This window comes from Aquarana catesbeiana, linkage group LG05 (genome assembly GCF_042186555.1).
Source record: "Aquarana catesbeiana isolate 2022-GZ linkage group LG05, ASM4218655v1, whole genome shotgun sequence".
NCBI classification, from domain to species: Eukaryota; Metazoa; Chordata; class Amphibia; order Anura; family Ranidae; genus Aquarana; species Aquarana catesbeiana.
This window is the reverse complement of record NC_133328.1, coordinates 388,046,677-388,190,855: the sequence shown is the minus strand read 5'-3', so window position 1 is coordinate 388,190,855 and position 144,179 is coordinate 388,046,677.

Sequence of the window (144,179 nt, the reverse complement as noted above, 5' to 3'; positions counted from 1 at the left end):
ACTCCCACTGTGCTATAGAATTTTGACAGCTGGAAACTCCTGCGGTCAGAATACAATGATTAATGCTACCGGCTATAGCTGGAGGCACTGATGGTTCAGGAAAAACCCAACAGGCTTCAACTCAAACCAGCCTGCCCATACATAGATGGAAATGAAAAATAAACCTGATGAATTTCGATATGGCCTCCCTTATGCAGGAGCCACACCAACCCTGCCTCCTTTAGCTGTCTGGTATGTCCAGAAAAATAAAGCAAGGTGCCATAATGCATGTGTGTTCTGGTACTAGCTCATATATATATTCTAAAACAAAGGAGCCATTGCGGCTTCTATTCACACAGGATTTATACCTCTAGGCTGAAAGAAAGCTGCCATTGTTTTTATTATGCCTCTGCATCCTTGGGGAAAAGATAGATACTCTGAAAATACCTCCCTCGAGTATGGTTCAGTGGAACAAATAAGTTATAATGGTATATAAATAACAATTAGTTTTAAAGTATATCTAAATCAAAGAAAAAAATGTGTGTGTGTGTGTGTGTGTATATATATGTATATGTGTGTGTATATATATATATATATATACACAGTGGGGACACAAAGTATTCGGACCCCCTTAAATTTTTCACTCTTTGTTATATTGCAGCCATTTGCTAAAATCATTTAAGTTCATTTTTTTCCCTCATTGATGTACACACAGCACCCCATATTGACAGAAAAACACAGAATTGTTGACATTTTTGCAGATTTATTAAAAAAGAAAAAGAAAAACACCTTCATTTGAGTCCAGTTGTGTTTGATTATACTGATTAGACTTGCTTAGGAAAGCCACACACCTGTCTATATAAGACCTTACAGCTCACAGTGCATGTCAGAGCAAATGAGAATCATGAGGTCAAATGAACTGCCTGAAGAGTTCAGAACAGAATTGTGGCAAGGCACAGATCTGGCCAAGGTTACAAAAAAATTTCTGCTGCACTTAAGGTTCCTACGAGCACAGTGGCCTCCATAATCCTTAAATGGAAGACATTTGGGACGACCAGAACCCTTCCTAGAGCTGGCTGTCCAGCCAAACTGAGCTATCGGGGGAAAAGAGCCTTGGTGGGAGAGGTAAAGAAACCCAAAGATCACTGTGGCTGAGCTCCAGAGATGCAGTCGGGAGATGGGAGAAAGTTGTAGAGAGTCAACCATCACTGCAGCCCTCCACCAGTCGGGGCATTATGGCAGAGAGACACATGAAAGCCCGCATGGAGTTAGCTAAAAAACACCTGAAGGACTCCAAGATGGTGAGAAATAGGATTCTCTGGTCTGATGAGATCAAGATAGAACTTTTTGGCCTTAATTCTAAGCGGTATGTGTGGAGAAAACCAGGCACTGCTCATCACCTGTCCAATACAGTCCCAACAGTGAAGCGTGGTGGTGGCAGCATCATGCTGTGGGGGTGTTTTTCAGCTGCAGGGACAGGATGACTGGTTGCAATCAAGGAAAAGATGAATGCGGCCAAGTACAGGGATATCCTGGACGAAAACCTTCTCCAGAGTGCTCAGGACCTCAAACTGGGCCGAAGGTTTACCTTCTAACAAGACAATGACCCTAAGCACACAGCTAAAATTACGAAGGAGGCTCCACAACAACTCTGTGACTGTTCTTGAATGGCACAGCCAGAGCCCTGACTTAAACCCAATTGAGCATTTCTGGAGAGACCTAAAAATGGCTGTCCACCAACGTTTACCATCCAACCTGACAGAACCGGAGAGGATCTGCAAGGAGGTATGGCAGAGGATCCCCAAATCCAGGTGTGAAAAACTTGTTGGAAAAAAAACCCTGCGAGCCACAATGATCTAATGCCTAGAGAATATCCCCACCTAGCTGCATGCGTAGATCACGTCTCATATACCGTGCACCAATGTAATAAAGGAAAATTTACGCTGAGCTAAAGTGTATAAATCACTGAATTCAAAATGTATAAAAAATATATATACTAATCAAAAAAAATCAATCATGCATATTGTGCTGAAAAACCGCACTAAATAAAATAATGGTGATATATCCAATGTAATATATGAATAATAAATCAAAATAATCTATACTAAAAACAACAGATATATATATACACGGTAAAGTGCAAAGTGCATATATAATACAGCAGATATACCATAGTGTGTATAAAATACAGAAAGTGCCCAGTGCCACACAATTAACGTGGTTAACAATCATAAAAGTGATCAGTGAATCCAATAAATAAAATCACATAAGTGTAAATAATATATGTCCATAGATGCAAATCCAGCATGCTTCTAGTGTTCTTTGTGCTGTAAAACCATGCTCCGGTGCCATCCAGTGACCCCCCCAGGTGTTGCGCTCACCTCAGAGCGTGTGACTCAGCTGTTAAACTAAGTCTAAACATGCTTTGGAGCCATCCCACGGCTCAATGATGATCACCAGATGCACAGTTCCAATTGCAGCTCCAAAGTATATATGAGAAAAAAGAGCTTGATGGTGTAATAATGTTTAAAAAATGTTTTATTTAAAATATAAAATTCACTCCCCACAATGGGGTACTCCAGTGGCGTAACTAGAACCTTCAGGGCCCCAGTGCAAGAAACCATGATGGGCTCCCCTTCCATCCGAGCCCCGGGCTTCAAATTTTGGGAGGGTGTCCATGTACATCGTCCCAAAACCGTGCTTCCCGCATGCCCCCTTTGACGTGCATCCAGAGCAATCACAGTGGCCCTTTACCATGTGATGTCAGCTGATCACATGTAAACAGACTTGCCGATTATCCGCAGCCCTTTCCTCCCACGCTGTGTCTGTGTTAGGAAAGGACTGCCATTAACTGTCAAGAATGTCAGAAAACTGTTTACACTGATAATCAGTGCCCCAGTCATCAGTGCCCATCAATGCCACCTATAAGTGTTCCCTATCAGTGCTCATTAATGCTGCCTATTAGTGCCCATCAAATCTGCCTATCAGCACCACCTATCAGTGCTCATTAATGCTGCCTAACAGCGTCCATCCGTGCCACCTATCAGTACTCTTCAATGCTGCCCATCAATACTGCCTGAGTTCTGCCTATCAGTGTTCTTCAGTGCCCATCAGTGCAGCCTATGAGTTCTGCCTATTAGTGCTCATCAATGCCCATCAGTGCCACCTATAAGTGCCCATCAATGCCTCCTATCAGTGCCTCCTATCAGTGCCCACCAGTGCCTCCCATCGGTGCCCATCTCAGTGCCCCCTAGTGCCTTCTCAGTGCCCCCTATCAGTGCCCCCTAGTGCCTTATCAGTGCCCCATATCAGTGCCCCCTAGTGCTTTCTCAATGCCCCCTATCAGTGCCCCCTAGTGCCTTCTCAACGCCCTCTATCAGTGCCCCCTAGTGCAAAATACAACAAAGTGCCAAGTGCCACACAATAAGTCCAATTTATGAAAGAAATGCACATAAAGTCCATAAAAGCAGTTCATAAAAAATCCAACGTGCGTGCATTAATCTTAGTGCTTAGTGCTCAGAATTCCATGCTCAAGTGCCATCCAGTGACCTCCAGTGATCTAATTGGGCGGCACAGTGGTGCAGTGGTTAGCACTCTCGCCTAGCAGTAAAAAGGGTCGCTGGTTCGAATCCCAACCACGACACTACCTGCCTGGAGTTTGCATGTTCTCCCTGTGCCTGCGTGGGTTTCCTCCGGGTACTCCGGTTTCCTCCCACACTCCAAAGACATGCTGGTAGGTTAATTGGCTTCTGTCCAAAATTGGCCCTAGTATATGAATGGGGACCTTGGATTGAGGGTAGGGACTGATGTGAGTGTGCGATGTACAGGGTTAGGGACAAGGGTCAGGGTTGTAGACACACACTCACTCAGGTTGAACTGGATGGACTGGTGTCTTTATTCAACCTTACTAACTATGTAACTATGTAACTATGTATGACCCCCCGGGGACAGCCGCTCATCTCAGAGCGTGCGACTCAGCTGTGAGACTGAGTCTAAACACGCTTATGAGCCATCCCATGGCTCATTGATGGAATCCAGATACATAGTTTTCAGCAGCAACTCCACAGTTAGGAATAAAGGAAAAGAAAAACTGGATAGTGTGATATCGTTTATAAATACTTATTAAAATGAAAGCTTCCCACATTAGGGTACTCACATTTGCAGTCTCCAAAGTTTGCTTGAAAATTTGCCTGTCAGGAGGGATAAGCTGTGCATCGCATCTCACTGGAGTGAAAGGCTCCGTGCTCCGTCCTGGCCCCTCCCCTACGCGTGTTCGACACAGGATCACGTGTCTTCATCAGGGGGATTTGATTGGATGGACGCTCTGCAGCCTAAATATAGTAATAGCGACCGTTTTGCCGTGGATTTGCAGACACTCTAGTACCAGGCTCCATGTGTTATTGCTCAGTGTATTGAACAGCGCCGCAGAAAGCAACAAGCATCTGTGAAACAAGGATTTATAGCTGTGTATATGGGGAACGAGTTAATAAAGTCCAACTCATAGCCCAAAAGGAAATGTCCACATATATAGAAATATATAAACAGCCAATGTGATGTTTGTGCAGGACAGATACCAATGTTCAGCACATATTATCCCAAACATACAAAATATACCAGTGCTACTGTATGACCTATGATAAAGCAATCTAACAGTAAATATCCACAATCAAATCTCATGTGTAATGGATGACTTCTAAGCATATCCCTAATACCATGTTGATTATATGTAGTGTCACTTAATAATAGTGTGTACTATGGATATTTCTTTCTCGAACATCACGGGACACAGAGCCACAGTAATTACTGATGGTTATATAGGTATCACTGGTGATTGGACACTGGCACACCCTATCAGGAAGTTCAACCCCCTATATAATCCCTCCCCCTTGCAGGGATACCTCAGTTTTTACGCCAGTGTCTTAGGTGATGGACGTGTAAAGATGTCCTGTGCTGAGCTCCAAAGGGAATATCCTAAGATCCTATACTGGGGCAAGCCAGGCGAACCGGATCCATTCAAAGTGTCTTTTCATGGCCGAATTGAATGGTACCCGGGCCTCGTGTCCGAAGAAACGAGGTTTTACCCGTAATGCTTCTCTTTTTAGAGAGCTGGACCCCGCAGATCAGAAAATGGCTTTAAACTTCCTAATTTCTGGCGAGGTGCTTTACGGTCCCAGAACTGTTGGATCCCCCTACTGATGGGGGCCCCAGTCTCTGATGGTTTTTTCAAACGGAGCCCACCGTGAGAGGTGAAGATTGGGTCTGTGTAAACGGCACCCTGCGGCTGGATAAGGTAAGAGGAGATTCCACAGAATTTTTGAGTTCTAGTGGCTTTTCTCCTTTAAGGTAAATGCATGCTATGCCTATTGTGACCACCGGGGGCTGCCAAGAGCACAAACCTACACATGCTGAATGTCTGTCTCAGGTGTTGTAATCGCTGTGTATGTCCCAGCGTATCAAGCAGGCTGCAAGCAGGTAAGGTGGAAGGGGGGATTTCTCATGTTTGAATGTTCCCCCCAGGCTAGAGAGGGGCCACAGGGGTCTAGAAAGTGGTTATACCACCCGGGCTCTGTGGCCTAATGGCCACCATCTCTGAAGATAGCCGTTCAGGCAAATCTTGTTACCAGTCTCCCTCCCCCCCCCCCCCATCCCCAGCCTTTTCTCCAGAGCATGACAGGAGAGTCGGCAGTGCGGGAGGCGCTCGTTTTTTTCAAAACTCGAGGGGGGGGGGCGGTAGAGGAGGGGGCGGGATGTCAGCACAGAGTGTTTAGACTCCCACTCAGGCCAGCTGCAGGCTATTAAAGGCACTCTGTACAGGTGCACTCAGCCTTCTGAGAGACACAGAGCTGACGGTCGCATGTAAGGTGGGACACAGGCATTCTCCTAGGCAGCATTTACTGAAGTAACACCAGACTGAGCATTGGGTAGCAAGGCTTTTAGCCAGACTACATCGCTCAGCGGACAGTGTTCATTTGTATACCTCACACCTTGTTGCTTTGCACTATGGGTAGAAGAGGTTCAAGCACCCCAGGAACCAGAGACACTAGGGGATCTCGTTCAGGTTCTGAGGGCCCCCTGTCGGCAGCATCCTTCCCCCCTAAAGATGGGCCAGGGACGGCTAGCCAGGGAGAGCCATCGGGGTCAGGGGCTACACCTGCTTCTGGCACTTCAGCCCCTGTATATATTACACAAGAGGTTTTTTCCTCAACCATTAATGGTCTAGAGGAAAGATTAATGGCCGTGATTACGTCTTCACTCAGTGGAAGAAAACGCACTAGGCTTTCCTCTGTTCCCCAAGACCCTCAGACAGAGGAGCTCTGGGATAAAGGAGATGAATCCCTTTCAGAGGATCGGGATGGGATGGATGATTCCTCTTCGGAGGATTCAGGTGGAGAGGGACCCTCTGCGACTTCCCAAGAGGAGAAAGTCTTAGTGCAGATCCTCACTGGATTGGTCCGCTCCACATTTAAGTTGCCCATACCTGAAACTGCTAAAGAATCCTCTTCTGCTTTGGGGTCACTGAAACCTTTCCAAGCAGCGCATGCTTTTCCTGTTCATATTTTACTTGAAAAGCTTATTTATTCTGAGTGGGATCACCCAGACAAACGTTTTTTTCCGCCGAGAAAGTTTTCAACACTTTATCCGATGGAAGAAAAGTTTATTAAAATGTGGGGAATACCAGCTATTGATGCCGCCATTTCCTCCATAAATAATAGCCTGACTTGTCCTGTAGACAATGCTCAGATGCTCAGGGATCCTGTAGATAAAAGGATGGAATCCCTATTGAAGGATGTTTTCTCCTTAGCAGGATCAGTGGCCCAACCTGCAATAGCAGCGATTGGAGTCTGTCAATACTTAAGAGACCATGTTAAGCAGGTCATCAAAGTATTACCTGAACAGCAGGCCCAGGGGTTTGCTAACCTTCCAGCGGCCTTATGCTTTGTGGTTGACGCCATTAGAGATTCTATTGTGCAAACCTCCCGTCTTTCACTGGGGTTGGTGCATATACGTAGAATCCTATGGTTGAAAAATTGGTCAGCCGAAGCACCATGTAAGAAGCTACTGGCTGGGTTTCCATTTCGTGGTGCAAGGTTGTTTGGAGAGGACTTGGATAACTATATCAAGAGAATCTCTTGTGGGAAAAGCACTCTCTTACCTGTCAAGAAGAAGAGTAAGCGTCCCTCTTTCAAACGGACTCTTTCCCCAGCGCCGGGGGCTTCAGCCTCCAGGCAGTCTCGACGGCCGCCTCCATCGGGGTCCAGAGACAAGAGTCAACCCCAGGGACAAAAGAAGTCCTGGGGAAAGAAGCCTACTAGGCAAAACACTAAGACCTCTGCATGAGGGGGCGCCCCCGCTCACTCGAGTGGGGGGAAGACTGCGACAATTCTCAGAGCTCTGGCAGGAGGACTTCCAGGACAGATGGGTAGTCTCCACGGTAACCTTAGGGTACAAGCTGGAGTTTCAGGAATTCCCTTCTCCTCGGTTCCTCAGATCAAATGTTCCCAGAGACCCAGAGAAGAAGCAGTCGCTCCTTCTAGCGTTAGAGCGACTTTTGTCGCAGGAGGTCATTATGATAGTTCCCGCAAAGGACCAGGGATTGGGCTTCTATTCCAACCTTTTTACGGTCCAAAAGCCAAATGGGGATGTCAGGCCCATTTTGGACTTAAGGGATCTGAACCGATTCCTAAGGATTCAATCCTTCCGCATGGAATCAATTCGAACAGTAGTTCCCACCCTGCAGGGAGGAGAATTTCTGGCATCAATAGACATCAGAGATGCATATCTGCATGTGCCCATTTTTCCTGCTCATCAGAAGTTTCTGCGCTTCGAGGTAGGAGGGCGCCATTTCCAGTTTATGGCTCTGCCCTTTGGGATAGCCACTGCACCTCGAGTGTTCACAAAGATCTTGGCTCCTCCTCTGGCCAGATTAAGGGCTCAGGGTATAGCTGTCATAGCATACCTAGACGACCTGCTCTTGATAGACCGGTCGGTAGCCTCTTTGAATGGAAACTTGAGGACCACGGTCAGGTATCTAGAACACCTGGGTTGGATCCTCAACTTAGAAAAGTCTTTCCTAAAACCAGTAAGAAGACTGGAATATTTAGGTCTGATTATACATACAAGCCAGGAGAAAATATTTCTACCCCAGGCAAAGATCACTGCTTTGAGAGAGCTGATTCTGACAGTAAGGACCAAGAAGGGTCCCTCAGTCCGCCTTTGTATGAGGCTACTAGGGAAGATGGTGTCTTCATTCGAAGCAGTTCCCTATGCTCAGTTTCACTCAAGAATGCTGCAACACAGTATTCTGTCGACCTGGAACAAGAAAGTTCAGGCATTAGACTTTCCGATGCACCTGTCGCATGCGGTGCGTCAGAGCCTCAATTGGTGGCTCATACCCGAAAACCTGCAGAAGGGGAAATCCTTTCTACCGGTTACCTGGACGGTGGTAACAACAGATGCCAGTCTGTCAGGTTGGGGAGCAGTTCTGGAACAGGCTGCGGTCCAAGGAGTATGGTCCAAGACAGAGAGGACCTTACCCATCAACATTCTGGAGATCCGGGCGATACATCTAGCTCTAAAAGCCTGGACTATCAGGTTACAGGGTTGTCCGGTCAGGATCCAGTCCGACAATGCCACAGCAGTGGCTTATGTCAATCATCAGGGAGGCACCCGGAGCCGAGCTGCTCAAAAAGAGGTGAACCAGATCTTAGTCTGGGCAGAGATGCATGTGCCATGCATATCGGCAGTTTTCATCCCGGGAATAGAGAATTGGCAGGCGGACTATCTAAGTCGCCAGCAGTTACTTCCAGGGGAATGGTCTCTGCATCCCGACGTCTTTTGGGCCATATGCCAAAGATGGGGGGTTCCAGATGTAGATCTCTTTGCATCCCGATTCAACAAAAAGATAGACAGATTTGTGGCAAGGACAAAAGATCCTCTTGCATGCGGGACGGATGCGTTGGTGATTCCGTGGCATCGGTTCTCACTGATTTACGCATTCCCGCCTATTCTGCTACTACCACGACTCCTTCGCAGGATCAGGCAGGAAAGGAAGTCGGTACTTCTGGTGGCCCCCGCTTGGCCCAGAAGGACTTGGTATGCAGAAATAGTAAGGATGACGGTAGGTTCCCCGTGGACACTACCGGAACGCCCAGACCTGTTATCTCAAGGTCCGGTGTTCCATCCTGCCTTACAAACGCTAAATTTGACGGTTTGGCTATTGAGACCCACGTTCTGAAGAGTCGTGGGCTCTCAGGTCCTGTCATATCTACCTTGATTAATGCAAGGAAGCCAGCTTCCAGGATGATTTATCATAGAGTCTGGAAAGCTTATATAACCTGGTGTGAATCCAGAGGTTGGCATCCCAGGAAATATGTCATAGGTAGAATCCTTGATTTTCTACAGATGGGATTAGAGATGAAGCTGGCCTTGAGTACCATCAAGGGCCAGGTCTCTGCTTTATCAGTATTATTTCAGCGGCCACTTGCTTCGCATTCTTTGGTCCGAAACTTTATGCAGGGGGTGATGCGTCTTAATCCTCCGGTTAAAGCGCCCCTAAACCCCTGGGACTTGAATTTGGTCCTGGCTGTGTTACAGAAACGGCCTTTTGAACCAATAAGTCAGATTCCTTTGGTCTTGTTGACAAGGAAATTAATTTTTCTGGTGGCCATCTCTTCTGCTAGAAGAGTATCAGAATTAGCAGCTCTTTCCTGTAAGGAGCCTTATTTGATTATACACAAGGATAGAGTGGTACTACGCCCTCATCCTAGTTTTTTACCGAAGGTGGTTTCTGATTTTCATTTAAACCAAGACATTGTTCTACCTTCCTTTTTTCCAGATCCCTGTTCTCCGGAAGAGAGATCTCTACATTCGTTGGATGTAGTAAGAGCAGTTAAGGCCTATCTAGGGGCAACTACTCAGATCCGCAAGACGGATGTTTTGTTTGTGCTGCCAGAGGGTCCCAATAGAGGACAGGCAGCGTCAAAAGCTACCATTTCTAAATGGATTCGACAGTTGATCATTCAAGCTTACGGTCTGAAGCAGAAGATTCCTCCGTTTCAGATCAGGGCACATTCCACAAGGGCTATTGGTGCTTCTTGGGCAGTGCATCACCGGGCCTCTATGGCTCAAATCTGCAAGGCCGCAACCTGGTCTTCAGTTCATACATTCACCAGATTCTATCAGGTGGATGTGAGAAGGCATGAGGATATCGCCTTTGGGCGTAGTGTGCTGCAGGCAGCGGTACAGGGTCCTCAGGTCTGATTGCACCCTACTTGGTCGTGGTTCCCCCCCCTCAGGTAGCATTGCTCTGGGACATCCCATCAGTAATTACTGTGGCTCTGTGTCCCGTGATGTTCGAGAAAGAAAATATGATTTTTTAAAACAGCTTACCTGTAAAATCCTTTTCTTTCGAAGGACATCACGGGACACAGAGGTCCCACCCCTCTTCTAATACACTATATTGCTTGGCTACAAAACTGAGGTATCCCTGCAAGGGGGAGGGATTATATAGGGGGTTGAACTTCCTGATAGGGTGTGCCAGTGTCCAATCACCAGTGATACCTATATAACCCATCAGTAATTACTGTGGCTCTGTGTCCCGTGATGTCCTTCGAAAGAAAAGGATTTTACAGGTAAGCTGTTTTAAAAAATCCTATTATTTAAAATCATCATCCTAATGTGGTAGCAACAATCTGTTACAAAATGGGAACATCCCCAAGTTCAAAGACCTATATGCACCCCCAAAATACATTAGAAATGAATATGACATAAAATTGAAGATAACATTAGATCCAAAGTAGAAAAATAAAATACGTATAAAACGCATATATGCATGCGTGTGTATAGATACGCACACATATATATATAAAATTCTATAGAGGCACAAAATTTCATAGAGATACCACTACAAGCATTTGAATGAAATTTAAAAAATATATATATATGTATGAAATGCAATGTTATTTTATAATGAAAATAAAATTAAACCGTTAAAAAGATTTTTTTAATTAAAAAATATATATAATATCAGAGCCATAAAACTAGGATACAGTGATAGGAGCTTGTGTATATATGTGTACTCTTCGATCTGTTTGATCTCATTGCAGAAAAAAGAGCAGAATGTGTGTTTTTTTACAGTTAAATAAACGCAGGGTCAATCGTTGCTTAAAATACATTAATAATTGCTTAAAAAACACTTTAGGGATGTGCACAACCAAAGTACAGCTGGTTTGCGTTTTTGGGGCATTGAGGCACCTAAACGCCATTGGAGGGGCTCCAATTATGTTAGGGACATCAGCAAGCGTGAATCCTGGTGGATATACCAATTGGGTTCAATAGCACCTGGGGGATTGAACAAAGATTTTGATTTAAAATGTTTTTTAAGCAATTATTAATGTATTTTAAGCAACGATTGACCCTGCCTTTATTTAACTGTAAAAAAACACAAATTCCGCTCTTTTTTCTGCAATGAGATCAAACAGATCGAAGAGTACACATATATACACAAGTTCCTATCACTGTATCCTGTATCCTTTTAATTAAAAAAAATCTTTTTAACGTTTTAATTTTATTTTTATTATAAAATAACATTGCATTTCATACATATATATATATTTTAAATTTCATTCAAATGCTTGTAGTGGTATCTCTATGAAATTTAGTGCCTCTATAGAATTTTATATATATGTGTGTGCGTACCTATACAGTACACACGCATGCATACATCGTGTTTTATACGTATTTTAATTTCTACTTTGGATCTAATGTTATCTTCAATTTTATGAGAAAAATAAGGGGACTAGGGGAAAAAAGGGGACAATGGGGACTTTATATGAAACACATCACTAGGGCAGGCTGAGTCATCAGATGTAAAAAAATGTAAATTTATTGATACCACATGAGAAACAAGGTGCAATAGATGATACTCGCATATAGTCAATAGATAAGGTACAAAGTATGTAAAACATGGCAGTAGAACATATAATAGTAGCATAGTAACATGTTATACATTGTAACATAGGTAGATTGCAACATCATCAAAAATTACACCCCACATGTGTATACGTGATTCATATTGTATTAAAATCCAACTGATGGCTAAAACACTAAAATGCCCATGGTAGATACATATTCGTTGTGACATGTCAAAAAGTTATGAATGTTCAGTTGTATTGCTCGACGCGTTTCGTGGAAGTTTGTCCACTCATCAGGAGCAGCTATCTGGAAATATCTAGAGTAACGTATAAAGTAGTAATTAATAATATTTAATTACAACAGGAAGAGGGGAAGCAAAACCGCTAGTCCTAACACTCTTACCTGTAGATATATGGTAAAATAGTAGTAGGGCATATATAGGAAAGTTCATGATGGTGGAAGATAACCAGGGGTGGACACAACAACCCCACGGGAGCTGAGGAGGCAACCAAGAGGAGGCAGGGCGAGGCCCCTTTTTTCCCCTAGTCCCCTTATTTTTCTCAGATATAATTGGATGGAGACCTGTGTACCGGATGGTCATGGTCTCATATAAAGTCCTAACCTATACCTCTTGTTTCAATATTAATATGGGATGGAAACACACACTAAATACTATATATACCATTGCTGTGGTCTTGTGTCATATGCCTAGTTATTATATTTACTTGCTATCACTGGAATATCTTTGTTTTATCCTAGTCATGTTATCTATCCAGGTTGATACTCGGGGGGTGGATCCTTTCCATCCCCGGGAGCTGCGACGCGCACCGTTGCTATCCCCCTATCCCCCTGATCCACCAGTCATGGGATTGGGGGCGTGTGTCCGCTGTGCGTCGACGCCACGCCCCGCACGTCGGCCCGTTTGGCGTCAGTCGACGTCACGTGCCGTCGTGACGCTGTGTCCATCTGGCGTGCTTATTGATGGAGGCCGGGGGTTGCCTATATAGGCGCTAGTCGCCTTAGTGGGCTGCCTCCTCTCCTCCCTCCTAGCACGTCTTAGCGTGACGTTGGGGGTTTACCTCGTTGGCTGGCGGGCTGAGACTTCATCTTAGGTAACCGTAGATCTCCTTGCACCATGCTTTCTTTATCCCCCTTTACACACCCGTCCTGACTCTACCTGCCTTGCACTATCCCTCCACCTTGTTCGCTTGGTGTTGTGGTGGGCTTTCTTTTTTCACTCCACCGGTCTCCCGGACACGATCTGTCTGTTTTTCCTATGTTCACTCCACTGTCACTTCACCTTGTCCTACACCTGATCTTTCACCTAGTGGTCATCCAACATTACTTGTTTTTTACCTATACGTATCTTATTTTATTTATCTACAGTTACCTTGGGTCAATGCTCTATCTTACACCACCATGTTGGAACCCTAGGTGAACCTTTTCACTACCTATTGCTCTACGGCGTCCTGAGCTGCCTCGCCCTGCCGCCTCTTGGTTGCCTCCTCAGCTCCCGTGGGGTTGTTGTGTCCACCCCTGGTTATCTTCCACCATCATGAACTTTCCTATATATGCCCTACTACTATTTTACCATATATCTACAGGTAAGAGTGTTAGGACTAGCGGTTTTGCTTCCCCTCTTCCTGTTGTAATTAAATATTATTAATTACTACTTTATACGTTACTCTAGATATTTCCAGATAGCTGCTCCTGATGAGTGGACAAACTTCCACGAAACGCGTCGAGAAATACAACTGAACATTCATAACTTTTTGACATGTCACAACGAATATGTATCTACCATGGGCATTTTAGTGTTTTAGCCATCAGTTGGATTTTAATACAATATGAATCACGTATACACATGTGGGGTGTAATTTTTGATGATGTTGCAATCTACCTATGTTACAATGTATAACATGTTACTATGCTACTATTATATGTTCTACTGCCATGTTTTACATACTTTGTACCTTATCTATTGACTATATGCGAGTATCATCTATTGCACCTTGTTTCTCATGTGGTATCAATAAATTTACATTTTTTTACATCTGATGACTCAGCCTGCCCTAGTGATGTGTTTCATATAAAGTCCCCATTGTCCCCTTTTTTCCCCTAGTCCCCTTATTTTTCTCAGATATAATTGGATGGAGACCTGTGTACCGGATGGTCATGGTCTCATATAAAGTCCTAACCTATACCTCTTGTTTCAATATTAATATGGGATGGAAACACACACTAAATACTATATATACCATTGCTGTGGTCTTGTGTCATATGCCTAGTTATTATATTTACTTGCTATCACTGGAATATCTTTGTTTTATCCTAGTCATGTTATCTATCCAGGTTGATACTCGGGGGGTGGATCCTTTCCATCCCCGGGAGCTGCGACGCGCACCGTTGCTATCCCCCTATCCCCCTGATCCACCAGTCATGGGATTGGGGGCGTGTGTCCGCTGTGCGTCGACGCCACGCCCCGCACGTCGGCCCGTTTGGCGTCAGTCGACGTCACGTGCCGTCGTGACGCTGTGTCCATCTGGCGTGCTTATTGATGGAGGCCGGGGGTTGCCTATATAGGCGCTAGTCGCCTTAGTGGGCTGCCTCCTCTCCTCCCTCCTAGCACGTCTTAGCGTGACGTTGGGGGTTTACCTCGTTGGCTGGCGGGCTGAGACTTCATCTTAGGTAACCGTAGATCTCCTTGCACCATGCTTTCTTTATCCCCCTTTACACACCCGTCCTGACTCTACCTGCCTTGCACTATCCCTCCACCTTGTTCGCTTGGTGTTGTGGTGGGCTTTCTTTTTTCACTCCACCGGTCTCCCGGACACGATCTGTCTGTTTTTCCTATGTTCACTCCACTGTCACTTCACCTTGTCCTACACCTGATCTTTCACCTAGTGGTCATCCAACATTACTTGTTTTTTACCTATACGTATCTTATTTTATTTATCTACAGTTACCTTGGGTCAATGCTCTATCTTACACCACCATGTTGGAACCCTAGGTGAACCTTTTCACTACCTATTGCTCTACGGCGTCCTGAGCTGCCTCGCCCTGCCGCCTCTTGGTTGCCTCCTCAGCTCCCGTGGGGTTGTTGTGTCCACCCCTGGTTATCTTCCACCATCATGAACTTTCCTATATATGCCCTACTACTATTTTACCATATATCTACAGGTAAGAATGTTAGGACTAGCGGTTTTGCTTCCCCTCTTCCTGTTGTAATTAAATATTATTAATTACTACTTTATACGTTACTCTAGATATTTCCAGATAGCTGCTCCTGATGAGTGGACAAACTTCCACGAAACGCGTCGAGCAATACAACTGAACATTCATAACTTTTTGACATGTCACAACGAATATGTATCTACCATGGGCATTTTAGTGTTTTAGCCATCAGTTGGATTTTAATACAATATGAATCACGTATACACATGTGGGGTGTAATTTTTGATGATGTTGCAATCTACCTATGTTACAATGTATAACATGTTACTATGCTACTATTATATGTTCTACTGCCATGTTTTACATACTTTGTACCTTATCTATTGACTATATGCGAGTATCATCTATTGCACCTTGTTTCTCATGTGGTATCAATAAATTTACATTTTTTTACATCTGATGACTCAGCCTGCCCTAGTGATGTGTTTCATATAAAGTCCCCATTGTCCCCTTTTTTCCCCTAGTCCCCTTATTTTTCTCAGATATAATTGGATGGAGACCTGTGTACCGGATGGTCATGGTCTCATATAAAGTCCTAACCTATACCTCTTGTTTCAATCTTCAATTTTATGTCATATTCATTTCTAATGTATTTTGGGGGTGCATATAGGTCTTTGAACTTGGGGATGTTCCCATTTTGTAACAGATTGTTGCTACCACATTAGGATGTTGATTTTAAATATATCCATAGTACACACTATTATTAAGTGACACTACATATAATCAACATGGTATTAGGGATATGGTTAGAAGTCATCCATTACACATGAGATTTGATTGTGGATATTTACTGTTAGATTGCTTTATCATAGGTCATACAGTAGCACTGGTATATTTTGTATGTTTGGGATAATATGTGCTGAACATCGGTCTCCGTCCTGCACAAACATCACATGATATATATGATTTATGATATACATGATATACATGATTTATATATTTCTATATATGTGGACATTTCCTTTTGGGCTATGAGTTGGACTTTATTAACTCGTTCCCCATATACACAGCTATAAATCCTAGTTTCGCAGATGCTTGTTGCTTTCTGCGGCGGCGTTCAATACACTGAGCAATAACACATGGAGCCTGGCACTAGAGTGTCTGCAAATCTGCGGCAAAATGGCCGCGATGACTATATTTAGGCTGCAGAGTGTTCGTCCAATCAAATCCCCCTGATGAAGACACGTGATCCTGTGTCGAACACGCGTAGGGGAGGGGCAGGATGGAGCACGGAGCCTTTCACTCCATGGAGATGCGATGCACAGCTTATCCCTCCTGACAGGCAAACTTTGAGGCAAACTTTGGAGACTGTTATCAGATTGGTGCACTCACGCACCTTGCAAATGTGAGTACCCTAATGTGGGGAGCTTTCATTCTAATAAATATTTGTAAACAATATCACACTATCCAGTTTTTCTTTTCCTTTATTCCTAACTGTGGAGTTGCTGCTGAAAACTGTGTATCTGGATTCCATCACTGAGCTGTGGGATGGCTCATAAGCATGTTTAGACTCAGTCTCACAGCTGAGTCGCACGCTCTGAGGTGAGCGGCTGTCCCCGGGGGGTCACTGGATGGCACTTGAGCATGGAATTCTGAGCACTAAGCACTAAGATTAATGCACGCACGTTGGATTTTTTATGAACTGTTTTTATGAACTTTATGTGCATTTCTTTCATAAATTGGACTTTAACCACTTGCCGACCGCCTAACGTATATATACGTCGGCAGAATGGCACGGGCAGGCAGAATCACGTACCTGTACGTGATCTGCCTCCCGCGGGCGGGGGGTCCGATCGGACCCCCCCCGGTGCCACCGGCGGTCGGCATCTGACTAGGAGCGTCGGGAGGCGAGGGGGAGACCATCCGATCGTGGCCCCCCCCTCGCGATCGCTCCCAGCCAATAGGAATCCTCCCCTGCCTGTGTGTAATTTCACACAGGCAGAGGATGTGATGTCATCTCTCCTCGGTCTGGCAGTTTCCGTCCCAGCGCCGAGGAGAGAAGACATGTAAGTGCACACAACACACACACACACAGTAGAACATGCCAGGCATACCTTACACCCCCGATCCCCCCCCGATCGCCCCCCGATCCCCCCCCCGATCACCCCCCCCCCCTGTCACAAACTGACATTAGCAGTATTTTTTTTTTTTTTTTTCTGATTACTGCATAGTGTCAGTTTGTGACAGTTACAGTGTTAGGGCAGTGAATATTACCCCCCTTTAGGTCTAGGATACCCCCCTAACCCCCCCTAATAAAGTTTTAACCCCTTGATCACCCCCTGTCACCAGTGTCACTAAGCGATCATTTTTCTGATCGCTGTATTAGTGTCGCTGGTGACGCTAGTTAGGAACGTAAATATTTAGGTTCGCCGTCAGCGTTTTATAGCGTCAGGGACCCCCATATACTATCTAATAAAGGTTTTAACCCCTTGATTGCCCCCTAGTTAACCCTTTCACCACTGATCACCGTATAACTGTTACGAGTGACGCTGGTTAGTTCGTTTATTTTTTATAGTGTCAGGGCACCTGCCGTTTATTACCGAATAAAGGTTTAGCCCCCTGATCGCCCGGCGGTGATATGCGTCGCCCCAGGCAGCGTCAGATTAGCGCCAGTACCGCTAACACCCACGCACGCAGCATACGCCTCCCTTAGTGGTATAGTATCTGTACGGATCAATATCTGATCCAATCAGATCTATACTAGCGTCCCCAGCAGTTTAGGGTTCCCGAAAACGCAGTGTTAGCGGGATCAGCCCAGATACCTGCTAGCACCTGCGTTTTGCCCCTCCGCCCGGCCCACCCAAGTGCAGTATCGATCGATCACTGTCACTTACAAAACACTAAACGCATAACTGCAGCGTTCGCAGAGTCAGGCCTGATCCCTGCGATCGCTAACAGTTTTTTTGGTAGCGTTTTGGTGAACTGGCAAGCACCAGCCCCAGGCAGCGTCAGGTTAGTGCCAGTAGCGCTAACACCCACGCACGCAGCATACGCCTCCCTTAGTGCTATAGTATCTGATCGGATCAATATCTGATCCGATCAGATCTATACTAGCGTCCCCAGCAGTTTAGGGTTCCCACAAACGCAGTGTTAGCGGGATCAGCCCAGATACCTGCTAGCACCTGCGTTTTGCCCCTCCGCCCGGCCCAGCCCAGCCCACCCAAGTGCAGTATCGATCGATCACTGACACTTACAAAACACTAAACGCATAACTGCAGCGTTCGCAGAGTCAGGCCTGATCCCTGCGATCGCTAACAGTTTTTTGGGTAGCGTTTTGGTGAACTGGCAAGCACCAGCGGCCTAGTACACCCCGGTCGTAGTCAAACCAGCACTGCAGTAACACTTGGTGACGTGGCGAGTCCCATAAGTGCAGTTCAAGCTGGTGAGGTGGCAAGCACAAGTAGTGTCCCACTGCCACCAAGAAGACAAACACAGGCCCGTCGTGCCCATAGTGCCCTTCCTGCTGCATTCGCCAATCCTAATTGGGAACCCACCGCTTCTGCAGCGCCCGTACTTCCCCCATTCACATCCCCAACCAAATGCAGTCGGCTGCATGAGAGGCATTTTCTTTATGTCCTCCCGAGTACCCCTACCCAACGAACCCCCAAAAAAGATGTTGTGTCTGCAGCAAACGCGGATATAGACGTGACACCCGCTATTATTTTCCTTCCTGTCCTGACAATCCTGGTCTTTGCATTGGTGAATGTTTTGAACGCTACCATACAATAGTTGAGTATTAGCGTAGGGTACAGCATTGCACAGACTAGGGCACACTTTCACAGGGTCTCCCAAGATGCCATCGCATTTTGAGAGACCCGAACCTGGAACCGGTTACAGTTATAAAAGTTAGTTACAAAAAAAAGTGTAAAAAAAAAAAAAAAAAAAAACATACAAAAATATAAAATAAAAAAAAAATAGTTGTCGTTTTATTGTTCTTTCTCTCTCTATTCTCTCTCTCTATTGTTCTGTTCTTTTTTACTGTATTCTATTCTGCAATGTTTTATTGTTATTATGTTTTATCATGTTTGCTTTTCAGGTATGCAATTTTTTATACCTTACCGTTTACTGTGCTTTATTGTTAACCATTTTTTTGTCTTCAGGTACGCCATTCACGACTTTGAGTGGTTATACCAGAATGATGCCTGCAGGTTTAGGTATCATCTTGGTATCATTCTTTTCAGCCAGCGGTCGGCTTTCATGTAAAAGCAATCCTAGCGGCTAATTAGCCTCTAGACTGCTTTTACAAGCAGTGGGAGGGAATGCCCCCCCCCCCCCCAACGTCTTCCGTGTTTTTCTCTGGCTCTCCTGTCTCAACAGGGAACCTGAAAATGCAGCCGGTGATTCAGCCAGCTGACCATAGAGCTGATCAGAGACCAGAGTGGCTCCAAACATCTCTATGGCCTAAGAAACCGGAAGCTACGAGCATTTTATGACTTAGATTTCGCCGGATGTAAACAGCGCCATTGGGAAATTGGGAAAGCATTTTATCACACCGATCTTGGTGTGGTCAGATGCTTTGAGGGCAGAGGAGAAATCTAGGGTCTAATAGACCCCAATTTTTGCAAAAAAGAGTACCTGTCACTACCTATTGCTATGATAGGGGATATTTACATTCCCTGAGATAACAATAAAAATGATTAAAAAAAAAAAAAAATGAAAGGAACAGTTTAAAAATAAGATAAAAAAATAATAATAATAAAGAAAAAAAAAAAAAAAAAAAAAAAAAGCACCCCTGTCCCCCCTGCTCTCGCGCTTAGGCGAACGCAAGCGTCGGTCTGGCGTCAAATGTAAACAGCAATTGCACCATGCATGTGAGGTATCGCCGCGAAGGTCAGATCGAGGGCAGTAAGTTTAGCAGTAGACCTCCTCTGTAAATCTAAAGTGGTAACCTGTAAAGGCTTTTAAAGGCTTTTAAAAATGTATTTAGTTTGTCGCCACTGCACGTTTGTGCGCAATTTTAAAGCATGTCATGTTTGGTATCCATGTACTCGGCCTAAGATCATCTTTTTTATTTCATCAAACATTTGGGCAATATAGTGTGTTTTAGTGCATTAAAATGTAAAAAAGTGTGTTTTTTCCCCAAAAAATGCGTTTGAAAAATCGCTGCGCAAATACTGTGTGAAAAAAAAAAATGAAACACCCACCATTTTAATCTGTAGGGCATTTGCTTTAAAAAATATATATAATGTTTGGGGGTTCAAAGTAATTTTCTTGCAAAAAAAAATTATTTTTTTATGTAAACAATAAGTGTCAGAAAGGGCTTTGTCTTCAAGTGGTTAGAAGAGTGGGTGATGTGTGACATAAGCTTCTAGATGTTGTGCATAAAATGCCAGGACAGTTCAAAACCCCCCCAAATGACCCCATTTTGGAAAGTAGACACCCCAAGCTATTTGCTGAGAGTCATGTTGAGTCCATGGAATAATTTATATTGTGACACAAGTTGCGGGAAAGAGACAATTTTTTATTTTTTTTATTTTTTTTTGCGCAAAGTTGTCACTAAATGATATATTGCTCAAACATGCCATGGGAATATGTGAAATTACACCCCAAAATACATTCTGTTGCTTCTCCTGAGTACGGGGATACCACATGTGTGAGACTTTTTGGGAGCCTAGCCGCGTACGGGACCCTGAAAACCAAGCACCGCCTTCAGGCTTTCTAAGGCCGTAAATTTTTGATTTCACTCTTCACTGCCTATCACAGTTTCGGAGGCCATGGAATGCCCAGGTTGCAAAAAACCCCCCCAAATGACCCCATTTTGGAAAGTAGACACCCCAAGCTATTTGATGAGAGGTATAGTGAGTATTTTGCAGACCTCACTTTTTGTCACAAAGTTTTGAAAATTGAAAAAAGAAAAAAAAAAATTTTTTTTCTCGTCTTTCTTTATTTTCAAAAACAAATGAGAGCTGCAAAATACTCACCATGCCTCTCAGCAAATAGCTTGGGGTGTCTACTTTCCAAAATGGGGTCATTTGGGGGGGGTTTGTGCCACCTGGGCATTCCATGGCCTCCGAAACTGTGATAGGCAGTGAGGAGTAAAATCAAAAATGTACGCCCTTAGAAATCCTGAAGGCGGTGCTTGGTTTTCGGGGTCCCGTACGCGGCTAGGCTCCCAAAAAGTCCCACACATGTGGTATCCCCATACTCAGGAGAAGCAGCTAAATGTATTTTGGGGTGCAATTCCACATATGCCCATGGCCTGTGTGAGCAATATATCATTTAGTGACAACTTTGTGCAAAAAAAAAAAAAAAAAAAAAAAATTTGTCACTTTCCCGCAACTTGTGTCAAAATATAAAACATTCCATGGACTCAACATGCCTCAAAGCAAATAGCTTGGGGTGTCTACTTTCCAAAATGGGGTCATTTGGGGGGGTTTTATGTCATCTGGGCATTTTATGGCCTTCAAAACTGTGATAGGTAGTGAGGAGTAAAATCAAAAATGTACGCCCTTAGAAATCCTGAAGGCAGTGATTGGTTTTCGGGGCCCCGTACGCGGCTAGGCTCCCAAAAAGTCCCACACATGTGGTATCCCCATACTCAGGAGAAGCAGCAGAATGTATTTTGGGGTGCAATTCCACATATGCCCATGGCCTGTGTGAGCAATATATCATTTAGTGACAACTTTTTGTAATTTTTTTTTTTTTTTTTTTTTCTTGTCATTATTCAATCACTTGGGACAAAAAAAATGAATATTCAATGGGCTCAACATGCCTCTCAGCAAATTCCTTGGGGTGTCTACTTTCCAAAATGGGGTCATTTGTGGGGGTTTTGTACTGCCCTGCCATTTTAGCACCTCAAGAAACGACATAGGCAGTCATAAATTAAAGGCTGTGTAAATTCCAGAAAATGTACCCTAGTTTGTAGACGCTATAACTTTTGCGCAAACCAATAAATATACACTTATTGACATTTTTTTTACCAAAGACATGTGGCCGAATACATTTTGGCCTAAATGTATGACTAAAATTGAGTTTATTGGATTTTTTCTAGAACAAAAAGTAGAAAATATCATTTTTTTTCAAAATTTTCGGTCTTTTTCCGTGTATAGCGCAAAAAATAAAAACGGCAGAGGTGATCAAATACTATCAAAAGAAAGCTCTATTTGTGGGAAGAAAAGGACGCAAATTTCGTTTGGGTACAGCATTGCATGACCGCGCAATTAGCAGTTAAAGCGACGCAGTGCCGAATTGTAAAAAGTGCTCTGGTCAGGAAGGGGGTAAAACCTTCCGGGGCTGAAGTGGTTAATAATCACGTACCACATCCTGGATTTGATATTCACACTCATTGTGTGGCACTTGGAACTTTGTTGTATTTTGCACTTATCACTGTGATATATTTATATATATTTTTTACACTGTAAATTTTAGACTATATAATTTTTTTTTCATCCATTATATATACAGGTAGTAGTTCAGTAATTGCTACTCTCATTCTAAGGGTATACATCTAGTATATTATTTACACATTGTACTTTAAAAACACTTGTTTTTTTTATATATATATCCTTTGTGCCTTGCTGTGGCTGGATAAGCCACTTATGCGGTATTTTCAGTATACCTCATATGCATTAATAATCTCCAGATTGATATTTTCACCTTAGCGCAGCGTATCTTTTTGTATACATTGTATTGCACGGCATATGAAACGTGTTCTGCGTGGGCAGCTAGGTGATTTCCACATTTGATGCAATATACCATTGTGGCCCGCAAAATCCCCTTTTATCTATCTAGTGTCCCTATCAGTGCCTCCTATCAGTGCCCATCAGAGTCCTCTGTCTTCTCAGGACAGCACGGCTCTGAGCGAAGAGCGTGTCTCTCAGGTAACAGCAGCACCGTGACACCGGCATTGACAGTTTTATATCCCACTCCGACGGAGACCGTCCGGTCTGTCCTCTCTCGCACTGGATGATACAGGACACACAGCTGATCTCTCCCTTCTCTCCCCTCCCCTGTCCTGTGTGCTCCGCGGGAATTGTGAGCTCGTTAGCTTCACATTTGACTGCCCGCGGAGCACACTGGAGAGGGGAGGGGGGAGAAGGGAGAGATCAGCTGTGTGTCCTGTATCATCCAGTGCGAGAGAGGACAGACCGGACGGTCTCCGTCGGAGAGGGATATAAAACTGTCAATGCCGGTGTCTCTGTGCTGCTGTTACCTGAGAGACACGCTTTCCGCTCAGAGCCCTGTGAATAGAAACCCCGCTGGGCCCCCCCCCACAGTGACAGAATGCCTGGGCCCCGTCGCAAGTGCGACTGTGGCGACCCTGGTAATTCCGCCACTGGGGTACTCACAAATTTGAGGTGCGTAAGTGCACCAATCTATCCAAAGACCTTGAACAGTAAATGGTAGTAAGCAGGCCCGGATTTACTCCCTTTGCCGCCCCAAGGCCGGGTCCTTCAATGCCGCCCCACACACACACACACACACACACACCACGTCCTTTATCGATGACTTCTACAATAGATCAATTAAAAACATATCTCCATACACGAAAACACTGAAAATAACTGGCTTTAATTGTACAGACTAAAAATACTTCAGGGTAAGCGCGCGAGGGGTAAGGATTTTTCGCAGGCAATTTTTCAAGGCAATGGCTGGTGTTAGTGCTTCAATCATCCCCGGCACCATGGTTGTTATGGTGTCAGGATGATTGAAACACATTACTTCTATCATTACATTGTAATATAAACTGAAATAGTTCAACTCACCAGAATGCAGAATCATTGGGAGCCCTGAGCGTGTCACTTGCCACCATCTCTTGTCACTTGCCACTATGCCTGCCGCCAGATGGGGATGTCACTTGCCACGCTGCCTGCCACCAGATGGGGATGTCACTTGCCACCATGCCTGCCACCAGATGGGAATGTCACTTGCCACGCTGCCTGCCACCAGATGGAGATGTCACTTGCTACACTGCCTGCCACCAGATGGGGATGTCACTTGCTACACTGCCTACCACCAGATGGGGATGTCACTTGCCACCATGCCTGCCACCAGATGGAGATGTCACTTGCCACGCTGCCTGCCACCAGATGGGGATGTCACTTGCCACCATGCCTGCCACCAGATGGGGATGTCACTTGCCACGCTGCCTGCCACCAGATGGAGATGTCACTTGCCACGCTGCCTGCCACCAGATGGGGATGTCACTTGCTACACTGCCTGCCACCAGATGGGGATGTCACTTGCCACCATGCTTGCCACCAGATGGGGATGTCACTTGCCACGCTGCCTGCCACCAGATGGGGATGTCACTTGCCACCATGCCTGCCACCAGATAGGGTTGTCACTTGCCACGCTGCCTGCCACCAGATGGGGATGTCACTTGCCACACTGCCTGCCACCAGATGAGGATGTCACTTGCCACACTGCCTGCCACCAGATGGAGATGTCACTTGCCACGCTGCCTGCCACCAGATGGGGATGTCACTTGCCACACTGCCTGCCACCAGATGGGGATGTCACTTGCCACGCTGCCTGCCACCAGATGGGGATGTCACTTGCCACGCTGCCTGCCACCAGATGGGGGATGTCACTTGCCACGCTGCCTGCCACCAGATGGAGATGTCACTTGCCACGCTGCCTGCCACCAGATGGGGATGTCACTTGCCACCATGCCTGCCACAAGATGGGGATGTCACTTGCCACGCTGCCTGCCACCAGATGGAGATGTCACTTGCCACGCTGCCTGCCACCAGATGGGGATGTCACTTGCTACACTGCCTGCCACCAGATGGGGATGTCACTTGCCACCATGCCTGCCACCAGATGGGGATGTCACTTGCCACGCTGCCTGCCACCAGATGGGGATGTCACTTGCCACCATGCCTGCCACCAGATAGGGATGTCACTTGCCACACTGCCTGCCACCAGATGGAGATGTCACTTGCCACGCTGCCTGCCACCAGATGGGGATGTCACTTGCCACGCTGCCTGCCACCAGATGGGGGATGTCACTTGCCACGCTGCCTGCCACCAGATGGGGATGTCACTTGCCACCATGCCTGCCACCAGATGGGGATGTCACTTGCCACGCTGCCTGCCACCAGATGGAGATGTCACTTGCTACACTGCCTGCCACCAGATGGGGATGTCACTTGCCACACTGCCTGCCACCAGATGGAGATGTCACTTGCCACGCTGCCTGCCACCAGATGGGGATGTCACTTGCCACACTGCCTGCCACCAGATGGGGATGTCACTTGCCACCAGATGGGGATGTCACTTGCCACCATGCCTGCCACCACATGGGGATGTCACTTGCCACCAGATGGGGATGTCCCTTGCCAATGTTGCCATGCTGCCTGCCATCAGGAGGAGGGCGGAACAGCGGTGCGGGTAATAGGAGATGTCATCTTTCTCCCACGCCGCCGCACCGCTGACACTACTAGCTAATCTCAATTTTTTTAAAAATGGCGCAGAGCGGCGCAATCACGCTACTGTGCATGCGCCACCCGGCCGAGCGCTTACGAGCTTTCCCGAGCCCGGCCAGCTTCGGAACGGCGCATGCGCAGTTGCGTGGTCGGCTCGCGGCCATTTTTTCTATGGGCACTGGTGCCCATAATAGACTTTAATGGGCAGCACGAAAGGGGGGGCGGCCGCGAAGTCGCTGCAGGAGCGGCGTCGCCCCTACACCACTGCCGCCCCGAGGCCTGGCCTCGGTGGCCTTGTGGCTAATCCGGCCCTGGTAGTAAGGGTAACGTATGCGTCACATCCCAAACAAACACTCTGCTCCGTGCTTCGCCCTGGCCCCTCCCCTACGCATGTTCGACACAGGGTCACGTGTCTTCATCAGAGGGATATGATTGGACAGACGCTCTGCAGCTTAAATATACTCATCACGGCCGCGATTTTACAGCACAAAGAGCACTAGAAGCATGCTGGATTTGCATCTATGGACATATATTATTTACACTTATGTGATTTTATACATTGGAATCACTGATCACTTTGCAGTATTGCTTTTATAATTGTTAACCACGTTAATTGTGTGGCACTGGGCACTTTCTGTATACACACTATGGTATATCTGCTGTATTATATATGCACTTTGCACTTTAGTTTTTAGTATTGATTATTGTGAAAAACTTGTTGCATCTTTCCCAAAAAGACTCATGGCTGTATTAGATCAAAAGGGTGCTTCTACTAAATACTGAGCAAAGGGTCTGAATACTTAGGACCATGTGATATTTCAGTTTTCTTTTTTAATAAATCTGCAAAAATATCAACAATTCTGTGTTTTTCTGTCAATATGGGGTTCTGTGTGTACATTAATGAGGAAAAAAAAAACTTAAATGATTTTAGCAAATGGCTGCAATATAACAAAGAGTGAAAAATTTAAGGGGGTCTGAATACTTTCCGTCCCCACTGTATATATATATATATATATATATATATATATATATATATATATATATATATATATATATATATATACACAGTGGATATAAAAAATGTCAGGTTTCTGTGATGTAAAACAATTAGACAAAGATAAAGCATTTCAGAACTTTTTCCCCCTTTAATGTGACCTATAAACTGTACAATCCAGTTGAAAAACAAACTGAAATATTTTAGAGGGGAGAAGTAAAAATAAAAAAATAAAATAATATAGTTGCATAAGCGTGCACACCCTCATAACTGGGGCTGTAGCTGTGTTCAGAATTAAGCCTCTGATTAACCCCAAATTAAGTTCAGCTGTCCTAGTAAGTCTTTCCTAACATTAGAGGCGTGGCCTAACGCAGCATGTGAGCGGACGTCTTTCTTAGCAGCTCTGTGATCCCTCTGCACAATCCTGTGTAATCCTCCTCACCTGCCACACAAAATCGGCTGAAATCTCTCCTGTATGCTTGGGGAAGACTCTGCAACATTCTAGGGGGATTCTGGTGGATGGGAAAGCGAAGGAAGCAGCCCCTGGCGAGGATGAGTATTACCACACGCTCTGGTCAAGATGGCCGCCGTTCCACCATCCCACACTCGTCCCTGGCATCCACGCCGGATCTTTTTGAAGAGGAGCCTGATCCTTCACTACCACCTTCTCCCGGGACCTCGGCTCCCCCGGCACTATCGGTCATCCCTCCCCACAGCGATGATGGCCTTGAGGACGGTCCAGAACCGGAACCTACCCTGCTGGATGTCCTCAAACTAATTAAGGTAAACCACTCGGATATTATGGGGAAAGTGGAGGAACTTAAACTGGACACAACAATTATGCGCCAGGACATGCATAAAATGAGGGACCGGGTCTCTGAGACTGAACGCCGTATTAGCGACTTGGAAGATGCTGTCGGCCCGGTCCAAGCTACCCAATAAACGCATGGCACTAAAATCCTCTCCCTGGAGGACAAGGTGGACGATTTGGAGAACCGTCTGCGCAGAAATAACCTGCGTCTGGTGGGCCTTCCCGAGCGGGTTGAGGGTTCTGACCCGGTCTCCTTCCTAAAAAGCTGGTTTACCCAGGAATTTGGTAAAGACTGCCTATCCCCCTGTTTTGTTCTGGAGCGTGCACATAGAGTGCCTGGCAGGCCCCTTCCTGCAGGAAACCCCCTCGCACTATGGTAATCCGTCTTCTCAATTACCGTGACTGGGACTCTATTCTGCCTGCTGCCCGCATAAAGGGGAGCCTAAAGATCAACAATGCATCTGTGTCTCTGTTTCCTGATTACTCTCCGGCGGTCCGCGCCTCAAGAGCCAAGTACCAACACATTAAGCTGAAATTGAGGGAGAAGACCATCCAATACTCTATGCTGTTTCCCGCCATGCTGAGAGTTGTGCACTAAGGCCAGGTGCACTTTTTCCAAACCCCAGCAAATGCCCTTTCCTGGTTTGAGTTTCTGCATCAGCCGGGTCGAATGTCTGACCGGACCCTGGACACCTGAGCTAGTTATTCTCCTGGAAATACGTTTATTTTTCCTTTTTTCTTTCTTCCCGGCCATTGGGCCTTTACCTGTGGCAGGTGACTCAAGTTACCTGTATTCACAAGAGGACAAGATCTCAATTTGGGATCTATGCTGCTACTTGTATGCATATTTAGTTGACATCTGACTTTCCTTAAGTTTTGTTCACTGATTTGCCTGTATTGGCCATGTTTCTAGTATTTACTAGCAGTTTGGGATCTAAGCCTGCTCCTGGTTTTTGGGGTAAGGCAGGGGTTAACTATATGCTACTGCCAGTTCTCACTGTGTTTTTGCTAATTATAGGAATGTTGTGTACATGGTTGATTGATGTGTGTAAGTGTGTGTATGGTTTATGTCCTGCCTTGTCCTCCCTCTGGGACTGCAGCCGTGACAACACCTTTGATCTGTTGACTTTCAATAATTTAATATGTCTTTGGTCAAGTGTATCTCCTGGAATATTCGGGGTCTAAACTCAAAATTTAAAAGGGCTTCCCTGTTTGGATTCCTTAAGACTCATAAGCCTCATATACTGTGCCTGCAGGAAACACACCTTATGGGGTCAAAGGTGCTTGACTTAAAAAAAACACTGGGTTATGCACGGATATCATTCCACATTTTCTAATTATGCCAGGGGGGTGTCCATCCTTATAAGGAAGGGCCTCCCCTTCTCATGTGACAGAGTGATTTTAGACCCTAATGGGCGGTACATTTTTCTTCAATGTAAAATACACGCCACCCCATTACTTTTGGTGGTAGTGTATGCTCCCTCCCCCCTGTCACGGCTGCACTCTTTACAGATCTGTGTTTAAAACTCTCTGATCTGCCTACATTAGCCACCCTTATTGTGGGGGATTTTAACTCTGTAATTTACCCTAACTTGGATGGACTGAAACCCATCCAGTATGAATCTAAGCAGTTTTGTCAGTGGTGTACCTCCTTTGGATATATTGACCTATGGCGACAACAAAACCCTTTGGCCAGGGAACACTCTTGTCAATCCCGTTCTTACCGTACTCTTTCCAGGCTGGACTACGCTCTTGGGACTTCTTACCTGGTCTCATATACCCAGACAGTCTACTACATATCTCAGACGATTTCTGACCACTCCGCCCTGTGTGTTGAATTACTAGTAGGCCATAGACCCTCCTTTCGGTTGTGGAGGCTCAGTCCCCTCTGGATATCCACTCCCGAATTTAAGGAGTCGGTCCGGCGTGATATGTCCCTATATTGGGGGGACAACGCCGGATCAGCCTCTTTTGGCCCCACGTGGGATGCCTTTAAGGCGTCTGTACAGGGCTCATACATCTCTAACATTGCTAAACATAGGAGGTCCTCCAGAGCCGCTCTTCTGGCCTTGGAATCCTCTCTGGAGGCCGCTAGGGCCCAATACTCTGCGCTCCCGACCCCGGATGCTCATGGAGTTCTGGTGGGGGCGCACAGGGCCCTGGATCTCCACAGGGTAGACTCAGCAGTTATACTTGTTTGCCAGGCTACACGAGTATAGTGGGAAAAACATTAAAATGTTAGCTTTTCTCTCTCGCACTGAATATATAGACAGGACTATACCACAGATTCAATTGCCTGATGGCACTGTTACCTCAGATCCATTGACCATAAATCAGACGTTTAAGTCCTTCTACGAAAACTTATATGCAGCCCCCCCGGATGAATTGGAAACACTGGGGTTCTTTGATTCCCTTCAGTTTCCTGTATTGGAAGACTCCCACGTCTCCATATTAGACACTCCTATGACAATCGATGAGATTACTGACGCTATTTGCTCTCTACCCCCCAATAAAACACCTGGGTTGGACGGTTTGCCCACTGAATGGTACAAAACCTATGCTGATGAATTGGCACAGAAACTATTGCCCCTTTTTAATCGGGCAATGGAGGAGGGCGAACTTCCTCCCTCCATAACAGAAGCCCTCATTGTAGTGCTACCCAAACCTGATAAAGACAAACTATTGTGTGGGTCATACAATCCGATCTCGTTACTAAACAGCGATGTTAAAATACTAGCGAAGATTTTAGCTTTAAGACTACAAAAGGTCATTCTCCATCTTGTCCACAGGGACCAGACAGGGTTCATGCCTGGGAAGAGTACGTATGACAACATTTGTCGCCTTTATTTACATATTCACAGGGCTGCCACTGACAAGAGGAGCGGACTGGTGCTATCACTAGATGTGATGAAAGCATTTGATACGGTTAGCTGGTCCTTTCTTTGGGAAACTATGCATCGTATGGGTTTTAGCATCCAATTTATTGCTTGGGTCAGGTTGCTTTATACTAATCCCAGGGCAAGGAAAAGTACCAATAAGGATGTGTCGGACATGTTTACTTTGCAGAGGGGAACCAGGCAGGGCTGCCCACTTTCGCCACTTCTGTTTGCACTAGCCATTGAGCCACTTGCTCTGGCGGTGCGTCAGACGGTGACGGTGGGAGGCATCTGCTATGGCGAACTGTCGGAAAGGATCTCTCTATATGCGGATGACGCTTTGATCTATTTGGATGGCTCAGAGCAGTCATTTATCTCTTTGATGGAGGTTGTGGAGGAGTTTGGGAAGGCCTCGGGACTGAGAGTTGGCTGGGAAAAATCTGTTGCATTTCCTATAGGCCCTGAAAGGGATTATGCTTACCTAGCCCAATCTAAGCTGACCATATATCATATATTCAAATATCTAGGAATATATATTAATAATAACCTATCAAGTTTCCAGACCCTCAATATTAAACCAAATATAACACAAATGGAGACCAGGCTACGCTCCTGGGCCTCATTACCACTAAATTTAATTTGACGCTTAAATATTTTTAAAATGATATACTTACCCAAATTTCTCTACGTTTTCCGGGCTTCTCCAATCTTTTTGTTTAAGAAACTTTTTACTAAAATTAATTCACTTGTATCCTCCTTCCTTTGGCAGGGTTCGAGCCCGAGAATTGCTAGGGCCACACTCCAGGCTGCAAAGCTGGATGGTGGTTTAGCCTTCCCCAATTTATGTCACTATTTTATAGCATCACAGCTTGCCTATGTCTATGACTGTTTTTTTGAGGCCTCCTCTTCCTGCTCCACCGCTCTATTGACTGCAATTAATGGCCCCAGGGCCTCACTCGTTGATACATTACATAGGTCCGTGCCTAAACGCTGCTCTCGGGGCTCACCGATTGAAGTGGGTTGGCTAGCCTGGCACGAGGGTAATAAAGTAATCACAAAACCGGGAGGGGTGTCCCCCGAGGCTCCTTTATTGCATAATCCTGATTTCCTAGAGCTCCTGGGCCACCCCGATTCTCAGTGGTGGACAGGACTTGCATTACCCATGTCTCTCAGCTTTATTTAAATGATGTATTTATTTCATTTGAAGATCTGAAGGCAAGGTGTGGTGTAACACACAAATTTTATTTTAGGTACCTTTTATTGCGCCATGCTGTCAAGGCACAGTTCTCTGGTCTGTCCCTGGAGCTCACTGAATCACCTCTGGAGGTGCTAATGTCTGATCCGGACATCAGAAAACTGGTCACGACTGTGTATTCTCGCCTGCAAGTTGCGGGGGTTAAACCCTTTCAGATTGCTCAGCGGAAGTGGGAAAAGGAAATGCCTGGGTTGTCAGAGGAGGGGTGGGAGGAGGCCTCAGAGGTGTGCTTCCTTGACCTTATTGGATTAAATGACCAATATGTACAATTTAAATTCATACATCAGTTGCATTATACTCCTGCCAGGCTGGCCCATATGGGATGACTCTGCAGCTTCCTGCATTAGGTGTGGCTTCTCTAAAGCTGGATATATGCATATGTTTTGGTCCTGCCCTGTCCTGTCCACCTTTTGGAGGGACTTATTTTCTTTTTTTGAAAACACACTACATGATGGCAGCATCATGTTTTGGGGCTATTTTTCTTCAGCTGTAACAGGGGCCTTAGTCAAGGTAGAGGGAATTATGAACAGCTCCAAATACCAGTCAATATTGGCACAAAGCCTTCAGGCTTCTGCTAGAAAGCTGAACATGAAGAGGAACTTCATCTTTCAGCATGACAACGACCCAAAGCATACATCCAAATCAACAAAGGAAAGGCTTCACCAGAAGAAGATTAAAGTTTTGGAATGGCCCAGACAGAGCCCAGACCTGAATTCCACTGAAAATCTGTGGGGTGATCTGAAGAGGGCTGTGCACAGGAGATGCCCTCGCAATCTGACAGATTTGGAGTGTTTTTGCAAAGAAGAGTGGGCAAATATTGCCAAGTCAAGATGTGCCATGCTGATAGACTCATACCCAAAAAGACTGGGTGCTGTAATAAAATCAAAAGGTGCTTCAACAAAGTATTAGTTTAATGGTGTGCACACAATAAAGGTGGAAAAAGTTCTGAAATGATTTATCTTTGTCTCATTTTTTTACATCACAGAAACCTGACATTTTAACAGGGGTGTGTAGACTTTTTATATCCACTGTATACACACACTATATTACCAAAAGTATTGGGACTCCTTAGTCCGTAGGGTTCAGTATTGATTTGGGCCACCCTTTGCAGCTATAACAGCTTCAACTCTTCTGGGAAGGCTGTCCACAAGGTTTAGGAGTGAGTCTATGGAAATGTTTGACCATTCATCCAGAAGCACATTTGTGAGGTCAGGTACTGATGTGGGCGAAAAGGCCTGGCTCACAGTCTCTGCTCTAATTCATCCCAAAAGTGTTCTATCGTGTTGAGGTCAGGACCCCCTCCACCCCAAACTTGCTCATCCATGTCTTTATGGACCTTGCTTTGTGCACTGGTCCAAATCATTTAGTGGAGAGTGGATTATGGTGTGAGGTTGTTTTTCAGGGGTTGGGCTTGGCCCATTAGCTCCAATGAAGGGAACTCTTAAGGCATCAGCATACCAAGACATTTTGGACAATTTCATGATCCCAACTTTGTGGGAACAGTTTGGGGATGGCCCCTTCCTGTTCCAACATGACTGCACACCAGTGCACAAAGCAAGATCCATAAAGACATGGATGAATGAGTTTGAGGTGGAGGAACTTGACTGGCCTGCACAGAGTCCTGAACTCAACCAGATAGAACACCTTTGGGATGAATTAGAGTGGAGATTGCGAGCCAGACCTTCTCATCCACTTCAGTGCCTGACCTCACAAATGCGCTTCTGAAAGAATGGCCAAACATTCCCATAGACACACTCCTAAACATTGTGGACAGCCTTTGCAGAAGAGTTGAAGCGGTGGGCTAACTCAATATTGAACGGACTAAGACTGGGGTGTAATTAAAGTTCACGTGCGTGTAAAGGCAGGTATCCCAATACTTTTGGTAAAATAGTATATTTATATTTTGACAGTAAGGTACCCCACCAGGGTGATGATGCAGGATTCTTAACCAAGCAGGTTGAGGGGCTCCAGGGGCTTAACCTAATTAGGAGGAAACTGGCTTTTCAGTTTCCTCATGGTTTAGAAAATGTTGTTTTGGGACCTGGAGCCCGGGGATTTCTTAGCGATCTGAGTGGGGTGAAATCCACAGTCCTGGGTCCTGATTTTGTGAACCACCAGCTCACTGACTAGTCAGGTGTGTGCTGGGCTATTAATAGACACCTGACCATGGTTCTGGGCTCCACCCTTCTGAGAGCTCCAGGCTTACAAGGGAGAAGCCAGAGGAGAGCATGTGTGAACTGGTACAAACTGAGACCCAAGCCTGAGCCAGAGCAACGAGGGGCTACTATCTATGCAAGGAGTGTTGGCAAGAAAATGGTCTGTGGGAGATAGACAAGGGCCTAAATTCAAGGTCACAACTGCAATGTTGCATGTGTAAGCCAGGAGGCTGAATCTACCTATGTTTGGTGCTGATGGTGAAAACCCTTTGATTTTGTTTTTTTGAAATGTGTTTGATCTTCTTTATTTAATAAAAATGGGCAAGAAAAGCCCTTAAAAAGAAGACAAGAGAGCGGCAGTGTACTTAAACGCTCTACCTTTTGATGCTAGTTCTCACTATATATATCCAATGTCCTTATAACGTCCCTTCAACTGAACTGAAATCTCAAAATTTTTTTGTAAATTTCTCACCTGTCTTTTGTGAACTACAAAATACCATTCTTATATTATTATTATTATTATACAGGATTTATATAGCGCCAACAGTTTGCGCAGCGCTTTACAACATCGGGGAAGACAGTAAAATTACAATACAATTTAATACAGGAGGGATCAGTGGGCCCTGCTCGTTAGAGCTTATAATCTAAAAGGGAGGGTCAAGTGGAGCAAAGGGTAGTAGTTGTGGGGGATGATCAGATGGAAAAAATGAAAATACAGTTGTTAGGTGTGGGTAGGATAGGCTTCTCTGAAGAGGAGGGTTTTCAGGGATCGTCTAAAAGCTAATAAAGTAGGAGATAGATGGACAGATTGGGGTAAGGAGTTCCATAGCCTTAGAGAGGCTCTGGAAAAGTCTCAGAGACGAGCATTGGAGGATGTGATGAGAGAGCTAGGGAGCAGGAGGTCTTGAGAAGAACGAAGAGAATGATTAGGTTGGTATTTTGAGACTAGGTCAGTGATGTAGCGGGGGGCAGAGTTGTGGATTGCTGCGTAGCTAGTTATTAGTATTTTGAATTGAATTTGTTGGGTGAGCGGAAGCTAAGCTAAGATGAGGAGAGGGGGATTTGATTGTAGTCCAAATTAGGAGATGAGCCCAGGGTGACAATGCTCCTCCTCCATAAAATACAGTGGGTGAGCATTGTTACCTTAGGACAGAAAGTGTGTTATTGGCAGGGTGACCATTTAAAACAGGGCAAAAGGCCTGAAAATAGAAAAGTAACGCAGCTACCACATTTAAGGGCGTATGTGTTTCCACAAATGTGCAAAAAACACACTAAAACATCACGCTTGTGGTGCCATTATTTCTCTATGACAACCCTAACATACAACTGAATGTTCTTTATTGTTGCATCATTTGGAACGCTGCTTATTTTCCCTTTATAATTTATTAACTGGTATCACGGTTTGTTAAGTGGCTGCTATTTTTCCTTATTTACACAGTGCGCAGATTATACATTCTTTTACGCACACTCCTAACATGGGCAGGAGTCTCACATTTTGTTTTGTGACAAAATGTGTGGCAAACAAATGCAAAAAGGTCTGCTCATGAAAAAGGTACAGGAGATACTATGGGGCGTTTGTCACGCATAAGGTACCCCATTTAAGTGAATGGGCTGCCCCACACTGTCGCACAAAAAAAGGGGAAAAAAGTGCAAATGCATGTAGTGCAGATGTGAATGAGGCTATCGGACTGGAAAGCTGCAATATTTAAAATTTATTTTAAAAAATGCACAAATTGTAATGTTCACTAATGTTTATTGATTGTGTTTAAAAGTGATTTTTTTTTTTTAAAGAGAAACTGCAGTCTGCTCACATAATTGGTAATAAAAACATCTTTGCCATTCTGAAGCTTCCCTCCAACCACTTTGCATATTATTTTATATATACTGTGATTCTGCAGTTGCCAAATATACTGTAGAAATCTCCCTCCACTAAGTCTGGCTGCAGTCATTTTACCTGTGGGCAGCTGAAGCTGCTGCCTGTTCACTTCTTGAATTTACACAGAGGCACATCTCCAGCTCTGCAGCCCTGCAGCTCTCATTGGCCCTCTTATGACTCACCTCCCCCTCCCTTGCTGGCAAGGGGGGATGAGTCAGAGCTGTGACAGCTGTGCATGATGTCATAAGCCTAGGCTTTTTACTAGACAAAAAAGATTAAGTGCGCTGTATAAGGTATTTACTGGCAGAAAAAAAATGTTTTACTATCCAAAGTTAAAACAACAAGGGCAGAAGTTTTAATAGATGGAAATTTGAAAAACTGACCGAAGGTCCACTTTAATGTCTATGTGGCACAACTCACCTATCGCATGTACATGTCCAAGGCAGTTTTTCCATTGCTTAAAAAACACTTTAGGGATGTGCACAACTAAAGTACAGCTGGTATGCGTTTTTGGGGCATTGAGGCAACTAAACGCCATTGGAGGGGCTCCAATTATGTTAGGGACATCAGCAAGCGTGAATCTTGGTGGATACACCAATTGGGTTCACTAGCACCTGGGGGATTGAACAAAGATTTCGATTTAAAATGTTTTTTAAGCAATTATTAATGTATTTTAAGCAACGATTGACCCTGCCTTTATTTAACTGTAAAAAAACACAAATTCCGCTCTTTTTTCTGCAATGAGATCAAACAGATCGAAGAGTACACAAGCTCCTATCACTGTATCCTAGTTTTATGGCTCTGATATTATATATGTATTTTTCATTTAAAAAATCTTTTTAACGTTTTAATTTTATTTTTATTATAAAATAACATTGCCTTTCATACATATATATATTTTAAATTTCATTCAAATGCTCGTAGTGGTATCTCTATGAAATTTAGTGCCTCTAAAGAATTATATATATATATATATATATATATATATATATATATATATATATATGTGTGTGCGTGCCTATACACACGCATGCATACATTGCGTTTTATACGTATTTTAATTTCTACTTTGGATCTAATGTTATCTTCAATTTTATCTCATATTCATTTCTAATGTATTTTGGGGGTGCATATAGGTCTTTGAACTTGGGGATGTTCCCATTTTGTAACAGATTGTTGCTACCACATTAGGATATTGATTTTAAATATATATTCATAGTACACACTATTATTAAGTGACACTACATATAATCAACATGTTATTAGGGATATTGCTTAGAAGTCATCCATTACACATGAGGTTTGATTGTGGATATTTACTGTTAGATTGCCTTGTCATAGGTCATACAGTAGCACTGGTATATTTTGTATGTTTGGGATAATGTGTGCTGAACATCGGTCTCCGTCCTGCACAAACATCACATTGGCTGTCTATATATTTCTATATATGTGGATATTTCCTTTTGGGCTATGAGTTAGACTTTATTAACTCGTTCCCCATATACACAGCTATAAATCCTTGTTTCGCAGATGCTTGTTGCTTTCTGCGGTGCCGTTCAATACACTGAGCAATAACACATGAAGCCTGGCACTAGAGTGTCTGCAAACCTGTGGCAAAATGGCCACGATGACTATATTTAGGCTGCAGAGTGTCCGTCCAATCAAATCCCCCTGATGAAGACACATGATCCTGTATCGAACATGCGTAGGGGGGGCCAGGACGGAGCACGGAGCCTTTCACTCCACTGAGATGCGATGCACAGCTTATCCCTCCTGACAGGCAAACTTTGAGGCAAACTTTGGGGACTGTTATCAGATTGGTGCACTCATGCACCTTGCAAATGTAAGTACCCTAATGTGGGGAGCTTTCATTCTAATAAATATTTATAAACAATATCACACTATCCAGTTTTTCTTTTCCTTTATTCCTAACTGTGGAGTTGCTGCTGAAAACTGCGTATCTGGATTCCATCACTGAGCCGTGGGATGACTCATATGCGTGTTTAGACTCAGTCTCACAGCTGAGTCGCACTCTCTGAGGTGAGCGGCTGTCCCCGGGGGGTCACTGGATGGCACTTGACATTGGAATTCTGAGCACTAAGCACTAAGATTAATGCACGCACGTTGGATTTTTTATGAACTGTTTTTATGGACTTTATGTGCATTTCTTTCATAAATTGGACTTTAATAATCACGTACCACATCTTGGATTTGATATTCACACTCATTGTGTGACACTTGGCATTTTGTTGTATTTTGCACTTATCACTGTGATATATTTATATATATTTTTTACACGGTAAATTTCAGACTATATAATTTTTTATTCATCCATTTTATATACAGGTAGTAGTTCAGTAATTGCTACTCTCATTCTAAGGGTATACATCTAGTATATTATTTACACATTGTACTTTAAAATCACTTGTTTTTTTTATATATATATATATCCTTTGTGCCTTGCTGTGGCTGGATAAGCCGCTTATGCGGTATTTTCAGTATACCTCATATGCATTAATAATCTCCAGATTGATATTTTCACCTTAGCGCAGCGTATCTTTTTGTATACATTGTATTGCACGGCATATGAAACGTGTTCTGCGTGGGCAGCTAGGTGATTTCCACATTTGATGCAATATACCATTGTGGCTCGCAAAATCCCCATTTATCTATCTAGTGTCCCTATCAGTGCCTCCTATCAGTGCCCATCAGAGTCCTCTGTCTTCTCAGGACAGCACGGCTCTGAGCGAAGAGCATGTCTTTCAGGTAACAGCAGCACAGAGACACCGGCATTGACAGTTTTATATCCCTCTCTGACGGAGAACGTCCAGTCTGTCCTCCAAAGGCATGCCAGTCCAGTCTGTCCAAAGACATGCTGGTAGGTTAAAAAGTGCCCTGAGGCAATTCAGTTCGCAAAGGTAGCGCTATACAAGTCACTCATTCATTCATTCATTCATTTATTCATTCATGTCCTCTCTTGCACTGGATGATACAGGACACACAGCTGATCTCTCCCTTCTCTCCCCTCCCCTGTCCTGTGTGCTCCGCAGGAAATGTGAGCTCATTAGCCTCACACTTGACTGCCCATGGAGCACACTGGAGAGGGGAGGGGGAAGAAGGGAGAGATCAGCTGTGTGTCCTGTATCATCCAGTGCAAGAGAGGACAGACCAGACGGTCTCCGTCGGAGAGGGATATAAAACTGTCAATGCCGGTGTCTCTTTGCTGCTGTTACCTGAGAGACACGCTTTCCGCTCAGAGCCCTGTGAATAGTAACCCCGCTGGGCCTCCCCCACATTGACAGAATGCCTGGGCCCCGTCGCAAGTGCGACTGTGGCGACCCTGGTATTTCCGCCACTGGGGTACTCACAAATTTGAGGTGCGTGAGTGCACCAATCTATCCAAAGACCTTGAACAGTAAATGGTAGTAAGGGTAACGTATACGTCACATCCCAAACAAACACTCTGCTCCGTGCTTCGTCCTGGCCCCTCCCCTACGCATGTTCGACACAGGGTCACGTGTCTTCATCAGGGGGATATGATTGGACGGACGCTCTGCAGCTTAAATATACTCATCGCGGCCGCGATTTTACAGCACAAAGAGCACTAGAAGCATGCTGGATTTGAATCTATGGACATATATTATTTACACTTATGTGATTTTATTTATTGGATTCACTGATCACTTTGCAGTATTGCTTTTATGATTGTTAACCACGTTAATTGTGTGGCACTGGGCACTTTCTGTATACACACTATGGTATATCTGCTGTATTATATATGCACTTTACACTTTAGTTTTTAGTATTGATTATTGTGAAAAACTTGTTGCATCTTTCCCAAAAAGACTCATGGCTGTATTAGATCAAAAGGGTGCTTCTACTAAATACTGAGCAAAGGGTCTGAATACTTAGGACCATGTGATATTTCAGTTTTTCTTTTTTAATAAATCTGCAAAAATGTCAACAATTCTGTGTTTTTCTGTCAATATGGGGTGCTGTGTGTACATTAATGAGGAAAAAAAAATGAACTTAAATGATTTTAGCAAATGGCTGCAATATAACAAAGAGTAAAAAATTTAAGGGGGTCTGAATACTTTCTGTCCCCACATTGTGTATATATATATATATATATATATATATATATATATATATATATATATATATACACAGTGGATATAAAAAATGTCAGGCTTCTGTGATATAAAACAATTAGACAAAGATAAAGCATTTCAGAACTTTTTCCCCCTTTAATGTGACCTATAAACTGTACAATCCAGTTGAAAAACAAACTGAAATATTTTAGAGGGGAGAAGTAAAAATAAAAAAATAAAATAATATAGTTGCATAAGTGTGCACACCCTCATAACTGGCGCTGTAGCTGTGTTCAGAATTAAGCCTCTGATTAACCCCAAATTAAGTTCAGCTGTTCTAGTAAGTCTTTCCTAACATTAGAGGCATGGCCTAACGCAGCATGTGAGCGGACGTCTTTCTTAGCAGCTCTGTGATCCCTCTGCACAATCCTGTGTAATCCTCCTCACCTGCCACACAAAATCGGCTGAAATCTCTCCTGTATGCTTGGGGAAGACTCTGCAACATTCTAGGGGGATTCTGGTGGATGGGAAAGCAAAGGAAGCAGCCCCCAGCGAGGATGAATATTACCACACGCTCTGGTCAAGATGGCCGGCGCTCCACCATCCCACACTCGTCCCTGGCATCCACGCCGGATCTTTTTGAAGAGGAGCCTGATCCTTCACTACCACCTGCTCCCGGGACCTCGGCTCCCCCGGCTCTATTGGTCATCCCTCCCCACAGCGATGATGGCCTTGAGGACGGTCCGGAACCGGAACCTACCCTGCTGGATTTCCTCAAACCAATTAAGGTAAACCACTTGGATATTATGGGGAAAGTGGAAGAACTTAAACTGGACATAACAATTATGCGCCAGGACATGCATAAAATGAGGGACCGGGTCTCTGAGACTGAACGCCGTATTAGCGACTTGGAATATGCTGTCGGCCCGGTCCAAGCTACCCAAAAAACGCATGGCACTAAAATCCTCTCCCTGGAGGATGAGGTGGACGATTTGGAGAACCGTCTGCGCAGAAATAACCTACGTCTGGTGGGCCTTCCCAAGCGGGTTGAGGGTTCTGACCCGGTCTCCTTCCTGGAAAGCTGGTCTACCCAGGAATTTGGTAAAGACTGCCTATCCCCCTGTTTTGTTCTGGAACGTGCACACGTCCCCTTCCTGCAGGCAACCCCCCTCGCACTATGGTAATCCGTCTTCCCAATTACCGTGACAGGGACTCTATTCTGCGTGCTGCCCGCATAAAGGGGAGCCTAAAGATCAACAATGTATCCGTGCCTTTGTTTCCTGATTACTCTCCGGCGGTCCGCGCCTCAAGAGCCAAGTACCAACACATTATCGAATGTCTGACCGGACCCTGGACACCTGAGCTGGTTATTCTCCTGGAAATACGTTTATTTTTCCTTTTTTCTTTCTTTCCGGCCATTGGGCCTTTACCTGTGGCAGGTGACTCAAGTTACCTGTATTCACAAGAGGACAAGATCTCAATTTGGGATCTATGCTGCTACTTGTATGCATATTTAGTTAACATCTGACTTTCCTTAAGTTTCGTTCGCTGATTTGACTGTATTGGCCATGTTTCTAGTATTTACTAGCAGTTTGGGATCTAAGCCTGCTCCTGGTTTTTGAGGTAAGGCAGGGGTTAACTATATGCTACTGCCAGTTCTCACTGTGTTTTTGCTAATTATAGGAATGTTGTGTGCATGGTTGATTGATGTGTGTAAGTGTGTGTATGGTTTATGTCCTGCCTTGTCCTCCCTCTGGGACTGCAGCCGTGACAACACCTTTGATCTGTTGACTTTCAATAATTTAATATGTCTTTGGTCAAGTGTATCTCCTGGAATGTTCGGGGTCTAAACTCAAAATTTAAAAGGACTTCCCTGTTTGAATTCCTCAAGACTCATAAGCCTCATATATTGTGCCTGCAGGAGACACACCTTATGGGGTCAAAGGTGCTTGCCTTAAAAAAACACTGGGTTATGCACGGATATCATTCCACATTTTCCAATTATGCCAGGGGGGTGTCCATCCTTATAAGGAAGGGCCTCCCCTTCTCATGTGACAGAGTGATTTTAGACCCTAATGGGCGGTACATTTTTCTTCAATGTAAAATACACGCCACCGCATTACTTTTGGTGGTAGTGTATGCTCCCTCCCCCCTGTCACGGCTGCACTCTTTACAGATCTGTGCATAAAACTCTCTGATCTGCCTACATTAGCCACCCTTATTGTGGGGGATTTTAACTCTGTAATTTACCCTAACTTGGATAGACTGAAACCCATCCAGTATGAATCTAAGCAGTTTTGTCAGTGGTGTACCTCCTTTGGATATATTGACCTATGGCGACAACAAAACCCTTTGGCCAGGGAATACTCTTGTCAATCCCATTCTTACCGTACTCTTTCCAGGCTGGACTACGCCCTCGGGACTTCTGACCTGGTCTCTTATATTCCCGGACAGTCTACTACATATCTCAGACGATTTCTGACCACTCCGCCCTGTGTGTTGAATTACTACTAGGCCATAGACCCTCCTTTAGGTTGTGGAGGCTCAGTCCCCTCTGGATATCCACTCCTGAATTTAAAGAGCCGGTCCGGAGTGACATGTCCCTATATTGGGATCGGCTTCTTTTGGCCCCATGTGGGATGCCTTTAAGGCGTCTGTACGGGGCTCATACATCTCTAACATCGCTAAATATAGGAGGTCCTCCAGAGCCGCTCTTCTGGCCTTGGAGTCCTCTCTGGAGGCCGCTAGGGCCCAATACTCTGCGTTCCCGACCCCGGATGCTCATGGAGTTCTGGTGGGGGCGCACAGGGCCCTGGATCTCCACAGGGTAGACTCAGCAGTTATACTTGTCTGCCAGGCTACACGAGTATAGTGGGAAAAACAGTAAAATATTAGCTTTTCTCTCTCGCACTGAATATATAGACAGAACTATACCACAGATTCAATTGCCTGATGGCACTGTTACCTCAGATCCATAAATCAGACGTTTAAGTCCTTCTACGAAAACTTATATGCAGCCCCCCCGGATGAATTGGAAACACTGGGGTTCTTTGATTCCCTTCAGTTTCCTGTATTGGAAGACTCCCATGTCTCCATATTAGACACTCCTATGACAATTGATGAGATTACTGATTACTTATTATTATTTGCTCTCTACCCCCCAATAAAACACCTGGGTTGGACGGTTTGCCCGCTGAATGGTACAAAACCTATGCTGATGAATTGGCACAGAAACTATTGCCCCTTTTTAATCGGGCAATGGAGGAGGGCAAACTTCCTCCCTCCATAACAGAAGCCTTCATTGTAGTGTTACCCAAACCTGATAAAGACAAACTATTGTGTGGGTTATACCATCTGATCTTGTTACTAAACAGCGATGTTAAAATACTAGCGAAGGTTTTAGCTTTTAAGACTACAAAAGGTCATTCTCCATCTTGTCCACAGGGACCAGACAGGGTTCATGCCTGGGAAGAGTACGTATGACAACATTTGTCGCCTTTATTTACATATTCACAGGGCTGCCACTGACAAGAGGAGCGGACTGGTGCTATCACTAGATGTGATGAAAGCATTTGATACGGTTAGCTGGTCCTTTCTTTGGGAAACTATGCATCGTATGGGTTTTATTGCTTGGGTCAGGTTGCTTTATACCAATCCCAGGGCAAGGATAAGTACCAATAAGGATGTATCGGACATGTTTACTTTGCAGAGGGGAACCAGGCAGGGCTGCCCACTTTCGCCACTTCTGTTAGCACTAGCCATTGAGCCACTTGCTCTGGCGGTGCGTCAGACGGTGATGGTGGGAGGCATCTGCTATGGCGAACTGTCGGAAAGGATCTCTCTACAGTATATGCGGATGACACTTTGATCTATTTGGATGGCTCAGAGCAGTCATTTATCTCTTTGATGGAGGTTGTGGAATAGTTTGGGAAGGCCTCGGGACTGAGAGTTGGCTGGGAAAAGTCTGTTGCATTTCCTATAGGCCCCGAAAGGGATTATGCTTACCTAGCCCAATCTAAGCTGACCATATATCATACATTCAAATATCTAGGAATATATATTAATAATAACCTATCAAGTTTCCAGACCCTCAATATTACCCCAATTATAACACAAATGCAGACCAGGCTATGCTCCTGGGCCTCATTACCACTAAATTTAATTGGATGCGTAAATATTTTTAAAATGATATACTTACCCAAATTTCTCTACGTTTTCCGGGCTTCTCCAATCTTTTTGTTTAAGAAACTTTTTACTAAAATTAATTCACTTGTATCCTTCTTCCTTTGGCGGGGTTCGAGCCCGAGAATTGCTAGGGCCTCATTCCAGGCTGCAAAGCTGGATGGTGGTTTAGCCTTCCCCAATTTATGTCACTATTTTATAGCATCACAGCTTGCCTATGTCTATGACTGGTTTCTGGAGGCCTCCTCTTCCTGCTCCACCGCTCTATTGACTGCAATTAATGGCCCCAGGGCCTCACTTGTTGATACATTACATAGGTCCGTGCCTAAACGCTGCTCTCGGGGCTCACCGATTGAAGTGGGTTGGCTAGCCTGGCACGAGGGTAATAAAGTAATCACAAAACCGGGAGGGGTGTCCCCCAAGGCTCCTTTATGGCATAATCCTAATCTCCTAGAGCTCCTGGGCCACCCCGATTCTCAGTGATGGACAGGACTTGGTATTACCCATGTCTCTCAGCTTTATTTAAATGATGCATTTATTCCATTTGAAGATCTGAAGGCAAGGTGTGGTGTAACAAACAAATTTTATTTTAGGTACCTTTTATTGCGCCATGCTGTCAAGGCACAGTTCTCTGGTCTGTCCCTGGAGCTCACTGAATCACCTCTGGAGGTGCTAATGTCTGATCCGGACATCAGAAAACTGGTCACGACTGTGCATTCTCACCTGCAAGTTGCGGAGGTTAAACCCTTTCAGATTGCTCAGCGGAAGTGGGAAAAGGAAATGCCTGGGTTGTCAGAGGAGGGGTGGGAGGAGGCCTCAGAGGTGTGCTTCCTTGACCTTATTGGATCAAATGACCAATATGTACAATTTAAATTCGTACATCAGTTGCATTATACTCCTGCCAGGCTGGCCCATATGGGATATGACTCCGCAGCTTCGTGCATTAGGTGTGGCTTCTCTAAAGCTGGATATATGCATATGTTTTGGTCCTGCCCTGTCCTGTCCACCTTTTGGAGGGACTTATTTTCTTTTTTTGAAAACACACTACAAATACAGGTGCCCTGCACCCCAGAGGTTGGACTATTGGGTGGCTTGATATAGCAGATTCCTTTTGGAAGGACACTCCGCTCTCTCAACAATAACCGACTATGGCCTCCCCTGGATGAATTTTGGTGTCTATGGGAGGCCGTTGCCTCAGGATTGGCTGGCCATCTAGGGTTCTAGAATTGGAGGGGCGGGGGAGGTGAGGTTGGACTATGTTTGCTTCTTTGGGTGAATGTGTGTGAATGTGTGTGTGTGCGGTGTGAATGTTGAGTGTACAGAAGTATCTCCACTACCTACAGCATTAAGACCTATGGTAGTTGGGCCCTACGTGGCCTGCACTTATTAACCTTTTATACCTAGTGGCAAAGTTCATTCCTCCGTTAAGGAATCTTGAACTATGATATACGACTATATTAGTTGGCCCCTGTTGGGCTATTGTAATTTCTTTTCTATTTTGTAAAAGTCTTTCCTAACATTTTCTTAGTCGCATCCTACAGCAAAAGCCATGGTCCGCAGAGCGCTTCCAAAGCATCAGAGGGATCTCATTGTTAAAAGGTATCAGTCAGGAGAAGGGTACAAAAGAATTTCCAAGGCATTAGATATGGCAAAAATATGGCAAAATATGGCACAACAGTGACATTACCAAGAACTGGACGTCCCTCCAAAATTGATGAAAAGACAAGAAGAAAAATGGTCAGGGAGGCTTGTGTGGTACATGTGACAACAGTCTCCTGTATTCTTCATATGTCTGGACTTTGGGGTAGAGTGGCAAGATGGAAGCCTTTTCTTACAAAGAAAAACATCCAAACCCAGCTAAATATTGCAAAAGCACATCTGCAGTCTCCCAAAATCATGTGGGAAAATGTGTTAAGGTCTGATGAAACCAAGGTTGAACTTTTTGGCCATAATTCCGAAAGATATATTTGGTGCAAAAACAACACTGCACATCACCAAAAGAACACCATACCCACAGAGGCATGGTGGTGGCAGCATCGTGTTTTGGGGCTATTTTTCTTCAGCTGGAACAGGGGCCTTAGTCAAGGTAGAGGGAATTATGAACAGTTCCAAATACCAGTCAATATTGGCACAAAGCCTTCAGGCTTCTGCTAGAAAGATGAACATGAAGAGGAACTTCTTCTTTCAGCATGACAACGACCCAAAGCATACATCCAAATCAACAAAGGAATGGCTTCACCAAAAGAAGATTAAAGTTTTGGAATGGCCCAGACAGAGCCCAGACCTGAATTCCACTGAAAATCTGTGGGGTGATCTGAAGAGGGCTGTGCACAGGAGATGCCCTCGCAATCTGACAGATTTGGAGTGTTTTTGCAAAGAAGAGTGGGCAAATATTGCCAAGTCAAGATGTGCCATGCTGATAGACTCATGCCCAAAAAGACTGAGTGCTGTAATAAAATCAAAAGGTGCTTCAACAAAGTATTGGTGTGCACACAATAAAGGTGGAAAAAGTTCTGAAATGATTTATCTTTGTCTCATTTTTTTTACATCACAGAAACCTGACAGTTTAACAGGGGTGTGTAGACTTTTATATCCACTGTATACACACACTATATTACCAAAAGTATTGGGACTCCTTAGTCCGTAGGGTTCAGTATTGATTTGGCCCACCCTTTGCAGCTATAACAGCTTCAACTCTTCTGGGAAGGCTGTCCACAAGGTTTAGGAGTGAGTCTATGGAAATGTTTGACCATTCATCCAGAAGCACATTTGTGAGGTCAGGTACTGATGTGGACGAAAAGGCCTGGCTCACAGTCTCTGCTCTAATTCATCCCAAAGGTGTTCTATCGTGTTGAGGTCAGGACCCCCTCCACCCCAAACTTGCTCATCCATGTCTTTATGGACCTTTGTTTGTTCACGGGTCCAAATTATTTGGTGGAGAGTGGATTATGGTGTGGGGTTGTTTTTCAGGGGTTGGGCTTGGCCCCTTAGTTCCAATGAAGGGAACTCTTAAGGCGTCAGCATACCAAGACAATTTCATGATCCCAACTTTGTGGGAACAGTTTGGGGATGGCCCCTTCCTGTTCCAACATGACTGCACACCAGTGCACAAAGCAAGATCCATAAAGACATGGATGAATGAGTTTGAGGTGAAAGAACTTGACTGGCCTGCACAGAGTCCTGACCTCAACCAGATAGAACACCTTTGGGATGAATTAGAGTGCGCTGTATAAGGTATTTACTGGCAGAAAAAAAATGTTTTACTATCCAAAGTTAAAACAACCAGGGCAGAAGTTTTAATAGATGGAAATTTGAAAAAATGACCGAAGTTCCACTTTAATGTCTATGTGGCACAACTCGCTTACCGCATGTACATGTCCAAGGCAGTTTTTCCACTTTAGAGCAGCTAAAATCCTGTTTCTCTTCTTTGCATCAATAGAAATTTGGTTTTGCTGTCCAAGTGAAACTGACAATATGTTATGTGTTCTGTTAGTTTCATACGTTACATTATCCTGTTTTGCATGTGCTTGCATGTACTTGATAGCTAACCACATCTGCTACTTTCAGCAGAAGATTGGCAGAACAGGAAAACATGTTTTTTTTTACAGGAAGAAGAGCCAAGTAAGTAGGTCTGCTGATATGTTATGTTAAGTTTCAGTTTCTGAAAATTGCACGTATGATTTGGTTTTAAGACCATCACAACCTCTAAAATGAAAGAGAGAAGATGAAGAGTATGTAAAACCAACATTTCACAATCTTGATACAGTATGTGCCTACTGTAGCATGTACCTGTATCCTGCTTATTACTTCAGTTGTGTGAAATCCCTGGTGTTCCTACCAGTCTCTCTGCTTTCCTATTAAAAACTGACCACACTAAGCAGGAGAACACACCATGGTCAGTTCTCTAGCTATGCTCGGAACTCAGCCTGCACTCCTACAAAGATCAGACTTGTTCTGAGATGCCCCTCCCCACACAGCCTTTCACTGGGAAGTCTAGTGTACTGCTGTGTCTCCTCCCCCCAGCCCTTATGCCGCTGAGAACAGAGGGAATGTGATCAACTATAAAAAAAAGGGGAAAAAATGTTTATAATTTTTTTTTTTTTAATCTATACATAAATGTTTTGCCTTTTATTTCTATTTTAAACTGAATGGGTTGTTTTACAAGGTGAGGGTTTACATATACTTTAACCACTTCAGCCCCGGAAGATTTGGCTGCTGAATGACCGGGCCATTTTTTGCGATTCGGCACTGCGTCGCTTTAACTGACAATTGCGCAGTCGTGCGACGCTGCACCCAAACAAAATTGACGTCCTTTTTTCCCACAAGTAGAGCTTTCTTTTGGTGGTATTTGTTCGCCTCTGCTTTTTTTTTTTTTTTTTTGAAAACTGAAAATTTTGTAAAAAAATGCATTTTTCTTTGTTTCGGTTATATAATTTTGCAAATTAGTAATTTTTCTTCATACATTTTGGCCAAAATTTATACTGCTACATATCTTTGGTAAAAATAACCAAAAAAAGTGTATATTTTTTGGTCTTTGTGAACGTTATAGTCTACAAGCTATGGTGCCAATCTCTGAAAATTTATCACACCTGATGTACTGGCCTATATCATTTTTTGAGACACTAACAAGCCAGGAAAGTACAAATACCCTCCTAATGACCCCTCAAATGAAATTTTTTTTTTGGGCTATAAACAAAAAAAGAGCGACAATTTTGAAAAAAAAAAAAAAACACAATATTTTGTACTTTTTGCTATAATATCCCCATTTTTTTTTTAAAAAAGCAATTTTTTTTCTCAGTTTCTCATATTTGGGCAGTTTACCAGCCCAAATCCCTGGTTACTATAATGTAAACATACAGCTGTGGATCCCAGGTGCATTCATTGATCAAATATTGTCATGGCAATATTTGGTCAGTGCTTCTCTTCTGCCTTCGCTTTCACCTCCACCTCCATCACCCCTAACTATCAGCAATGCTCACCACCAATGCTGCACCTCTGCCTCTACTCTTACATACTTACACACTGTCCAGTCAATGAACAGCATTTGTGGCTATTGTCTCTCACATAATGCACTCTAATTTATATTGCAAGATAAAACCTGTCTAGCCTCTTTCTATTTGCTGCCTATTCAAATGCTTGTGTAATTCCACCAAACACATAACTGAAGTCTATGTTTTAATTTTTTGGGATTAATTGGGGATACGGGGATGGAAGAGTGTTCGGAGAATGTAGGGTTGTTTTTAATTTTTTTTTTTTTTAATTTTTTTTTTTTGTGCACTTTTTTGTGTTTTGACATTTTATTAGACTTTTGTAGCAATAACTCTCGGTGGAGCTGCTGGTTTAAGTGGGCTTGTTACCTTCACTCTCGACACCTCTGTTTCACCGGCACCAGGTCTAGGGTTCCGTTGAGTTTACCTCTGGATGATATAAGCACCAAACACTTGAGTAGGTTTTCCAATGCTTTATTTAAACGAACAAGGGAAGTAGCAGGAAAGGGGTAGTAGGAAAGCTGCAGGGAAGCTCAAATACCTTTCTGTTGTTCTTCTTTGTAATTCTTTGTAATTGAACACTTGCAATTGAATAGTCCCCATTTCATAGGATTCAATCTTTGCCCGCCTGGATAGACATCTCTCACTTGCCTAGCAGCCAGTACGTAGCACGAACAAAAGTCTCTGCCACAGACTTATCTGGAATAAAACCCGTACGATCCTCTACCACAGGATGTATTGGTTTGTGATGAAAGTCAGATACAGTACTTGAACCTTTAAGCCGACCCAGCAGTACTATACTGTAAGATTACTTCGGAATGCGTCCTCCAACTGAGTCACCAGGCCCCTCTCCAGACCAGCACTCTGCGTGATCCTTCCATGATGGGTCCTCCCCTGGGATCTTCTCGGTTGTCCAGCTTCTTCACTCAGGATAGACAGCTCAGGACCATTCCTCTGCTGCTGTGGTAGGCCCCAGACAGGCTTATGGGCCCACCCACACGCAGCAGCGACGCGGGCCTCCGGAATGGAGGACCACGAGGTGGTATTCCTAGTGCATACCTGTCGGCCAGGAGGGCCAGCGGGTGGCTGAAAACGAACCCTAAAACATGGCGTCTGTCCCATAAATACCCTCTCCCAGAATGCAACTTGGAGGACCACCTACACCGAGTTATCTCCGGGACAGAGGAGCACTCATTCGCTTAAACGCGTTGCTTTTCCAACACCTGCCGATGGTGACAACGACACCCACCGGCACAATGTAGAACTGCATGCAACATCAGCCAAGCTGGAACAGAGGCAAAATCTAACTTCTTATAATAAGCGACCCACTAAATTTACCTATCAGTGGTAGATAAAAATCTACCAGCGCTACACTTTTAAGCCCATGCAGTGTGGTACTGTAAAAAGAAAGCTCACAACAAATGATACTATTAAATTGTTGTGCTACTGGCCAATTTATTCAAAGTTGATAGTGTTTCTAATGTTTCTAAAAACTTGTTTTTTATGTTGAAATGAATCAGCATTGCTAATGTATCTAAAGTGGTATTAAACCCAAAAACAAAAATGTATTGTAGCCAAGTCCTGAGCCTCTCCAGGCCTAATGGTGACCTCCAGAGTTAAGGACAGCTGACATCTTCCTTCTGTGTAGAGTGGGTTACGAGGCATGGTGGGTGCAATGTAGGTAGATTAATAGGCGCCAGACACTTCTTGAATGCAAAGAGATTTATTTTCTCCTAAACAGAACTGTGGGAGAGAGGGTTAGGGCCAGGACGCCCTTTAGTTGCAATCTTAATTAGCAGACTCCGAGACTTCTAGGTAGACAGCAATGCAGGGAAAGGTACCCAGCCCGACACCACATCTGCATGTGTAGACACGTTGTCTCCTATGGTAACAATCTTGAACAGTTTCTAACAAAAGTTGCAATGAACTCTGTCACATCCTCCACAATCTCCTTTTTATATCTTCACTCAACTGAGCTCCCAGTCTATCACCTAGACCCACTGATCCACTGCCACTGGATCTCCTGAGCTCTTCCAATCTTCTCACTGAGTGTCTTCCTCAAGCATCACCCCCACGTCCCTGCTGGGTCCCTAGCTTGACACTCAGATACTCCTCAAGCATCACTCCACTGGCTTGCTTGGTCCCTGGCTTGGTACACAAGGCTGCTCTGCAAGCGTCACCTCCGCTGGCTGGGTCCCTGGCTTGACCTCTACTGAATTTTCCCAATTCTTCACCATCCCCGGTTTGCGAGCATCCTGCTCTGGTACTTGCTTCAGCTGCTCATGGTGATCCCTGGTGATAAGGTGGATGGTCCCTTAGCGACAGCTTCCCTTCTACCTTCGACCATGACAGGTTCTCCAGCTGGCAGAACCATTACTGTTGGTTGGACTGCAAGCCGCAGTCCCAACCATGCGCTGCTCTCTTGCTTCTGGATAGGCCCTCAGACAGCCCAGCAGCCAGATGTCCCGGGGATAGGCCTCAGGCTCTGGCCTAGCAGCCAGGGGCAGAACAACACATGTCCACCCATACAGCCGTCCAGGTGGCACAGAACCCCGATCACCTGACCTCACCCCACATAAATAGGCTCTCCCAGCAGGCCAAGGGACCCAAGAAAATCCCTGACCATTGGCTGAGATACCCCATCTATTCCTAATCTGTCCTTGCAATACCCTTGTCTTATCTAATGCCACCAGATACCTGGCCATCTAGTGACAGAAGAGAGAAGTGCAGCAATTCCAGAATTAGGGTGGAATCAATTGATCTCCTATCAATTGGCCAAGACAACTATACTTGGCAGGTAAATTTACTGGCAACCTTGCCTAAACATCAAGGTGCGACAGTATTATATTGCATATTATTGCAATTCTTAGATGTGGTGGCTGCAGTAATTTTTTAAGCTATTTTTACTTTTATTTTCAACCTGCCACTATGCCAGCTATTTTTACAACTTCCTTTAACAGACCAAGCTGTCCAGCAAAAGTGGCAGTAGGAGTGTTGAGACAAACCATTTAAAGCTGAACTGCTTCTGGAGCTCTGATTCAGACTGTTCTTCATAGTTTTTGATGTATCTACTAACCTGCCCGTGCAACAGGCAATATGTTGGGAGGACCATCCAAACATTCCGCCAGAGATTCAACACGCACAGATTTAACATCAAGAATGCATTCCCAGAACACAGTGTTTCTCGTCATTTCGCCACATACCATGATAAAAACCCAGAGCTAATAACCGCTACAATCTTAGAGCAAATACCGGAATCTATAAACTACAACAGATACACCAGACTGTGCCAGACGGAATCCTACTGGATACACCGACTCAACACCCTCATGCCATATGGGCTCTATGAGACTATAGAATCTTGTTAAACGCATTTCTCAGCACTTATCAATTTTCACAGTCCACTCATATTTCCCCTTTTTAATTTTATTCACATTTTTATTTTTATATTTAATTTCATTTTATTTTTATTTCATAATTTTATTTTTATTTCCATCTTCATTTGAAGATTCATTCTCATTTTCTTTTCATTTTCATTTTATTTTTAGCCATCATCTAATATACATTTTTCCATTTACCCACTCCTCATTATATATTTATTTATACTAGGGATGGACCGATACAATTTTTTATTTACGAGTACAAGTACCAATACTTTTTTATTTAGTGCTCGCCGATACTAATTACCGATACCTACCGCAACTGTTTTATTTTAACTTCAGCTGTCAGCAATGGTACAAAGCATTGAAAAGTTATTTACAAGTTAAATAAATAGTTTTTTTTTTTTTTTTCATTTAGCGCTTTTTCAATGTGAAAGGTGTAAATATATATGTGTAAAAATATTCACTAACAAAGCAAACAAAAAAAAGTTTTAATTGTTTATCATTTATAAAATGTGAACAAAAGAAAAAATGCAAGAAAATAATAATTAAATGGAGGAGAATAGGGAGTTAATTAAGGCTGATTAGAGTAAATTGAGGGTTATTAAGGGGTTAAACAGAGGAACATTTGTTCATCCCTTAGCTCTACAGATGAAGAAACAGAAATATACAAAAAGAAACAGTTTCTTTTTATTTTAGTGTTTCAGGGCTGAGCAATGTTGGTAATAAACATTGCCGGCTGCTTTTTTTTTTTGACAGCTCCAATTACCGGACTTCTTTAACACTGGGGAGACCCACTGACAGCTCAAAGAGCCGAGCCTGAAAGTATTGGTTTCAGGTATCAGTACATTTGCACGAGTACTGATACTTGTGCAAATACTCGATATCAGCACAGATACTGATACTAATATCGGTATCGGTGCAACCCTAATTTATACCTATATTTTCAGTAAGATTTCAAGATCCACATTTATCTCCCAGACAGGAGGTACCGGCCCATCATAGTTTTCTGAGGGGTCCTCCTTCTTTCTCCTCCAGTACAGCATACATCCACACCCTGTTTAAGTACTCGGACAGCCTACACATCTGTGAATCTCTAGCCACTCCCACCCGTCAAACTTAAAAACTCAGGCACCAACCTGCCTACCTCAATGCTGCCTCTCAAGCCGCACTTGGCGGTCGGACCTCCACGGTTAGTAATCTCCACTCTCCCGACTCTCCCTTCCTCTAGCAGTCCAATCTAGCACACTGACACCCATCCACATCACCATCCTGTTTCCCATCATTCCTCTGCAAGTCCACAGCTCATTTCTCTACTCCCCAGCCGTACCAGCAACCCAGTCCTGGCCCACAATCATCCTACCCGCCAGCATTAGTCCCTTGACACAATGGCGGCAGACTCCAACTGCCGGATACTCCTCCACTGACAGCTGTCACCACTGTCTGAGGAGCCACCATGCTCTTTTCTCCCATGACCGGTGCCCATACACCATCACAACGCTAGACACCACAGAAGCCCACATGTCCCCGCTCCTGTGGCGACGCATTCCAAACTGCTGGGACTTAAGCCGTCCGCCCTCTACTCCCCCATTCCTCCATCCATTGTCTTGTGCCTCTCCTGGACAAACTGTCAGAGATGCCTTATGCCCTCCTCTTTCTACCCCCCCCCCTTTCCATCTCCCCTCCCAGTTCCTAACCAACATCTCCCTTGTGCCTTTCTCTGCTTAAAAAGTGTTGTATGGAGTTTGGCTTTATTTTGTTTATTCCATCTAAATCTCGTATGCCATTGTGATGATGTACTTGTTTTTTACTATAACTTATGTGAGATAGACTTAGATCTGGCATTCACATGTCCTGACTATGGCTGCTAAGCTGTTCTAGTCAAGGGGAAAGATAAAGGCTTTCATTAGGTGGTGTCTCCTCCTATGTCAGTAGTATTAACACTATGGGCAGCTGCGGAGTTCCTGGAAAATGATGAACTGTTGCAAGAGACAGAAGAAATTTGTTCTTGTGTCATACAAATTTATTTAAGGAGATATACAGTAGATGCATGTATGATGACTATCAAGCACCACATCCCATATAGATACAGAAGGGTTGATTTACTAAAGGCAAATCCACTTTGCACTACAAGTGTACTGCAAGTGCAGTCGCTTTAGATCTGAGGAGAAGATCTGAAAAGAGGGGAAGCTCTGCTGATTTTATCATCCAATCATGTACAAGCAAAAGCGCTGTTTTTTATTTTTCCTTGCATGTCCCCCTCAGATCTACAGTGAATGCACTTCCAAGTGCACTTGTAGTGCAAAGTGGATTTGCCTTTAGTACATAACCCCCAGTATCTCACAAAAGTGAGTACACCCCTCACATTTTTGTAAATATTTTATTATATCTTTTCATGTGACAACACTGAAGAAATGACACTTTGCTACAATGTAAAGTAGTGAGTGTACAGCTTGTATAACAGTGTAAATTTGATGTCCCCTCAAAATATCTCAACACACAGCCATTAATGTCTAAACCGCTGGCAACAAAAGTGAGTACACCCCTAAGTGAAAATGTCCAAATTGGGCCCAATTAGCCATTTTCCCTCCCTGTGTCATGTGACTCGTTAGTGTTACAAAGTCTCAGGTGTGAATGGGGAGTAGTTGTGTTAAATTTGGTGTTATTGCTCTCACTCTCTTACTGGTCACTGGAAGTTCAATATTACACCTCATGGAAAAGAACTCTCTGAGGATCTGCAAAAAAGAATTGCTGCTCTACATAAAGATGGCTTAGGTTATAAGAAGATTGCCAAGACCCTGAAACTGAGCTGCAGCACGGTGACCAAGACCATACAGCAATTTAACAGGACAGGTTCCACTCAGAACAGTCCTCGTCATGTTCGACCAGAGAGGTTGAGTGCACGTGCTCAGTGTCCTATCCAGAGGTTGTCTTTGGGAAGTAGATGTATGAGTGCTGCCAGCATTGCTGCAGAGGTTGAAGGGGTGATTGGTTAGCCTCTCAGTGCTCAGAGCATACGCTGCACACTGCATCAAATTGGCCTGCATGGCTGTCGTCCCAGAAGGAAGCCTCTTCTAAAGATGATGCACAAGAAAGCCCACAAGCAGTTTGCTGAAGACATGCAGACTAAGGACATGGGTTACTGGGACCATATCCTGTGGTCTGATGACACCAAGATAAACTTAAATAAAATCAATTGTGCTCGCGCTAAAAATGTGAATTGAAAAAAAGTATTAATATATATAAACTGAGTATAAAATATAAACTAATTGTGCAAAAATGTTAAACCATAATTAGTATGCTAATAAAAAGTTACATGTAAAAATATATATATATATATATAATGTGCAATCCTTATATATAAAATTCACAAAGTGCATCCACATAAAAGTGCAATCCTTATATAAAATGCTAAAAGTGCATCATGCATGAATATAGACCTAATTAATAAGTGCAAATCCTGTGACAATCAAGTGTCCAAACAAAATACGATCAGTAGATTCAAACTGAAACAAAGAAGTGCAAGAAAACAGTGTCCATGAATGAAGTGTTCATCAAGCTTCTCCTGAAAAGTGTCCAAATCACAACAAGCTGGATGTGCTCTCCCGTGATCCCCCACTTGTGCTTGCGCTCACCTCTATTCGTGTGACACGGTAGTTAAACAGTATCAAAACACACATTGGGGCCACTCCTGGGCTCACTCAGGATGCAATGATGTATGTCCAAAAAATATTGATATGACCAGTGCAAGGCCGATATCCCCAACTTTTCCATCACCCCCTCTTTACCTTGATAACCCCTTTCTCTTTCTCCCTCTTATCTATAATAAAATAGACCACACACACAGGAGTTTGGAGTAAAAACTGGCCATAGCAGCCTCCTTTTATTAATAAACTATAAAACCAAATATTAAATAACTTTTTTAATCAACATATGTATTACTATGTACAACCCTTTTTACCAACAGTTTTTTCCTCCCAATCTTTGGTCTTCTGGTCTTCTGATGGCACCCCGAACTTCACGTTCTCCACTTTAAACTTTCCACCACCACCAGTACACTGCGGGACCATATTTTACCATACCAGGCTTCCAGCCGTATTAACAGCTTAGAGACAACCCCCTTCCCGCAGTGCAAACATTTCCGTATTCCAGCCTACCCTTCTGCTGGAAAAAACACACCAGAGGGGCACATAACACTGAAAAAGTCCCCCACCATTTCCATCACCTCTGTTTTTGTACCGCCATCAGAGACCAAAGATACCGCCACAGCCCGCAAAGATGACCCCTTAGCCTTAAGGGCCCCTCCACACCGCAAGGCCCTCACAATACCATCCTGAATACCAAGTGCCCTTAAATCGATGCCTACAGCTGAAAGGTGCACTCCGTCACCCCTTAGGTACATCCCCACGTTAACCTCCAACTCCATGTGCCTCACTACCAGTCCCCTATTGTTGACAACAAATTTTCCCACAGCCTTATTCACCTTAATTCGCGCTTTATTAATCCTAAACACAGATCTCGCCATGCGCCAGGATGTCCTCGCTACTATGTCCGACCATACCACTATCATTCCCGGGAAAGCCACCCGAAGTGCCAAAAAATCGCACTTCACAGCAGACACCAGCTCCCTGGTGGATCGGACCCCCAGGTCATTTCCTCCTGCATGTAAAACCAAAAACATCAGGAGGCCTATCAAGTTGAGCGTATCGTTCAACTTCCGGCACAACCCTGCTCCATCCCATTCCTGGAATTCCTATCCATCGAATACATGCCTCCCTCCTTGAAATTCCCAGTTGCCTGCCTTCCGTTCTAACGTCCCCCCTCTTGGCACCCCAAAAAACGTAAGAGTGCCCCAAGATCCAGACGAGGCGTGGCTGACCACCATCTGAAAAGACATAACACAACATATAATTGAATATATATGTGCTGCCCCCCACCTATTTACATATTATGTATTTATTTACTTTTTTTTTTTTTAAACATCATCAGGTAACAAATGAGGGTGCACATAAGATCGAAACCTCCTGGATTCCCACCTCCCGATCCTCTTAATTGCTGCCTCATCCAACCCACACCTGGCAGCCTCTGTAGCCACCCCAATGTGGAAGAAGTGTGAGGCGAATTGTCTACCATCTAGCCCTGCCACCCCAAGGCATTTTCGGAACACTCAATCATCTCCCTGATATCCATTTTAAGCCCGTCAACCTTATCCCTTAGCAACCTACACTCCATGGCTCTGGTATCGATCTCGATGCCCAAGAAACTAAGTTCTGTCGTCGGGACCTCCGTCTTATCTACTGCCAGTGGAACCCCAAACTTACCCGCAATGTGCTGTAGGGTCGCCAAGAGAATCGCACACACATTAGACAATGTGGCCCCACGCATAGGAAATCATCAAGGTAATGTATCACGGAATCTAACCCTGACACATCCCGAATCACGTATTTGAGGAATGAGCTGAATAATTCAAATTTGTCACAGGAAATAGAGCAACCCATTGGCAGACACCGATCGACATAGAATTCCCCCTGCCAACAGCAACCCAACAGCCAAAAACTGTCCGGATGTACTGGTAGCAAGCGACTCAATGTCTGATTTTGCCATGAGCGCCCCCTGACCGTAGTGCCTCACCCATGCCATGGCCGCATCGAACGTTGTGTAAGAAACTGTACCATCGCCAGGATTTATACCATCATTCACAGATCCCCCTTTTGGAAACAAGAGGTGGTGAATAAGGCAAAACGTATTCAGTTCCTTCTTAGGCACCACTCCTAACGGTGACACAACCAAATCCTGCAATGGCTTTGATGCAAAAGGCCGACTCCCTCACCCAACACCTTCGCTGCCTCCCTATCCGGGTACCTATTTAAGAAAGGCCGCATCCTTACCTCCATCACCGGTGTTGTCCCTCTTCTGAGCAGGCTCTCCTGTCCGCTTTTCTTTCTTGAAGCAACGTGACAACGGGTGATTCCCCCCACATCCTGAGCATTCATGTTTAAACCGACAGGACCCCCCAAACTTGCAGGATCCCTCGTTAAACTGCCAACACACCCCCCATTTCTTTACGGCCAGTCCAGAGGTGGGTGATCCCCCGGCTCCCCCCCTGAAAAAACTGATTCGGGGCCCTGGCGGAAGACATCAAACGCATCCATAAGCTGATATCCTTATGGTCCCACCTAAGGGCCGGCCTAACTGCCCTCTGCTGCCGAAACTGCTCATCATACCGAAGCCAAGCGGTCCCCCCCTACACCCTATGGGCCTCCCCTATAGCAAAACAGCGCTGAGCAATGTTCCGGGTTCTTCTCACCTATGACGCTGGCCATAATGGCGAACGCCTGTAGCCAGTTCACAAAGGTCCTAGGGATCAACCGATACCTCCGCTTCTCCTCATCCTCCTTTTTGGAATCATCCGGCTTCACCCTTTCCAAGTTGAACTTCTCCAGTGGTAACAGTGAGAAAATTTCAACATACTCACCTTTTACGATTTTATCCCTAACCTCCTGTTTTAAATGCGCGCCCAATGGTCCCTCATAGCAGACATAAACTTCACATTTAGCCGCATCCGCTATCCTGACCACGTCTTTTCTGACCACTACCGCAGGCTCCCCCGCTTTTTCTCCCGCAGAGGTATTTCCTGTCACACCTGCGTCTGATGTACCAGCGGACTCTCCCCCGCCACAGGGGTCCCCCCAGTACCCGACTTCTCATCTTGCCCCCCAACCCACGGAGCCACCTGTGCCGGCCCCACCTGGCTGCCCGCAAAAAGCTGAACCAAATCCCTTAACCCCCCCAGTAACTCCTGCAGTGGCTCCCGTGTCCCAGAGGCGATGGGCGAATCACCTGCCCCCCCGGGCCAGGCGCCCCCCCACCGTGGCCTCCAACGCAACCCCTGTTAACCTCGGGGCCCCCCCGCCCACCATACCTAGCAACCTGCAAAGATCAACATTACTATCAACAGCAGATAAAACATGTGACTCACCGGGCTGACTGGGCCTGCTCCCCATTGCCACTGCACTGGTCCCTCCAGATGACACAATCTCCTGGCGCACCTCCTCGTCCGATCCCAACAGCTCACCTTCCGACGTACCTCTGTGGCTGGGAGCATTGGTGTGACCAACCCCCCAGGTGAAGCAGGCCTGAAAGCCGTGGGTTCCCTCCTTGCTGCTGCTCGCCCCCTCTCCTTGTGTTCACCTGATGTAGCACTGCGCAGTCCTGCACTCCTGGCTCCTCTGCTAGGCCCTGCTCCTCTCCCTCTGTCTTCACCTGTCTCCCTGCATCTGCATGTCGCTGAAGGGCTGCCAGCAGCGTCAGGTAGCTGGCCCACAGCCATGGCACCGCTCCACCCCTGCCGGATCTCCCCCCTGGCAGAGCCCTGTGAAGAGGGGGGGATCGTTCCACCGCTGCTCTGGGTCCTGGATAGCGAGGCACGGGCGGGGATTCTGCCCGGTCCCCCCGGAGGCCGCTGCAGCTGCTCGTTTTGCCGGGGGAGCTGACGGGTCCGTTACCGGGCTCCTATTATGGCGATGAGCTCTGCTGGAGGGGCCTGGAGAAAAACGCTCAGGCGGCCTGGACCACCTAGCGCGTGGCGCGGTCTCACTGCCCACACCTGACCCCGCTGCTTCTTCTGGTATTAATGCAGCTACCTGGGCTTGTAGCCATTCTGGCCCCCTTGTCGCCGCCGCCGTTCTCAAGCGTGCCAGGATCAGATCAATGTCTGCCATGCTGCTGCAGCGTGTGTCCAACTTCTTCCTACTTCTGACTCTCTCTCCCACTGCTCCTGCAAAAACCCCGCTGTGACAGACCTAGCCGGGAGAGAGACTTTTGGAGGGGACTGAATGCTAGCCTCTTGCTGATCGATTGTGGGCCCTGGCATTTGGGGGAATGGTGCTCTTTGTGAGCTGTATGCCTGGGGACCCTTGAGGTGGTACTACTGTGGATTCGGGTCCTGGTCCCCCAGGACACACAGACTCTGGGGACCCTGGATTTGCCATATTAGAAATAGTGGCCGATTCATAATGCTGGGACAGATACTGTTAGGAGATGCTGATGTAAATTCCAGCCACCTGTCTGTCTGTTGCCTGCTAGAATGTGTATTGTAAATAAGTCTCTAGTATGGGATCTAAGAGTCATTAGATCCCCATTGTTGTTTGTGTGAATAAACTCTGCTATTGTGATAATGTTGATTGGGTTGACCTAAAGGTCATGTCTGAGTCATCTAGGCTGTCTAAAGGGATTAGTTAATTAGCCCATGTTAATTAGGTTAATTAGGTTACAGGTGTATTGTTATAGTAATATGAGCCGGAGGTATGCACCTCCACTTTTAGTGTATAAAAGAGCCTGTATTTTTTAATAAAGGAGATTCCTGGTTGAACTTACATACAGCCTGCCTGGTGTTTGTTCTGAGCTGCACAACTGGATTAGAACGGCACATAGCTGTAGTTCTAGTCCCAGAGCATCGGATGACCGAACCATCAGATATTACTATCTGCAGTCTGATTCTATAGCCGCAGAGGAGTGTCGGGAGAGTGGAACCGAGAGAGCAAGGGGCTTGTTACACCCGCCTCCTTCTTTTATATCACTCCACCCCTTGAGTTAATTTCTACCTCCTCCCATTTACTTCCTTCTCCCATTAACCCTATGTTGTCTCACTGCTCCACACTTGTCATGCCTGGCCCTTCATTATCTTTCCATACTTCCATTCCATTCCGGGCCTCACTCTTTGGGCCCAATTTGGACATTTTCACTTAAGGGTGTACTCACTTTTGTTGCTAGCGATTTAGACATTAATGGCTGTGCTGAGTTATTTTGAGGGGACAGCAAATTTACACTGTGAGCTATACACTCACTACTTTACATTGTAGCAAAGTGTCATTTCTTCATATATATAATAAAATATTTACAAAAATGTGAGGGGTGTACTCACTTTTGTATATTGGAGAGACAGAAGGAACTATGGACAGTGCTGTCTGTCTCTCTAATGTATATACAGATACTCCTCGTTTAACGCCTTATCTGTTTAACAATCACTTGGACTTACGAGCAGCTCTCACCACCCTAACGACCCGCTATACATCATTGTATTGTACAGTACAGAATTTTCATTTGTGTTCTGTACTTATGCTAATTAAAACAACGTTATTGAGCTTAAGTTTTGTGTTAAAACCTTTTTCTCACAATACAGTACAGTACGGTAGTTAAGAATGCTTAAGATATTTTTTTATTTGTGGCTCCTCGTTTAACGACCCGGTCATTGGAACCGAACCTGGTCGTTAGGTGAGGAGAGCCTGTAGTAGATGCAGAAGTATCCCAGGATCAACACTCAAGAGCAGCAGGAGCAGGTAGATAATCTCATCAGAGGCAGGTGATGTCCTTTGTTAATGGCCAGTGGCCTGCTGCGGTCACCTTTTTCTGACAGAAACAAGACTGAAAAAGGCCCATAAGCTCTCCATATCACACAAGTTTTAATTGGGGATCTGCTCGATGAGTAAAGCAGCCCATAGATGACTTGATTTTTTTTTTCCACCATGGGTGGAAGGAAAAAAAATCACTTTATTTCCCCATCAACACAGTCAGTGTTGATGGGGGAATTCCTCCTGCAGTGCTATTTTGTTTTGCCAGCGCAGGGAGCCTTACCGGCTGACAGAACGTGATGACTGCTAGTGTCACCTGCAGTAATTGCATGTAAAAAATCTGACAGGCTGGTTGTACCCAAGTCATTCAATGGATTGACTTGGGTACAATTAGCCTGCCCATACATGGTTTGAATCTCGGCCAGTCCCTGCTGAACCGGCCCAATTTTGATCAATGTATGGCCGGCTTAAACTTGAACTTTGATGTTCTGTACTTTCATGGGCAATTATTTTCAAAATGCCCTATTGTTGCTGAATCTGTCTATCTATCTTTTTTTGTTTGTTTTCTCTCTGAATAAAAAAAAAGGATATGAATAGTATAAATCATATCACAAAAAATTGTAATCTTACAGTTCTTTAAAGGATCATATTAAAATCCTACTCTTATTAAGTTCTCCACAAGCCATTACCCCATTTTATGTAATGGTGTGTGTGTGTATATATATATATATATATATATATCTCTATCAGTTTCATGTACAGCAACGTTAAAACAAATGTTTTCAGACAATAGAAAGGAAACTCTAACCAAAGGGAGTTGTCTCTTAACATACAACATGTTGGTTCCTTAATTCTGACAAAAAAACCTACCCATATCAAAGAGTTTAGCATCAACAGAGGATTGTGGTTTACTTCTGTTATGTAAGAGATGAAAGGAAAATGTATTTCTTAAGTGTGCATGCTAATTGTACTGTTTCTGATGCATGCAAACCACATTTGTAATACTTTCTTAGAATTTCAGACTAAGTACTTTGCTAAGTGATAGTAAAATGAAAATACGTTGTCCATACTACATCGTATACTGATAAATTTGCAGCTGCTAATGCTGAAGTGAATGAATGAATGAATGATTTGTAAAGCTGCAAATGCGAACTGAATCGCCTCAAGGCGCTAATGCATTTTGTGTCTGAGCAGCTTGTTAGAAGAGGAAGGTTTTTAGTTTTTTCCTAAAGGCCAGATGGTTTTCTTCCATGCGGATGTGAGTCGGAAGAGTATTCCATAGCTGAGGTTCCTGGACTGCGAATCTGCATTCTCCCCTTGCTTTGTAGTGGTATTTGGGAATGAGGAGGAGGTTTTGGTTGGATGATCGCAGATTGCGATTGGGTGTGTAGTGTTTTATTTTCTCTCGGAGGTATTGAGGGGCGTTTCCTTGTATGCACTTGTGGGTGAGGCAGAGGGTCTTGAATGTGATCCGATTCTTTATCGTTAGCCAGTGTAAGCTCCTCAGTGATGGGTAGATGGACTCCCAGGGTTTTTTTCCTGTTAGCAGTCTTCCTGCCGCATTTTGAATGGCCTGTAGGCGCGCAAGCTGATATTGGGGTAAGCCTATGTAGAGTGAGTTTGCGTAGTCAAGACGGGAATTGATGATTGTTCCAACTACTGCTGCTTTGTCCTTTTCTGGGATAAAGGGAATGAATCTGCGTAGCAGGCGGAGGAGATGGTGAGATCCACTGACTACTGATCCTATTTGTGCATCCATTGTCATTTCTGAGTCAAAGATAACTCCGAGACTCTTGGCTTTGGTGCTCGGGGAGATGGTCTGTCCAAAGATGGTGGGAGGTATCCATGGAGACTTGGTTTTGGGATTTTGGTTAGCGTTTAGGAGGAGAAGTTCTGTTTTTGACCCGTTGAGTTTGAGGGAACTGATGGTCATCCAGTCATCTATCAAAGTGAGACATTGCTCTAGTTGATGATGGTGGTGAAGTGGGGGCAGTATATCTTTATACCAAGGGGTTTATTTACTAAAGGGAAAAAGACTGTGCACTTTGCAAAGTGCAGTTGCCCTCTGCAAGAGCAGTTGCTCCAGAGCTTAGTAAATGAGCCGAAGCTCTGCTGACTTCCATCATCCAATCACGTGCAAGCAAAAATGCTGTTTTTTTTAATTTTCCTTGCACAGGATTGGGTACTCTTTGCAAAGTCAAGCCTTACCTCATTTCCTAAGCTCTGGGGCAATTGCACTCACAGAGGGCAACTGCACTCTGCAAAGCGCACAGTCTATTTTCCTTTAGTAAATCAACCCCCAAGTGTCTGCGTTGAAGAACAAAGATATAGGAAATGGCTATATTAAGGCAGTGAGGACATGTCGTTTGATTCTTCTGTATAGTCACACCAACCTTTAAGCAATACTAAAGCTAAAATTGTTTTGTACCTTAATGCATTCCTTGCATTAAAGTGGTTGTACACCCTGTACAACCACTTTTACCTACAGGTAAGCCTATATTAAGGAGCAGATCGTGCCATTTCTGAAGGGGGTCATGCTGTGACTGGCGGCTCCCAGAGCCAGAGTTCGCGTCCCCGGTAGGAAGAGGGGTGAAGATGGATGCTCGCTGCTAGTGGGGACAGCGGTGACATCGCAGGCTTCATTTTCAGGTAAGTGACACACAGTGCTATGTATGCTTTACCTTTGCAGGGAAATAAAGGGGAAGTAAAACCCATCATCACGCACCCATTACTAAACATGACATCACAGCACCCTTTACTGAACATGACATCAGAGAAGCAATAGCACAGCTAGCCAAATCTAAAGCTCCGGGGATGGACGGCCTACCTCTGGAATTTTATGTAACATATTCAGATATCTCGTTCCCAAAGCTGAAAGAATTATATCAGTCCATCTTTGATCGGAACTCACTCCCCGAATCTATGCAGGAAGCCCAAATTATAGTTCTCCCCAAACCGGGAAAAGACCCGCACTTCCCTGAATACTACAGGCCGATATCACTCCTTCAGGTAGATATCAAAATTTTAGCTAAAATCCTGGCCTCTAGGTTAAACACTGCTATCTTAACATTAATTCACACGGACCAAACGGGATTTATGCCAGGGAAAAACACGGCCATGAATATCAGGCGACTCTATGAATATTCAGGCCCGCCACGATAACTCAGGAACGAGGGTGGTGGTGGCGTTAGATACTGCTAAGGCCTTTGATTCCGTAGAGTGGCCATATTTGTGGGAATGTTTACATAATTACGGATTTGGGTCATGCTTCATTAAATGGGTACAGCTCCTATATCAGACACCTAAAGCAAGAATCTTTGTGAATGGTTGGCTCTCGGAGCAGTTTTCACTAGAGCAGGGTACCCGACAGGGATGTCCCCTCTCCCCTTTACTATATGCGTTGGCGGCTGAACCGCTGGCCATTGCTATCAGAGCACACCCTGATATTCAGGGTCTGCGCCGAGGCCCCACAGTGGAAAAAATAGGAATGTATGCCGACGACACCATACTATACCTTGCAGATCAGGGACCGTCACTCCAAGCAGCGTTAGAACTCATTGAACAAATGGGGGGATACTCGGGTCTACGTATAAACTGGGACAAGTCCCAGATTCTTCCAATAGATGTGTTCCCTCCTCCCCTCACATCCCCCCCATTACCACTTGCCAGGGTATCCAAGATTATATACTTGGGAGTGGAGGTGACTAGGGATCTGGTGGACTATACCCCTTTAAATGTAGCTCCCTTGTTTAATTTACAGAAAAGTAAAATGCAGACATGGTCTAGATTGCCTTTGGGGGTGATGGGCCGTGTAAACCTAATTAAGATGATTATACTGCCCAAGATTTTATATTTGGTATGGCATGCCCCTCTATACATCCCCTTAAAACTCTTCACGCAGATAGAAGCTATCTTAAATTCATTTGTCTGGGAGCAAAGTAGACACAAACTAGCCTGGCAAAATTAAAAAAAACCCACAGATATGGGGGGGCGTAGCCCTCCCGGATTTACAGGATTATTACCTAGCCTCACAACTCTCCCATATGTACCATTTTCACACGTCGGAAATGCAGCGATATAGATCTTTGGTCTGTGACAAACCGGGACACCCGACGTATACACCAATCCAGGCTATCCTACGTGGGAAAAAAGCACCAGGCCCCACAGCGCGGTACAACTCGGGCATGTTGATGCATCACCAAAGAATATGGGAAATTTCTCTCAAAAAGCAAAATGTGGGGAAATTTCATTCATACACCCCATTGTGGCTTAATAGTATGATGCCGGAATTGGAAACGATTCCAGATTCAATAGTCTGGGCTAGGTACGGAGTACTATATCTCCATCAGGTCATATCCACATGCGGGCTTAAGTAATTTCAGACTCTTAAGGAGGAGTTTTCCCTTCCTCACAATCTAGCATTTAAATACTTGCAGCTCCGTCACACGCTTAAAACCCAGTTACCAAGTTTGGATCTAGAGATGGAGCCTCCCCCTGTGCTGGGTATAATACTAGGAGATGACCCCTCAAAGCTGATTTCACACCTGTACTACACAATTAGACTAAGGGGAGTAGCAGTTGTGTCACACAAAGCTAAGACGGTATGGGAACAAGATATAGGACCTATAGATGACGCTGACTGGAACGAGATCTTAGAAGGAACCAAGACAGTATCTCCCAAGATGTCAGATAGACTGACACAAATATATATTGTTCATAAAGCCTATCTGACACCGTTGAGATTGGCGAAAATTCCAGCACACGCCGGATCCGATGTGTCGCTTGTGTAGAGCTGACCCAGGTTCATTTTACCATCTCATATGGAGCTGCCCTCATGTCCAGACATTTTGGGCACAGGTTATCCATTTCCTCCATGACAATATGGGATCCCCTGAGGTGCTAGACCCTAAGTTATGTTTATTGGGGTTACTGCCAGATGTAGAGGTGGATAAGTATCATACAATTTTCATCTCTGAAACTCTATTTTTGGCGCGTAAAGTCATAGCTCAGAGATGGATGCAGAATGTACCCCCCATGTTGCAGATGTGGAAAAAAGCAATAAATGATACCCTACCATTCAAGAAACTGATCTATGCACACAGGGGATCTTCGCAAAAATATTCTAAGATATGGGACAGATGGTTGGAGGATGGGGAGACTTGTGTTTAGTTGGGTCATGCCTGGTGAGGTGCATCCGGGGCACACATTGTTTACAGGTTGTATTAATGAACTAATCAATTCACTACACATATAGACATAAGAATATACATCCTACAAAACTTTCGCTTATTTAATTTTGCTGTCATAATATGTACTTGACCTTCTTTGAACAAATGTACCCATGCAAATGCAATGAGGAGGAAGTTGGGGTAGAGCTAAGTCTTGCTGTGTAAGTCCAAAGACACACAGCTCGGTAGCATGCAGACACTGTGAAGTTGATTTACTAAGGGCAAATAGACTGTGCACTTTGCAAAGTGCAGTTGCTCTCTGCAAAAGCAGCTGCTTCAGAGCTTAGAAAATGAGCAGAAGTTCTTCTGACTTCTGTCATCCAATCATGTGCAAGCACAAATTGTGTTTTTTTCATTTTCCTTGCACGTGATTGGGTATTCTTTGATAAGTGAAGCTTTGCCTCATTTACTAAAGTCTGGAGCAATTGCACTAGTAGAGTGCAACTGCACTTTGCAAAGTACACAGTCTATTTGCCTTTAGTAAATCAACCCCTGTGTGCCTCCATAGCAAGCGGCTTGCTATGGAGCCACGTGAAAAAGAGGAGGAGCCAGGATTGCCGCTGGGAGACCTGAGAAGAGGTGGATCAGGGCCACTCTGTGCAATACCACTGCAAGTTCATATAACATGTGAGTATAACATGTTTCTTATTTTAATTTAGATGTAGCACCCTGGTGTTTAGGCAGGGTTGCTAGTAAATTTAGTTTGCCAGGTTGTAATTTTCCTGGCTAATTGTTAGAAGATCGATTGATTTCCCTCTAATTCTGGAATTGCTGCACCCCTTCTCTTCTGTCACTAGGTGGCACTGTGGCTGGTGACATTAGAATGACAGGGGGCTCTGCAAGGTTTAGAATATGAATGGATGGGATGTCTCAGCCAATTGGCAGGGGTTTCTTTAGTCCCTTGGACTGCTGGGAGAGCCTATTTATTTGGGTGGAGTCAGGTGATCGGGGTTCTGTGCCACCTGGATGGCTGTCTAGGTGGATGTGTATTATGTTGCCCCAGGCTGCTAGGCCGGAAGCCTGAGGCCTATCCCAGGGCCACCTGGCTGTTAGGCTGCCTGAGGCCTATCCAGAAGCAGGAGAAGTAGCGTAGGGTTGGGATTGCAGGATTGGAGTCCAACGAAGTTGAGAAGGTTCAGCCAGACAGGGAACCAGTTGTGGTCGGAGGTGGATGGGAAGCTGTCACCACTAAGGTACCATCCATTTTCCTACCTGAGACTACAGTGAGTAAGCTCGAGCAAGTACCAGAGCAGTCTTGTCATCAAGCGGGGACGGTGAAGAAGTGGGAAAGCTTCAGCAAATGCCAAGCCAGGGACCCAGCAGGATAGCGGGGGTGACGCTTGAGGAGTTTACAGCGGGATAGCTGTGGAAGAGCTCAAGAGGATCCAGTGACGACTAGGATCTGGAAGTCTAGTGAGAGACTGGGAGCTCAGTGAGTGAAGACTTACAGTGAGATACTGAGAGATAGGAAATGGACTGTTCTGTTTTACCAAGAGTTTCGTACAACTACTTTTTATTGACTGTTGCAAGATTAGTTGTCATAGGAGACAGCAGTCCTAACTATACCTAAGTGTTATCTGGCTGGAGGCCTTCCACTGTATAGCTGTCTACCTATAGAAGTTTCAGAGTCAGCCAATTAGCATTGCATCTACTCAAGGGTGTCCTGGCCTCTCTTGTTCGCATTCAAAAAGTGACTGGAGCACAGCACTTCCTCTTGCATCTCACCCACCATGCCTGGTAACCCACTCTACAAAGAAGGATGTCAGCTCTCCCTGACTCTGGAGGTCACACTTAGGCCTCTGGGGCCTCGGGATCTTGTTACATTTGGTACCCAACGTGGGGCAAAGGTGTTATTCCTGCAGCAGTCACTCCTAGCAACAGGCTATAGCTACATCAGGATTTTGTCTGGCTCCATGGGAAGGTGGCAAGTAACATCTTTACTGCATATAGATTGTGTTATTGTGCATTCCAACAACGTGGGGACCAACATGTCTCATTGCTTATGGGAGAGTGTCAGCCTCGTCTTTTGTCACTTTACGCCAGTGCTGCAGGGGTTAAAACGGACTCCATTAAAAGTTTGGCACGCCACACAGAAAAAGAGGTGCTGAGGTTTCCAGAGAACATGTGGACCAATCCCTTGGCAGGGGAGGAGATATCGCTCTGCAGAGGATGATAAGGAAGTGCTGTCATGTGTATCTGATTGTTGGGTGGAAAAGATGGCGCAGTTTGGAAATACCACGTCAGATTGGAAGAGGTATGCTCCGAGTATTGGCTCTGGTCTGAGTGCATCTCAGGACATCCTGACTTGTACCGTACTCCGGTGTCAAACTAGAGGTAACTTTGTCCTGTACACGGCCGGAGGCTACGAGGCCTTGGGACTAATTTGTGGGAAGTGTTCCAGTTTGTCCACACACCTGCGGCCCTGGATCGCCTGTGGACGCTACAGGGAATTCCTGCTTGAGGTAGTCACACCGGCCCAACCTCCGCAGACAATACAGGCAGATTGGGACAGGAGTGTCGCCAGCTGGGGACAGCATCGAGAGTCCCCCTGCTATCCGGCTTGTGCTGCTCCTCTCATCTCTGCGGCTGCTTCAGGACCCAGTGCTTCCGTTATCCCTCGAGGCTGTGGTTGGGACCAGCTGTGTTCCCTGATGGCGGCACTCCCTGGGGGAAATACGCTGGTGTCGGGTAAGCCTGAAATGGGTGAGAGTGGTGTGCCAGTGTAGCACCCTGGTGTTTAAACAGGGTTGCTAGTAAATTTAGTTTGCCAGGTGGAAATTTTCCTGGCTAATTGTTAGAAGATCAATTAATTCCCCTCTAATTCTGGAATTGCTGCACCCTTTCTCTTCTGTCACTACGTGGCACTGTGGCTGGTGACAGTAGAATGACAGTGGGCTCTTCAAGGTCAGATTATGAATGGATGGGATATCTTAGCCAATTAGCAGGGGTTTCTTTAGTCCCTTGGACTGCTGGGAGAGCCTATTTATTTGGGTGGAGTCAGGGGTTCGAGGTTCTGTGCCACCTGGACGGCTATCTAGGTGGACATGTGTTATGTCACTGCTAAGCTGGAAGCCTGAGGCCTATTCCGGGGGCATCTGGCTGCTAGGCTGCCTGAGGCCTATTCAGGAGCAGGAGAAGCAGCGTAGGATTGGGACTGCAGGATTGGAGTCCAACCAAGTTGAGAAGGTTCAGCCGGATGGGGAACCAGTTGTGGTCGGAGGTAAAAGGGAAGCTATCGCCACAAAGGGACCATCCATTTTCCTACCGGAGACTACAGTGAGTAAGCTTGAGCAAGTACCAGAGCTTCTCACCCAGCGGGGACAGTGAAGAAGTGGGAAAGCTTCAGCGAGTGCCGAACCAGGGACCCAGCAGGATAGCGGGGGTGAGGCTTGAAGAGTATACAGCGGGATAACTGTGGAAGAGCTCAGGGTCCAGAGATCCAGTGACGACTGGGATCCGGAAGTCTAGTGAGAGACTGGGAGCTCAGTGAGTGAAGATTTACAGTGAGATATTGAGAGATAGGAAATGGACTGTTCTGTGTTACCAAGAGCTACGTACAACTACCTTTTATTAACTGTTGCAAGATTAGTTGCTATAGGAGACAGCGGTCCTATCTATACAGAAGTGTTATCCGGCTGGAGGCCTTCCACCGTATAGCTGTCTACCTATAGAAGTCTTGGAGTCTGCTAATTAGCATTGCATCTACTCAAGGGTGTCCTGGCCCTAACCCTCTCTCCCACAGTTCAGAATAAATCTCTTGTTCGCATTCAAAAAGTGACGGGCGCCCAACATTTCTTCATGCATCTCACCTACCATGCCTGGTAACCCACTCTACAAAGGATGTCAGCTCTCCCTGGCTCTGGAGGTCACCCTTAGGCCTCTGGGGCCCAGGGATCTTGCTACATAAAAAAATACAAAAAAAAAAACAAAAAAAAAAACATTTTTTGACTTTAGTAACACTTTAAGGCCTTGTTCAAACTCGTGCATTTTTGGCTCAGTTAAATGCCTGTGAAAGGGAACACAATTTGCCAAATAAGATCAGTTATAATAATGTCAATTGCATTATATTCATCCGTACATTTTGTTTTTGCAGTCTTAGTGCAATTGCAGGAGGGAGCTGGAAGGCAGTTGGACTGTGATTGGCCACATTCATGGCCTGGACTAAAACCTCACCCACTGGCAGAAAGAACAAGGATGAAGTGTGGCTGGACATTTAGCTGCAGGAGGGGAGCCTGAAGAGAAGGAAAAGTTTTTGGTGGGCCTGTAAAAAAGAAAGCTGTTTATGGGGGAGAGCTGTAGAGACTCAAAGCCTGGATAGAGCTGCATAACACAAAGCAGAGGTATGAGCTATATGGGGAGGAAGAGAGGGCCAAAGGGAGAGAAGGAGAGTGCTGCAGAATGAAGGCCCCTTGAAGCCTTTAGGGAAAGAGAGCCTTGACTGATGGAAACATTGTATTATGCCCTGTACACGCGGTCGGACTTTGTTCGGACATTCTGACAACAAAATCCTAGGATTTTTTCCGACGGATGTTGGCTCAAACTTGTCTTGCATACACACGGTCACACAAAGTTGTCGGAAAATCCGATCGTTCTAAACGCGGTGACATAAAACACGTACGTCGGGACTATAAACGGGGCAGTGGCCAATAGCTTTCATCTCTTTATTTATTCTGAGCATGCGTGGCACTTTGTCCGTCGGATTTGTGTACACACGATCGGAATTTCCGACAACGGATTTTGTTGTCGGAAAATTTTATATCCTGCTCTCAAACTTTGTGTGTCGGAAAATCCGATGGAAAATGTGTGATGGAGCCTACACACGGTCGGAATTTCCGACAACAAGGTCCTATCACACATTTTCCATCGGAAAATCCGACCGTGTGTACGGGGCATTACAGTGGGCGTTGACCCAAATCAAGGAGGTTAAGTGGCTCTGTCAGGATTGGCTACAAGGACACAAGTGATGGGGTGGAGCCTAAACTCTAGAAAAAGGTTACACTGAGGCCCACCCACCTGTGCGCTCTGTGATGTTTTGTCACAGCTTTATTGGCGGTTTTGACTTGGCAAGCAATTCATGTTGTTTTAATGGGCTCTGCCCTCAAGTTACTGTAAATTCTAGGGTCACTCTAATGCCGGTCTGGCACTGACGCTAAGGATAGGCCTCTTTCACTATCTTAGCTTAAGATTTATGTGTGCTCACTGTATAACTGTGACAGGCATTGGTTATTTGTTGTGTTTGAAAAGTTCAATAAAGCTGTGGCCTTGCCATTTTCCAACTTAATCAGCCCCCATGTCATGTTTGGGCAAGGTATTTGTTTGTTAATTGGTTGTATGAGCATATGCTTCTCAGCAGTCAGGAGAAAGAACCACATAGGAGAACCTGTCCAGGATGGTTTAGGAGCCCTGAGGATTACAAATACTCTCACTTTGAGAAGGATAGTGCGACCCGGAGGAAAATCTAGACGGAGGGTCGGCATGACTATGGGAGGAACAGGTCGGCAAGGGTTAAGTTTTTACTGAGTTAGTTGGGGGAAAAAGGGCAGCTTACCTTATTGGAGGAGCAGGTCAGGTGTGTGGGTGGAGCAGGAAAAGGTTGGGATGTTGCACAGGCTGTTGGGAAATCATTCCAGAATTTTCCCTGTTGGTAGAAGTTCTGTCAGCCCCTGCGGAGAGAAATACAGGCAGGATGAGCGATTTGGAGGCCTTGTGGAACCAGGTCAGGGCTGCAGCCTCTACACGGGGTCCTCAGTGGCTCCAACAACAATTATTAGGCATGTTAGGGGGGTCGGGGGTTGATCCCTCTCCTCCTGGATCTCCCCCTTCATCTAAGCGCGCTAGGAGGGTTCGCCCTCCTGAGCGCTTGAGCCCTTCCCATACCCCCCGGGTCCGGCGGCCGCATGGGAGCTCCACACGGAACCCTTCAGTGTCCCCTGCTAGGCCATCAGCTTCTGGCCACAGCAGAGGGCCTGGGAGGAATCCCCAGCATCGGCGGGACCTGCGGGAGGGGGGGCCGCTGCGCTCTCTTCCCCCCTCCTCCCCCGCTACAGTGATTCAGGATGTCACGGCCGGCTCTCCTGCTGATGTGCCTAGCAGGAGGCCGGCTCGGCGAGGGACACAGTCGGATGCAGGGAGGGGCGGGAGCCCTGTCCCTTCTGGATCGGTGGGCAGAGCGGACTGTGGGAACCAGGAGGTCCGGTACCTGCGCTCGTCGGCAGCGTCATCTGGAGGATCAGCTCCCTCTCCTGTGGCTGAAGCGTCGGCTCGGCGTGGGAAGGCTGGAGAAACAGGCAGCAGAAGGCAGTTGGCGCCCTCTGCTGCTTCTACACAGACATTGCAGCCATCTTCAAGCAGAGATAGAGTGACAGCTGCACGGGGGAGTGGCCAAGCTCAATTAAAGGGCCGGCGACCCCCTTCCACAGTTGGGGGTGCACGCGGACCCCGCAGCTGTCAGATGGAGGCGGAGGAAGATGAGGGTACGCCGGGGCGTGCTGAAGCAGAGGAATCGAGGGGAAGAACGCCTGCGGCACAGTCGGTGCGTGAGTCATCAGCAGAATCCGGCGAGGTGTCCAGCGATGACGGCGATGGGCGATCACCGGCCATGCGCCCTACCGTGCAGAGTCAGCTGGGATCCGGAAGTGCGGCTGCTCGGGATTCGGTGCGCAGGCAGCCTGGTGAGTCCAATTTTAATTCTGCTACTTTTGTAGGGCAAGGTGTTGGGTTCACGGAGGGTGGAAAGGGGGGGTCACGGGGCAGGGAGCAAGCGGGTCAGATGGGGAGGGAACCTGGTATGGCGGGTTTGGCGGAATTTTTTGCGGGTTTTCGGGAACTGTTGGACCGTTGCGCCCCGCCTGGGCCTTCAGGACCAGTAGCAGGGCCGACGGGGGCGTGGGTCCCTGCCGTGACCACGTCGGATGGATTGGGCTGTGATGCCCCTGTTGCGTGTAGTTCTACGCTGCCGCCGGCGGTGAGCACGGCGTCCCAGCGGGAAGGACAAGCGGATACGGGAATCCCATTATCCTCAGCGGTAGTTGAGTCTGCGTCTCAGACGGCGAGGGTCAGTGGCGCGGAGTCGCGTAAGGCTAAGGAGTCGGGGGACGATGGGGTTCGTTTGGGTGATAGAGCACACGGTGAGGTTTATGTATGCTTCGAGGGTCCGTTAGGGGTACATCTCAAGCCCGAAGTTAGGGAGAGGATTTGGCGGGGGGAATACGTGGAGATATTCTCCCTTTTGCCGCTAGAGAAGTTTAACATAGATAAAGGAAAAGCAGATGAGAGTAAAAAGGAGGAGGAGGAGAGGCGGCGTTGGCGGCTTATCCCTAGGACATTTTCTAACTGGCTGCAAGCCTTTGCGATATTGGCCAGCGTCATAGGTGAAAAGGAGCCGGAGAATTGTTCTCCGCTTTTTTGCTATTTAGACGCTATTGGGGAGGTTTATAGGGTATATGGAGGACTGGCATGGCTTCGCTATGACGAACAGTTTCGTCAGCGGAAAGCTGTCAGGCCTCAGCTAAGATGGGACCATAAGGATATTGGGCTTTGGATGAAGCTCATGGTGCAGGCTCGGGCTTCAGGACAGCCCTTTCCAGGGGGGGCCGGCGGTTCAGGCACTGGGCAGCCGGCCTCACAACGTAAAAACTACTGTTGGCAGTTCAACGAGGGAGCGTGCCGCTTTGGCGCGTCCTGTCGGTTCCGTCACGAGTGCTCCGGATGCGGAGGCTCTCACGGTTTTGCCAAATGCTTTAAGAAGGGGAAGCTGCAATCTAGTGAGTCCGTTTCAAAAAGGGAGGACGCCGGTAAATCTGTCGTAAAGCTGCCGTACCTAAGTAGGTATCCCAGGACGGAGGCGGCGATTTTTCTTGCCGAGGGCTTTGCATATGGTTTTCGCATTCCCTGTTCGCTACCCTTGTCTGGGGATTCTATGCCCAGGAATCTGAAATCTACTTTTCAGTTTCCTCAGGTGGTGACGGATAAGTTAGCTAAGGAAGTGGAGATGGGTAGAATGGCTGGCCCGTTCGATCGCCCGCCCATACCTGGGTTGCATGTGTCTCCTTTGGGGGTAGTACCTAAGAAGGAACCACATAAATTTCGGCTGATTCATCACTTGTCGTATCCTAAGGGATCTTCGGTAAATGATGCGATTGAGCCTGATTTGACGTCGGTGTCCTATACGTCGTTTGATACGGCCGTTAGTTGGGTTCAGAGATATGGACAGGGGGCATTATTGGCTAAGACGGACATTGAGTCCGCTTTTCGTTTATTACCGGTTCATCCGGATAGCCAGCCGTTGCTGGGTTGTTTTTGGGGTGGACAGTTTTTTGTTGACCGTTGTCTTCCCATGGGTTGTTCTATTTCTTGTTCTTACTTTGAGACATTTAGTACCTTTGTCGAATGGGTGGTTCGGGAAGAGTCACAAGTGCGCTCGGTTCTGCACTACCTTGATGATTTTCTTTGTATTGGCCCCCCGAAATCCACGGTTTGTTCGGTCTTGTTACGAACATTGGAAAGCGTGGCGCGGCGTTTCGGGATTCCTCTCGCGCCGGAAAAGACGGAAGGGCCGTCGACTGAGATGCAATTCTTGGGTATCATTATTGATACACAGGCAATGGAGTGTCGCTTGCCGACGGCAAAATTGGAGGACTTGCGATTGTTGGTGAGGGCGGCCCTACAGGCGAAGAAAGTTAGGCTGAAACAATTACAGTCTTTGCTGGGGAAGCTTAATTTCGCCTGCCGCATCATGCCGATGGGGCGCATTTTTTGCCGTCGCCTGAGTGCCGCTACTTCGGGGGTACGAATGCCACATCATTTTATTCGGCTTTCGGCCGAACACAAGGCAGATCTGCGGGTATGGGAGGAGTTTTTGGCCACCTATAACGGGAGGTCCTTGTGGATGGCCCCGGTGGTATCGGCCTTTGATTTCGATTTGTACACGGATGCAGCGGGCAGTTTGGGTTTTGGGGCGTACTGTCAAGGGGCATGGTGTGCGGAGGCATGGCCGGAGGAGTGGCGTGTCGCGGGCTTCTTGAGTAATCTGGTGCTATTGGAGCTTTTCCCGATTGTGGTGGCATTGGACATCTGGGGATCTCGCTTTCAAAATCGGCGAGTTTGTTTTCACTGTGATAACATGGGGGTGGTGGCGGTTGTGTCTAGTCTGTCTGCCTCGTCTCCGCCCGTAGTGCGTTTGTTACGTTTTTTGGTCCTTCGTTGTTTGAGTTTGAATTGTTTTATAAAAGCTGTGCATGTACCGGGTGTGGAGAATTCCATTGCTGATGCCTTGTCTCATTTTCAGTGGGACAGGTTCCGGAAGCTGGCGCCGGCGGCGGAGCAGAGGTCGGTTCCTTGTCCCAGGCATCTGTGGAGACTGGCATTGGAATAGCTGGTGGCTTGGTACAGCGTTCGGTGAGTGCGGGAACATGGGCGGCTTACTCTTCGGTTTGGCGGGAATGGGACGAACTGGTAAGTTCTGTAGGGGGTTGTGTTTCGGAGCAGGACAGGCTCTCACTGTTATTGTACGTGATTGGGATGCAGTTTTCCAAGGGAGAGTCGGTGTCGAAAATGAACCGGAGATTGGCTGCGTTGGCTTTTCTTTATAAGCTACAAGGCCTGCGGGATATTACCAAGGAGTTTATGGTGCGTCAGGCCATGAAGGGTTTCCGGCGCGGACGCGTGGTAAGAGATACCAGGCGCCCAGTGTCCTTTGGGCTGCTACAGGATATGGTGGGAATCTTGCCCAGGGTTTGTTCCTCGCCTTATGAGGTTCAACTTTTTACGGCAGCTTTTTCTTTGGCTTTCTTTGGAGCCTTGAGGATTGGGGAGCTGGTGAGCAAAAATAAACGCGGTGTGGGGGGTTTGTTGTTTTCGGAGGTACAGATCAATACGGATAGCGTTCAGCTCCTTATCAGTAGATCTAAAACTGATCAATTGGGCAAGGGGGTTTATGTGACATTATTTAAGGTGCTTCCGGAGGCAGTGTGTCCGGTACGTTCTGTTCAGCGCTTCGCTCAGGTTCGGAAGGGCGTGCAAGGGCCTTTTTTACAGCACGAGGATGGTTCATCCTTGTCGCGTTTCCAGTTCGTGGCAATTTTTAAGCGCTGCTTGTTGACGGTTGGAATGCCAGCCGCTCAATTTAACACTCATTCTTTTAGGGTAGGGGCAGCTACGGAGGCAGCTCGTTGGGGTTTGAGTCAACAGATGGTTATGCGCATAGGGAGATGGGAATCTGATCGTTTTAAAATTTATGTACGTCCGCACATGCTATAATGTTTTTTCATGATGTTATTGATCTGTTGGAGTTATGTTTTGGGCTATATGTTTTCTTTGGTTGTCTGTTACAGGTTTTCCTCAAGGCCTGGTGTGGATTCTGGGCGACTCTTATGTCTTCTGGGGGGCGATCAGAGCAGATGCGCGGCCCGAAGGGAGACAGCTTGGAGTTCCCCGGAGTGAAGCAGTATGCAAATGGTTGGGGGTTAGAGGCATGATGTGGGGACGGGTTCTTCCGGAATTCCACTATTACTCTAGAGTGGACAGGCCCCCTGATGTATTGGTGCTCTCAGTGGGAGGGAATGATATGGGGGTCCGGGCAGCTAGGGACATTGTGCGGGATGTAAAGTTTGACATTCTACGACTGATGCGGGACTTCCCTGGGGTCGTCATAGTGTGGTCCGACATAGTGGCACGACACACTTGGCGACATGCGCGTTCCGTTGAACGCTTGAATAAAGCACGGATAAAGGCCAACAGGGAGATTGGGCGTTTTGTGTCTCGCCTTGGGGGTGTGGTGGTTCGCCATCGGGATCTAGAAGACCTATCTATTAGGTATTGGAGGGATGACGGTGTACATCTGAATGCGGTTGGAACCGATTTTTGGTTTTTAGGATTGCAGGAAGGGGTGCAGAGGGCTCTGCAGGTGTGGAGGGACTCGCTTTAGTGAGGTGTCACTCAAGCTCGCATGGCGGGTCAGGGGGTCTTTGGGGGGTCAAGAATTGAAACAGTTGGTTAAATTTTGGGGGACCCATACAGGGTATGGGATCCCACCTTGGTTTGTTGTTGGTGGTTCTCCCAGGACTTAGGTCCCAAGGGAAAGAGAAATTTGGAAAGTCGCAATGTCCTCGAGCCGGCTGGGGCACAGCTGAGGGCACAGTGGTTATTGAGCAAAATGGGACCCCAAAGACCCCCTCCTGGTGTTAAGAATTGTTATGTTTATGGTTATATTTATTTTGGTTAATAAAAGGCTGTTGTGGCCATTAAAACCCATGTCACGCAGCGTTGTGTGGTTATTATAGTTATAAGATAAATGTAAGACCGCAGTTGACGAATCCTATAGTCAAGTGCGACCCGGAGGAAAATCTAGACGGAGGGTCGGCATGACTATGGGAGGAACAGGTCGGCAAGGGTTAAGTTTTTACTGAGTTAGTTGGGGGAAAAAGGGCAGCTTACCTTATTGGAGGAGCAGGTCAGGTGTGTGGGTGGAGCAGGAAAAGGTTGGGATGTTGCACAGGCTGTTGGGAAATCATTCCAGAATTTTCCCTGTTGGTAGAAGTTCCCTCCCTCCCGCCCTACATTTGGTTATGAGTTTTTTTTTTCTTTAAAAAAAAAAAAAATATATAAAAAAAAAAAAAAAAAAAAAAAAATGAATATATATTTATGGTTTTCTTGAACAATTTGTCACAGCAGCTGGCGGGTCAGGGGGTCTTTGGGGGGTCAAGAATTGAAACAGTTGGTTAAATTTTGGGGGACCCATACAGGGTATGGGATCCCACCTTGGTTTGTTGTTGGTGGTTCTCCCAGGACTTAGGTCCCAAGGGAAAGAGAAATTTGGAAAGTCGCAATGTCCTCGAGCCGGCTGGGGCACAGCTGAGGGCACAGTGGTTATTGAGCAAAATGGGACCCCAAAGACCCCCTCCTGGTGTTAAGAATTGTTATGTTTATGGTTATATTTATTTTGGTTAATAAAAGGCTGTTGTGGCCATTAAAACCCATGTCACGCAGCTTTGTGTGGTTATTATAGTTATAAGATAAATGTAAGACCGCAGTTGACGAATCCTATAGTCATGCTTCGACATGGCTTTAAGGGCCCCACCATCAGCAGAATGTATATTTGATCCTCTATTGGACAGTGGCTTAGAAAGGGTCTAAAACCTGTACATAGGCCATACTGTTCAATACATCTCCTGTTGTTCACTTTCATATTTGTTTTCAATTGTTTTTTTACATTGTTGTCAGCCTGGTCATTCTGCTTTTATCTGTCCAGAACATTTGAAAGGGCTTTTCACACGCAATAAGAGGGGGTGAAAATCATAGACCCTATCTTAGCGTTTTTTTGTTCCAGTGTTTATTAATAGGTTAACCCTGTTAACTGTTAACTGTTTAAGCTGGGCTTGTCCTGGTCCTATTAAACCCTTTTGTTACATTGCTACTGGTGTGTCGCGTGTTGGGTGCAGTTCAGGACAGGTCACCACTTGGAGCAACATGAGGACCCAACATTTTAGCAGCTCCCTAGGGAATCTGTGCTACATGTATACGCTACTTTCTAATTAGTGGATGTATTTTACTATTGCTCTTGTTTAACCACTTTCTGCCCGGCCTATAACAGATTGACGTCCGGGAAGTGGTTCTGTTATCCTGACTAGGCGTCATATGACGTCCAGCAGGATAACATTGCGGCGCGGCAATCGCGAGCGCGGCGTGTCAGCCTGACACGCCACATCTCCAAACGTGATAAGAAGCCTCTGACAGAGGCTTCTTACCACGTGATCAGCTGTGACCAATTAATTGTGACCAAGCGCACTGATTATCAGCACAGCCCCCATCAAATGTACCCATAAGCTGCCAATCAGTGCCCAGTCAGTGCACCATCATAACCCCCTGCCAGTGCCCAATAAAGTGCCAATCAGTGCCCATCACAGTGCCAATCAGTGCCCACCAAAGTGCCAATCAGTGCCCAGCATTAACACCTGTCAGTACCTGCCCAATCAGTGCTGCCAATCAGTGCCATCTATTAGTGTCCATCAATTCTACCTGCCTGTCGGTGCCAATCAGTGCCGCCTGTCAGTGCCCATCAGTGCTGCATATCAGTGCCACCTTTTCGATGCCAATCAGTGCTGCATATCAGTGCCCATCAATTCTACATATCAGTGCCACCTTATCAGTGCCAACTCATCAGTGCCCATCGGTGACGCCTCATCAGTGCACATCAGTGCCGACTCATCAGTGCCCGTCAGTGAAGGAGAAAACAAAATTTTATAACAGAAATGAAGAAAAACTTTTTTTTTTTAAAAATGTCGATCTTTTTTAGTTTGTTTAGCAAAGAACAAAAACCGCAGAGGTGATCAAATACCACCAAAAGAAAGCTCTATTTGTGGGAAGAAAATGATAAAAATTTAGTTTGGGTACAGTGTTGTATGACCGCGCAATTGTCATTCAAAGTGCGACAACACTAAAAGCTCAAAATTATCCTGGGCAGGAAGGGGCGAAAGTGCTTGGTATTGAAGTGGTTAAAGATTGCTGTAATCATATGGATCTTATCATTTTTAGGTTTATTTTTATTATTATTATTATTATTCCTTCAAGTTAAATGATCTACAGCAGTAGTCTCCAAACTGCGTCCCTCTGCCTCCCTTTATCTGGCACATGGGGCACTAGTCTATCCAAAGATTACACCAACAATAGGACATACTTCCTGTCACTGACAGCAACAATGGGATACTATTCTGCCAACTGACACTAACGATAGGGCACAATTCCACCCAATGACACCAACGATGGGACACAATTGCTTCCTTTGACACCAACAGTGGGCCACTATTCCTCCCTGTGACACCAAAGATGGGGCATTGTTTACTCCCATTGATGCCAGAATATTTTCTGCTGCCACTAGCCACAATATGGCCCTCCTACAGTTTAAAGGACTGTAAACTAGTCCTTTGTTTAGAAAGTCTGGATACCCCTGATCTACAGTGGGGACGGAAAGTATTCAGACCCCCTTAAATTTTTCACTCTTTGTTATATTGCAGCCATTTGCTAAAGTCATTTAAGTTCATTTTTTTTCCTCATTAATGTACACACAGCACCCCATATTGACAGAAAAACACAGAATTGTTGACATTTTTGCAGATTTATTAAAAAAGAAAAACTGAAATATCACATGGTCCTAATTATTCTGACTGTGACTGTTCTTAAATGGCCCAGCCAGAGCCCTGACTTAAACCCAATTGAGCATCTCTGGAGAGACCTAAAAATGGCTGTCCACCAACGTTTACCATCCAACCTGACAGAACTGGAGAGGATCTGCAAGGAGGAATGGCAGAGGATCCCCAAATCCAGGTGTGAAAAACTTGTTGCATCTTTCCCAAAAAGACTCATGGCTGTATTAGATCAAAAGGGTGCTTCTACTAAATACTGAGTAAAGGGTCTGAATACATAGGACCATGTGATATTTCATTTTTTTCTTTTTTAATAAATCTGCAAAAATGTCAACAATTCTGTGTTTTTCTGTCAATATGGGGTGTTGTATGTACATTAATGAGGAAAAAAATGAACTTAAATGATTTTAGCAAATGGCTGCAATATAACAAAGAGTGAACAATTTAAGGGGGTCTGAATACTTTCTGTCCCCACTGTACATGTAACATGGCCCCCTAAGGAACTGTTTGGATTTACCTGCTCATCTGCACTGCCATGACCTGATGAACATTCCAACCCACCTGGCACTCTGGGTTCAGACATCTTTGCACCACCTTAAAGCAATAAGTGAGACAACTCTGTACGTTTATGTTCTGATAATGTTTACTAGAACAGTTCAAAGAAGATATTGTCATTAAAGAGGAGGTAATAGATCTGCCGAGTTTTAGGCAACAGCGCCAACTCAGCAAAGGAATACCTCCAAATAACACAAGCCAAGATATTTTCAGGTAAACAGTCTATTATATACCCAGGTACAGTGGAGTTCTGCTTGCACCTGATAGGATAAACAAAGTTAAATGGTTATACTGACAAATTTCTAAAGGGGAACCCTTGACCAGCCTATAAACCTTTAACCCTAATGAGAGGTCAGACTTAATGGCAATGATATAAGGGCCCTTGTAGTAATAATGACAGCACTGTCCCTGTTGCAGATCTGATGGTCTTAACCGGCAGTAAGAGCTCATTAATTGTATCCAATAAGGTGTAATAGCAAGAAATACATTTTCTTGAAATGGTAGAAGCTAAAGGTGTCTATGCACAGTGTTCAAGATAGATTCAGTAAAGTATTCCCGAGGTAAAGATGTCTGTGCAAAGTGTCTCCGTGAAACCGTGAGGAATTGTAAAGGTGGGGGATTGCTCTCTCACCAATGACCAGGCCGACTTAATGCCCTCCGGACAGCAGCTCCTGTAGCGACACACATGCAGCCGATCCACCGTATCGATCTCCCGATGCAATGCTCAGAACACAGGTTGGCAAGTGACCGAAGTGGTGTTGGATGGATGTCTTGACAAACAGCAAGCAGTGCTAGGCCCCTCTCATCCGGGTTGGAATGTGATACACCGCGTGGTAGGCCGCGACCCTTCTCTCCATGTACGCAGAGGTCCGTCTCGCATCAGGCCCAGGAGGAAGAGAGCGCAGGGTGGAGCTGTAATTTCTTTTATAGTTCCTCCCAGCAATATCTCCGATGGGAGATTCCTGGGATATGTAGTCCAGATACAGGATCATGCTAAGAAATTATCAGTCTGAGGAACTACTCATCCCACAATTCCTTGAGTTTGGCTCACAAACATGATGTCAGTTGATAACACTGGGCACTAGAGGGACATGCAATCCATAGAAATACCGGAGGATCACTGTACTTTATAATTGTAGTCCACATTGCTAAATCCAGTATTAGATCTTGTGACTGATATTTACCTTTTGTGCATGGTATTTGTTTTAATTTTACTTTACACCAATTATTATTTATTATTTAATTGTAAATAATCTTGAGTTAAGTTACCATATATACTTGAATATAAGTCGACCTGAATATAAGCCAAGGCACCTACTTTTACCACAATAAAATGGGAAAATTTATTGACTCGAGTATAAGCCGAGGGTGAGAATGCTGCAGCTACTGTAAGTGGAAAAGAGGGTCAACAATGCCCATCTGCAGCCTCACTGTGTCCATCTGCATGCCTCATGCCTCAACCTCATGCCTCAAGCCTCATGCTTCATGCCTCATGCCTCATTCCTCATGCCTCAACCTCATGCCTCAAGCCACATGCCTCAACCTCATGCCTCAACCTCATGCTTCATGCCTCATGCCTCAACCTCATGCCTCAACCTCATGCTTCATGCCTCATGCCTCATGACTCAACCTCATGCCTCAACCTCATGCCTCATGCCTCAAGCCTTATGCCTCAAGTACCTTGATCAGCGTTGTGCCGGCGTTATCTCCTGGCACTGTGCCCATCTGCAGTCTTATCCCCCGGCGCTGTGATACATTCAGTCCAATCGGCGGCCATGCAGTGTAAACAAGCGCCGCCTCCTCCTTGTCGTCCTCCGTGTCCTCCTCTGTGACTGAACACTGACTCGGTTTCCCAGCAGTGAGTCAGTGTTCAGCCTATCATGGACGATGTTCTGACGAGAAAGGTCCCCCCATCCGATAGTGTCTGCCCTGTACTGCGCAGGCGCAGCGCTTGCGCAGTACGGAGGACAAAGGAGACGCTGAAAGTCTCCGAAGAAGAACAGCTGATCATGAGGTATATCGGGAGCGTGTGTGAGCGTGTGACAGAATGTAGTATTAAGTGCGCAGGCGCCGTGTAGAGCTCATGAACAGGTGTTCATGTTCGGAGACTCTCGGCGTCTCCTATGTTCTCCGTGCTGCATCTGCGCAGTACAGGGCGGACACTATCTGATGGGGGATCTTTCTCATCAGAACACGGTCCGTGATAGGCTGAACTGACGGTGCTTGGTTACACTGCATGGCCGCCAATTAGACTGAATGTATCACAACGCCGGGGGATTAGGCTGCAGAGGAGGACTCGAGTGTAAGCCGAGGGGGGCATTTTCAGCACAAAAAAATGTGCTGAAAAACTCGGCTTATACTCGAGTATATACGGTATTTAACTATTTATTGATTTTTTTAATGTTGCGTGGGTGTATAACGTATGTGGTTGAAAGTATGTATCTTAGTGGCATTAGACTGCAGATCGCAAGGTCCTTGGTTGATAAAGCACAATTCGTGTGCAAAACATGTAAGCCGTGTCTCCCTTGTACATGTAGTGCTCCTCCGTTCTCCATGGTTTTATGTGAATAAAGGCGTTTGGATCTTAGTTTGGTGTGCAGCCATCCGGACTTTCCTATAATTATTGCTTCAGCTGTGCCTGGGCGAGTACCCTGCAGTGAGGAGACCATACTGTTGGAGTCGGCTTACCTGTGAGCAGCGTGGACCTCTTGTTTGTCCTCAGTTCAAATCTGGACATCCACTGAGCATTTTGTCCACAGTTGTATCCATGGTCCTTTATATAGGAATGTAGCCACCCTCTCCTGCTTCAGAGATGGACTAGGAACTATGGACTATGAGATTTGTAGTGTGCATAGAGCAGTTCACATGACCACAAATGACATGCATTGCTTATTCCAAGCAAATGGAAGTGAGAGGGAAAGGAGAGGTTCAGGTGCTCACTGAGGATGTTACAGGCAGAAAATCAAAAATCAAAATAAATAAAAATAAAAAGATTACTGGACCTTTAAGTAATGGATGTGTAGGTTTTAATTTTGGAAAGTAAGGATGTTTATTATCACTTTAATGAAAGACCTATTAAAGAGCGACCATTTATGAATAATTGTTTTTGTATTTATATCAAGACATTTCTATGACACGTTTACTTGAGTATACTTGTATAGCCATAAATATAATCTCCTACAAGTGTCACAGTAATGTCTTGGTATGAATACAAAAGCAATTATTCATGCACAGTCCCTCTTCAATAGGTCTTTTGTTAAAAAAAAGTGTAGGAAATTAAAAAAAAATAAACCTAAATACTCACATATATGGCTGCAGCATTAGTCTGATCAGTGGCGGCTGGTGCTCAAAATTTTTGGGGAGGCGCAAACATACTGAAAAATACCGAACCCCTCCCCATCAATTGCAGCCTCACTGTGCCCATCATTTGCAGCCTCACTGTGCCCATCAATTGCAGCCACTGTGCCCATCAATTGCAGCCACTGTGCCCATCAATTGCAGCCACTTGTGCCCATCATATGCAGCCACTTGTGCCCATCATATGCAGCCATTGTGCCCATCAATTGCAGCCACTTGTGCCCATCATATGCAGCCACTTGTGCCCATCATATGCAGCCACTTGTGCCCATCATATGCAGCCACTTGTGCCCATCAAATGCAGCCACTTGTGCCCATCATATGTAGCCATTGTGCCCATCATATGCAGCCATTGTGCCCATCATATGCAGCCACTTGTGCCCATCATATGCAGCCACTTGTGCCCATCATATGCAGCCACTTGTGCCCATCAATTGCCGCCACTGTTCCCATCAATTGCAACCACTGTGTCCCATCAAACGCAGCCACTGTGCTATATCAAATGCTGCCATTGTGCCCCCCGCTGGCCTGCCGTCTGCACTTACCTGTCTCGGTGGGACAGCTCCTCGATGTCTTCTCCCATCCTCCCTTCCCATCCTCTGCTATGATTGGATGCCTGGCGTCCAATCACTGCGCCTATCATTTTAGCCAATTAGGTGACGGGTAACAGATCCGAGCACCTGATTGGCGGAGAGGCGGTTTAGTGTTAGGAAAGCGAATATTCATTTGCTTTTCTAACACAGCTGAGTGACCTGCGAGCGCCCAGCATGGTGCTTGCAGGTCACCTTTTTTGACACCTATAAGAGCCTATGGCTCTAATCAGGTGTTTCAAAAACACCCCCCGTCGCTGTAATTCAGGCGCCCTGCGCCTGAAAAGGGGCCGGGCGCCTGAATAGAGGGTGGCAGCTGCGGCCATAGATTCATGCAATGCATGAATCTATCTATTGGTGCTAGAGGGGTGGCAGGAGAGAAGAGGCGGCGCCTGTGCGCCCTTATGGATGCACTGCCACTGGCTCTGATCCCACGCCATCTCTAAGACTGAGAACTGATTGCTGATCACTGAGTTCTTATGCAGCGTACACACGAGCTGAATTTTCGACCGGACTGGTCCGACAGACCGAGTCCGGTGGACAATCCGATCGTGTGTGGGCTTTATCGGACCCTCAGTGGACTTTTCCAGTCGAGAATCTGACGGACTTTAGATTTGAAACACGCTTCAAATCTTTCCGACGGACTCGAGTCCGGTCGAAAAATCCGCTCGTCTGTATGCTAGTCCGATGGACGAAAACCCACACTAGGGCAGCTATTGGCTACTGGCTATCAACTTCCTTATTTTAGTCCGGTCGTACGTCATCACGTACGAATCCGTCAGACTTTGGTGTGATCGTGTGTAGGCAAGTCCGTTCATTCAAAAGTCCATCGGAAGTCCGTCAAAGTCCGTCAATCTGGTCGAAAAGTCCACCTTTGTGTACGCGGCATTAGTCTTCACTGTGATTGACAGCGACTGCTCTCTTCTCTGCCCCTCTAGTGCTCATTGGAGTACCGGACAGGAGAGGAGGCAGAGATTGTCAGGTTCTCAGTAGTGTACTGAACCAGCTGCCGATCAGGAATCTAAGTGTATTCCAACCTTAATGTCGTCTTGATTGCGCAGGCTCCGAGTACAGCTGATCGACAGCTGTTTATGCTCGGAGATTTTTGGCGGCTCCGTTGAGCTCCGTACTGCGCAAGCGCTGCACCTGCGCAGTACAGGGCGGGCATTACCCGACGGGGGACCTTTCTCGACACAACACCGGGTTAACGCCTGCATCGCCTTCCCCACTGTCACAGATTTTCTGATCACTGTTATCTTCTGTTATCAGCGAACTGCTTGTGGAATGCAGATCTGTCAGCATAGACTGTTGGACATCAGGCTGAACCTTCTGCTATCATGTGAAGAGAGTTAACACTTTACTTCCCTGCATGCTTTTGCTTGGCTACTCTTAGGGCTCCTTCACATGTGTGCAAGTTACTGTTGCTCCTCTGAAAAGATCCATGCTTGGATCGCTTTTCAGAGCTGTTTAAGAGGTGGTGAGGAGGCAATATGCTGCCTCCTCACCACCTGATTTAACCCAATAATTGACTTACGGTGGCCACATTGAACTACATTATTCTTTTTCACAGCACCACACACTAAAACCAACATGCTGTTTAACCAGTTCTATCAGTGCTGCCAATCAGTGCCACCTACTAGTGCCCCCTATCAGTGCCCCCTATCAGTGCCGTCTATCAGTCACTATCAGTGAAGGAGAAAAACTACTTTTTTTGCAAAATTTAATAATAGAAAATAAGCAAAACTTCTTTTTTTTTTAATTGTCAGTCTTTTTTGTTTGTTTAGCAAAAAATAAAAACCCCAGTGGTGAATAAATACCACCAAAAGAAAGCTCTATCTGTGTGAAAAAAAAAAAAATGTTATTTGTGTACAGTGTTACATGACCGCGCAATTGTCATTCAAAGTGCGACAGCGCTGAAAGCTGAAAATTGGCCTGGGTAGGACGGGGGTGAAAGTGCCCTGTAGGCAAGTGGTTAAGCACAGCAACATAGCAGATATTATTGTGCCCATAAAGCTGCTGTTGTGCCCATAAAGATGTTATTGTGCCCATAAAGATGCTATTGTGCCCATATAGAATTTAAGATCTCCACTGGCTTAAGCCAATGCTGCAGCATGCAGGTGTACTTTTTTTTGTAATTGATCGATTGACTAATTGTATGTTTATTTATACATTCACTTGCTGTGGTCGCAGGATGTTTTGCATGGTTTTGTATGTGGCTCAGATCACCACGCAGGGCCGGTACAAGGGGGGGCGGAAGGGGCAGATGCCCTGGGTGGGACCATTTACTGGAGGAAGAGGGGCGCAATAGAAGCGCCAGTGAACCGGCCGCGCGAAAATGGATAATTTTTAACATGTGCTGAGTGCGCTCCTGCACCCGGCACAAGCCTGAGACCAGCCCCGCCCCGCCTCTCACTTCCCTATCAGGCGGAGTTTCTGTCCTTCATTGGAGGTCCGCGTCGATCTACCCGTCAATCGCCGACGCATAGCGCTGGAAGCATCTGTGATAAGTTCGCTCTCATGTCACGCTGCTCCCCAGCGGCCCCTCCTCTCTTCTCGTCCTTTCCTATTTGCTTGTGACATCATATGGGATGGACAAGAAGAGAGGAGGGGCCGCCGGGGAGCAGCGTGACATGAGAGCGAACTTATCACAGATGCTTCCAGCGCTTCTCTGCATGCAGGCTAGTAAACAATGTGCCCTTTAATGTGCTATGTGCCCTATGATATGCCCTATGATGTGCCCTGATGTGTCCCAAAATGTGCCCTAAAAATGTGCCCTGATGTGCCCCATGATGTGCCCCATAATGTGCCCTGATGTGCCCCATAATGTGCCATGCGCCCCATCACGTGCCCCATGTGCCATTATGTGCCCTGATGTGCCCTAATGTGCCATATGCCCCCCGTGCCCTGATGTGCTATGTGCCCTGATGTGCTCCGTGACCTTATGTGCCATGTGCCCTGATGTGCCCCGTGTCCTGATGTGCCACCTGCCCTGATGTGCCATGTGCCCTGATGTGCCCCGTTCCCTGATGTGCCATGTGCTCTGATGTGCTCCTGCCCTGATGTGCTATGTGCCCTGATGTGTTCCTTCCCCTATTGTGCCATGTGCCCCGTGCCCTGGTGTGCCATGTGCCCTGATGTGCCCCATGCCCTGATGTGCCATGTGCCCTGATGTGCCATGTGCCCTGTGCCCTGATGTGCCATGTGCCCTAATGTGCTCCGTGCCCTGATGTGCCATGTGCCCTGATGTGCTCCGTGCCCTGATGTGCCATGTGCCCTGATGTGCCCCGTGCCCTGATATGCCATGTGCTCTGATGTGCTCCGTGCCCTGATGTGCTATGTGCCCTGATGTGCCATGTGCCCTGATGTGCCCCGTGCCCTGATGTGCCATGTGCTCTGATGTGCTCCGTGCCCTGATGTGCTATGTGCCCTGATGTGCTCCGTGCCCTTATGTGCCATGTGCACCATGCCCTGATGTGCCATGTGCCCTGATGTGCCCTGATGTGCCATGTGCCCTGATGTGCCCCGTGCCCTGATGTGCCATGTGCCCTGATGTGCCCCGTGCCCTGATGTGCCATGTGCTCTGATGTGCTCCGTGCCCTGATGTGCCCCGTGCCCTGATGTGCCCCGTGCCCTGATGTGCCATGTGCCCTGATGTGCCCCGTGCCCTGATGTGCCATGTGCTCTGATGTGCTCCGTGCCCTGATGTGCTCCGTGCCCTGATGTGCCATGTGCCCTGATGTGCCATGTGCCCTGATGTGCCATGTGCTTTGATGTGCCCCGTGCCCTGATGTGCCATGTGCCCTGATGTGCCCCGTGCCCTGATGTGCCATGTGGCCTGATGTGCCCCATGCCCTGATGTGCCATGTGCTCTGATGTGCTCCGTGCCCTGATGTGCTCTGTGTCCTGATGTGCTATGTGCCCTGATGTGCCCCGTGCCCTGATGTGCTCCATGCCCTGATGTGCTCCGTGCCCTTATGTGCCATGTGCACCGTGCCCTGATGTGCCATGTGCCCTGATGTGCCCCGTGCCCTGATGTGCCCCGTGCCCTGATGTGCCATGTGCCCTGATGTGCCCGTGCCCTGATGTGCCATGTGCTCTGATGTACTCCGTGCCCTGATGTGCTCCGTGTCCTGATGTGCTATGTGCCCTGATGTGCCCCGTGCCCTGATGTGCCCCGTGCCCTGATGTGCTCTGTGCCCTGATGTGCTATGTGCCCTGATGTGCCCCATGCCCTGATGTGCCATGTGCCCTGATGTGCCCCAATATGCCATGTGCCCTGATGTGCCCCGTGCCCTGATGTGCTCCATGCCCTGATGTGCCCCGTGGCCTGATGTGCTATGTGCCCTGATGTGCCCCATGCCCTGATGTGCTATGTGCCCTGATGTGCCCCGTGCCCTGATGTGCCCCGTGCCCTGATGTGCTCTGTGCCCTGATGTGCTATGTGCCCTGATGTGCCCCATGCCCTGATGTGCCATATACCCTGATGTGCCCCGATATGCCATGTGCCCTGATGTGCCCCGTGCCCTGATGTGCTCCATGCCCTGATGTGCCCCGTGGCCTGATGTGCTATGTGCCCTGATGTGCCCCGTGCCCTGATGTGCTATGTGCCCTGATGTGCCCTGTGCCCTGATGTGCTATGTGCCTTGATGTGCCTTGTACCCTGATGTGTTGTGCCCTGATGTGCTCTGTACCGTACCCTGATGTGCTGTGCCCTGATGTGCTCCATGCCCTGATGTGCCCTGATGTGTTATGTGCCCCATGCCCTGATGTCTCCGTGCCCTGATGTGCTATGTGCCCTGATGTGCCCCGTGTCCTGATGTGATATGTGCCCTGATGTGCCCTGTACCCTGATGTGCTGTGCCCTGTACCCTGATGTGCTGTGCCCTGTACCCTGATGTGCTGTGCCCTGTACCCTGATGTGTTGTGCCCTGATGTGCTCTGTACCCTGATGTGCTGTGCCCTGTACCCTGATGTGCTGTGCCCTGTACCCTGATGTGCTATGTGCCCTGATGTGCCCCGTGCCCTGATGTGCCATGTGCCCTGATGTGCCCCGTACCCTGATGTGCCATGTGCTCTGATGTGCTCCGTGCCCTGATGTGCTCCGTGCCCTGATGTGCCATGTGCCCTGATGTGCCCCGTGCCCTGATGTGCCATGTGCTCTGATGTGCTCCGTGCCCTGATGTGCTCCGTGTCCTGATGTGCTATGTGCCCTGATGTGGCCCGTGCCCTGATGTGCCCCGTGCCCTGATGTGCTCTGTGCCCTGATGTGCTATGTGCCCTGATGTGCCCCATGCCCTGATGTGCCATGTGCCCTGATGTGCCCCGATATGCCATGTGCCCTGATGTGCCCCGTGCCCTGATGTGCCCCATGCCCTGATGTGCTCCGTGCCCTGATGTGCCCCGTGGCCCGATGTGCCCTGTGCCCTGATGTGCTATGTGCCCTGATGCGCCCCGTGCCCTGATGTGCCCCGTGCCCTAATGTGCTCTGTGCCCTGATGTGCTATGTGCCCTGATGTGCCCCATGCCCTGATGTGCCATGTACCCTGATGTGCCCCGATATGCCATGTGCCCTGATGTGCCCCGTGCCCTGATGTGCTCCATGCCCTGATGTGCCCTGTGGCCTGATGTGCTATGTGCCCTGATGTGCCCCGTGCCCTGATGTGCTATGTGCCCTGATGTGCCCTGTGCCCTGATGTGCTATGTGCCTTGATGTGCCTTGTACCCTGATGTGTTGTGCCCTGATGTGCTCTGTACCGTACCCTGATGTGCTGTGCCCTGATGTGCTCCATGCCCTGATGTGCCCTGATGTGTTATGTGCCCCATGCCCTGATGTGCCCCGTGCCCTGATGTGCTATGTGCCCTGATGTCCCCCGTGTCCTGATGTGATATGTGCCCTGATGTGCCCTGTACCCTGATGTGCTGTGCCCTGTACCCTGATGTGCTGTGCCCTGTACCCTGATGTGTTGTGCCCTGATGTGCTCTGTACCCTGATGTGCTGTGCCCTGATGTGCTCCGTGCCCTGATGTGCTATGTGCCCTGATGTGCCCCGTGCCCTTATGTGCTATGTGCCCCGTGCCCTGATGTGCTATGTGCCCCGTACCCTGATGTTCTGTGCCCTGTACCCTCATGTGTTGTGCTCTGTACCCTGATGTGCTGTACCCTGATGTGCTGTACCCTGATGTGCTCCATGCCCTGATGTGCTATGTGCCCCGTGCCCTGATGTGCCCCGTGCCCTGATGTGCCATGTGCCCTGATGTGCCACGTGCCCTGATGTGCCATGTGCTCTGATGTGCTCCGTGCCCTGATGTGCTCCGTGCCCTGATGTGCCATGTGCCCTGATGTGCCCCGTGCCCTGATGTGCCATGTGCTCTGATGTGCTCCGTGCCCTGATGTGCTCCGTGTCCTGATGTGCTATGTGCCCTGATGTGCCCCGTGCCCTGATGTGCCCCGTGCCCTGATGTGCTCTGTGCCCTGATGTGCTATGTGCCCTGATGTGCCCCGATATGCCATGTGCCCTGATGTGCCCCGTGGCCTGATGTGCTCCGTGCCCTGATGTGCCCCGTGGCCTGATGTGCTATGTGCCTTGATGTGCCTTGTACCCTGATGTGTTGTGCCCTGATGTGCTCTGTACCGTACCCTGATGTGCTGTGCCCTGATGTGCTCCATGCCCTGATGTGCCCTGATGTGTTATGTGCCCCATGCCCTGATGTGCCCCGTGCCCTGATGTGCTATGTGCCCTGATGTGCCCCGTGTCCTGATGTGCTATATGCCCTGATGTGCCCTGTACCCTGATGTGCTGCGCCCTGTACCCTGATGTGCTGTGCCCTGTACCCTGATGTGTTGTGCCCTGATGTGCTCTGTACCCTGATGTGCTGTGCCCTGATGTGCTCCGTGCCCTGATGTGCTATGTGCCCTGATGTGCCCCATGCCCTGATGTGCTATGTGCCCCGTACCCTGATGTTCTGTGCCCTGTACCCTCATGTGTTGTGCTCTGTACCCTGATGGCTGTACCCTGATGTGCTGTAGCCTGATGTGCTCCATGCCCTGATGTGCTATGTGCCCTGATGTGCCCCGTGCCCTGATGTGCCATGTGCCCTGATGTGCCCCGTACCCTGATGTGCCATGTGCTCTGATGTGCTCCGTGCCCTGATGTGCTCCGTGCCCTGATGTGCCATGTGCCCTGATGTGCCCCGTGCCCTGATGTGCCATTTGCTCTGATGTGCTCCGTGCCCTGATGTGCTCCATGTCCTGATGTGCTATGTGCCCTGATGTGCCCCGTGCCCTGATGTGCCCCGTGCCCTGATGTGCTCTGTGCCCTGATGTGCTATGTGCCCTGATGTGCTCCATGCCCTGATGTGCCATGTGCCCTGATGTGCCCCGATATGCCATGTGCCCTGATGTGCCCCGTGCCCTGATGTGCTCCGTGCCCTGATGTGCCCCCTGCCCTGATGTGCTATGTGCCCTGATGTGCCCTGTGCCCTGATGTGCTATGTGCCTTGATGTGCCTTGTACCCTGATGTGTTGTGCCCTGATGTGCTCTGTACCGTACCCTGATGTGCTGTGCCCTGATGTGCTCCATGCCCTGATGTGCCCTGATGTGTTATGTGCCCCATGCCCTGATGTGCCCCGTGCCCTGATGTGCTATGTGCCCTGATGTGCCCCATGTCCTGATGTGCTATGTGCCCTGATGTGCCCTGTACCCTGATGTGCTGTGCCCTGTACCCTGATGTGCTGTGCCCTGATGTGCTCTGTACCCTGATGTGTTGTGCCCTGATGTGCTCTGTACCCTGATGTGCTGTGCCCTGATGTGCTCCGTGCCCTGATGTGCTATGTGCCCTGATGTGCCCCATGCCCTGATGTGCTATGTGCCCCGTACCCTGATGTTCTGTGCCCTGTACTCTCATGTGTTGTGCTCTGTACCCTGATGGCTGTACCCTGATGTGCTGTAGCCTGATGTGCTCCATGCCCTGATGTGCTATGTGCCCTGATGTGCTATGTGCCCTGATGTGCCCCGTGCCCTGATGTGCCATGTGCCCTGATGTGCCCCGTACCCTGATGTGCCATGTGCTCTGATGTGCTCCGTGCCCTGATGTGCTCCGTGCCCTGATGTGCCATGTGCCCTGATGTGCCCCGTGCCCTGATGTGCCATGTGCTCTGATGTGCTCCGTGCCCTGATGTGCTCCATGTCCTGATGTGCTATGTGCCCTGATGTGCCCCGTGCCCTGATGTGCCCCGTGCCCTGATGTGCTCTGTGCCCTGATGTGCTATGTGCCCTGATGTGCTCCATGCCCTGATGTGCCATGTGCCCTGATGTGCCCCGATATGCCATGTGCCATGATGTGCCCCGTGCCCTGATGTGCTCCGTGCCCTGATGTGCCCCGTGCCCTGATGTGCTATGTGCCCTGATGTGCCCTGTGCCCTGATGTGCTATGTGCCTTGATGTGCCTTGTACCCTGATGTGTTGTGCCCTGATGTGCTCTGTACCGTACCCTGATGTGCTGTGCCCTGATGTGCTCCATGCCCTGATGTGCCCTGATGTGTTATGTGCCCCATGCCCTGATGTGCCCCGTGCCCTGATGTGCCCCATGTCCTGATGTGCTATGTGCCCTGATGTGCCCTGTACCCTGATGTGCTGTGCCCTGTACCCTGATGTGCTGTGCCCTGATGTGCTCTGTACCCTGATGTGCTGTGCCCTGATGTGCTCTGTACCCTGATGTGCTGTGCCCTGATGTGCTCCGTGCCCTGATGTGCTCCGTGCCCTGATGTGCTATGTGCCCTGATGTGCCCCATGCCCTGATGTGCTATGTGCCCGTGCCCTGATGTGCTATGTGCCCCGTACCCTGATGTTCTGTGCCCTGAACCCTCATGTGTTGTGCTCTGTACCCTGATGTGCTGTACCCTGATGTGCTCCATGCCCTGATGTGCTATGTGCCCCGTGCCCAGATGTGCCCTGTGCCCTGATGTGCTATGTGCCCTGATGTGCCCCATGCCCTAATGTGCTATGTGCCCTGATGTCCTATGTGCCCCCGTGCCCTGATGTGCCTTGTGCCCTGATGTGCCTTGTGCCCCAATGTCCTGTGCCCTGATGTGCCCCGATGTGCCTTGTGCCCCGATGTGCTGTGCCTTAATGTCGTGTGCCCCGATGTACTGTGACCTGTGTCCTGATGTGCTGGGCTCTGTACCCTGATGTGCTGTGCCCTGATGTGCTGTACCCTGATGTGGACTGGTGTGCTGTACTCTGATGTGCAGGGCTCTGTACCCTGATGTACTGTGACCTGTGCCCTGATGTGCTGTGACCTGTGCTCTTATGTGCTGTGCCCTGATGTACTGTGACCTGTGCCCTAATGTGCCCTGATGTGCTGTGCCCTGATGTACTGTGACCTGTGCCCTGATGTGCCCTGATGTGCTGTGTCCTGATGCCCTGATGTACTGTGACCTGTGCCCTGATGTGCTGTGACCTGTGCCCTGATGTGCAGTGCCCTGATGTGCTGTGCCCTGATATACTGTGACCTGTGCCCTGATGTGCTGTGCCCTGATGTACTGTGAGCTGTGCCCTGATGTGCCCTGATGTGCTGTGACCTGTGCCCTGATGTGCCCTGATGTGCTGTGCCCTGATGTACTGTGACCTGTGCCCTGATGTGCCCCGATGTGCTGTGCCCTGTACCCTGATGTGATGTGCCCTGATGTGCTGTGTCCTGTCGCTCCGATTAGAACGGTTTCATTGCACTGAATGGGGCGTGACAAGTTTCCCCAGTTTGAACCGCGCCTAAGTCACTGATCGCCGCCAATACTAGTATTTAACAAATTCCCAGTATAGATCTAATCGTCTTTAGGCATTGTAGCTTTCACAGCGGGGGGGCGGCGCAGTTTTCCATCTTTGCCCTGGGCACCGGATGACCTTGTCCCGGCACTGTCACCACGGCAAAACCAGGTACATTCTCCCTCCTCAAAAAGTGCCAAATGTTGCAGTGGAAGGGGGAGGGTTATCACGCTCTATGTAAAAATGGCTAAACCCCTCCTCTTCTCTCCCGGGATGATGAAGCCGACAACGGCCCCGGAAAGAAGGCGACCTCAGTGGGGGGAGAACACCCTCTTCCCGGTTTCCGCCTGAGCGCCGTCCTATGGGAGTCCGCGCGAGACAAAAGAATTTTTCTTCACGGAAAGTGGGCTGATGTCTGAGTACCTGTCAGTGTGAACATCTTTAGCCTGACCCTGCAGTCTTTGATGTCCCATCTCGGTATAAGGTCTCTGATCCATTGGTCGTGGTCCGAAGCAGTATTAACAAACAGCTTTCTCTGATCCTCTGTAACGGGGGATCATGAGTTTCTGGTAAGCGGCCATTCTGATTTCATGGTGGTGGAGCAAGCACGCTTTTTTCTTCTCACAGCAAGAATTTATGTTTTTTGGAACTTTTTTAAGATACTTTTATATCATTTGGGTGATTTATTTTTTATACATGGACTTTTTATTATCACTTTGAACATTTATTTTTGGATCGATTATTCATTTGACATGTGTTTTGTATATTATGTATACACTAAAGGGGAACTCTTCACTTAGTTCTAAATATTTGGTTTGGTGATGATGTGTATGATCACCAATCTGTTTTAGCGCGATTCAACCCCCTTTTTTCTAATTTAATTTCACTGTGTTTGTGTTACATAGATGAATCGCGGCTATAATTGTTATTGTTTATGTATTTCACCATAACGCAGTTATTTCCCTCATTTTTCTTATGACATATTTACCCAGCCCCTTCCTCCACTCTCTATCCTGACAGATCCACCTCAGCCGGTGGGAGAGGAGAGGAGGGAAGCCGGCTGCGGGGAACGAGGGGGGGGGGGTTGGAGGAGGTCACGGAGGGGGCAATTGAGAAGCACACAGGGGACATCGGGGAATGATTGGCGCGGCGGGGAACAGCTGTGAACACTGATCTCCCTGTATAGACTTTTAGCTGACAGCCGCGGGAGTGAGAGAATGAGAAGTGGCTGTCAGATAAAAATCTATACGGGAGATCGGTGTTCACACCTCGCTGGAGACTGGGGATGTCTGTAAATCAGACCACTAGTATACAAACTATTACTTAAAGAGTTCACAAGCAAAATGTCTTCATCAGTGCTTCCAAGGAATGCGTAGTATGTTACAAAAGGACATAAAGACCAGTGTTTTGTGACAACATATCCACTGGATATGTGTTTTATATGTAAACACACCAGTACAGCTTCTATAAGCTGAAAGAGAAATGAGTTAAAAAATATTCAACCTTGCACCTGTTTTACGCCTCATGTTGTATCAATCTGTCAAATTTTTGCTTTGCTTTTTTGTTTGGTAACATATTAGGCCTTATCTATTCGCAAACAAAGTAGCCAGTTCGGTAGAGCAGGACACGCTGACTGTGCAGCCTGAAATACAGCACACGAACCACACAGAAGTAAGTGACCCATGAACAGGGGAAAGAATTAGGCCTTGTTTACACTGGTGTGCTACAGAATGCACCCTTGCGAGGGCTGTGTTTGCCCACATGAAGATACAACGGTGTTCCGCCCCATTCGTGTCAATTGGGACGCAGAAGCTGCATGGACACAGCCACTGTTCCCAATCTGACAGATGTGTGGGAGCAGGTGCATGGCCCTGAATGCAGACAGTATGTGCTCGGGGCTGTGCACCCGCTCCCGTACGACTGTCAGATTGGGGACAGTTGCTGTATCCTTACAGCTGCCACATTCCAATTGACATGAATAGCACTGCCTGCATGGGGATGCACGGAACACATAAGCATCCCTTTGCAGATAAACATGGCCCTCGCATGGGTACACGCTGTAGAACACAAACTAGGAGTGATACCGTAATAAGGGGCAAGTTAATTATTCCATTATTACACTGTGTCTGGTGTGAGTCAAGGCGCAGAATTCTATATAAAGAAAATAGGGGGAAAGACCTCCAAGAAAGCAGGTACTTTAACCACTTGCCCTCTGGAAAAACAATCTTTTTTAATTTCTGCTATAAAACATATCCAATAAAATTTTTAAAAAAATCTAATTTCTTCATAAATTTAGCCCACTATGTATTCTGTTACGTTTTTTGTAAAAAAGAAAAAAAAATCCCAATAAGTGTATATTTATTGGTTTGCGCAAAAGCTATCTATAAACTAGGGATGTATACTGGAATTGTTTTTTTTATACGGGACTACGATATTGCAGAGGAAAATCTCACATTAACTGACACTTTTGACACTTTGTGGGAACCAGTGACAGTAATACAGTGATCAGTGCTAAAAATATGCACTGTCACGGTACTAATGACATTAACTGGGAAGGGGTTAGGGTGATCAAAGGGTTAAATGTGTGCCTAACCAGTGTTTATGTGTGCTGTTTTTACTAAGGGATGTGATGGATTTTATTCCCTATAATTTTTTTTTCCCAGGAATAAAATCCATCACATCCCTGCTGACAGGATGGAGCTCTGCCTTGTTTACATAGGCAGAGCTCTGTCCTGTGTCTCTCCTTGACAATCAGCGGGTGTCGGCTGACATCCATTGGCTGGCACCCACTGACATCTGCTGTAACTAAACTACAGTCAGGACCGTTTTTAAGGCAGGGCAAAAGGGGCAGCTGCCCTAGGCCCCATCATTGTTGTGGGGCCCAAAGCAGCTGCCTCATACTTGCCAACTATCCCAGTTTAAATTCACTTATCCCTTGAAGTTTTAGTCCTGTGCTGTGTCCCGATATTTCAGTGTAAAGTTCTGTTGCTGCTGTTCAGCTCTGCCCTTTTGCCATGTGCAGATGACTCGCTTGCAGACCCTGTGTTTACATGTAAATATCCTGCATTGATATGTAAATAGCAGCAGCATTAATATGTAAATAGTCGCTGACCGCTGCATTGATATGTAAATAGAGGCGGCATTTATATGTATATCATGTCCCCCTGAGGTCATATCTACCATGATTCTGCTGAATGCTGCCCACCGGGGAGGTAAAGGAGCATGCTTGAAAATCCTGCCTTTAACTGCGGTCTTTAAGCCTAATATCAGCCTGTTCTGCAAAGGTAAGCGAATTGGAGGTGGAAGCCTTCTTCAAAATAACATGGTGCCACAGCACCCTGAATTTTGGTGCATGTGAATACACACATCTCAGCTGATGCGTGAGGATGTCATTAACAATTAATGGCACTGCTGTGTATCTGCTAAAGGGCAGCATATTTCTGTGGTGTCAGGAAAGCGATTTTGCATGTATTCCCGACACATACAAATGTGAAAGCAGGCTAAATGTCTCAGTTACATTGGTGGTCAGTGTAAATCTTCTCATTACATTGGGGCTTGGTGTACAATCCTTTCAATCACATTAGTGACCAGTGTGAAGGTCCCCCTTACTTTGGTGGTCAGTTTAAATTCCTCTTTAAATTGGTGGCTACTGTGAATGCCCCTATTACATTAGTGGTCAGTGTAAATCCCCATTACATTGGTGGCCAGTGTAGGAACTCCTCTTTATATTGGTAGGGCCCGGTTCACACTGATGCATTGCAAATTTAGCGCGATTTTGACCCGATTGCATTGCGATTCTTCTTTGCAAATTCATTATGTGTTTGTTGCGAATTTACTGCGATTCTACTGGAATTAGTTGTCATTTTGGGAGGTGACTGCGATTTCACGTCTGGCCAATGGAACCCAGTGTTCATGCTGACGTAAAAAAAAAAAAAAGTATAAACTTCCTGTTCTCTTCCTGGTTTTTGTGGAGTGTGTGGAGAGTGCGTAAAGAGGAGCGTGGGATAATGTGTCAGAATGTACCATTTATTGGCTTTGGTTATGGCAGCAGTAGTTACTGCTACTGCTGCAGTCATTATAAAAAAGAAGAAAGCCAGGCAGAGGAGGAGGATGATAATGCTGTCAACCGGAAGATACTGGGTACACCCTGTAATTGCAAATAGGGAGGACAGTTCAAGATGATCTACAACGATCTACGTCAACATAATGAAACATTTTTCAACTACACTCATATGTCAGTTGACAGGTGAGCAATTATGTAAAAGTTATACTTTTTCTCCCCATTCCTCTATACCTGCTTTACCCTACATCCCCCTCCCCTCCACCCCTCACCCTACATCACTTCCCCCTCCATCCCCAACCTTAACCCTAACCAGAATCCGAACATCCCTCCCACCCCAATATCCCTCATCCCTCTATCGCTCCCCCCCACTATACCTCACCCCTCTATCCCTCACCCCCACTTTCCATTACCCCCTCCATCCCTACACCCTCTATACCTCACCCTCCATAACCCAATACATCCCTCTGCTCTGTATCCAACCTCTCTCCCTCTACCCACTTACTTCTCCCCCTTATCCTAATTTTCCCCCCACTTCCTTACCTGATACCTCTTCCCTTATCTATGTAATCTTACCTCTTCTCTGTATATATTTAATTTTCAGTTTCAACGACTTGCTTCGACTGATCTACAGCAGTGTGGAATATCAGAACACCACTTTCCAAAATAGTGTGGAGCCAGCTGAGCGATTACTTGTCACCTTAAAGGGGTTGTAAAGGTAAAAGTTTTTTCATCTTAATTATTATTATTATTATACAGTATTTATATAGCGCCAACAGTTTATGTAGCGCTTTACAACTTGAGGGTAGAGAGTACAAATACAATACACTTTAATACAGTAGGAATCAGAGGGCCCTGCTCCTTAGAGCTTACAATCTAAGAGGGAAGGTCAAGAGATACAAGAGGTAATAACTATGGGTGATGTGCTGATTGAGAAGATAAATGTACAGTTGTTAGGTGGGGGCCAGATAGGCTTCTCTGAAGAGATGAGTTTTCAGGGATCGTCTGAAAGTGGATAAAGTAGGAGAAAATCGGACGGATTGGGGTAGAGCATTCCAGAGGATGGGGGAGACTCTGGAGAAGGAGGTCTTGGGAGGAGCGAAGAGAACGATTAGGTTGGTATTTTGTGACTAGGTTAGAGATGTAGCTGGGGGCCAGGTTGTGGATGGCTTTGTAAGTTATAGTTAGTATCTTGAATTTAATTCGGTGACTGAGTGTCAGCCAATGGAGGGATTGGCAGAGGGGTGTGGCAGACGCTGAGTGGTTTGTGTGGTGGATGAGCCTGGCAGCAGCGTTCATGATGGACTGAAGTGGGGATAGCCTATTTAGAGGTAAACCAATGAGGAGGGAGTTGCAGCAGTCCAGGCGGGAGATGACCAGGGAGTGGATTAGAAGCTTTGTGGTGACATTGGTTAGGAAGGGGCGTATCTTGGAGATGTTGCGAAGATTGAGGCAGCAAGCTTTGGATAGTGATAGAATGTGGGGTCAAAAGTTAGTTCAGAGTCCAGGATTACACCTAGGACCTTGGCATGGGGAGATGGGTTGATAGTTGAGCCGTTGATATTGACAGGGAAATCAGGGGAAGTGGCACCTGAGGGAGGAAATATCATGAGCTCGGTTTTGGATAGGTTGAGTTTGAGGAAGTGATGTGACATCCAGGCTGATATGTCTGCTAGTAAGTTGGTAATGCGTGAGGAGACAGATGGAGAGAGCTGGGGGGTGGAGAGATAGATTTGGGTGTCATCAGCGTAGAGATGATATTTAAAGCCGTGGGAGGCAATCAACTGACCCAAGGAGGTGGTGTAGATTGAGAAAAGGAGAGGTCCAAGAACAGAACCTTGGGGGACCCCAACGGAAAAAGAAAGAGGAGAGGAGGAAGTAGAGTTGTAAGTGATACTGAAGGAGCGGTGGGATAGGTAGGATGAGAACCAGCGAAGAGTACAGTCATGGAGACCAAAGGAGTGGAGTTTTTTGAGGAGGAGGGGGTGGTCCACTGTGTCAAAGGCAGCAGAGAGATCCAGGAGAAGTAGTACAGAATAGTGTCCATTGGCTTTAGCCATTAGTAGGTCATTTGAGAGTTTAAGGAGAGCAGTTTCCATGGAGTGTTGAGGGCGAAAACCGGACTGAAGGGGATCAAGAAGTTTATTCATGGTCAGATGGTCGCTTAGTCGGTTGTAGACCAGTCTTTCAAGAAGTTTGGAGGAGAAGGAGAGTAAGGAGATGGGACGTAAGTTGTTGAGATTGGTGGGATCCAGTGAGGGCTTTTTTAGTATGGGGGTGACTAGCGCATGTTTTAGAGAGTTTGGGAAGATGCCACAAGAGAGGGAGAGGTTAAAAATGTGAGTTAGAGAGCGTAGAATCGAGTCAGAGGGTGAGCGTAGCAATTGCGAGGGAACAGGATCCAGGGGGCAAGTGGTTAGATGAGTGCTAGATAAAAGTTTAGCAACCTCAGTAATAGTAGCAGGGTTGAATGAGGGAAGTAATGATTGTGTCTGTGGACATGGGGTGTTGCATGGGGGAGGTTTTTGCGCATTGGTGATCTCCTCATGAATTGTATCAATCTTAGTTTTGAAGTGATTGGCAGTCTCCTGGGCAGTGAGTGAGTTGGGTGGAGGCAGTGGAGGACAGAGTAGAGTGTTGAAGGTAGAAAAGAGTTGACATGGACTGGATGAGAAGGTGTTAATGAGTGTGATAAAGTAGGTCTGTTTGGCAGTGTGAAGGCAGGAGTAGTATTTTAGGAGGGCAGATTTATATTGTGTGAAGTCTTCCTGGGTCTTAGTCTTATGCCACAGGCGCTCAAGAGCGCGGCTACATTTTCTGAGACTTCTGGTGTCATCTGTTTGCCAGGGTTGTAGCAGTCGGGGCCTAATTCTGCGTGTAGTGAGGGGGGCAAGCTTGTCTAGGGAGGAAGACAGTGAGCTGTTGTAGATGAAAGTAGCTAGGTTGGGGCAGGACAGAGGTGAGATTTTGTCATAGAGGTGATCAGTAGCAGAGTAGAGAAGAGAAGGGTTGAGGTGGCGAAGGTTTCTACGTGTAATTGTTAGGCGGTTGGAGGGAGAAGAGGTGGAAGACAGGGAGAGAGCAAAACTAATAAGGTGGTGATCAGAGAGTGTGAGTGGATTGTTGGAAAGGTTGCACGGAGCGCACAGATAGGAGAAGGCAAGGTCAAGGGTGTTGCCGTTGGAGTGGGTAGGAGCCTGTATCCATTGCTTCAGGTCAAGCGATGAGGTTAGACTGAGAAGTTTAGAAGTAATAGTAGTGTTAGTGTTAACAGGGATGTTGAAGTCCCCAAGAATAATTGTGGGGATTTCAGAAGAGAGAAAGCAGGGTAGCCAGGCAGAGAAGTCATCAAGAAAGGCTGATACTGGTCCAGGGGGCCGGTAGATGACAGCAATTCTTAGAGAAATGGGAGAGAAAAGACGAATGCAATGTGCCTCAAAAGAGGAGAGTGTCAGAGAGGGAGGTGGGTGAAGTACCTGATAGGTGCTGCATGGGGCTAGAAGGATTCCCACTCCACCTCCCTTCCGTCCACTTGGTCTGGGGGAGTGAGTCCAGAGAAGGCCCCCATGGGAGAGGGAAGCAGGAGAAATAGTATCCGATTCATGAAGCCAGGTTTCAGTAATGGCAAGTAGGTTAAAGGAATTTGTGATAAAGAGGTCGTGAAGGGCGGTGAGTTTGTTGCAGACAGAACGTGCATTCCACAGGGCACAGGAAAAGGGGGGGCTGGTTTTGGAAAGAGGAATAGAGACCAAGTTCTGTGGGTTGCGGCTCCTGCCAGAGGGTGTAGGGGGATGGGAGCGATGGGCAAAGACAGATGATGGTGGCCCAGGGTTTGGGGATATGTCACCAGAGATTAATGCATTCTATGCATTAAGGTGAAAAAACATCTGACAATACCGCCCCCCCAGCCCCCCATTTTACTTACCTGACCCCTTGAAAGTCCTGCGCTCGCTCCCGACATCCTCTTTGCCGCTCAGCCTGGCCGTTGGTTGGCTAGAGTGGATGGATTGAAAGCAGCGCAGTCATTGGCTCGCGCTGCTGTCAATCACATCCACTGACACGGCGCACCGGGGGGGTGGGGCCGAGTGATACAGTGAGCGGCTATGGCCGCCAGCTGTATCACGGGAGCACGCCCTCAAGCACTCAACACCATGCGAGGGAGCTCGCATGAAAGTGTTGAGTCCTTGCGGTGGGGGGGGGCGAGACAGCCGCCGAGGGACCCCAGAAGACCAGATTTGGGGCCACTCTGTGCAAAACGAGCTGTACAGTGAAGGTAAGTATAACATGTTTGTTATTTAAAAAAAAAAAAATAGCTTTAGTGATCCTTTAAGGTAACATATTTAATAAAAAGCCAGACAGCCAGCAAATGCGTATGCTTTTTTTTTTTGTTGTTGTGGCAGCTAATCCACTCTTGGCCTCACGTTTGGTGTTGCGTAGACTACGCCACCTCGTCTTTACTTAACTTAGAGCAAAAACCGAAAAAAAGTAAGCACACAATTAATTTTCCTTCTCCTTCCTTTCAGGTACCTGGCTACCGGCAATTCTTTCACTAGTTTACAATACGAATTCAAGCTGGGCAAATCAACCGTGAGTTCTATTGTGCATAAAACCTGTGCAGCTATCTGGCTAGTTTTAAAGGATTTGGTAATGAAGAAGCCGACTAGGGAAGACTGGGCTAAAATTGCCAAAGTTTTTTGGAGCGGTGCACTTTCCCAAATTGTGTGGGTGCAATAGGTGAAAAGCACATCAGAATAATCAGCCCAATTTGTAGTGGCTCAAAGTATTTTAACTATAAAAAGTATTTTTCATTTGTCCTAATGGCAGTGGCTGATGCCAATTATTCCTTTACCTATGTGGATATAGGATCATATGGAAGTAGCTCTGACTCCAGCATCTTCTCGCATTCTTCTTTTGGCAAGATGCTTCGAGAAAACTCACTGAACCTTCCTGATAATCTCCCACTTCCTGGAACAAATCTACCTCTGGAGCCTTATGTCTTTGTTGGGGATGAAGCATTCCCTATTTCTGAGCGCCTTCTACGGCCATATGCAAACAGGGGACTTTCCACTGCAAAGAGGGTATTCAATTACAGACTGTCAAGGACAAGACGTGTAGTGGAACGTGCGTTTGGCATACTTGCCAATAAGTGGCGTTTCCTGCACTCACCTATCAGCCTTAGTATGGAGCATGCCATTGGTGCAGTGCAAGCAGCATGTGCATTGCACAATTTTATTTGTGCTTGAGATGGGTACCTATTTGAGGACTCTTTGATGCATGACCTCGAAGAGCCAACATGGATCAGAACTTGTGGCAACTACAGCGGGGAAAATGTTTGCCAGGACTTCAGAGAGTACTTTATGTCAGCAAATGGGTAGCTTGATGCAATAAGTTAAAATGCTGTATTCTGCTTTACATATTTGCATGGTATCAATTTTCATCGGTAAAAAAAAAATATTGAATTTGATACTGTTCATGTGAGTGTCATTGTTTTACAGGGTGTTTTGTGTACATATCGATCTTCCCATACCATATCCTCACTACAGATAACCTAAACCCTAATCTTAACCCTAACACTTTCCATAACCCTAACTGTAAAATGAACCCTAACCCTGACACATCTACAACCAGTGCATCAATAGACAAATACACACCGATAAGCAATATACTTACAATCTTGTTTATAGGTTCCAGGAGGTAAGCTGTACCGGTCATGGTACACGAGATGGATGATTTGCACCATAGTTAGCAATAGTGAGCAATACAAGCACTGCAGACAGATATCACACCATAGTTGTCTTCAAAAAAAAATTTTTTTTTTTTTTTAAATTTGTAATCTTCATGTAATTATGTTAGATAAATTATACTCTAAATGTCAGTTATGAAAAATGCCATTTTGTTTATTATGGCTTAGAAATAATCTATAGTGATAATATGGAGTCAGCACTATATAGACTCAGCAATATAAGATGCTTAGATTTGCAGTTTTTTGAATATATCCTGTATTTTTGTGTTGGCTTGGGGAGTTTTCAAGTCAGTATCCTGTAACCATTGTTGGTGAAGATATCAGTCTGTAACAGACACTTCCACCTTTCCTATTGTGTCCAGAATAAAGTTGAAAATACATGAGACTGGGCATGTTTTAAGACAGGAAAGGGGGGTGTCCAGGGCCTATAAAAAAGACATGTACCACAGTATTTTCCTTATAAATGACGATGACTGCATGAACATGTAATGCAATTCATTTCTCTTGCATATGCAATAAATATTACCTTGATTCCCGAGGATGGTCTGAGACGGTGATATCTGTAACAATTTGGTCCTCCGAACCGGAAGTCCGAGTTCCCGAGACGCACTGGACCAACTCAGTGACCGATGAACGTATGGCAAAACTGTAAGTCCTTCGTCTTAAATTAGACGTTAAAAAGAGGCCGGTCCGCTGAACTAGTGCCTCCCGGGCAGCGACTTACCGGATCAGCACAAGAGACCGCTCTCGGGACAAGGTAAGATTTTTATTTTTATTTTATTATTAACCTTTTGTGTTAGACTTGATTAGGAATTTGATGAATAAGGGATTTGAATACATACATACAATATAGAGATTGATCGAATGTTTATCTGTTTCTGTTCTATCTGCTTTAATCTTGTTGAGGGGAAATAAGTGGTCACGTATTCCCCGTATAGATCCGTCTATGGCCATCCTGGATGGGCAGACCTAGTGACTAGCCCGCGTTTTGGGAAGACGCGCTCAGGGCAACCTGGCGGCAGTCGAGCACTGCGGGTATTCTCTCTCTTGTGTGTTCTTGTTTGTTTCTCCTGGTGAATTGTCATTTGATATAGGGGTATGGTCCCATACTAATATCCGGGTGCAGATAAAGGAAATTTGTCAATTGGATCTTAGATCCAGACAGCCTTGTAAACTGCAGAAAATCCCTTGGGGACACATAAATACTCCTAGATCAAAACATAAAGAACCCCCTGTTGATACAAGGGTGTGGCCTGATAGATTTCCAGGCATATAAATACCCTTGGATCAAAAATACTTCCAGATAAAGAAAAAACCTAAAGAACCTCCCGTTGATACAAGGGTGTGGCCTGATAGATTTCCAGGTAACAAACAGAGGACATTTGGCGGACCCGCAGTGTTCATGCCAGCCTCATATGTTGTATTAATCCTGAGCAGGGACATAAATACCCTTGGATCAATTACTGAAATATTAAATGTTTTGATAGGATGAAAGAACAGTCTGGAGAACTTAGTCTCCTTGTAATTCTGTAAATGCTCTCTACAAATTAGTGAAGTGTTAAGTAACGATGAAAGAACAGTCAGGAGAACTCAGTCTCCTTGTAATTCTGTAAATGCTCTCTACGAGTTAGTGAAGTAACGATGAAAGAACAGTCAGGAGAACTCATTCTCCTAGTAATTCTGTAAATGCTTTCTCTATGACACCAGTGTTTTAGCAATACACAAGATCAGTATTCTAGAAGTGATATATCATGACTAGGGATGAGCCGAACACCCCCCCTGTTCGGTTCGCACTAGAACATGCGAACAGGAAAAAAGTTTGTTTGAACACGCGAACACCGTTAAAGTCTATGGGACACGACAATGAATAATCAAAAGTGCTAATTTTAAAGGCTTATATGCAAGTTATTGTCAAAAAAAGTGTTTGGGGACCTGGGTCCTTCCCCAGGGGACATGGATCAATGCAAAAAAAACTTTTAAAAACGTCCGTTTTTTCAGGAGCAGTGATTTTAATAATGCTTAAAGTCAAACAAAAAAAGTGTAATATCCCTTTAAATTTCGTACCTGGGGGGTGTCTATAGTATGCCTGTAAAGGGGCGCATGTTTCCCGTGTTTAGAACAGTCTGACAGCAAAATGACATTTCAAAGAAAAAAAGCCATTTAAAACTACTCGCGGCTATTGCATTGGGTCCGACAATACACATAGAAGTTCATTGATAAAAACGGCATGGGAATTCCCCACAGGGGGACCCCGAACCAAAATAAAAAAAAAAAAATGATGTGGGGGTCCCCCTAAATTCCATACCAGGCCCTTCAGGTCTGGTATGGATATTAAGGGGAACCCTGGCCAAAATTTAAAAAAAAATGATGTGGGGGTCCCCCTAAATTCCATACCAGACCCTTCAGGTCTGGTATGGATTTTAAGGGGAACCCTGCGCCAAAAAAAAAAAAAAAAACGGCATGGGGTCCCCCCAAAAATCCATACCAGACCGTTATCCGAGCACGCAACCTGGCAGGCCACAGGAAAAGAGGGGGTGACGAGAGAGCGCCCCCCCTGAACCGTACCAGGCCACATGCCCTCAACATTGGGAGGGTGCTTTGGGGTAGCCCCCCAAAACACCTTGTCCCCATGTTGATGAGGACAAGGGCCTCATCCCCACAACCCTGGCCGGTGGTTGTGGGGGTCTGCGGGCGGGGGACTTATCGGAATCTGGAAGCCCTCTTTAACAAGGGGACCCCCAGATCCCGGCCCCCCCCTGTGTGAAATGGTAAGGGGGTACAAAAGTACCCCTACCATTTCACTAAAAAACTGTTAAAAATGTTAAAAATGACAAGAGACAGTTTTTGACAATTCCTTTATTTAAATGCTTCTTCTTTCTTCTTTCTTCTATCTTCCTTCATCTTCTTCTTCTGGTTTTTCTGGCTCTTCTGGTTCTTCCTCCGGCGTTCTCGTCCAGCATTTCCTCTGCGGCGTCTTCTATCTTCTTCTCCTCGGGCCGCTCCGCACCCATGGCATGGGGGAGGCTCCCGCTCTTCTCTTCATCTTCTTCTCTTCTTAATCTTCTTCTTCATCTTCTTCTCTTCTATTCTTCTTCATTTTCTTCTCCGGGCCACTCCGCATCCATGCTGGCATGGAGGGAGGCTTCTGCTGTGTGACGGCGTCTCCTCGTCTGACGGTTCTTAAATAACGGGGGGCGGGGCCACCCGGTGACCCCACCCCCTCTGACGCACGGTGACTTGACGGGACTTCCCTGTGACGTCACGGGGAATGCCACAGGGAAGTCCCGTCATGTCCCGAAGTAATGTCATGTTTACAAGATCAGTAATCTAGAAGTGATATATCATGACTAGGGATGAGCCGAACACCCCCCCTGTTCGGTTCGCGCTAGAACATGCGAACAGGAAAAAAGTTCGTTTGAACACGCGAACACCGTTAAAGTCTATGGGACACGACAATGAATAATCAAAAGTGCTAATTTTAAAGGCTTATATGCAAGTTATTGTCAAAAAAACCTGAACCCCCTGAACCGTACCAGGCCACATGCCCTCAACATTGGGAGGGTGCTTTGGGGTAGCCCCCCAAAACACCTTGTCCCCATGTTGATGAGGACAAGGGCCTCATCCCCACAACCCTGGCCGGTGGTTGTGGGGGTCTGCGGGCGGGGGACTTATCGGAATCTGGAAGCCCCTTTAACAAGGGGACCCCCAGATCCTGGCCCCCCCTGTGTGAAATGGTAAGGGGGTACAAAAGTACCCCTACCATTTCACTAAAAAACTGTTAAAAATGTTAAAAATGACAAGAGACAGTTTTTGACAATTCCTTTATTTAAATGCTTCTTCTTTCTTCTTTCTTCTATCTTCCTTCATCTTCTTCTTCTGGTTTTTCTGGCTCTTCTGGTTCTTCCTCCGGCGTTCTCGTCCAGCATCTCCTCCGCGGCGTCTTCTATCTTCTTCTCCTCGGGCCGCTCCGCACCCATGGCATGGGGGAGGCTCCCGCTCTTCTCTTCATCTTCTTCTCTTCTTAATCTTCTTCTTCAGTACTGCTTGGACCTTGAAGAAGGGGACATACCCCGAAAGCTTGTCCTGAAAAATTGTATGTTAGTGCAAATAAAAAAAGTATCATGGACAGTACTCAATTTTCTCTATCACAATTGCACTAATACGGCTACAATCAAATCAAGTATAAAGTGTTCTTAAAAAGCCTGGACTGTGATAAGGAAGGAAATAGTGTGGCTACTTGTCTCCTACCACAACCTTTTCTGCAAATATACAGGCAGGATACTGTCCTTGTGTTTCGGTCACCCAGAATCCCAAGGTATCATGGCATGAGTTAGGAGAACTTATCACGAACTGGGTCCAACTGACAGATGAGAAACTAAAATCCAGAGGGATTCAGAGGTATAGGAACCATAAGGGAGGGAAAGATGGGTGGAGACTCGTGCAGGATTTATAGGCAGTCAATAGGGCCGTATTACTGAGGACCCCGGTGGTCCCAGACATGCATGTCCTCCTGAACGAGCTCTACCCAGAGAACAAGGTATTTTCTGTTATCGATAACAGTAATCCTTCTTTCCCATTCCCTTACACAAAGACAGTCAGTTCTGGTTTGCATTTATGTACACAAGAGAAAAAAAAAAGGTACACATACACTAGGTTATCCCTGGGATATTGTGAAAGTCCAACTACCTTCTCACAAAGATTGTCCAATAATTTGTCTCGGTTTGTACCTCCCAGTGGGAGTTAAATTCTCTTGTATGTGGATGACATTCTGGTAGTAATGTATGTAAAATTAACATGGTTCTGATGCATTTCCTCGCAGACCAAGGTCAAAAGGTCAGCAAAGACAAATTACAACTGTGGAAAGAAAAGGTGAAATACCTGGTTTACATTTTATCTCAAGAAGGTAGACTTTTGATTGAGATCCGAAAAGAGGCCACCCTTCAAGTCCCCAAACCACATACCAAAAAATAAATGATGTCATTTCTTGGCATGGCAAATGTCTGTAGAGCATGGATAGCAAATTATGCTACAGAGGTGGCGCCTCTTTCTGATCTCATCTATGGTTCACTAATGGCTGCAAAAGATTCCATTCTGTGGAATGTGCAAGCAGAGGATGCATTTACCAAGGTAAAGCCCCTCATCGTGGGTTCCTCTATGCTTAGCCTTCCCAATTACAGTAAAACCTTTTATCAGACTGTAGATTGTAAGAAAGGATCTCACTGATGTTCCCTTTCTAGATGCTGACATTACCTTTTGTGTTGATGGGTCTTGTAAAAAGGACAATAAAGGGGTACATCAAACGGCATACACTGTAGTAACACATGACCAGGTCATTGAAACCAGACCCCTTCCCAGTTCCTACTCTATACAACAAGCTGAAATTATTGACCTATTCAGGGCCTGTAGTTTAGGGGAAGGGAAGAAAATAAATATTTATACAGACAGCCAATATGCTTTTTCTACTATACACATATTTGCCCAGCAATGGAAAAATAGGGGTATGATTACATCCACAGGTAAACCAATCTCACATAAAGATCTTATCCTTGCCCTTCTAGAAAATGTACAAAAACCAACACAAGTGGCTATTTGTAAATGTACAGCACACAGAAAGGGAACAGATCCAATTACTCTAGGAAATGCACTAACAGACAAGACCGCAGGGGAAGCTGCTACAGGACCGCAAAAAAACACACATATACTATACAGGTCCCCAAGAAAATGATGAGGTACGGAAAGCTATTGATAAAACATGGTTATCAGAAATGCAGAAAACATTACCGGCAGGTGAAAAACAAAAGTGGTTATCTAAAGGGCAACGCTGGTCAACGGTATATACACAAGTACAGAAGGTAAACCCATCTTACCTACATCACTATTTAGATATGTTGCGTTATTGAGCCATGGGCAAGCCCATATCTCAAAAGGAGGGATGGTACAGGTGATCAACAACGTGTTTACAACATATGGGTTTACGAATGACTCTAGAAATTTTTGCCTCACATGTCCGCTTTGTAACAGATACCATGCTCAAGGTGCCCTAAAACCCTTAAGAGGTCATTTCCCACAACCCTCTTATCCCTTTCAAACGATATGCATGGATTTGATGATTATTGTTGTTTATAAAATGGGTGGAAGCTTTTCCTATGACACACCCAGATGGGCAGTCAGTAGCCAAAGTACTAATCAAAGAGGTGATTCCACTTCATGGGATCCCCTCTGTAACTTACAGTGACAAAGGCTCCCATTTTGTAAACCGAACAATACAACTAATTGGTAAATGGTACAATATTGACCTAAAAAAGCACTGTGTCTACCACCCACAATCTGTGGGCACAGTGGAAAGACAATGGTAACTTAAAGAGTAAAACTAAGAAAATTGTTGGAGGAAACAGGGAAAAAAAATGGGTTCAGTGTTTGCCAATGGCATTGTTGAGTAAAGAATTACCCCTACTGCTAAAGGACTAACACCGTATGAAATGTTGTATGGTAAACCTTATTATATTCCACAACTAGCCACCGTTCCTCTCCTTGAAGAGGAAATAGACTTGACTTGTATAATAAGAATGTTTTCAGAAAATATTACTGGGTCGGAATGTGCAAATGAGAAAAAGAGCTACCCAAAGACTAAAATGCAAAGTATACCCCCATCAGTACAAGCATTACCAGGAAATTTTACTTGTTTCTTTAACAATGACAGTAATGGTACAAATGTTGGCACCCTGTCCCCTGAATACTGTGCAACTACAACCCTTACTACAGACATTAAGTACCAAGTAGTAACAGCAATTAGCTGATGTTTGGTGTCTGTGTGGAGATAAGAGACTAATGCCCAGACTGCCACCTAGATGGGAGGATAGTTGTGCCCTTACCCGATTGCTGCTTCCCTTTTATATAATTCCTATGAGTGATAAATCAATGAAACTACCAGGTAAATACTTTTTTTAACGAATTAAGCGAGAAACACCACAAGGCTCATTTGACAACCGAGTGTATATAGACGAAATAGGTGTTCCACAAGGAGTTCCAGATGAATTTAAAGCGCAGAATCAAATAACAGCATGACTCACCTCACTCTTCATATGGGTCCAGCCCAACAAGAACGTCGACTGGATAAACTACATCTACTACAACCTCTCAGTGTGCGCTTACTTGAAGCATGCATGCTTTTGTATTTAACAATCTGATCGGGGGGTAGATATAATTGTAGCGGGCACCTACTTTTAGGTAGGTGACCTTTCCTAGTAGTTTCTATGTCAGGTAAATTTAGACAGGCTTGTGCTATTACAGCAGGCCTGTCTGTTAATTTCCATTTGAGTGGCAGGTAGTTTGTATGCTAGTCTCGGCCAATCATTAACTTGCTTGGTAACACCCGGGACTCTCATATAAAAGTCAGGTCACATGGTCAGATAGGGGTTCCTGTTCAGGAGAGTTCTTCCAGAGAGAGCCAAGCCAGAGGTTCCCCCTCCTGGGGAGCCGACGGCCCCCCTCTGAGGAGGGTGGGGGGGCTTCACCGGGAATCACGGCAGAGTTAATGACACCGGACAGCATATGGTCACTGGTGCCATAGGACGCCCCTGCGGGAAGGGAGCGATCCATGAAGGAGAAACGGGAACAGAGGAACCCTGCAGAAGAAATAGCAACTAAGCGGAGGACTACTGGGTGATCAATCGCTTATGAGCGACACACGGTCTATTGATCAAGTGAGTGAAAAGCCCAAGGGAGGGGTACTGTCCAGAGGCTGAGGGTTGTTGGTACGCAAGTCAGTGAGATGGGCGGTGATGGCTTATGACTTTGGGTTCAGCAATGCCCCGGGATTCCAATCAGTCAAGCGGGAGAAGTTATTCAGAGTGACTTATCTTTAGCTCAACTTGGAAGTACCATGCAGATGGGAAGTAGTGGTAAAAAGGTGGTGGTAAAGCTGCAACCACACATATAGAGAAACAGACTGTTCTTAGAAGTTCTGCAGATAAAGGCGTTATTTAGAGTGACTCTTTATTGTTTATTCTCTATCAAAAATCTACTTCTATCTTCCCTGATAAAGTAATCATCCAGTTTTGAATCACTATCATCCGCCATGCTATAAGTCTTTGCAAGTGAAGCAAGGAAAAGATCTGAAATCAACCAAAGAGCATCTCAAAAGCAGTCCTTCTCCCATCCCAGTTTATGTTGATGAATAAAGCAAGTGAAAAAGCATTAAGGACTGTGAGTTATGAATCTATGGGCTGCGAGGGTTGGGTGGTAAACGTGAATTACGGATATAACATTTAATCAGCCACTCCTCCAGGAGTAAGTGCTACACGTGGGGGCGTCGTCCAGGATTTCTGTTTCACGTTTGCCGCTAACCATCTCCCATAGCAACGAAACCTGCATTTCAGTAACTGTTGCCAAGATAGGGTGCAGTACAACAGTACCTGCCACCAGGGGTCGCTGGTGAAGACTTTGAAAATGTGCAGCTACAGTTCCTTGCGCGCTGAACCAACAAGTGTGGGGTGGAGCCACGCCCCAGAGGAAAAGTTTTCAGCGTTCAGCGTGCCACGCGCCAGATCGAGAAAGGCGGAGGAAGATGGCGGAAGGTGTTGGGAATACACTTGCCATGCAGCAGTTACCTGATCTGCAGGACCGGGTTCTGAATGACACCGGTGTTCGGTTGGAGATGACTGGAGGACTGGCATTGGGAGTGATTGACGGAGTGGAGAGGCTCAGTATGCTGTGTCCTAGATGTCGGAGGCCTACGGTTGGAGTCACTGCCTGGGCTCAGTGTGAACATTGTGGTGTCCAGTTGACGCGATTGGGACCTGTTAAACACAGAGGTCAAATACTATGCTACTAATATTGTAACGGGACTTTGTCTGCCACAAGAACAAGCGATTCAGAAGGCCGGAGAGGGTCGTGTATCGCCTGCAGCAGCAGTGGAAGAGCTCACATCTGATTCGGCTGAATTGGAGTCACCAAAAGATCAGGTAGGATCTGTTGGAAAAGCCTGTAGCCTGGCTGGGGACCCAGGGACTGTTGAAGTTGTTGCCCAGTCTTTGGAAGAAACACCTGAGGAGCCGGTTAGCAGTAAGCCCTTTGATTTGCCTGTCCGGAAGGAGCCCAAGCTAGAGGAGGGGGATCCCTCAGGTGAGCCGGGCAGGGTAGACGAAGGCCGGGCTGTGGATTGGGGATCACCGCAGATTCTGCAAGAGTATGGATCGTTGGACAATCTCTTTGAGTGGTCATCTCCAGAGAGTTTGATTCAAGTAGTGAGGAGGAATATTTCTTGGAAAGTTCAACTTCAGTGGAGGCTTCCACAGGAGTGTCAGGACAGTTGTTTGGTACAGTTAAAACTCAAGTACCCCCGTTTAATGTGTCAAGTACTACCCTTCCTACTAGGCCAGCTATGTTTCAACAATGGGTCAGCAGGGCTACTGACGCTTGTGTTTTGCCCGGTAGAGGAAAGGCTAAGGGCTTGCCTAGACTATCCCAGTTCCAGAGGGAAGTTCAGTGAAAGGTAGCTCAAGAATGGGGCTTTGACTACCCCTATGTTCCGGAACATGCTATGGATATCTTTGACAGTTCCCGAGAAACATGGGAGGATGAACTTGTGTGGGACTAGCTTCATGTTCCCAAGCCAAAAAAGACACCTGACAGTGAGGTTTGGGTCCAGTTTAAGGATATTCATCGAGGGTGGAGGCTTGGAAGAGTGATCCACAAAGATAGAGTATTAGTGGTAAAGGCTGGACAGAATACCCGTAGCTACTCTATTTCGGTGAGAGGACCAGCGGACAGTTGGAAGAGGTTGCCTGACCCGAGGTACTATTTGTGAGCAGGATTGTATTCACAAATATATTTTCTACCCAGATTGACTGCAGGATGGCAGATGGGTTAGGGTGGGTTTCTTCCCCAAGTTTACTGTTAAGCAGGAGACTCGCATTCATGGTGCCTAACAAGGACAAAGTTATGGACACTAGGGTGTGCTGTCTCTGTTAAGTCCCTTTGTAACACAAGTACTTCTCCAAGGACTCTTGTTTAAGAGCCAAACAGAAAGTTTATTTGCCAACGTCAGATGGATTTATTTGTTGAGCATGTCTGTTGGGATGAGCTTTGCAGGAGTACTGCTGGACTCCTTTTGAGGGAGCGACTATCCCAATAGGAACACACATGCCATAAAAAAAATTGTGTATTTGTTCAATTACCTGGTGGAGGATGATAACCCCCTCTGTCCGGTAATGCTAGTGTAATAGTATAGATTTTGTGTTTTCTTTTAGGTATGTTGAAGATGTGACGGCTGTCTATCTCACGGATGAAGGCCTGTGGCAAGCAGAGTATTCCTCCTGTGGGAGCAATGCTTTGGTTCCACTTGTATGGAATATTAGATGTAGGGATCTACAGTCAGGCCAAGTAAATATTATCGTATTGATATTGTGTAAGTGACAATTAATGTTAACCCTGTTTTAAGTTCATTACCTTTTTCCCCACTCCCTTTGATGTAATGAGATGCTCTTTCCTCCTTAAATGTAAGCGGTTACTCTGAATTCATTCCCCACAACTGGGGACAGTTGTGATTCAAGTGGGGGGTGTATGTAGCGGGCACCTACTTTTAGGTAGGTGACCTTTCCTAGTAGTTTCTATGTCAGGTAAATTTAGACAGGCTTGTGCTATTACAGCAGGCCTGTCTGTTGTCAATTTCCACTTGAGCGGCAGGTAGTTTGTATGCTAGTCTCGGCCAATCATTAACTTGCTTGGTAACACCCGGGACTCTCATATAAAAGTCAGGTCACATGGTCAGAGAGGGGTTCCTGTTCAGGAGAGTTCTTCCAGAGAGAGCCAAGCCAGAGGTTCCCCCTCCTGGGGAGCCGACGGGCCCCCCTCTGAGCAGGGTGGGGGGGTTTCACTGGGACTCACGGCAGAGTTAGTGACACCGGACAGCATATGGTCGTTGGTGCCATAGGACGCCCCTGCGGGGAAGGGAGCGGTCCATAAAGGAGAAACGGGAACAGAGGAACCCTGCAGAAGAAATAGTAACTAAGCAGAGGACTACTGGGTGATCGATCGCTTATGAGCGACACATGGGCTATTGATCAAGTGAGTGAAAAGCCCAAGGGAGGGGTACTGTCCAGAGTCTGAGGGTTGTTGGTACGCAAGTCAATGAGATGGGTGGTTATGGCCTATGACTTTGGGTTCAGCAATGCCCCGGGATTCCAATCAGTCAAGCGGGAGAAGTTATTCAGAGTGACTTATCTTTAGCTCAACTTGGAAGTACCATGCAGATGGGAAGTAGTGGTAAAAAGGTAGCGGTAAAGCTGCAAGCACACATATAGAGAGTCAGACTGTTCTTAGAAGTCCTGCAGATAAAGGCGTTATTCAGAGTGACTCTTTATCGTTTATTCTCTATCAAAAATCTACTTCCATCTTCCCTGATAAAGTAATCATCCAGTTTTGAATCACTATCATCCGCAATTCTATAAGTCTTTGCAAGTGAAGCAAGGAAAAGATCAGAAATCAACCAAAGAGCATCTCAAAAGAAGTCCTTCTCCCATCCCAGTTTATATTGATGAATAAAGCAAGTGAAAAAGCATTAAGGACTGTGAGTTATGAATCTATGGACTGCGAGGGTTGGGTGGTAAACGTGAATTACGGATATAACATTTAATCAGCTGCTCCTCCGGGAGTAAGTGCTACATAATAATATCTGAACTTTTGTTCTGAATCCAAAACATTTTGGCGCCCAACATGCGACTCGAGGCTAGGATCCCAAGGGATAGCCGATCAAGAAGGGACCGGGAAAAGCCAACACGGAGACAGGAGGAGACTGATCACCTCTAAAAACGGTAAGACACTTTTGATATCTCATATATCTAGTCTACTGTTTATCCTGTACCTGTGGCTGGTAAACCTCTGTGCCCATATCGGCTTCCTGTGGCCCTCAAAGACAGGTATTTATCTTGCCTCAAGTCTGTTGATAAATGAAGGAACCTGCAATTATATCTACTGCCTGTTTTGTTCTGTTCTGTTTTGTTGATCGATCTTGTGTTTTGTGGTGGCTGTTGGGAATGAGGGATTGCTTATATAGTCATGGATGAAATTAGTTGACGTGGTTTAAACTTCTCCTGGGGAATAGGGACCAGGAGGGGGCGTCAGGACGTGGTTAAACTCCTCCTGGGGAACAAATAATTGTGCAGCAAAGCATGGGTGCAAGGAAGTGCACAGGAGAACAACCAGGAGGGGGCATCATGAATACGCCAGCGGTGCTGTGGGGATCCCGTGAGATCTGAACAATCCTGTATTCCTCTACGGTTGTCACACATCTTGTTGCTTGTTGTTGGTTGTCGGTCACATTTTATTGTTGGTGGTAATGTTGTGTCCTAAGTGTGTTTGTGGTCTGTTATTTGGGATACATGAAGAGGGTTGGGGGTTGATTGAAGTGGTAGAGCCAGGATATAGGGGTGAGTCTCTTGGTTACAAACCCCTACTGCCACATACATTTATTGGTGTTCAGATTGAATGTGCATTACCCAGTCATACTTGAGGTTGGCAAGTCACCACAGGCTATAGAAAGTGAAGTTAGAAGGAGGGGACACGCAGCCGAAAGGTGCCCCTTACGACTTCAACAACCAGAACTGTTTGAAGAAGTAGAAGAAGCCAGGGTGAGAAATTTGGACTTTGAGTTGGGACATGTGAATGACATTTAATGTGGTTCATTGAATATCAACTGCTGTACTCCTTATTTGTCTGTTAAATGTCTTGTTGAGAGTAATTAGTGGTCACATATTACTCGGCTTCTTTACCTGTGGCCACCTCGGATGGACAGGGCTGTGACTGGTCTACGTTTTGGGAAGGCACATGCAAGGAGGCTTGCTTGGCAGCAGAACACTGTAGACGTTCCTTTCTCTCTTTCTCTCTCTCTCTCTTTCTCGCACTTTCTATCTGTCTCTCTATCTCTCTCTCTCTCTCACTCTCTATCTGTCTTGTCCTCGTTAACTTGAGACTGTGATGTGGTCTGATCCGGTACCAGGTGACCGATAGAGGGATTGTCAGACCCCAAGACAGCCTCGTGACTCGTCTGAAAATCCTGGGCAGACACATAAATATCCCAGTCATCATGACAGAACGTAGGCGTAGCAAGGTAGTGTTATATATTGGAAAGTGGTCCGAAAGAGGACAGGTGGCAGTCAGAGGAATTGCCGGAACCCCTTGAGTCCAGGACAGCTTCATAAAACTGCCCCATACAAACCCTGAGCCCGGACACATAAACTCTTCAATAGCTAACGAAAGGATGGGGCAAAAGTTAGTGAGGCCCAAAGAGGGCAGTTTGGCCTGTGACTTGGTGTTAGAGCGGGAAGGAGAGGATGCTGTCAAAAAAGGAAAGAAATTGGCAAAAGTGTGAGGGGTTGATATGCATTTGGGCGGAAGGCTACAGGTAGATGCATGGCGTACTGTTTTTGAAACGTAAATAAGGTCTGTTGTCAGATCATGGGTTGCTACGAGCAGTAGATGCTTGGTTTAAAGTTGCAAAAGCTATTCATGAGGAGGGGTTGACAAATGGGTCAAAATGGTGGTATTGTATATGTATATAAAAAAAAAAAAAAAGAACAGAAAAGAGGAAGCTAAGTAGTCAGTCAACCGCCCTATAATGGCGTCTGGTCCCCAGGAAGTAGACACTGCCCTTCGTCTGCCACCCCTCTGTTCTAAGAGGCACCCCCCCGTGGCAACGCGCCCTATGCCATCGCCCCTGAACCGCCCACACCGAAACCCACCCACATGTTTCCAGTGATGGAACATGGTAGCAATCAATGTAGCATTTTAATTAAATAAATTTACAAGTTATGCACTGCGCTTGGGTGACCCCAAAAACAAAATTAATAATAACCAACTCTGTGCTTACTAGTGCGATAATATTAAATACAAATAATATGAATGTAGAATAAATAAACAAGGTGTGAAAAAACAAGTGCTTGTTACACCATAAATTAGTGCTTATTAGTGCTTGTTACACCATACATAGTGTCTTAATCAACATAAAAAGTGCTTCATAAAAAGTCCCCCCATCATCAGGGGGATATGATGATGATGACACGTGATCCCTGTGTCGAAGACGCGTAGGGGAGGGGCCAGGACGGAGAGACTGACACGGACTTTACACCAGCGCTGTCCCAGCACAGCATACCGCACCAAACCTCCAGTGATTTTGCATAGAAAGCCGTTATAGTATGGTGCACTGACGCACCAGTGCCATGCGAGTACCCCGGTGTGGGGAGAGTTTTCTTTTAATAAAAGTATTTTGACTATATTACACTATATAGTTTCCTTTTCATTTATATGTATGGAGCCACATTGTTTCCAGCTGGAGGAGTGCAGCAGGCACTGAGACTGAGCCCAGGGGTGGCTCCAAAGCGTATTTGGGCTCAGGGTAGCAGCTGAGTCACACGCTCTGAGGTGAGCAAATTAGCTTAAGGGGGTCACGAAGGAGCACCGGAGCATGTTTTGCAGCACTCAGGATATCTTCGGCATGATGTTGGATTGTTGTCACAGCTGAACACCACCTGCACGCATTGTTTTATTATCACTGCTGGACATTATTTGCACGTACTATTTAGAGTGCTAAAGAGAACTTTTTTTCACTATTTATTATTTATTAATTTATTCATTTAGACAAGCAGGATACTTTATATTGAGCACTAAGCACTTTTTATGTTGATTAAGACACTATGTATGGTGTAACAAGCACTAATAAGCACTAATTTATGGTGTAACAAGCACTTGTTTTTTCACACCTTGTTTATTTATTCTACATTCATATTATTGTATTTAATATTATCGCACTAGTAAGCACAGAGTTGGTTATTAATAATTTAGTTTTTGGGGTCACCCAAGCACAGCGCATAACTTGTAAATTTATCCTATGCACGTTATATGAAGCGTGATTAGCGCATGCAGCTGGAAGTAGCACAAGCAAGGCATAAGATTATTGTGGCTCACAGAATTTTTCCAATTTAATTAAATAAATAATTCATGTATAGGATGTCTTGAATATTTCTGAATATTTCAGTCAGAGTCGGAATTTAGCTGTAATTGCTTACCCTTGCATTATTGAAGCTAAAAGGAGTAATAACAGTAAATGTAGCAAATGTGCTATATTTATGCAAATGGTTTTAATTGTGTTTAAGCTGTATTAGCAATAATTGGGGAGTTTAAAATGTTCAATTTCAATATTTAAGAGTACTATAAATAAAGAGGAAGTTTATGTATTCTGGGCGTTATGCCAGAAGAACAAAAGAGGAAGTGCTTTCCTTGCTTAAATCTATGTGCTAGATTTAGGCCCCATTCACATCTGAGAGTTTTGTAGTCTAAAAAAAAAAAATAAAAAAATAATTCTGTATGGAGATGTATTCATATCTCCACTCTAAAACGTCTGAAGCCAATATGTGTACAAGAGGTCACACAAGGAAAGGCGAATCTGTTGAGAAATAGTACAAAAAGTTTATTGATTTGTGATTTAGCGTGCTGAACAGAGCGCATAGACACATGTTAGCTGCCGCATTTATTTCAGGTCTTAAAGAGTCAATCCGGAAGGGTCTGAGTATAGAGTAATGGAGCTTGAGATGTTGTTATTAGTAGTTATTAGGTCCAGAATCCTCACAGAGCAGTAGAGAGTAGCTCCTCTCATGATGGCCTCTGACACACCTTAGCTGCGCCCACCGGAACTAACTCCACGTGTCTGCTACAACTGCGGAAGACCCGGCCACTCCAGAAGGAACCCAACCGTGGTCCACATGAAAACACCCAGTACCAGGGACATGACACCCCACCTCGCCTACCACCTCGCCCACCTCTCCGGATCACATGGACCCCTTCTTCAAGGAAGCCTGTGTCACCTGCCAGCTACACCTGGACTGTTATGCCCCAAGGTGCCCAGAACTCCCCCTCCCAATTCGCCAAGGCAATGGCCCTCATTCTGGACACCTGGATGAAGTTACACCCAGACATTGTACTCCTTCAGTATGTAGATGACCTCCTGCCTGTGCAGATACCCTTGGTGATGCCTCAATCTTCTCTGAAAGCCTCCTCCACTACCTGGCTGAGCAAGGATGCAAGGCATTAAAGCAAAAAGTCCAGAGAGAAGGTGATTTTCCTAGGCCACTGCATCTCCCAAGGCACCCGACATCTAACTGAAGAAAGATTTGCTGCAATCAAGGGCATCCCTCAAGGTCAAAAGCCCCTTCACGCCTTTCTAGGATTAATCTCCTACTGCTGTTCTTGGATCCCAGTTCCAGAAGACTCCCTTTCGATGCAATCCCTTTATGATGCCCTGAAATCTGACCCTTTCCTGCTTTCTCCAGAAGCTGTGGACAATTTTGAAACTCTGAAGGAGATCCTCTCAACAGCCCTTTGGGCCTCCCAGACTATGAAAAGACTTTCAAACTGTTTGTCTCAGAGAGTATCAAGTACAGCCCAAACACCTGTCCCCAGCAAGACACTTTAGACTCCAGTGTGCCTTGCTTCTCCCCGATAACATCACCATCCTCCGATGTGATACCCTTAACCTATCCACTCTGCTTCCTCTTCTTGAGGGGGGAACCTCTTTGGAGAGTAATCCTCATCTCACTGCTCATGACTGCTTCAAAGTGATGACAGCCCTTGAGAATCCTGACTTGACAATTTTTGTGGCTGGTTCCAGGTATGCAGACAGTACTGGACGGTACCACACAGGATACGCAGTCACCACCGAAAATACAGTTCTTCAAGCTTCAGCATTACCCTCCTCCATGTCTGCCCAGGAAGCAGAAGAACTCCAGGCCCTAACTATGGCATACAGATTGGCAGAAGAAAATTTTGGGATCATCCGGAAAACCAGAGGGTTTCTGACAGCAGCAGGAACACCTGTAAAACATTGCAGCTATCAAGGACTTACTGGATGCCCTACTCCTCCCACATACAAACATACAAACATACAAACAAACATAGTATGAGAGCATCGCTGGACATCGATTTGTTCAGTGATCCCTGACACTATGTGGAGTAATTTATTTGTCTCGTCTGGGTCTTCCACCTCTTCTGCTGCCCTGCTACTTCGCTTCCTGCGTGAGGTAGATGTTTGCCTTTGCTTTCTGTTGGAAGGTGTAGAAATGTCAGTATCCTCATTATCTTGCTCCTGAGTAGATGACTCATGTACCTCAAATGCGTCACCCTCTACCTCCATAGATGATGAATCCTCTCGGTTTGTGCAAGCAAATGATACTCCCTCATCTATGTCAACAATAGCAGCATGCTCCTCTCCCTCTTCCTCCTCCTCTTCCCAACTTGCTTCTGTGCTGAAATACAAAAGTTGTTACATGAAATTCTAAGTATGAAGATGATAGCAGCAGAAGCGAAGGTTAGTGGGAGAACAGGTTAATTAGAGAGAGATGGTAGAGAGACCTATTCTTGTATGAAAACTTACTCCCTTAAATCTAGAACTGGCTTGAGAAAATCCAGGTATCTGGCAAAGGCATAGGGATGCTTTGGGACGGCGCCAGACCCACTTCGTGCTTCAAGCTCCAGTCTCTGGTGTCTTTGAAGTGTATCCTTGAATCTTTGCCACCTAGTACGTATGAGTTCTTCTGTAATCAAATAAAACATAAACAATTAATTGGTGAGTGGGAACAATGCTCCTTACACTGCTGGTCAGTGGATTTTGTGGTCAGTGGGATGCATGCCCTTACATTGGTCATCAGTGGGATACATGCCCTTACATTGGTGGTCAGCAGGATGCATGCCCTTACATTGGTGGTCAGAGGGTTTGGTGGTCAGTGAGATGTATGCCCTTACATTGGTGGTCAGAGGGATTGGTGGTCAGTGGGCTGCATGCCCTTACATTGGTCATCAGTGGGATACATGCCCTTACATTGGTGGTCAGTGGGATACATGCCCTTACATTGGTCATCAGTGGGATCCATGCCCTTACATTGGTGGTAAGTGGGATACATGCCCTTACATTGGTGGTAAGTGGGATACATGCCCTTAAATTGGTGGTCAGAGGGAATGGTGGTCAGTGGGATGCATGCCCTTACATTGGTGGTCAGCGGGATGCATGCCCTTACATTGGTGGTCAGTGGGATGCATGCCCTTACATTGGTGGTCAGTGGGATACATGCCCTTACATTGGTCATCAGTGGGATACATGCCTTTACATTGGTGGTAAGTGGGATACATGTGCCCTTACATTGGTGGTCAGAGGGATTGGTGGTCAGTGGGATGCATGCCCTTACATTGGTGGGTCAGTGGGATACATGCCCTTACATTGGTGGTCAGAGGGTTTGGTGGTCAGTGGGATGCATGCCCTTACATTGGTGGTCAGTGGGATACATGCCCTTACATTGGTGGTCAGAGGGATTGGTGGTCAGTGGGATGAATATGTACTTACGTTTATGTTTACGAACTTGAAGTGTGAAGGCTTCCCAGTCTGCATACAAAGTTTTACAAATTTCTTCCCAGCCTCTGCTCTTCTGGGCATTATTTTTATATTCGGGTATACGGCTGTCCATATATATGGCCTGTCACGGACAAGTCTGATGAGCTCCTCATTGTCGATGCTGTTCCGACGCCTGGGGGCCATCTTATCTGCTTGCTTATGGACATGAGACAGGAAACAGGAAGTGAGGGGGCAGTACTGGAAGGAGGAGCTGGGGGTGACGAATTTGCACATATGTGAACCATCAGTGCGATTCAAGAACGATTTACATTGATGTCTATGGAGACTAAATTTGCAACGCAACGCAGTAAACTCACACAAGACCCTTCTTTTTATCGCATCACATTCGTAGAGGAATCGCAATGCATGTATGTGAACAGCCGTCATTGAAAACAATTACTTTAGGGATGACGTGAATTTAAATGTGTTTTTGACACATCGCATTCGTTATGAACTCACATCAGTGTGAACCGGACCTAAATCCCCATTACATTGGAGGCCAGTGTAGGAACTCCTCTTTATATTGGTAAGTGTTGAAAAAATCCAAACTTGCATTTGTGGTCAGTTTCGAATCCTCCCTTACATTGGTGGTCCATGTATAAGCCCCCTTTAAATTAGTGGTGAGTGTAAATCCCCCTTACATTGGTGGCCAGTGTAGAAATCCCCCTTTATTGGCCGTTGATGTAAAATCCCCCATTACATTGGTTGTCAGTGGAAATTCTTAATAACATTGATGATCAGTGTATATTTCCCTTTACATTGGTGGTAAGTGCAGAATTGCCCTTACGCTGGTGGTCAGTGTTAATCCCCCTTTACATTGGTGGTCAGTGTAAATACCCCCTAAGAATTTTCAATAGCAGCAAAACAAATACTCTTGCGCACGAATGTGTAAACCAGACAATCCAAACTTCAGAGTGGATAGTATCTTTAGGCCTTGCTGCCCTCCACGATAGGGATATCCTAGCAGTCAAAAAATAGAATAGAAAAAAGAGGGCGCACCAGCCTTGTGCATTATCCTTTGATATATTTATTAGAAGAAAAGGTATATTAAAAACTACTCACAAAGATGGAAAGAAAACCATACTGTAACAATCTTTGGCTTGTGACAATCCATCTACTGATAGCAGTCTCCAGATCCTGAAGAGAGGATGTGCGAATCACTGCTGGCTGACACGTTTCGAAGGATTACCTTCTTCCTCAGAGTAGTTTTTAATATATCTTTTCTTCTAATAAATATATCAAAGGATAATGCACAAGGCTGGTGCGCCCTCTTTTTTCTATTCTATTTTTTGACTGCTAGGATATCCCTATCGTGGAGGGCAGCAAGGCCTAAAGATACTATCCACTCTGAACTTTGGATTGTCTGGTTTACACATTCGTGCGCAAGAGTATTTGTTTTGCTGCTATTGAAAATTCTTAGGGGATATTTACACTGACCACCAATGTAAAGGGGGATTAACACTGACCACCAGTGTAAGGGCAATTCTGCACTTACCACCAATGTAAAGGGAAATGTACACTGATCACCAATGTTATTAAGAATTTCTAAAGGGGGATTTACAGGGGGAACTGGCCACCAATGTAGGGGGGATTTACACTCACCACCAATTTAGAGGGCTTCTACATGGACCACCAATGTAAGGGAGGATTTGAAACTTACCACAAATGGAAGTTTGGATTTTTTCTTTTTTTTTTTTTTTTTTTAATTTAAATACTGTTTATTGGAAAATAAATAACAGTACAAAAGGTATCAAATTGGCAGAGACCAAACGAGATAACACAACAATGTTAATAACATTAGAATCGAGATATACATGTACCTGCCACAGAGTCAGCTTCAAAATAAGGGTGTAAACACTTATAAACTAAAGGGCATCATTAAATACTTTATCTCCTAGAGAATGGCTGCCGGAGGTCACAATAGGGAGGCTAAAGCTCACAGGTACCAGGGCTCCTAAAGGGTAGGCCACACACCCCAAATGGGAACCTGCTGTGCGCAGACCAACCGAGTGGAGCACTGGGGGATCAAAAAGACCTTCCCTGGTTCCGTCCTGAACTCACGGACCACCCATCGCTGAACAAAACAAGAACTCTGTCGTAACAATTAATAGTAATATGAGCCCAACAATAATGTAAGAGATAGTATCACTTATACAGGGGGCTATCCTCAAAAATTAGGGATGGTACATGCTAAACCACTATGTTGTGGATTTTACCATTCTTAGACTGTACAGCCTTAACGTGTAATTAACGGAAGTATAAAAAGTGAAGGAGAGTTCTGCAAGGTACGTTACTCTCAACCTTTGCACCTCACACTTAGTGGGATTTTAGAAAGAAGACAGTAGGAGGAAAGGGAGCGAAGGAGGAAGAACAGAGGGGTAAAGTGGGGGGATAAAGGAAGAGGTAGGAGAAGGTAAGGAGCAAGAATCCTCACGGAGAAAGAGGAGGGCCCGGAGCCGACCAGAACCTGGGGGTTATCTAGACCTTATACAGATTCAGGTAAGAGGTGGTATACCCAAGAAACGAGCCCAGGGCACCCAAATAAGTCTGAATTTATCAGAGGTGTCCAAAATTCTGCTCGAGACCTTCTCCTGTGTCATAATCCAGGAAATTTTCTGTTTGGCCCGGCGAAGGGAAACCGAAGGTTTTTTCCAGGCGTGAGCTAGCGTAATCTTGGCCCCAAGCAGAATGAAGTGAATCAGAGACCGAGACAATTTAGGTACTTTCGGGATGTGGTCATTTAGTAGAGCTATGGTGGGGCTTTGTTGGACTGCAAAGCCTGTGGTTTTGCGGATGAGATAAAAAATTCCATTCCAAAACCCTCTAATTTTGGGACATTCCCAAAATGTGTGAAGTAGGGAACCTATATGGCCACAACCTCTGAAACAGAGGGGCGATGAGTGTGGATAAAATTTAGTAATTCGGGTGGGTACCAGGTACCTCCTGGTCATGACTTTAAGATCCGCCTCCATCAGAGAAGAACTAAGCATGCCCTTAAAGGATCGGGAGACACAAGTATGCCAGGTATCCATGTCCAAGTCGAGTTGTAGATCCCGCTCCCATTGCAACATATAATTCGCTTTCTCCCGGGGCTCCGCTAGTGCAGAGTATATTAGGGAAATTCCTCCCCTTACACCCATGGCTGAGGAGCACCAGAATTCGTAGGGAGTAACCGATAGTGGGGCTGACGAGCCTTTCCAGACCCCACGTAAAAAGTGTGCTAATTGGTAATAGCGGAAAGTCTCTGATGCTGGCATCTCCAATTTAAAGATGCGGTACTTAAGTGAAATGGGACCAGAGTTATTGAAGAATTGCCCTATTCTGTAAAGGCCCTTGTCGAGCCACCATCTAAAGGCCTCGATGTTCATGCCCTGCTGAAATTGTGGGTTGTGGAAAATGTGTGCCAGGGGCAACCATGGGGAAGTGAGGTAATGTTTTTTATATAGTGTGTCACACAGGGCCATTGAGTGAGACAAGGAAGGGGAAAGAATCGGGGGTCTGTCCTTTTGTGGTCTCCAAACCAGGAAGTCTAGAGTTGTGCGGCTTGATAATACCACCATAAATTAGGGAGACCTAGGCCCCCTTTTTTCTTTGGTCGGTGTAGCACCTGTTTGGAAAAGCGATGTCCCTTCCCCCAACCAGATAAATCTGGTGATTGAAGCCTGTAGTTTGTCTAGTGTGTGTTTTCGGATGGGAATAGGTAGGGAGCGAAAGAGATATAGGATCCTAGGAAGTAATGTCATTTTGACAGAATTTATTCTACCAAACCAGGACATTTTATACCGGGCCCAATGCGCGAGATCATCTGAGAGTTTCTTGAGCATTGGGGGGTAATTGTGGTGGTAGAGACGTTCTATTTTCGCTGATAAGAAAACACCTAAGTAGGGTAGAGAGGAGTCGCACCAGGTGAAGGGAAAATAGGTCTTGAGCCTCTCCACGAGCTCATGGGGGGTGGAAATATTCAGAGCCATTGATTTGGCCATGTTAACCTGAAGTTCCGATATGCAGCCAAACGAGTTTAGTAGTTGTAGAATGTTGGGGGTGGAGATGAGGTGGGAGGTAACAAACAGGAGGACGTCATTGGCAAAGAGGGCGCATTTATGAGTCTTTTGACCACATTGCACTCCATGGATGTCAGGGTTTTGTCTTATGGCCAGAGCCAAGGTTTCTATCGCTATTGCGAATAGGATCGGTGAAAGAGGGCAACCTTGTCTAGTCCCCTGCAATATAGAGAATTCTTCGGAAAGGTGGCCTTGTATTTTAATACGTGCTTTAGGGGAGGAATAAAGGGAGGATATGGTGGTAATGAAGTCCGGGCCAAAGCCCCATTTCCGTAAAACATTAAAGAGGTATGGCCAGGTGACCGTGTCGAAGGCCTTTTGGAGGTCTATTGAAAGGACATATCCTGGTTGAGAAGGCCCCCCATCCCATGACGATTGCATGAGGGAAATTAAGTCTACCGCTCTCCTGATCTGGTCCGGCCCCTGTCTTCCGGGGATAAACCCCACCTGGTCCTTGTGGATATAGTTAGCAATGAAGGAAGCCAGTCTGTTTGCCAGAATTTTCGTCATAATCTTTAAATCATTATTAATCAACGAGATTGGCCTATAGTTGCATACATCACTGGGGTCCTTACCCTGTTTGGGGATTACTGATATGTATGCCAAGTTGGCTGACGGTTCCAGGGGGGACCCCATGCGAAATGAGTTAAAGAGGCGGGCCAGATAAGGAGAGAGGGCATCTGAAAAAGCTTTATAATAATGTGCGGAGAAGCCGTCAGGGCCTGGGGCTGATTCTGTTTTTAGGTTCTTTATGACTTTATGAATTTCCTCCACCCTGAAGGGGGATTCCATAATGGACCTATGGGAGTCCAAAAGTGTAGGAATATCGAGGCTATTCAGGAAGGAATCAATAGAGTCTGAGTTGTGACAGTCGGGGGCTGAGTATAGCTTAGAATAAAAAGCCTGGAAGGTTTCCAAGATCTTTTGGGGATTTTGGGTGAGAGTTCCCGACTGGGACCTGATCTTGGGCAGCGAGAAGGTTTTTATTTTAGGGGATAGTTTAGCAGCCAACTGGGGACCAATTTTATTTGCTTGGATATAGAATCTGCCACTGAGCCAGGTCAGATGTTTGTCTGCATTGGATGTAAGGGCCAGATTAAGTGCTACTCGGGAGGCTTCTAGCTTGGTCAGGGTTGTGGAAGATGGGTCAGCTTTATGGGATTTACTGAGGGAATGGAATTCCCTTTCCATTTGCAAAATGTCCGCTTCCCTTTCCTTTTTGAGTTGAGACGCCAGTTGGATCATTTTCCCTCTAAGGACAGCCTTGTGTGCTCCCCAGAGCACACTAGGAGAGATGTCTCCTGTATCATTAAGACGGAAAAATTCCCTGATTTCGTTTTCTAAAATTATGCAGTGGACAGGGTTGGATAGTAGAGATGTACTTAGGCGCCACTGTGGAGGCCCAGGGGGTGAAAGGGAGCAGGAGATTTTAAGTGTCACTAAGGAGTGGTCTGACCAGGGGACTTCCTGTATGGAGGCATGGGATGCTGTGTAGATATCTGAATTTAGGAGGAATATATGATCAGTTCTGGCGTAGGTATTATGAGGTGCCGAGAAATGGGTATAGTCTTTTGCCGTGGGGTTTAGTTCCCTTCACGCGTCTATCAGGCCCATATCATGTAAAAGGCAGGCAATTCTTAGGCTTTGAGTGGGCAGATTCTTAAGCCGAGGTCTCCCATGAGAGGACTTGTCCAGCAGTTGATCAAAAGTGATGTTAGAATCACCACCCATGATTACCCTGCCTTCCAAGTGCGGGGCTGGGGTCGACAGCATAGAGGTGAAGAAACGTGCCTGTCTTTGATTAGGAGCGTAATAGGATATGATAGAGTACAAAATCCCCCCTAAAGTTCCTTTTATTAGAATATACCTGCCCTCTGGGTCTTTGATCGTGTGTGTGAGAGCGAAGGAAGTACTTTTAGATAGGAGAATGGCGACACCCCTTTTTATGGTGTCAGCATTCGCCAGGAAAAAAGTCGGGAACGTACGGTGTAGAAAGGTGGGGTTATAACTGGTTGGGAAATGGGTTTCCTGGAGTAGAACAATATCGAGGCCCCTAGAGTGGTAGCTCTGAAATGCCTTGCGGCGTTTAGAGAGGGAATTGAGTCCCTGGACATTATGCGAAGCTATTTTTAACAAATGTGTCTGGGTAGTCGGGTCAGCCATGGGTGCAAGGAGTTTGGAGCGATATGAAGCAAAGTGAGCTTACCTGCACCACCCGGGAGTGGACGTCGGCTCGAAGAGGAATAGATTCATAATTCTTCCTGAGGGCTGGGTAGGTAGAAATGCTCCGCGAGGGAGTTCCTGGAGAGAATGGGACAGAGAGGGAGGGGAATGGGGAGGAGACAAAGGAGTGGAGGAGAAAGGAAAGGGAGAGAGAAGAGGGGAATGAGAAGAATGTAGGATAAGTAGATTAATCAGGCATAATAATACCGCAAACATTAAGTGCAAAACCAACAGTTAATGAGATCAAAGCTAGGAAATAGTATATAAAAAGAAGTAATCAAAACTCGGACTAGGACTAGTGGGGGAGCCCGGAGAAAAAAGGGAGAGGGCAACCTCAAATTGGGTTGTCTACCCGAAGTCACCAGAGGGGCACTGTATCCCCTCGAGTCACAACAGAGAGGGTGGTATGCAGGGCTGCTCCGGCCGTCTGGATCCCCCAATGCAAGGCGAGAAAATGTGGGATCGGCCACCAGGAGGGAGTGTAAACTAAATTGCAAGTTATTTGTAGGACAATAGGTATAAATTAGGTAACCGAGATCAATAATGCAATAAAAAATGGGATAGTCACTGCGGGAGGGGGGGGGGTTATAAAAAAAAAAAGGGGGGGAGAATCAAGAAGAAAAAAAGTATATTCTTTCCTTTTTTGTCCTTACAAGGGTGGCCGTTGTAATGTCTACTGTGACATGCCGTAAGGTAGATATCCTCGTCGGAAGGATACAGTGTAGCCCGGAAAGGGATCCCCAATAGCCATTAATAGGGCTAGGGGGGCCTAGCTGTGGGCATAGGCCGGCTTGAAAAGATTACAGAGGTTAGTTTAACGTAGGGACGCCCCTACTCAAAAGAAAATACATGGTCCTCAGTCCAACATGTGGGTTGGAAGAAGAAATTCCATTCCAAACTTGAGGAGGAACGTTCATCTTGTGGAGCGAGAGTCCCGTAGCCGCTTTGGTAGCTGCTTGTTCCACAGTGGAGTAAGGGGGCTACCCGGGGGGGGGCCTCTTGGAAGAACCCGGGGTAGGTGTTTCATGCAGAGGAGCCAGGGTCTGAGAGATCAGGCCTAGTTGCAGGAGCAAGTGCTCCCCGTCCTGGAAGTTGGAGAAGTGGTAGGGAACATCTTTGAAGTGAAATTGAAGGCGAAAAGGAAACGACCAGCGATATTTGATGGAGTTTTGGGCGAGTATTACTAACAGTGGCTTGAGCGCTCTTCGTTTTTGAACCGTGGCTGGCGAGATGTCCGCAAAGATTTGAATCTTATGCCCTTGAAATGACAGGTTATCCATGTTGCGGGATCTTCTCATGACCTCCTCCTTTACGCCATAAAAATGGGGCTTGACCACGATGTCGCTCGGGAGGCCATCTTGGCGGGGAAGCTGGAGGGCTCTGTGTGCTGTGTCCAGTTCAAGTCTGTGACTTCGGATGTCTGGAATGAGATCTTTGATAAATAATTGGACGGTATTCGGTATATCCGTTACTGTTTCGGGTATCCCACGTATACGGAAATTGTAACGTCTATTTCTGTTTTCCAAATCGTCTATTTTAGATAAGGCAGTATCTAGCTGGTCTTGTAAAGACTGAATACCAGACCGTGTTCTGGTTGGTGCGTGCAGCAGTGTTATCCACCACCTGCTCAATCGCATCTATGCGAGAGCCCAAATTTTGTAGATCAGCCTTAATAACGGCTGTAATCTGAGTGGCATTTTGAGCTAGACCTGCTGCCAGCATATCTGAAAAGCTCTGTAGCAAGAGCTGCATGTCCTGGGTCTGGGGCTGCTGTGAGGCTGAGGGATGGATGGGCCCTGCTAGGCCTAGAGGAGAATGGAGCCTGGGTGGGTGGATGATATCACCCAGGGTCCTGTTGAGGAGGGAGTCTGTGCTAGCAGGGGGGATCCCTTGACTTACAGTTGTTGCCAGCATGTCAGCGCGCTGCTGTGTGGGGGATGAGTGTTCAGTGACTTCCATGCCGTCCCTCAGGGAAGCTGCGGTCGCCATCTTGGACGGGTTCGGGGCCACTTGATTAAAGATCAATTGACGGCTCACCTCGCTCTTTTGCATGCCGCTCGGCATATAGAAGTGAGCTGGAGAGGTTCGGTGAGCCCAGGGGAGGATTTGGTGCCGGTTCCGCTCGATCTGAGAGCTCTGGGGGAGGAGAAGGGCCGGAGCAGTGCGGAGCTCTCGATTAGAGCGTCTCCTCGGGAGTCCTGCGCATGCGCACTTCCTAGTTTGGATTTTTTCAACACTTACCAATATAAAGAGGAGTTCCTACACTGGCCACCAATGTAATGGGGATTTACACTGACCACTAATGTAATAGGGGCATTCACAGTAACCACCAATGTAAAGAGGGATTTAAACTGACCACCAATGTAAGGGGGACCTTCACACTGGTCACTAATGTGATTGAAAGGATTTTACACCAAGCCCCAATGTAATGAGAAGATTTACACTGACCACCAATGTAAATGAGACATTTAGCATGCTTTCACATTTGTATGTGTCGGGAATACATGCAAAATCGCTTTCCTGACACCACAGAAACATGCTGCCCTTTAGCAGATACAAAGCAATGCCATTAATTGTTAATGACACCTTCACGCATCAGCTGAGGTGTGTGTATTCACATGCACCAAAATTCAGGGTGCTGTGGCACCATGTTATATTGAAGAAGGGTTCCACCTCCAATTCGCTTACCTTTGCAGAACAGGCTGATATTAGGTTTAAAGGCAGCAGTTAAAGGCAGGACTTTCAAGCATGCTCCTTTACCTCCCCAGTGGGCAGCATTCAGTAGAATGATGGTAGATATGACCTCAGGGGGACATGATATACATATAAATGCCTCCTCTATTTACATATCAATGCAGCGGTCAGCGACTATTTACATATTAATGCTGCTGCTATTTACATATCAATGCAGGTTATTTACATGTAAACACAGGGTCTGCAAGCGAGTCATTTTCACATGGCAAAGGGGCAGAGCTGGACAGCAGCAACAGAACTTTACACTGAAATATCAGGACACAACTTCAAGGGACTTCAAGGGATAAGGGAATTTAAACTGGGATAGTTGGCAAGTATGAGGCACCTGTCCCCTTTACCCTGTCTTAAAAATGGTCCTGTATTAGACATGTGCACACTGAAATATTTCGTTTCGGAATTTCGTTTTCGTCTGAAAAATAAATGTATTTAGTTACTCCCGAAATTCGTTTTTATTCATTTCGTTTTTCGTTAAAAATTGCATTCGTCCAAAAATCTAAATTAAGGTCGAATCTGTCATTGAAGGCTTATGGTGTCTGTCGAATGTTCAAAGAAGATTCGACGGAGCAGCTAAACTGTACGATGCCATATAGTTTACCTGCTCCGTCGAATCTTCTCAGAACTTTCAACAGACACCATAAGCCAAAGTATGTGTGTACTTAGTTCTAGCTATTTTACTGCTCTTCCTCTTTGGTTACAATCAGCCAATAACATTCATCATCATCATTATTTTTATGTATCTTTTCTCCCCTACGTCGAATCTTTTTTCCCCCACGTTGAATCGTTTCTCCCCTATGTCGAGTCTTTTCTCTCTATGTCGAATCTTTTCTCTCTATGTAGAATAATCTTGGACTAATAGAGTTAAGGTTAGGCGCATTCGACCACAGGTTTGATGGACACAGATTGTTATTGTCATCATCATGTCGAATCTCCTATCTATATCGAACTGTTGTAGCAACGAAAACGAAAATAAAGCATTGTTTATGTCGGATCTTTCGTTTTTCGGATTCTGCACTTTCGTTATCGTTTGTTAAAACGATAACGAAAATACCTGAAATTCGGACGAAAATGCATTCGGACGAAAACGAATGCACATGTCTATCCTGTATGGAGGTTAACTGGTTGTATCAAAGTGTAACTGGACAATAAGCTTCTACACCCTGTATCCACTGTGAAGGCTGGATACTAACTGAGGAACATGAAGAAGAAGGGAGGGGTCTAGCTAAGTACTAAACTAACTAATGCAAAAACATGTGGGTAAATATGAATATACTATTTTACACACATTACATTGCAAGTTGTAGCTTTACTGAATTACAACTAGCTATCAGTACAAAAAGATTATACATTACATAATGAAATCCAGTGCAAGGTGATGGATACACGATGAATGTTCCAGAACACTACCCACCTGAAATCTTCAGATTTTTACTATTAAAGATAACATGGCTTTAGTCCAAAACAGATGACTTATATAAAAATAAAATAAAAAAATATATATAGTGGGGGCGGAAAGTATTCAGACCCCATTAAATTTTTCACTCTTTGTTATATTGCAGCCATTTGCTAAAATCATTTAAGTTCATTTTTTTTCCTCATTAATGTATACACAGCACCCCATATTGACAGAAAAACACAGAATTGTTGACATTTTTGCAGATTTATTAAAAAAGAAAAACTGAAATATCACATGGTCCTAAGTATTCAGACCCTTTGCTCAGTATTTAGTAGAAGCACCCTTTTGATCTAATACAGCCATGAGTCTTTTTGGGAAAGATGCAACAAGTCTGTCAGCTTGGATGGTAAACGTTGGTGGACAGCCATTTTTTGGTCTCTCCAGAGATGCTCAATTGGGTTTAAGTCAAGGCTCTGGCTGGGCCATTCAAGAACAGTCACGAAGTTGTTGTTGCTGTGAAGCCACTCCTTCTTCATTATTTTAGCTGTGTGCTTAGGGTCATTGTCTTGTTGGAAGGTAAACCTTCGGCCCAGTCTGAGGTCCTGAGCACTCTGGAGAAGGTTTTCGTCCAGGATAACCCTGTACTTGGCCCCATTCATCTTTCCCTCGATTGCAACCAGTCGTCCTGTCCCTGCAGCTGAAAAACACCCCCACAGCATGATGCTGCCACCACCATGCGTCACTGTTGGGACTGTATTGGACAGGTTATGAGCAGTGCCTGGTTTTCTACACACATACCGCTTAGAATTAAGGCCAAAAAGTTCTATCTTGGTCTCATCAGACCAGAGAATCTTATTTCTCACCATCTGGGAGTCCCTTAGGTGTTTTTTAGCAAACTCCATGCGGGCTTTCATGTGTCTTGCACTGAGGAGAGGCTTCCGTTGGGCCACTCTGCCATAAAATCCCGACTGGTGGAGGGCTGCAGTGATGGTTGACTTTCTACAACTTTCTCCCATCTCCCGACTGCATCTCTGGAGCTCAGTCACAGTGATCTTTGGGTTCTTCTTTACCTCTCTCAACAAGGCTCTTCTCCCCCGATAGCTCAGTTTGGCCGGACGGCCAGCTCTAGGAAGGGTTCTGGTCATCCCAAACGTCTCCCATTTAAGGATTATGGAGGCCACTGTGCTCTTAGGAACCTTAAGTGCAGAAGAAATTTTTTTGTAACCTTGGCCAGATCTGTGCCTTGCCACAATTCTGTCTCTGAGCTGTTCAGGCAGTTCCTTTGACCTCATGATTCTCATTTGCTCTGACATGCACTGTGAGCTGTAAGGTCTTATATAGACAGGTGTGTGGCTTTCCTAATCAAGTCCAATCAGTATAATCAAACACAGCTGGACTCAAATGAAGGTATAGAACCATCTCAAGGATGATCAGAAGAAATGGACAGCACCTGAGTTAAATATATGAGTGTCACAGCAAAGGGTCTGAATACTTAGGACCATGTGATAATTCAGTTTTTCTTTTTTAATAAATCTTCAAAAATGTCAACAATTCTGTGTTTTTCTGTCAATATGGGGTGCTGTGTGTACATTAATGAGGAAAAAAATGAACTAAAATGATTTTATCAAATGGGTGCAATATAACAAAGAGTGAAAAATGTAAGGGGTTCTGAATACTTTCCGTCCCCACTGTATATATATATATATATATACAGTATATATATATATATATATATACAAGAGAGAAAAACACGCATGTGTGAAACTTAAAGGACGGGATTACCTTTCATAACATGTTACACCCATATTCAGGTTCTAAAGTAACACGTTACGAATGAACAGCCACCGCACCTCCCCGATCTGACAGCTAGCAGGGATCTTCTCTCCCATCATAATAAAAAAAAAACATGGCCGAGCAGAGCTCTGCCCACCTGTTCACTCATTCACAGTGTCCTGTGAATGGAAAGCTATAAGGTCTGGCAGCCTTTGCGGCTGTCGGCTTGTAGTTTTCAACAAACTACCACAGTGCTGTGGAGCGCCATTGTAGTTCATTGTCTTTTCCTGTCAGATTGTATCTGTGTGTCCATACGGGATGTATGGGCACACAGATACACTGACAGATCTGCTGGAGACATGCAATGCACTAGTGATCTGCTGATTGCTGGTGCAATGCTTTACAGGCTCAAAATAAATAAATAAATGCGCATTTTCTTAACTGCAAAAAAATGTGCATTTATTATTTTTTTTTCTAAAAAGTAAACTTTTTCTTTAAGTGTATAAAAGGATGAAGACCTCCATGTGGTGTTCCTTTCCCCTTGGGTGCCCACCACCTGGCCTTACTCCCGCTTACACCCCTGGTAAGTTTAAGGAACCTCTTAGCCAGAATGGGAGGCTGTTTCATCCAATGAAGCAGGTAATGATTTAGGCTGTGTTCACACTGCAGCATGGAGCTGCTCACAGCAGGGGTCCAGTGCGTCGCTGTTCACCATTTCAGGTCCGATTTCAGTCCGAATTTTCAGCTGAATTCGGACCTGAAATGGACCAGAAGACGCACAGGACTCCTGTGCAATTCGCACCAGAGCTGCGGTTATAATCTCTTGACATGGGAATCGGATGCGGTTTTCCCGGCATCCTATTTGCATATCAGGAGATTGTGACCGCAGCTCCGGTCTCGCATCCAATTCGCAATAGTGTGAACCCAGCCTCAGGCTCAGGATATATAGCGAAATAGTTCATGAGCTGATTAACATCAGCATTGTTAATGTGTTGGTAAATTCTTGATTGGCTGTAAAGATTCAAATGTTCTGTTGTCACGAGGGACAGTCTGGAGTGTTATCTGTCAGAAGCGAAAGTGTAATTTCAGCCATTGTGTTGCTCACGTACCTTGTGTACTCTTAGGATGTCTCTACTGAGCAAAGGCATTATTTTGTCATCATTGTCCAGTGATGGCATGGACTCAGCTTTATGACTTATGCCGCGTACACACGGTCGGACTTTTCGTCTACAAAAGTCCAACGGACGCTGACGGACTAAAGCTGGCTGGTAATCCGATCGTGTGTGGGCTTCTCCGGACTTTCAACTGACTTTTTCAGCCTCAAATCCGACGGACTTTAGATTTGAAACATGCTTCAAATCTTTCCGACGGACTCGAGTCCGGTCGAAAAATCCGCTCGTCTGTATGCTAGTCTGACGGACAAAAACCCACGCTAGGGCAGCTATTGGCTACTGGCTATCAACTTCCTTATTTTAGTCCGGTGCACGTCATCACGTAAGAATTCAACGGACTTTTGTGTGATCGTGTGTAGGCAAGTCTGTTCGTTAGAAAGTCTGCCGCAAGTCCGTCGAAAGTCCGTCGAAAGTCTGTCGGACAGGCTGTCGGACTTTTGTAGCTGAAAAGTCCGACCGTGTGTACGCGGCATTAGATGTGATTCAGGAAGTGTTTCCTTTGGTGTAGGGATTTCTTCATTGTCATTAGGTAGTAGATTACACTATGAGCCTGGTAAGAGGAAACTGGTAAATTCCTTCTAAAGGTGCAACAATGAAGTCAGAAGTATAGGTCGTTCTTCCTAAAATTTTTACTGAGCCATGTGTTCAGGACAAAACAATTCCTTTTTTGCTGAACAAGTCGAAGATTCTAAAGTTGCAAGTGAATAATGCCGTGTACACACAAGCGGAATGTCCTACAGAAAAAGTCAGACGGAAGCTTTTCATCATCTATTCTGATTGTATGTATGCCTCATCAGACTTTTTTTTTTCAAAAATTCTGATGAACCTAGAAATTGAAAATGCTCTAAATATTTCCGACAGAACCAATTCCTATCGGGAAAACCGCTCGTCTGTATGCTGTTCCGACGTACCAAAAACTACGCATGCTCTGAGGCAAGAACGAGACGGAAGCTATTGGCTACTGGCTATTGAACTTCCTTTTTCTAGTCCCATCGTACGTGTTGTACGTCACCGCGCTCTGGACGGTCGGACTTTGGTGTGACCGTGTGTAGGCAAGACCGCTTGAGCGGAATTCCGTTCTGTCGCAGAAACCTTCGGAGTTTATTCCGATGGCAAAACCTGGTCGTGTGTACAGGGCATTACTGCTTTGGGCATCTAACACAGCGTACATCTTAACTTCTTCTTTAGGTTTTCCTTCAAGAAACACATTGTCAAGACTTTTTTTTTGCACAGGTTTTCCCCAAAGTCCCTTGTAGAGTAAATAACTTTATTTTGTTGCAGATGACTGTTCATGGCTTTTCCCACAATGATACAGCAGGAGAAGGATCTGTAGGGGAAGAGTCCTGCTCAAGTGGATGAAGTGCTTAAACATGAGTATCGTTGTCACACTATGCACATTTGAATTTGGCTGTACACTCCTTGCAAGATGTTCTTTAGAAGCACAATACTTCACAAATCCAGTATTGTTTTAAGAGTTCTCAAAAAAGGTTTTTGTTGAAACCCCATGCTTTTTCTGAGAGGATGTGGTTTTTTGTGAACTGAACAATGATGATTGTGATTGTGACGTTTTAACCACTTTGCAGTTTGTATTAGTACTCAGTACTATACTTGTCCCTTCAGATCTCATGCCAGAACTTGTCAGTGTATTTGTCTTTCTCACAAATACAGGATTGCAACATTCTCTGAATTTGTTGAGAGCATATTTGTCTTTAGGAAAGGTTGGATGGGTGCTGGAACTTGGATCATTTTTAGATTCTGCAATATTTCTGATGAAAATGAAATAGGAGAAATGTGGAAAGGATACTTGGTTGTCCTTCTTGTACTTTGAACCCATAGTGGACCACTTTTCTTGTATGTTGTATGGCAGCTATGAAACAATATGGATTCACACCATGAGAAGTGTCTGGATAGTCTAGCCCTGGTAGGTGTGGATCTGCCTTAGCAAGTTGTAATTTAAAGCGGTGTTCTAGCCGCAAAAATTTTTTCAGCTCCTACAAACCCTTCTCGTGGAAATTTCGCTATACGCTGAGCCTAATCTATGTCACTTTCAGCCTGTTGGTATAATGCATCTTACTATGTCCTGTTTCCCGTATCTTCCCAAGTAACACAGACATGACCACCAGTCTTACATCCTCAGCTCCACAGCTCGACTGTCCTCTAGGGCCTGAGTTTTGTTTATTTCTAGTACTTAACAATAGAGCTTGATGGTTTCACAATCAGCCAATCAAGCACAGGCATTTCTTCAAACATGAGGAGTTCTACAAATCTCAACCAATGAACAATGACTAGGGGAGTCTTATGGGTGTGTCTGGGCAGGGACAGTGTGTATGATTTCCCGCCCCCTGTCTCTGTAAGCCATCATCATGGCTGGTCTTGGAATCATGGACGCTGTCTCCAGGTAACGCACCCAAAGAGTCACGTTTTTACCATTGGTGTGAATCCTTATTTTGCATTGTTCAGTTCACAATGCATACCCGGGATTATACTACCATTCCTGTGGATGGGAGATTATCTGCAGGGGCAAGCCACGGCCCCCCCATGTGCTGATCAGACACACCGAAAGACAAAAGCGCGCATCCCCCCATAACCGATAACATCATTGCAGAGTGAACACATCCCCCCCAGACGATCGTCTGTGCATTGCACAGGGGCCCTTCGCTGGTGGACATATTCCCACTCTGCAAACACTTCTCTGCTTCCTCATGAAGCTTTTCATTACCAGACGGATCTCAACCAGCTTCAGTCTGCCCCAGTCCGCTCTTTAGAGCAGGCTGCAGGAGAACTAACACTGGGAGACATTATGACAATACATATTAAATACATGAACCTCTTGCATTAGGGGGAGTTACCTTATAAGCTGTAGACCCGCATAAGTACCAAACTGAAGTTGAAGCACACTTGTGAGCTACCTAGTTGTCCCGATACCCAAATTGGCAAGAACCAACAATATTGTTAAAACTGTAATTAATTTTACCCTCTAGAAATGTATCGTTACCTTCTATTGACAAGTTTCCATTTGGAGTTTTTTCTACTTTGTCAAAACTCCCCATACCAATATGAACATCATATATAGCATGTACTGCTGTCATCGCTGGGGTACTAAAGCTCGGTGGAGATTCAGAGTAGACTCAGCAATTGATCCTGTTCGCTTTCTTAGCTAGTTGGAGAATACACTTTTAACAATAAGTTGGGATGCTTTTCATCGTTACCCTTGCTAAAATATACTAAACTAAAAAATATAAACAAAGATACTCCTCATTCTTTGGTGTAGTTGAGCAGCTTCTTGCAGTGGCTGGCGTGGATCCAGTTGTCTCGTCCATCAAGCTTCTCTACAATGACCCAGTCACCTGGTTGGAAAGAATGTAAACCGGTTATTGGTCCAGGAGGGACTCAAGAACCCTGAAGTGGATCTTTTTAAGTTCATGTTACAGTGACTGCACCCACCCCATCAGCTGAGAATGTTGACAGCTGCTGAGGAAAGTACAACCCTGTTTTTGGTTGACCCCCAAACAAACCTAACTCAATGACTGTGGTCACTACATAACCTGTGCATGGCTTTCCATCTGGGGTGTAATACCTGGAACCATTGACAAAAAGGTTCTTACCATCTGGGATGGGAGCCTCCTTCACCAGACTGCTGCTTGCTGATTCAAATTCCATCAAAGAAAGACAGTCGTGGAACATGTCATCCTACTAGGTCACAAACTTGGCTAGAATTAGAGTGGTTAGTATTATTGGTTTGAAAATTGTCATTCTTACCTTTATCCCCCCATTTTCTTCCTCATTACAAACTGGAGGAAGAGACGCAGGTTTTAAAATGGTGCAAAAAAATCCAATGAAACAATGAAACAGCCCATGATACTTTTACCTTCTATTAGGCGTGTGTATTTATGCATGTGTACAGCTATCTACATACACCTGCTTTCTATGCACATACACTTTCAGAAACTCCTTGAACCTGAAAAGATACTTATAAACAAAAGTTTTTACTCTATCCTTTATCTTTAACCTGCATAGAATGGTAAACAATACAACATTCGTGTACATTGGTAAATTGTCACTGACATTCCCCAAAACCGACAACAACGAAACCCTCTGTAACCCTTATGCCGCGTACACACGATCGGATTTTCCGACAACAAATGTTCAATGGGAGCTTGTTGTCGGAAATTCCGACCGCGTGCAGGCTCCATCGGACATTTTCCGTCGGAATTTCCGACAAACAAAATTTGAGATCTGGATCTCAAATTTTCCGACAACAAAATCCGTTCTAGTAAATTCCGATCGTGTGTACACAATTCCGACGTACAAAGTTCCACGCATGCTCTGAATCAATTACGAGACAGGTCTGGTAAAACTAGCGTTCGTAATGGAGATAGCACATTTTTCATGCTGCAAATTTTTAAATCCTTTAATGCAGCGCATTCTCTTCTTCTTTATAATGCTAGAATAATGAAGTTGTTTTTCTGCTGATATTCACACAGAGTTCTGAAAGAGTGATTTCTTTATTATTTCTCGTGATCTCCTGAATAGTATTAGTTATTTTTTTCGTCAGATCTCCATAAAAATGTTTTGTATTTATTTTTATAGTGAATTTTTTATTATTATTATTTTTTTAGTCAAGATCTCCTGTTTTATTTATTTTTTTCTAGTGATCTCCATAATTTTTTTTTTCGTTTTGTGTGTCAAGTTACCACAACACCATTATTACCTTGTATTTTTTAAACTCAGGTTGGTTGGTGTCCCTTGTTAATTTGACATTGTATTTTTGAAATGTAACTGCCTACTCACAAACAAACTGTCCTTTTGAAGTAAAACACATAGGCAAGTATTTCTGAATCCAAAATAGCCATTTATTATGGGTCATAATAAAATAAAGAGGAAGGCAACGCTGGAAAAAATTGAAATATTGGCAAAGCCTTTGTACCCCAGGGCACACATCAACTATTTTACAGCCAAAATTGGTAGCATAAGGAGTCCATATAATAGTGAGCACAATCCTGTCCCGGACTAAAAGAGATCAGGAACAGTAGCAGGTGACATATATGTCCCCAGGCTGTGGTCATACCACAGCCTGCGTCTTTTGTCAGACCAGACTGAACCCAGGCCATCACACTCTTGTCTTCCTTCCACTCTTCCTTCCAGGCTTGCTTACAGGCTGTGGTTTTGGAGTTGTGGCAGGAGGTGGAGGAGGAGGAGGAGGAGGATGGTTGAACTCACACAGGTGTGTTTTGTTTGTGAGTTGGCCCCTCAACCCCTTATTTAGGGACAGATACATATTTCCTCACAGATGAGGCATTGGCTCCTCCAGATGAGGCTCCTCCATTTCCTGCATTTTGCATGCAGCCATGGAGGCAAAGGCCTCTTGAAGAGTGGGGGTGGTTCTGAGGGCAGCATTAGCCTCCCGAATCAGCCAAAGCGCTGCCTTACTCCCCTTCCTGGGCCTTTTGGTTGGAAGGCGGAGGGGAGGGACCTGGGATTCGGTCAGGCTACTGGGCCAGGCCACCTCCTGGCTGCCAAATTCCACGCCCTCCTCCTAGTTGAGGCTTTCCTATGTATGAAAAAGGGACATAGTTTTATTTTTTTATTCATCAATCACACACAATTTTCAGCTCATGACTGTTGCAAATTGAATGTTAACAAAAAGAAAAGACTATCATTCTGACCACAGAATTTTTCATTTTTGTCCCAAACATGTTTGGCCACTAATGTCTATTGATATGTAAGACTCTTTATTAAATCAGCAATTAGTGATCAATAATAACATCTAGTTAACATCATTAATTTTACAACAAGAAATATGTAGAACAATGCTATACCTGGCTCAAGCTGGGCTCCTCCACTTTTTCCTGGCTGGAAGGCCCAGGTTGGGTGTCGGAAGCCTCAGCTGGGGAAGAACGAAGTGTGGAAGGAAGAGTGGAAGGAAGGGTTGAGCGTGATTGCCTGACTTCAGTCTGATCTGACAGAAAACGCAGTCTGTCATAGTACCACAGCCTGGGGACATAAATGGTATCTGCTGCTGCTCCTGATCTCATGGAATCCTGGACCTTATTGCGCTCCCTATTGTAAGTGCTCCTCAGCCCACCAATTTTTGCCTTCAAATAGGGGATGGTTGCCGTGGGGATCTGCGGCTTCACCAACTCCAGCAGTTTCTCCAGCGCTGCCTGCCTCTTTTGTTTATGATTATAATGCGGATGTTTCACCTGCCACAGACAGGGCAGCTCCTTGTACTTGTCTATGAATAGGGGGAGGAAGTTGTGATCATTGAAGCCATCCATTTTCTCTGCAAGACACAACACAAGACAAACCCTAATGTCAGGCTAAACTCTCCTAATCTTGTCCCAATATAGGCCTCAATCTAGAGGCAGTATAGGCCACTGATGCACCAAGTTAAACTTGTGCCTTCGTTAGAACGATCGGTGATTCTGCTACTCCTTCTTTCGCTCACAGATCGTACGTACGACGCACGCGTGTTACGCTTTATATACACTGCACATGCGTGAAACTCCGCCCGCCCCTGATGTTCATTCTAGTCTATTCCCCGCACCTTGTCTTTCGGCGCAGTGGGAGAGCACATGGCGGAGAAAAAGCAAGTGCATGCAGACAGCAGCAGCAGCAACAACGAAAGGCCACAAACGTCCCGATCTCAAAGGAGATTTAAGGCCTCAAATATGTCTTTTATAGAGATGGTAGAGATAGTGGACACCTTGCAGAGGGCCGACTATGATGAGAAGCATGGACTTTACCCAAACCAAAATGTCAGAAAGGCTAAGATTATGGCTAAAGTTGTGAGAAGTCTGCACAGGAATTTTGGGGTACGACTTTGCAAGGATCAATTGAGGAAACGCTGGTCAGACCCGAAATTGAGGGAGCAGGATTAGTACAGAAAGATCAAGAGAGTTCTTCAAAAAAGTAAGTAGTTGTCGTGTGTTCCTATTATTATTATTATTACTTGCATGCTGCTCCATGTGCTTTTCTTTACTGTTGTACAGTTTAAAATGGAAACTTTCAGGTCCGTGGTAAACATCATTCGTTCGCCCACAAATATGATGTTTTTGGAAGATCCAGGTTAACTAAATTTGAGTATGTATGAAACCACTGCGCTTAGGACAAAAGGTAAGGTGTGCAGCCCCCCTAAAGAAGCTTCCCTAAGGAGACTCCACAAAGTGATTGAAATATATACTAGGGTATGGCGCTACCTTTAGGATAAATGGGATGGTATAATGGGAGGGAGGTTTTATTGTATAGTCCCTTGCTTAGCCTATGCCTGGAAAGCAAGGGACTATACAATAAAACCTCCCTCCCATTATACCATTCCATTTATCCTAAAGGTAGCGCCATACCCTAGTATATATTTCAAACACCAGGTTAACTAAATTTGTTTAGGCCTATTTGCATTAAAAGACGTTTATGACATTGTTGTCTAGATGGGTTTGTACTAGAATGAAATGCAAACTTGATTCAGTGTAAGGAGAGGACACTCA